Source organism: Filicampus tigris, chromosome 1, assembly GCF_054856515.1.
Source record: "Filicampus tigris isolate MCC_2025a chromosome 1, RoL_Ftig_1.0, whole genome shotgun sequence".
In the NCBI taxonomy this organism is placed as follows: Eukaryota; Metazoa; Chordata; class Actinopteri; order Syngnathiformes; family Syngnathidae; genus Filicampus; species Filicampus tigris.
The window spans coordinates 13,028,412-13,157,500 of NC_141217.1; the positions used below are offsets into that span (position 1 = coordinate 13,028,412).

At 43.0% G+C, this 129,089-nt stretch overlaps 15 protein-coding genes and 1 long non-coding RNA gene across 23 annotated transcripts in view; 10 read left to right on the forward strand and 6 right to left on the reverse strand.

The window, feature by feature from the left end:
- Positions 1-1,654: 1,654 nt before the first annotated feature.
- naa10 (N-alpha-acetyltransferase 10, NatA catalytic subuni) lies at positions 1,655-5,946 on the reverse strand. The gene is made up of 8 exons (XM_086028658.1): positions 5,741-5,946; positions 3,716-3,814; positions 3,584-3,642; positions 3,462-3,507; positions 3,017-3,132; positions 2,894-2,938; positions 2,550-2,634; positions 1,655-2,095 (listed from the first exon to the last, which is right to left on the reverse strand). The coding sequence occupies exons 1-8, from the start codon at positions 5,759-5,761 to the stop codon at positions 1,928-1,930; spliced, it is 639 nt and encodes a 212-aa protein (XP_085884784.1). The 5' UTR covers positions 5,762-5,946; the 3' UTR covers positions 1,655-1,927.
- A 321-nt stretch (positions 5,947-6,267) lies between these two features.
- On the forward strand, positions 6,268-9,621 carry ssr4 (signal sequence receptor, delta). The gene is made up of 6 exons (XM_086042822.1): positions 6,268-6,469; positions 7,024-7,142; positions 7,335-7,409; positions 8,772-8,861; positions 8,939-9,004; positions 9,281-9,621. The coding sequence occupies exons 1-6, from the start codon at positions 6,418-6,420 to the stop codon at positions 9,383-9,385; spliced, it is 507 nt and encodes a 168-aa protein (XP_085898948.1). The 5' UTR covers positions 6,268-6,417; the 3' UTR covers positions 9,386-9,621.
- Positions 9,622-10,105: 484 nt separating this feature from the next.
- Positions 10,106-13,359, forward strand: LOC147152826 (uncharacterized). Its single transcript, XR_015086639.1, has 2 exons — positions 10,106-10,156; positions 12,678-13,359. It is a non-coding gene; the product is annotated as an uncharacterized LOC147152826 (long non-coding RNA).
- setdb2 (SET domain bifurcated histone lysine methyltransferase 2) lies at positions 11,119-18,464 on the reverse strand. Its single transcript, XM_086028771.1, has 11 exons — positions 17,984-18,464; positions 17,644-17,689; positions 17,370-17,483; positions 17,186-17,281; positions 15,511-15,629; positions 15,120-15,407; positions 13,768-14,093; positions 13,187-13,356; positions 12,528-12,892; positions 11,444-11,532; positions 11,119-11,365 (listed from the first exon to the last, which is right to left on the reverse strand). The coding sequence occupies exons 2-11, from the start codon at positions 17,672-17,674 to the stop codon at positions 11,185-11,187; spliced, it is 1,779 nt and encodes a 592-aa protein (XP_085884897.1). The 5' UTR covers positions 17,675-17,689; positions 17,984-18,464; the 3' UTR covers positions 11,119-11,184.
- Positions 15,157-23,018, forward strand: LOC147152828 (uncharacterized). 3 transcript variants are annotated; one of them, XM_086029184.1, is made up of 9 exons: positions 15,157-15,637; positions 19,234-19,420; positions 19,504-19,626; positions 20,564-20,796; positions 21,382-21,516; positions 21,737-21,924; positions 22,022-22,101; positions 22,199-22,282; positions 22,686-23,018. In XM_086029184.1, the coding sequence occupies exons 2-9, from the start codon at positions 19,234-19,236 to the stop codon at positions 22,847-22,849; spliced, it is 1,194 nt and encodes a 397-aa protein (XP_085885310.1). In that variant the 5' UTR covers positions 15,157-15,637; the 3' UTR covers positions 22,850-23,018. The 3 variants fall into 3 exon arrangements, with proteins under 3 accessions (XP_085885310.1, XP_085885228.1, XP_085885144.1); XM_086029102.1 differs by lacking the exon at positions 15,157-15,637 and adding an exon at positions 18,343-18,635; XM_086029018.1 differs by lacking the exon at positions 15,157-15,637 and adding an exon at positions 18,678-18,814.
- A 139-nt stretch (positions 23,019-23,157) lies between these two features.
- f7l (coagulation factor VII, like) lies at positions 23,158-27,115 on the forward strand. The gene is made up of 8 exons (XM_086028894.1): positions 23,158-23,303; positions 24,497-24,660; positions 24,737-24,761; positions 24,824-24,937; positions 25,020-25,160; positions 26,094-26,182; positions 26,268-26,388; positions 26,473-27,115. Exons 1-8 carry the CDS (start codon positions 23,159-23,161, stop codon positions 27,018-27,020), a joined length of 1,347 nt encoding a protein of 448 aa, XP_085885020.1. The 5' UTR covers position 23,158; the 3' UTR covers positions 27,021-27,115.
- A 2,251-nt stretch (positions 27,116-29,366) lies between these two features.
- On the forward strand, positions 29,367-33,851 carry f7 (coagulation factor VII). Its single transcript, XM_086029725.1, has 8 exons — positions 29,367-29,496; positions 29,618-29,781; positions 29,870-29,894; positions 30,751-30,864; positions 30,934-31,080; positions 31,865-31,983; positions 32,095-32,215; positions 33,067-33,851. Exons 1-8 carry the CDS (start codon positions 29,424-29,426, stop codon positions 33,657-33,659), a joined length of 1,356 nt encoding a protein of 451 aa, XP_085885851.1. The 5' UTR covers positions 29,367-29,423; the 3' UTR covers positions 33,660-33,851.
- Positions 33,852-35,056: 1,205 nt separating this feature from the next.
- Positions 35,057-39,838, forward strand: LOC147152831 (coagulation factor VII-like). Its single transcript, XM_086029700.1, has 8 exons — positions 35,057-35,218; positions 35,411-35,574; positions 36,074-36,098; positions 36,182-36,295; positions 36,381-36,518; positions 37,571-37,674; positions 38,486-38,606; positions 39,129-39,838. The coding sequence occupies exons 1-8, from the start codon at positions 35,161-35,163 to the stop codon at positions 39,770-39,772; spliced, it is 1,368 nt and encodes a 455-aa protein (XP_085885826.1). The 5' UTR covers positions 35,057-35,160; the 3' UTR covers positions 39,773-39,838.
- Positions 39,839-40,405: 567 nt separating this feature from the next.
- On the forward strand, positions 40,406-47,376 carry LOC147152832 (coagulation factor VII-like). The gene is made up of 8 exons (XM_086029647.1): positions 40,406-40,573; positions 40,772-40,935; positions 41,573-41,597; positions 41,682-41,795; positions 41,881-42,018; positions 43,065-43,168; positions 43,988-44,108; positions 45,235-47,376. Exons 1-8 carry the CDS (start codon positions 40,519-40,521, stop codon positions 45,888-45,890), a joined length of 1,377 nt encoding a protein of 458 aa, XP_085885773.1. The 5' UTR covers positions 40,406-40,518; the 3' UTR covers positions 45,891-47,376.
- Positions 47,377-48,544: 1,168 nt separating this feature from the next.
- Positions 48,545-54,470, forward strand: f10 (coagulation factor X). Its single transcript, XM_086029390.1, has 9 exons — positions 48,545-48,713; positions 49,583-49,743; positions 50,985-51,009; positions 51,111-51,224; positions 51,307-51,438; positions 51,510-51,793; positions 53,093-53,210; positions 53,287-53,474; positions 53,925-54,470. Exons 1-9 carry the CDS (start codon positions 48,653-48,655, stop codon positions 54,345-54,347), a joined length of 1,506 nt encoding a protein of 501 aa, XP_085885516.1. The 5' UTR covers positions 48,545-48,652; the 3' UTR covers positions 54,348-54,470.
- A 122-nt stretch (positions 54,471-54,592) lies between these two features.
- Positions 54,593-60,375, forward strand: prozb (protein Z, vitamin K-dependent plasma glycoprotein b). The gene is made up of 8 exons (XM_086029524.1): positions 54,593-55,179; positions 56,677-56,840; positions 56,919-56,943; positions 57,888-58,070; positions 58,147-58,278; positions 58,347-58,423; positions 59,080-59,212; positions 59,299-60,375. The coding sequence occupies exons 1-8, from the start codon at positions 55,104-55,106 to the stop codon at positions 59,895-59,897; spliced, it is 1,389 nt and encodes a 462-aa protein (XP_085885650.1). The 5' UTR covers positions 54,593-55,103; the 3' UTR covers positions 59,898-60,375.
- pcid2 (PCI domain containing 2) lies at positions 59,288-67,811 on the reverse strand. Its single transcript, XM_086029852.1, has 15 exons — positions 67,716-67,811; positions 66,419-66,482; positions 66,223-66,312; positions 64,486-64,559; positions 64,344-64,411; positions 64,235-64,274; positions 63,946-64,000; positions 63,721-63,824; positions 62,850-62,925; positions 62,568-62,709; positions 62,371-62,471; positions 62,205-62,278; positions 61,335-61,460; positions 61,136-61,259; positions 59,288-61,062 (listed from the first exon to the last, which is right to left on the reverse strand). Exons 2-15 carry the CDS (start codon positions 66,452-66,454, stop codon positions 60,973-60,975), a joined length of 1,200 nt encoding a protein of 399 aa, XP_085885978.1. The 5' UTR covers positions 66,455-66,482; positions 67,716-67,811; the 3' UTR covers positions 59,288-60,972.
- A 3,411-nt stretch (positions 67,812-71,222) lies between these two features.
- LOC147152836 (T-box transcription factor TBX19-like) lies at positions 71,223-85,741 on the reverse strand. Of its 2 annotated transcripts, XM_086042872.1 has the most exons (9): positions 85,354-85,741; positions 84,302-84,510; positions 80,518-80,794; positions 78,054-78,188; positions 77,305-77,366; positions 77,147-77,205; positions 75,988-76,140; positions 74,036-74,126; positions 71,223-73,974 (listed from the first exon to the last, which is right to left on the reverse strand). In XM_086042872.1, exons 2-9 carry the CDS (start codon positions 84,508-84,510, stop codon positions 73,809-73,811), a joined length of 1,152 nt encoding a protein of 383 aa, XP_085898998.1. In that variant the 5' UTR covers positions 85,354-85,741; the 3' UTR covers positions 71,223-73,808. The 2 variants fall into 2 exon arrangements, with proteins under 2 accessions (XP_085898998.1, XP_085899007.1); XM_086042881.1 differs by having other exon boundaries at positions 75,988-76,122; positions 84,302-85,741.
- A 695-nt stretch (positions 85,742-86,436) lies between these two features.
- LOC147152837 (vesicle transport protein SFT2B-like) lies at positions 86,437-93,399 on the reverse strand. Of its 2 annotated transcripts, XM_086029976.1 has the most exons (9): positions 93,122-93,398; positions 91,207-91,417; positions 89,251-89,340; positions 88,628-88,713; positions 88,469-88,550; positions 88,279-88,314; positions 87,464-87,522; positions 87,092-87,121; positions 86,437-87,001 (listed from the first exon to the last, which is right to left on the reverse strand). In XM_086029976.1, exons 2-9 carry the CDS (start codon positions 91,276-91,278, stop codon positions 86,965-86,967), a joined length of 492 nt encoding a protein of 163 aa, XP_085886102.1. In that variant the 5' UTR covers positions 91,279-91,417; positions 93,122-93,398; the 3' UTR covers positions 86,437-86,964. The 2 variants fall into 2 exon arrangements, with proteins under 2 accessions (XP_085886102.1, XP_085886195.1); XM_086030069.1 differs by lacking the exon at positions 88,279-88,314 and having other exon boundaries at positions 93,122-93,399.
- Positions 93,400-103,623: 10,224 nt separating this feature from the next.
- Positions 103,624-105,402, forward strand: gbx2 (gastrulation brain homeobox 2). Its single transcript, XM_086043193.1, has 2 exons — positions 103,624-104,283; positions 104,739-105,402. Exons 1-2 carry the CDS (start codon positions 103,854-103,856, stop codon positions 105,263-105,265), a joined length of 957 nt encoding a protein of 318 aa, XP_085899319.1. The 5' UTR covers positions 103,624-103,853; the 3' UTR covers positions 105,266-105,402.
- A 3,360-nt stretch (positions 105,403-108,762) lies between these two features.
- agap1 (ArfGAP with GTPase domain, ankyrin repeat and PH domain 1) overlaps positions 108,763-129,089 on the reverse strand; it is a 70,741-nt gene continuing 50,414 nt past the window's right edge. For all 4 annotated transcript variants that reach the window (XM_086030420.1, XM_086030335.1, XM_086030187.1 and 1 more), the window contains 6 exons: positions 127,757-127,918; positions 125,052-125,206; positions 124,855-124,945; positions 123,687-123,909; positions 113,436-113,691; positions 108,763-112,267 (listed from right to left, as the gene is read on the reverse strand). In XM_086030420.1, coding sequence (XP_085886546.1) covers positions 112,043-112,267; positions 113,436-113,691; positions 123,687-123,909; positions 124,855-124,945; positions 125,052-125,206; positions 127,757-127,918 — 1,112 coding nt within the window. In that variant the 3' untranslated portion in view covers positions 108,763-112,042. The remainder of the gene's footprint in view (positions 112,268-113,435; positions 113,692-123,686; positions 123,910-124,854; positions 124,946-125,051; positions 125,207-127,756; positions 127,919-129,089) is intronic.

Consider the following 129,089-nt stretch of genomic DNA (forward strand, 5'->3'; position numbering starts at 1 on the left):
TATTGTACATAAAAGTAAAGAAAATGGTACCCAAATATTTGTTAAAAACAGTTCTGAAAGAATAAATGCACATAATACAGAACTATTCTTAGCCAGTGATTCTTTCACATGCCACAAGAGGGACCCCACGTGACTCGCTGCTCGAAATGTAACAAATATTACCCGCCTCTTGAGTCAATTTTAAATAATTTCGCAGCCAAAATAATAGTGCAAACCACGTTGCTAATAATTGTTATTAGATGATGTCATAAAATGATGTTAATAAATTGCAGGTAACCACTCACCAGACGAATCGAATGCCTAAAAATGGTGTAAATATGCCCATAGTGTTGCATACAAAAGTGTGAGGTCATGATGGCACTTTATGAGGATTGATGTTTATGATGGCTACAATCCCCTCCAGGTCTCTCGTGATGTGACCTCGAGAATACATGAAACGCTGCTTTGTTGGCCTCACACGCACAACTCAACTGTCTGCTCTTATTAAGCGCCATGAACAAGTTATCTTCCATTTCTGGTGGCCTGTATCAAACTCTCTGGACAGCCTGTCATGAACTTCTCACTCACACACTTCCTTCCTCTAAACTGGATTGTGTTGCATAATCGGAAAAAAACCCGACAATTTGAAAAAGGTGTGTGATTTGGGGAAGTTGTTGCATATTTTTTCCATGATTCTGTGACTTTATTTGGTGAAAACGAGCAAAGGCTGGAGTAGCTGAGACATGTTGGTGTCTTAACACGTCTGTGACATGCTTTCCTCCAAAGACCCCAATGCTTAAGAATTATAGACATTTGTCCTGCATATTGGTGAAATTGGCTGGTTTTAGGGGCAGATCTGCGTCATGCCGCGTGACTATTGCTGAGCCCAGCTTTGATGACAAATTAATTGTTGGGTGTCGTCTTGGTCTCATGTCAAAATGTGAGGAGCGTGATGAAGAGGACCATTTCAATATCAACTGTAATTCAACCAGGAAATGTATTGTTAGAGCATAGCAAAGTTGTGCAAAAAGTATTGAAACACTGAACGGTTGGATGTGTGCATTCAAGTTTGCAGAAGGTCAAATTAGGTTAATCTGTAACTGTTTTATTGCATTTTAGGGTCATCCAATATCCGCATTTTTTACGGAGTACTGTTCCATTCCCACCTTTTTTAGATAATTTCATTATGTTCACAAACTTGCAATTCACAGATTCTCTGATTATTTTTGAGGATTCTCATTAGTTGAAAAAGGCCAAAGCCTGGTCTAACGCACAAGTCTGCTTTGACACCATCTTGGTGCCTGGGATCGTGCTTTGCTGCCATCTTGTGGCATCTAAAGGCAAAACTAAGCGAAGCGAAAAGTCAAGGGGCATCAATCACTTGTGAATTTTCATTATTTACAAGAAGGCCCAGCCTCTACCCACTGCACTGAAATCTGCAAACAGGTGAGTTTGTGGGTTTGTTGGGGAACCTATCTTCCATTTTTGCTGAAAAACAAACCTATTTTCTCTTTTTGTGCTCGCATAAACCCCAGAGGCCACAAGATGCCACCAAAGCACCTTCTTGGTGCTAGTGAACTATGTTGATGCCCGGAGCTTCATGTAGTCCATCAGCATTATTATTATTATTATTTTTTTTTTTTTATAAGAATTGGCCGCAGCACAGTAAGAGGCCTTCATTTGCCAATATGTTTATTTTAATTATAGTGGCATCAAACTGTACTATTGTATCATATTTATTAGAATCAGTGTGTTACATGGCCAGACCAAAGTGTACAGCAAGAAAAACAAAAAAAACAAAAAACAGGCATGTCAATGTTCATCATCACGTCATGATTGTGTGAGCACATTGTCAACTTGGGGGGGTTAATAAAGTCTGATTAGTTGTTTTTTTTTAATCTCTTCTTTCCTTAAAAAAACTAAACCAAAAAAAAAAAGCCTACGAGTGTCATTGCGAATCCGAAGAGGAATCTTTGACGTCCGTGCTCTCGGTGGCCTCGCTGACTTCGCTCAGCTCTTTACTGTCTCCACCGCTGTCTCGTTCATTTTCTCTCTCGGGGTCGGCGGACCCGGAAGGCCCCTCCTGACCCGGCACGCGGGGGCCAGGCTTTCTCAGCTAAGGGATGCCACAGTCACAGTCAAAATCACCTTCACAATCACAGTCAAATTCTACTCATCAAAATCTACGCTCATCACTGCAAGCAAGTACAGTGAAGCACCGCTATGTTGCGGTTCATCGTTCACACTATACTGCAGATTTATAAGGCATCTTATTTTTTTCAAACAGTATATAGTAGGGCTGCACGATTGGAAAAAAATGACATTGCAATTTTTGGGGGGGTTGCGATATATATTGCGATATTAAAAATAGAAGAATTTTCACCAGATGACTTGAATAGATCGGGTAAAAAAAAAAAAAAATTTTTAAAAAAGGGGCATCCAAACAATTAAATGATTATCCCCAAAAAACTATCGATGAATTTGATAATTGATTAGTTGCAGATTAATCTTTGCACCGCTAGTCTTGTGATTTATTTATTTAATTATTTTTTAAATGATTGTGTTAGTACCTCATCTGCCATGTGGGCCAGGTCCCTCTTCATGGCATAGGCATCCTCCCCGTCGGCATAGTACTTGGGTTCTACTTCACTGATCCTGCGCGGGAACAAGAAACAGGAAACAAAGGAGTGGGTGATGCATTGCATACACCACGTACATTGAGCAATAGTTGAATGCTGGCTACTTCTTGGTTGTTGAATTGCACGCGGGCTCAAACTGAAATAGTAGAACTCCACAACTAACATTTAGAAGTGAAGAAACCTTAAAAGGTGAACATCAATAACCAAAGTGAGTCCAGCTGCCAAAATTCAACGTTTTGTGGGGAATTCCACAAAGTGGATGGAATGAGACTTACTGGAACTTGAGTGTGTTTGAGTAGAGATGCAGGGCCGCTCGGTTGCTGCGACGAGGACAACGGAACGGTAAGAAAATACAGCACGGGTAACCCGACATCTTGGATGAAGGACATGTGCGGTACCTTTTGCGTACGTGAAGCGAGACGTATTTGGCATTGAAGTTCTCGATCATGGCGCGGCTGGCCTGGTCCATCAGCTTCTGAGCCAGACCCAGACGTCGATGGGAGCGCTTCACCGCCTGGGAGACGTCCAATGGTAGTCTCATTAATTTCACAGAGGGAAAGCTGATTTGCGATGCGACTGATTTGACTTACAAGCACGGTAAAAAATAATAATAATAATAATTAAACTCATACGCAATCTGTCGCATTATACGTTTACGCTGCGCCCACAGTGGTATCAGATTTGTATCTACAACATTTGAAGGAGGCCTGATTCCAATCTGAGGATATCCGATACCATGACTTGATTAGAACAAAAATCGGATGCATGTATAGGAATTGTGTCACTTGAAGCATACAATGAAAAGCCATCTCATTTCAGCGCATAGATCTTGCTCAGACATACCAGGGATGTGATGTGTCCATGAGGCACATCATCTGGGTCTTCCTCCCTATAAAAAAAAGTGATCCATTAACATTAAAGGTTATTCAGTTTGATGGCAACGTTATGTGTAAAAACACACTTACATCTTTGCCAGCACGTAACCCACTATTTTGCCATTTTCATCCTCGGCGATGTACGATAACTGAAACATGGGCAACAAGAGTGTTAAACATACCAAGAGGAAAAGTGTAAAAAGACAACGAAATGTGGACAACCTGCGGCCAGGACAATCCATGGTAAAAGTAGTATTTCATCTGGTAGTTTTCTGGCAGACATAGAAGGTTACAGTGCTGCATATTCATAAGGTCCTCTGGCTGAAATTAAAGACACAATTTCATTGAAAATGTCATTCAAACAAGCAGTACAAAAACAAAGCATTGTTCAATGCCCCAAAATGACCAATTACGTTAGTACTTGTACATACTTAGCTTTTTTTTAATATAATATATAAACTAGTCGAATCTATCTTAATCTTCTTACAAGTACAAGAGCGAGCGTTGACTAAGTATTTCACGATACTGTGTCAAGAGCGTGAGGGTTTGCTTCACGTGGGAGTTCATTGTGAGCGAAAAATATAGCTGAATGCATTGTTTATGTTTTTATAATCCGCCACCGGCCAATAGATTTCCGGTTGTCTTTTTCTAACCATGAGGAATAGTGACTACCACCACTGCTGGTATGGAGGGATATTACATCTCACGCATGCGCAGAAGTTACTTTAATGGTTGCTGTCTAATAGTGATGGGCATAACTGTTCTTTTAAGTGAACTGAATCATTAGAATCAATTCATCAAAAAGAATCATTCAAAAGAATCATTCAAAAGAATCGTTCAAAAGAATCGTTCAAAAGAATCATTCAGCCCCGCATCCCCCCTAAAAGAAAAGTGCAAATTAATGGCAAACCAACATTATGATGATCGCACCACATTATAGTTGCAGTAGACAGAAAGAATGATAATATTTAAGTGCACATATGTGTATTGTAATAAATGTTTTCAAATAAAGTTGTCCCATGTCCACAACAACGTCATGTCTCAGCGGCTGCAGACCGGGGCGCCTGATCACGATCCGGCAAGGGACTTTAAGTTTGTCAGAGCTCTCATTTGTTTTCATGCAATTCCCCGCGGTACTTGGATGGGCTTAACATTAGCCGTTAGCTTGGAGAAACGGATGCCAAGGAAAGCTTGTCCCCGCGAGCACGAAAGGAGTGGTGTTGGTGAGCGGTTCTTTCCTTGGCGAATCGTGAATCATTCATAGCAAAACTCAGCTCACTCACTGACAGCATGGATGGAGTTCTCGTTCGCGTGAACGAGAAATGGCAGCAACACGTTCACACACTGAATTGTTGGTGAACGGGAAATGACATCACTGATCCCCACAGCGACACGTTCACTCACCGAATCGTCGGTGAACGGGAAATGACATCACTGAGTCCCGCAGCAATACGTTCACTCACCGAATCGTTGGTGAACGGGAAATGACATCACTGATTCCTGCAGCGACACGTTCACTCAATGAATCGTTGGTGAACGGGAAACGACATCTCTGATTCCCGCAGCGACCCGTTCACTCACCGAATCGTTGGTGAACAGGAAATGACATCACTGATTCCTTCGTGAAGGCAGTATGTTCAGTAAATCCCGCTTACATCTGCCGTTGGCTGCTGATTGGTCGATCGCGAAGATTGACAACATGCGCGTGGCTGAGTTCAAATGAACCGAGAAAAGAACGAATCACTTCAGGAAGTGATCCATTCACTCACGTTCACTGAAAAGATTCGTTCTTTTTGAACGAATCGTTCGCGAACGACCCAACACTACTGTCCATCCTTGCGGTGTATTTCACTTATCACCTGTAAACATTACACAAACCGGGGTGTAGGAATTCCATTGTGGATACTTTTTTCCCTGACGAATCTCCCAACAAGGGAGAGGCCCTTTGGCCTCGTCACGGAATTCCTGACAATAATCTACACATTTGCGCCGAGTAAGACTAAGTGTGAGAACTTTGGCCTCCTGCGCATAATATATACTAAATGCATACAACATATACGCATACATACAGACCTCCCACCACCTACAGAACACACCAAATGTATGCACAACGTCCAGACATAAACAACCCATACAGTACAGCAATGGCCACAATGCTAACAGAGTTAGCAGCAGCAGCACGTTTAGTCAGCTACGTGATGCGGCTAGCTGAGCTAACCTTCTGTGTCAACGGCATGACATGCTTACCCTGGCGTTTCGTATATTCATCTTGCTCGGTGTCCCGTGGTGCGTTAGCTAGATTACAGCACTCAAACAATTCATAATAATGATTACACCACGACCTTAATGAGCCGGTCTAGCTAACTAGTCAATTGGCTGGCTAGTAGCAAAGTTAAGGAAGAAAGCTTGTATGGAAATGTGCCATAATACCAACAGCCGATTCCGGTGACTGTGTGAGTGGACCCTTCACATTAAAAGTAATAAGAACCGCACAAACATCAAGCTATGGCTATGCTTTTAATTTGAAAAGCCACATATTGCATCGAATTTTATCAACTCTATACTGAAAATGATTGAGCGTTTCCGGAGTATTGTTTGATTTTTGGCACGACATAAAATGGCTTTGTTTGTTTGTATTTACTTTGTAAAACACGCTCATCTTAAAGCAGTATGTTGAAATCAATTCATTTGTTCGGTATTTATTATGGAAATCATTACTCCACGTTTTTTTCTGATGACGTGTATTTTACACACTGCGTCATTGCAGCGCATGCGCACTGGCGTGTGGCAGCCGTGCTTTGCTGATGTGGACTAGTAGACTTCCTTTTCTCTTCCCCGGCCCGTAGTCACCGAACAGCAGCGTTGCACTAGAACTTTTGCAGAGCAATACTCAACCTCACACGAGCAAAGCCCCAAAAGCTACAATGATTCGGATAGCTGCTGCTTTCCTCGCCCTACTGGTTGTTGCATGTTCGGGTAAGATAGATGCTTAGAGCCGGCGGGGGAAGACATAGCTTTCCGAATGCTATGGAGCTATTTCGCTAATGAGCTATACAACTGGAACTCCGTGTTGCAATGAAAGCCGTCTGAGCATTTATTCCATACTCTTAATATCCGGCTTAACGCCCATGTTCTATGACGCTCTTCATCTCCTCGAATAAGACAATTCAGAATACGAGTATACAACATGGTACTAAGGAGGAAAAATGTCCACTACTGTCAACTGCATGCTGCTAGTACTAGGGACATTACAAATTACTCTAGTTAACACTAGCGCCTCAAAAGCAGTATTAGGCGTGCACAGATGTCAACTAATGCAATTTTGCCATACTAGAATTGTAGTTATTGTACTAGTGAACTGATTTGTCTTACTAGCAGTGGCAAAGATTATACTAGTACAGATTTTAAGGATTTAGAATAAACACTTGGTATTATCCACGTTTCCAATTTGAAATGGCTGCTTGTTACGATGGCAACCATACTGCATGTGAGATGTTAAAATACCATGCATACATTATTTCCTGGGACAGGAGAGAGCTGCACAGAGCCAGCCATCACCTCGTCGGTCTACACCACCTCGGACGCTGTCATCTCTGCAGAGTCTGTGTTCATCGTGGAGCTCAGCCTGGTTTGTGCCAACGGGGCGCAGGTAAGTTCACAACAAGACGACATGCAAACACAGTAGAGACTTCACCAAGAAACGTGAAGCCTTGGTTAACCATTAACATTTGTTAACCATTGATAACTACTGCTTAGCGTTGCCACACATTGCTAACAGTCTCTAGCGATTGATAATCATTGGAAACATTTAATCACTATTAACAACCGTGACCCTTTGCAGAGCGTCACTCTGTACGCTGATGTGAATGGGAGACAGTTTCCTGTGACCAGAGGCCAGGATGTTGGCAAGTACCAGGTGGGCCTTTGACACATTCTTAACATTCACTTCAATTTGATTTCTATAGTGCCAATAGACTTTGTGCACCGGGTCGGTGACGAACTTCTGAACTCGCCAGTGATCATATCCATTCAAAATGAACAGTTAGAAAAACTCGCACGCTTAAGATGCCAGAAAAAATAGTAAATATAATTTGAGGGCTACCTTAATTTTGCTATTTTACTCACTCTATCTAAAGCAAAGTGACACACAGTGATGCTCATTTAAGACACCCACCGTTTAATGCTGCTGTTGACATTAGGGCTGCCTTGATTAGTCGACTAATCACGACGACGTCGACAATCAAAATTGTCGTCAATTAATTTTAATCGTCGACGCGTCGTTTATTTATACATTTATTTATTTGGCACATTATTTTTCTCTCGAGACTGCCGCTCTTCTCTCGCTGGCTGTTTTCCTATCTGCAACGCACATGCGCAGTAGTGGTTATCAGGGTGATGTAAACAGAAGCATTGTGGGTAAAGTAGTGTAAAGGCCCTGATACACCAAACCGACGTCGGAGGTCGTGAAGCGTAGTGGCGTCTTTAAGCGCCGTCTGATTGGTGTAGTGGCCACCGTCGTAGTGTCGTAACCCGTCTCTAAGCGTCTGGACGTTTACGCATGTTGAATTGGCGTCGCCAGTCGTGACATTTGGTCACTCTGATTGGCTGTTAGCTAGCAAATCAGCGCTCGGAGCACCAACGGGATGTGACAAATGCGGGAAAACAGTGAGCACGCCTTCGCTGCCTTAATTTTCTTACAAGTACAAGAGCGAGGGTTGACAATGTAAGTATTTCACAATACCGTGTCAAGAACGTGAAGGTTTACTTTGCGTGGGAGTTCATCGTGAGCGAAGAATATAGCCGAATGCATTGTTTACGTTGTTATAATCCGCCCCCGGCCAACAGCTTTCCGGTTGGATTTTTCTAACAATGAAAAATAGTGACTACCACCGCCTTTGGTATGGAAGCGTATTACGTCTTAAGGCCCTGATAGACCAAAAAGACGCTGGCCAACAGTGACAGACGCTTACCCCTTGTGGCGTCCGGCCGGCTGTCGGCACGTCACGCTGGAGGAACACACCGCAACGACAGACAGCAACGCTGACCATTACTGCGCATGCATAAGATGTCAGTGTTACAACCTCCCAGTGGGTGGCGATTTAGTAAGTTAGTTAATATGGGAATTTGTCAGTGTTGGGCAAGTTACTTCAAAAATGAAATACTGTGATTTGAATACACCAACAACAATACAATAGCTCTAGTAATAATGCTTTGTCTTGATTGACACATAGTGAGTACTGTACTCACCATCTGATAGCTGTGTCCTTCTTGATTTTAGGTGTCCTGGAGTCTTCCTCACAAGCAGGCCAGCTCAGGAATTTACCAGGTCAAGTTCTTTGATGAGGAGTCCTACAGCGCGCTGCGCAAGGTTAGCGCCAGATGCTAAGCTATTTGAATCGTTTAGCTTCAGTCTTTGTCAGGAATGAGAATTTGTGTGTTTTGTAGGCCCAGAGAAACAATGAAGACGTGAACGCCATCCAGCCTCTATTCTCAGTCAACGTGGACCACAGGGTGAGTCTGGTCTCGTTGCCTTATCTTCACTTCCGCTACATCTAGATCAGCACCCAGCAAACGTTATGCACTCCTCCCAAAAAGTTGCTATCAGGCTTTTGGGTGAAATTTATGGATGAACTTCAGAAGTCGTATCACTTAAGACACGTGAAGTTAAGTTGACTTTGTGTCCACTTTTGACGCCGATTGTCCACCTTTTGTGACGTTGTAAATGGAAGTTAGCAGGGCGCTGACTGTTGTTGTGATGTGACTGATGTTGTGCCATTGTGGTTTCAGGGTGCGTGGAGCGGCCCGTGGGTGTCCACCGAAGTGGTGGCGGCCCTGGTGGGAATCCTACTCTACTACGTGGCCTTTAGCGCCAAGAACACCATCCAAGCGTAAACATCCACGCTCGGATCTTAAGAGACTGAATACCGGCGCAAACATCTGCTTTGGATTCAGAGACGGTCAGCAGTCTGTTGGATTTTTTTTTTGGGTTGTTTTTCTATTCAGACTATGTCTGTATGTGCTCTCAGATGGACTTTGCATCAGTTATTTTTCTAACTCTCAGGCCGCCAAGCTGGACTGCTTGGTAAGCTGACATGTCAAATCAATAAAGGAGTGCTTTTGGTCTTCCAGTCTACAGTACATTTCTTATCTTAAATACTGCACTTGGTTTGGCAGATATGCTATATGTATGGATTTTATTATAGGATTTGTATCTTTACATATTCATTTTGTTACTACTATATTTGTAGCATTGCTACCAATAGGCATTTCTCCACCATTATCCTGATTTGGTGTACTCATTTTTGAACTTCCTTCATATCAAATTTACTGTCAAACCAAGACACAGGAATCGAAATGGCTTCTATCGTAGTTTATCGAGTGAAGATAAAAAGTACGGAAGAGGTTTCAGCGGAACGCATGAAATTGGTGCTCATTGAAATGCATTGGGTAGATGTTATTTATTTTTTAACCCAAACACACTGAGAAACCTTCAATGAGTTGAGGACACCATCCTCCCAATGGCGGCGGGTTTTGGAGCGCAGCCTTAAATGAGTTGGGGAGCCTTATTTTGAAAGTTTCCCTGACCAGGTCAGCTGTTTTTACGTTACAAGGAAGTAGCGAGAGCTCCGAGGAAGACTGCAGTAACAGCCGACAGTCAGCAAGGTAAGAGACTTTTCTCTTCACTGGAATTAGAAGACAATTGTCGGAAAAAAATAAACCTTAGACCTACTTTGAATATAACAAAGTGCAGTGACACAAAACCTCCACACGGTGGTAATGCAATACCACATGTAACAGACGGGACTCTGGACTCGTGGTCCCAGGAGAGGAGCTACAGTGCATAATTTAATTTTAAAGATACTCAGAACAGACTTTTAAATAAAATACCATTAATAGCTACTCAAACAGCGAGTAATAATCATTTAAGGCGATGACGTCATTGCCAAAGCACAAACCGTCAAAATAGGACGGTGTAAAACCCTTCATGTCAAAAAGCTTAACGAGGCTTAATATTAGAAAACTGCGACCAATTGCCACCAAAATTCACAAGCACATCTCCACTTATGCCTAATTCAATCCCTGAAAATATCACCACAGTATTTTTGTGGTGATCGGTCATAGTTTGCTTTGGGGTTTTTTACACGCACTTGAAACATTTTAAACTGTCCCATCAAAGAAAAATAACGTCTTTATGAGATCTAAGTAGTTTTAGAATTCGGGCGGTAAAACATTCCAACACCCCTGTCCCTGTTACGGGCTTGGGCTAGAGTTGCATCACATGAACAGCGAGCTCTGCTACAGCGTTTACCCTGCACCGGAAGCTTCGGTGCCTTACGACATTGAACGCGGAAGTTCTGCGTGCATATCATCCATCGGTCAGCCTAAACTTGTGGGTGTTATTTTATTTATTTATTTTTTTTACAAACTGACAGTGCAGGAGGATTCTGGTAATGATGCGGGGGAGTGGATTTATGGACTAGTTGAAGTTTTTGTTAAAACGTGAGCCAAACATGGAATACATTTTGTGAATAATGGCAGTGATTATTATACAACCACATTAGCATTGTGGGGAAAGGTTCATAATCTGCGTATCCACCTGTTGTTATTAATTACAAAACGACTGGTTGACTTTGACATTTTTATTAAGAAACGACATAGTAAAAAGTGGAAATGGCTTCAAGGTGGTGTGCTCACGTCCCCACGGTGTCACAAAATCCAAGATCACATGTTTCACAAAGATTCTCCTCCAAAAACTGGCCCAGGCAACCATCAGCGCAACACATGCAGGGCACTTCCTGTTGTTGGGCCAGCGATACCGTGTGCGCGTCGGAAGAATAATTCCACGTCAGTTCAGTGCCTGCCTTCACCACACTAACACACAAACCCACACACAGATCTATTCAGGCCCCTCAAAGTACAGATTACGCCTGTCACTTGTTCTCGTCTTACCTGTTGGTGAAGAAGGCAATGATGGGGAAATTAGGGTCGTGAGAGTCAGTGAAGACGTTCTGAATGAAAAGGTTCGGCTGGCAACTGTGCTGCAGAAGACCAAACAAGACAGAAATGGTCAATATGCTGTGTACTTTTGGAAAATGTGAAAAAAAGGTTCCATTCGAAATCCCTTAAAACAACTCTGCGGGGAATTTTTTTTTTGCTTTGTCCACCACAACTTTGATGCTGCTAATTTAAAATAATTTCTAAGCCCCTGTAAATTGGTCATCATGTTTCTCTCTTACAGCCTCCTCTGAATAATGTTGTAACCTTAGAGAAAGAAATCGCACAAAACCTTAGCAATAGCACTCACACGAAGCAAGCAGTGCAGTGCTTCCGTATAGGATTTTTTTTTGTATTTGAATGTTACAAAAAAGTAAAATCAATCATTGAGTCTTCTGATGATGCTACTGACCTTCCACATTTGTTAGTGTTACGGCCCGACAGATTAGTCTGCTCGGCTGGCCGATTAAATTGGCGGATTACGTGAAATGGCCGATGTCTGACGATTGTTTTTACTTTTTATTAGGCCATTAAAAATGTTTAGGTATAGCTAAATGACAACATTATCGCAGTATATTTATTTCTTGTGAGTGTGGACCAAATCAGTGGTTGGAGCCAGAGTGTGGCAAATGGGCGGGCCAGGAAAAATTCAGGGCGGGTCCGATTATTTCTCTCACTGAGCACAATCCTCCTTTCCCGACACATTGTATAATAAAATGGCAAACTGATCTTCCTTAGACAACAACAATTATGCCATTCTTAATATTCAATAAAATAAAAAAACTACAAAACGCAAATTAAAAAATAATTTAATAATGATTCACTAAAAACTAAAAATATACATTTCTTCATGAATCTCACTGGGTGGGCAAGCTGTCAATCTGTGTGGGCCTGTGCACACCCAGGCCCACCCATGGCTCCGCCCCTGGCCCAAATACATTAGGTATTCAGTACATCATAAATAATAAATTATTTTAAACTGCAATTATTTTAGGCTAGCCAGCTTTGTTTAGTTTTATTGGTATTGTGGTCCACTTACGTTGAGGAAGCGGCTCACGTTTCCTTCCTTTCTGGCGTCCAGTAAATAAACGTCCTCTGAGTTTGCGACCGTCTTCAAACTCATTTCATTGCCGTTGCCGTCAGCCTTGTTTGGTGATGCCAAAGCTTTCTTCGCCTTGTCTTTGTTCAGATTCGTGCTGACCTCGGCGGGTCTTTGGATTACTGGAACATGCAGTGGTAGCGAAGTTGGGGGGTCAGGGTTTTCCATCAAACTGCTCCCCTCCAGTACGGGGGGTGCCAGCCACTCGGTGACCACCTCCACCTCGTCATCCGATGGCAAGTCCACTCTGTTCATTTTCGGGGGTGGAGGCTCAATGGGTCGCTGGACCCTCTGCAGGATCACGCCTGGGGATGTCAAAACATATACTTTTACTTTGAAGAATGGCAATTCAGATTCAGAAACAAATTATTTTTACTCAAGCGCAGAAATGTAATGCGCCTTTGAGCCTCTGGGACTTAGTATCCCCGTCCTAACATAATGCGTCATGGATACCGTGACAGACCATGAAAACAATTAGAAAGAAAAAGGAGACAAAAACAGCAAAATCCCCCAGCGCATTATGTTTCAGACAAATGGGGTAAAGTTGTCGCCATGGCGACATCATGTGAACGTAGCCTAAGAAGTATCGTTTGTGTTACCGGCATATATGCATACAAAGGTCCCCGCATCCAAGTCATCACAGCAGCGCACACCCCAGCCACAATGCTCCGTCAGGAAAACTTGAAGACGGACTCGGATTCCTCTCTGGACAAGTCGATTCTGACAACGAGCCCGATCGCAGCTGCACCACGGCCCGCACTCAAACAACCTGTCGTTATACATTCCAAAAAAAAAAAAAAGGACAGAACAGAAAGCCTTTATTGCCTTTATTGACATTCACACACCATAAAATTGGGGTACAACTGAGAAAATCAAAAAACACTGCAAACACTATACCATACAAAAAAATCCCGTTATATTCTAATAAAATATTCAGTGTCGGGCTGCAAGTAACTATTATTTTAATAATCGATTCATCTGTGAATTATTTTGTCGATTAATCGAATTAAACAAAAATGTATTTATTTTCCATCGCTTTATTCAAAAACAGGAAATTATTTCAACTTAACTGCAGAAAAAAAATTATGATTCCAGTTGCTGGTCTGGTGCCAAACATTGGGAAGCTGAAATGACAGACGGTTTACTGATGGTGTTTACACCCTGTTTGTGGTCAACTCACCCGGACGCCACAGGGCGGGAGAGCCTCTGATAGTTGTAATGGTTGCCTGCTCCTGTCATGGCGATGCAGGCGCAGCGTTGTGCGTCCAAGCATCCATCTGTACACTCACAACAAGCGTCAAACGCGGGACCGCGGGTCAGGAAGCAGCCATGCGGCCAGCGGTCCTTCCTGTAGCGGAATTCAGATGGCCGGGAATCGCCAGGGCCCACACACAGCTCCACTGGGGTCGGCTCACATCCGCGACTCAGGTCTACCTCCGGCGGCTGACTACTGTGGACTGTGTGAGTGTCCAACTGCACCGCCATGTTGAAGGAGAAATAGTCCAGCTGGAGGAAACAGCAAGACGGATCATTTGAAAGTCCATCACACAAAAAAAAAGGTTTTGGTGGCTGTTAGAGAAGGGATTCAAACAAAACATTTCATGTCAACAAGAATCCAACAATAGCGCATATTGAATAATTAATAAAAAAAAAGATCAACGCAAAATAGTCATTGCCCTGTACACTAGCAATAATAAAATCAAATCTATGTGTACTGCTGGAAAAAAGGAGTGGGAAGAAAAAAACGTATTAATTCCCATCCCCATCTCACGATGCATTATTTAGAGTACAGTATATTTCAACGATAATTACATATAGTGATGGAAGTGGAGTATAGCTCTCCAAGTCCCAAAAACGTTGGACATTAATTGGTAGTGATTTGTTAAAGCTTTTAAATGAGTTTAACAAGGCATAATATTTCTTAAGGTCAAGTTTGATTGAATAAACGGATTATTAGTATTTACTATAAATACAGCCTTATAGATCTATACTTTAGTTTCATTTACATTGTTATGATCCATCCTTTTTTTTTAGTTCCGCAATTACTGTACTCGCAAATTCATTATGATTGTCACTACTGTAGAATATATTTGTGCTGTCTGCGAACAATGTCAGTATTAATAATTTAGATACAATGAATAGGAATTAAGTTGAACAGCTGAGGGCCCAGCATTGATCCCTGGAGGACACCGCAAGCAACATCAAGTTCATTCATTTTTACAAATTGTGTTGGTTCGGTTAAGTAACTATTTAACCAAAACCCAGCTATCCCTCTGACTACATATTTCTCCAGATTATAAAGTAAATTTGAGTGATTTTTGGTATTGTATTGTATTTACTGCAACATAATGTATCTCCATCTGATAGTTACATTTAGTGACAGGCAGAGCAATAAAATTATCTTCCACTACATGGCAGAAGCTATAATTGACCAACTGGCTCGATAGAGGTTGTGCAAAACTGTATCAACTCAACAAAAGACAGACTTTCAACTACTATTGCTCCATGTATTTTCCATTCAAAGCGGCTGACCTGTAATACATCGTAGCTTTCTGTGGCCAACAGGAAGCGCATCACATCGTCATAGTCACGGAGGCTGCGCCCACAAGGAGCTTTGTAAATGACATCCCAGTGGCTTTCATCTTCCTCCTCATCCTTGCCATCTTTCTGCTGATTGTCACTGGCCCCGCCCTCACTGGCTGAGATCAGTGGCCTGGCTACCATCCTCTTGAAACTGCACAGCAACGGGACTTTCAGCGGGTTCTGAGCCCAATACAGCAGGGTGGCCTGATGCATGCCTTGTAAAGAAGGCAGGCACATCTAGAAGGAGAAGGGAAGCCTCAGACCAGCAAGTGAATGTTGCTGACGAGGCCGAGGGCCCTCTCCCTTGGTGGCCTCGTCTAGGGATTCAGTTTGACCTTACCTTGCGGCACACATGCAGCTTGTACGGCGGTTGAATGGGCAGCAGAGCAGGCAGTAGCTGATCTTCAACGGCTGACGAAGGAGGTGTGGGCGTGGGGCAGCGGTGCTCCCGCTTATTACCTGAGCAGGTAAAGAAAATCATGAGTTCATTTGACATCCTTAACCCTTAAACATTGTACAATTTTTATGCACACATAGTAGATTTCAGGCAAATGTAATGTAATATTATAATAATCGGCTATCAAATGATCAGATCCGGGCATTTTACAAAAAAATTGAGTGTCCGTCATCCGTCTGCAGCATGGGTACCCTTCCGTCGTCTGTCATTCGTCTACTTTTCCGCGGTAATAGAAACATAGACTAATAACGGACTGCTGACGAATGGCCGACTAAATAAAAGGGTTTCAGTCTATGCTTAATCCATCTATTTTAAAATTTTTCCCGTCATTCGTCAACCGTCACCAAAACGGGCGTCCGTCACTGACGGGTAGACGGACCTAGAGCTGCTCGATTAAGCGATTTTGAACCGTAACCGAATTTTCTGGAAAAAACTATGTTAAAAACGTTCAAATCGACACGTTCGATTTTGTTATTTTTGGTGTATCCAAGCCACCGTAGTTTCCTCTGCATTTCCGCTTCCTCCCACGAGCGCGCAGTCCGAAACAACGACAACATCCATGGCTATACCGGCAATTCTGCTATTTGCTCAGGCAAGTGACCGTTTGGTTAATAAATCGGGCAAACATAGATCTGTAGTGTAGTGTGTGCCCCGCATGTACAATACAACCCGTGAGCAAGTAACTCAACGTCTGAAAGTCCTCCCTTTTTTTCCTCCTCTACAAGAGACCTCTGGTCCAGTTGGACTATGCATCCGGACTAAAGCTTGACAGTGCATTGTATTATTGACAGTGACAGTTTTGCACTAATCATTGATTTATTAGACAAAATCGAACAGCCCTAGACGGACTGGTCCGTCACAGAGACAGAACGCCCCGCTCTGCGAATTATGAACTACAGAACTTTCAAAATGTATTCTTAGGCTATCTGACATTAATAAATGATTATACCTTATTCTGTTTCAGAGGAAATGTAAAGTGTTTTTTTTGTTTTGTTTTACACTTGTTTTGGATACAAAATTCTACAATCACAGGTGTTGTCCTATCATTTTGGAAAATAAATTCAAGTACCTTTTCACTGTATGTTTGTCTGCCATAACCTGAAATGTCATCTCAGTAGTCTCCATTTGCCAATGGCCTTTGATTTTATAGCTCTTCCTCAAAGTGATACTTTGTTTAGTATTAAATGCTACACCTGTGCAAATGTGGTGGAAACACTTGAACACTTTCTGCTGTGCCAGGGACCATGTACAGTTTCAAGATTCCCACCACTGCCAAATTCCTCCTTGATTCAAAACACACCGGTTAATTTGAAATCCATTATGTTAGACATGGTCAGATTTGACCAACACAGAGTACAAACCAAAAAATTGTAGCACGCTTATGAAGTCATGACAGTTCAATTTTTTTATTTTGGCGGGGGGGATTTTGGGCGACTTCGGGAAAATACATCAAATTTCACTGTGAAAGAGTGACATTTGCTGTATTTTCATCGCTTTTAAATGTCAAAACGGTTAAAAGTTGACCCGAACAGTATACAAGTGTTGCGTCGATGAGTACCTGCAGCAACAACCAGCTGAACCACCGGAGTTTCGCATGCAGGAGACAGAACCGTCCACTCCAGACATTCGAATAGCTTCAAAGCCTCAACCCGTTCTAATGAAACAATAGCAAAAATCAGACAGGAAACTAAATGCCAGGGAAGGAAACTAAATGCCAGGAAAGATAAGCAGATAGAGAAAACCTTTGTCGGTTGCAGCGTTGGCCCTCAGGACTTCCCTCAGGTGGTCCAGCCGCTTGACCATGACACTAAACACCTGATCCACATTCTGCTTGGCCCAGAAAGCTTTGGCCCTATCTGTGAAACACAGAAAGAGGTATACAGTAAAATTAAAAGTAATTGTTTTCCTTCAATAAATCAGTCCAACCAAATTATATCACATAACATTTTTTAAAAAGGCTTAAATTTCTTCCAGAGCGTATACAACTGTTTACTTTCATCCCCCCAAAAAACTCACCAACATCTCGAGGATCGAACGAATCCTCCATTTGAATCCAGGCGAACTATTATAATTATAATAATTTTAAATATTAGTTGAAGTCAATTTGCAATAACCGCTAAGTTAGCAGGCGCGCGTCTCCGACTGGGTAGCATTAGCTGCTAAAATTACAACATCACTTATACTCAACGGCGACCGTTTATTGAAATAGCCGTGAAAAGATACTGTTGTCTTAGCTTAAATGAAACAGTTTGTCTGTGACTTAATATATGACTCAAAAGAGAAATACATGTTGTATTAGCAATCGATTCTTCCTCAAATAAACAATGCGCCTGCCGGCTTCCGTGTCCGTGCATACCCTGAACTTGGTCTGGCAGACATTGTGATATTCTACTGGATATCATACAGCAAAACAAAAAATACAGTTGGAAGTTAAACACGTCTTTACATTCAATTGGCAAAACGTGATATTCATAAACCAAGTCGCTAACCTAACCCCAAAAAAAATCATTGGTAAACGTAAAAAAAGTGTACTGTTCCTGTTGACTGATAAGGTTGTTATATATTTGATCAATTTATTTAATCTCTCTGCACCCACTGGTGGATGGTTTTACATTTCTTTTTAGAGGTAATATTTATATAAATTGCATTAAAATCGGCCGTTTTTTGTGGGGACTGCGAAGAGAAAATGGTAATACATATATTCCTTTCGACATTTGTCAGCCACCGTAGCAACTGCACTGTAACTACGTTCTCACGGTTCAAGTTAACAACAAATGTAGTGTACGGAATGTGCGAGGCTTGCTGCTGTTTAGTCCGGCGGAAAATCTGTACTACGATGTTTGGTATAGTTTAGCACAGTAGATCTGTCGAAAAGTTAACGTTGTCGTGTATGCAGTGATGCTTGCGGTATGCTTTCGTAACAGATCGACGTCGTCAAGTTACACAAGTCTGAAACGTAAAGTTACACAAGTCTGATCCGATGCAAAGGAAAAGAGTGTCTATGAGAGGTCAGTTAGACATTTAATTGTGTGATTAATTGTGATACTTTTATAAATATATATACGTTTGGGAGGGGTCTAGTTGGGATAGGGGCATCAAAGAAAAATCGATTAAATAAACCTACAGTATGACTGCAAAATCGGTAAATTTTGAATGTATTCGTAAGGGAGGACGTCATGTACTTAAGGTAATTAAAAAAAATCCCATCATTGTTTCTTAAACGGCATGGTTTAAAGTTTCAATCACTATGAATAAGATGTTTTTCTTCCATCACCCTTGGTTTTATTGGATTATTAAAAAGTCCCCGTTTTTGTGCCACCCTTTAGAAACAATTTCAGAAAAATGTAATTCTCGTCATATTTTAAAAGTTGCTAATTACTACCCAAGAGAATTACATAATACCGTATTATAATATTTACTGAATTTATCACAATCATAGCACCATACAGGAGTAGGACCGCTTGCACTCAATGAAATAAACCTGATTAGAGCAAGATGTTGGATAGGAGTTGGTGTATTTTAAAGTCTGATACATCAAAGAAGTTTAGTGGTTCTAACTCGCTGCTGTTATGATGAATAACTTCTGAAAGAATTGCATTGTGGTAGATGACTGCAGTGTGGAGCTCAGTGCGTGAGGCATTATGGGCAATGTGTGCCGCCGACGCCATGTCCATGCCCGTCCACTGGTACTACAACATCAATGACATCGGGAGAGACTTTGGAGGGTGGATATCTGGCTTCAATTCGCCCAGAGTCAAACACCCAAGCAGCATCCTCAGCCTGTCCAACACCGGTGAGGATCGGTCTTCTTCTTTTTTCAAGTGTTTATACCCACGTTTCTTCAAAAATGTGATTAACTGTCATCACTGGATGAAGCTGGTAGTGGCCGCACTTCCTGGACGTCTGCTGCCAACCAAGTGGAGGTGGTGGGTAATGTCATCCTTCATGACAAACTGAGCTTTTGGAAATCTCGCAGTGGCTCCGTCCACTATCATCAAGGTACCGTCTGTTTGTCATACGCACTTCTGGGTGGCAAAAGCCCAAGAGATCGCCTATGCAATTTTTGTCGCGGGCCACGTCGTAGTTGTGATTTCACTCGGAGGGCCGTTACGAATGTTAACCCATGTGCATGCATGATGGCCTCATACACAACTAATTGATGAATCGCTAGTTTTGAAATCAGAAGCGAGTCAATAGTTTGTTCAACTATTTTTCTGTATGTATTTTAAAGGAAGGATTGGTAACAAATGCTTGAAATATCGAATATGTTGTGTTCACAGTGAAGACAATTAAAAAAAAACATGTCAAGTCAACACATGATTTGTCTATTCGCGGGCCACATGAAATCATGTCAGGAGCTGAATATGGCCCCCGGAGCCTTGAATTTGACACATGTGGCCTATGGCATCACAATAATCAGAAATAGTTAACAAGATCGTTGAGGGGCTGGCTAATTTATTGACTTTTCGTTGAACAGATTTTGATGCTGAAATGAAAGCTGCGCTGTAGAATTTACTCTAGCTAGCAGGCTAACTATCATGTTTTGCTAATGCCTTCCACAAACCTGATAATGGAGGTTTGGTTCCCAATCTGTCCCTCTAGAAGTGGCTACTTGAGGTGGAACAACTTCAAATTTTTTGTCATCGACCCTCAGTGATGAAAGTTGAGTTGATTATGTGATGACATCATAGATATTTTTTCATAGTTATCAAGTTGCTGTGCACGCCTCCAAACACAAGCTAGCACACTCACTTCTCCGCCATCCCCAGTTGCACCGGCCCCACCCCTTGATTCGTTCATCCATTGTCAGCTTAGGTTAGCGGAAGTCAATTACCTTTCTGCCACCTGGAATTATTCCCCTTATTGTTTACAAGCATTGTGAACGGGTCTAAGGCTTCCATATTTATATAAGTATGTATTCCGTCATAAATTTCAGGTCTGAAGGCAGGTAACAACACGCTGAATGTCCTGTGCGCCCTCCGAGCCGCTCACACGCTGGCCAGCTGTGGTTTTGCTGACGTTTCGCATCCTGACGCTAGAGCTGCCGTCCTTGCAGACTACGTTCACTTCTTGACCACTCCCGGCACACACGGCGACACCTACGCCGAGTCCTATCACCGATCCTTCTTTTCAGAATGGCAGGACAGCAAGCCGACTTCGAGTCAGGAGGTACTAAATGTGCTCCGTCAGGATTTTTGGAGCTATGGCGAAAGGCGCGGACATCACACTGACTATTAGAAAATGACTTAAAAGGGAAGTCAACCCAAGCATATTTTTTTGAAGAATATGTTCTATGCAAGACCACTAGTTGAAACAGGGCATTCTGATCAATATTGCATTTGTGGAATAAGAGTTAATCCACCCGTTTTTAGCCATCTCTGGGGGTGGCAATTTGTCACTTCTGTCGACTGAAAATGACATCACAACTGCTCAGGGCTCAGGTAACGACCAATCACGGCTGACCTGTTTTCTAAAGCTAAGTCGTGATTGGTCGTTATCTGAGCCCTGAGCAGTTGTGATGTAATTTTCATTCAACAGAAGTGAAAAAATGGCCGCCCCCAGAGATGGCTAAAAACAGGTGGATTTTGCTATATTCCCCAAACGCAATTAATCAGAATGTCGAGTTTCAACTAGTGGGCCTGCTGGTAACATATTCTTGAAAAATATAAGATTGGGTTGATTTCCCTATTTAATCAGCTATGTTAATAATTACACCGGCAATTTCTCCAAACTCCCTTTCTCTAATTTATAAAGGTTCTAACATTTGCGGAAGAGCGCTCCAAGAAGAAGCTAAGGTCGCATCCGGACAGCCAGTTGGATGCAATCGGGTGCCTTACCATAAGCCTTCCCTTCATTTTGCTGTCAGCCTCAACCAATGAGGAGCAAGCTGTGAGTGGCACACTCAATGAGAAAAAGCAACATGATGTCACCCGTACGTCTGGGTGGAAAAAGCTCCGATGGCACCACCAGTTTCCAAACCTTCCATTGGTCGTCACTTGCATTTTGTCCCACTGGAAGAAGTACCCTGGCGCCTGTTGCTTACAAACATGTGAAATTATGAGAGCATAACTTGATTCTTGGATCCCTCTCATGACCTCTGATTCACCAGGTCTGTGCTGCAGTTGACGTTGTGAAACTCTCCCATCCCCACCCAAAAGTGCCCGAGTACGTATCCATCTACAGCAGGGCACTTCATGCTGTGCTGGGGGGTGCCAGTGTCCGTCAGCAGGCCGAGCTCGCCCTCAGGACGCTGGGAGCGTGGGACACCTCCGAGAAGTTTAGTCGGCAAGCTGCTAGGTGCGCACCTACAACCATACGACATGTTTCTGTGTGTTTTTGCCTCACAGCTCCACGTCCGGCTTCTAGAAAATGTTTCATAAGTAATTTTCTCTAGGTTTCCAGAAGCGTCTGAAGAACGACTGCAGGTCCATCAGAGTGCTGTCAGTAGCCTCGGCCTGGCGTGCTACACAAAAGGTGCCAGCGCACCACTCCTGATTACTTACTTCCTGTCTTCCTTCCTAAGTGTGACATTCTTTTTGTAATCTTATGAAATGTTTTTGTGACCCTCCAGGAGCTCTTTGCAGCATGTTTTACCTTGCTCACCAGTTTCATGATGACCCTACAGCAGGAATACTGGCCAACACCAATTGTGGAGGTTTGAATGCAAGATTAAGAGTCATTTTGAATTCGATCTTAAAGACGAAAGTCAGCACAAACATTTTTTTTCAAGAATATGTTCAATGCAAGCCCACTAGTTGAAACAAGGCATTCTGATAAATATTGCGTTTGTAGAATAAGATCTAATCCACCCGTTTTTAGCCATCTCTGGGGGCGGCCATTTTAAAAACGGGTGGATTTTGCTGATTAACTCCAATTCCACAAAACCAATATTAATCAGAATGCTGTGTTTCAACTAGTGGGCCTGATGGGAACTTATTCTTGAAAAAAATATGATTGTATTGATTTGCACTTTAATGACTGAATCACATTCTGACAATTATGTGATTAGATTCAGGTGGTTCCATGATTTAATAGATGTAGATACTGCTCATTTTCAGGAGAGAACTGTAACCGTGGAGCTGCACTTGGGGCCTTGTTGGGAGCAGGAGGATCGTACACCAAGTCCACCATCCCACAGGACTGGAAGGACCAGTTAAGGGATGCTCAGGAGTATATCCCGGACATACTCAAATGTCTGCAGTACGGACAATCTCCAGTATGACACCAATCCAAAGACACCACGTCAGCAATTTGTCCATTCCTATTTTCTGGTTTACTAATGCAAGGATCTGCTTGGACTCCATTATTGAAATGTATTTGATTTGGATGGAACCACTGCAAACATATATCCTCATTGTAGCCATGAGTGAATTAAAAATGTCAATAATTAATGAGAAAACATTCTGTTTGTGTCTACAATCGCATTGACTGAATACTAGACGTGACCAAAACGTGTTTGTGGAAAACTGTTGGCTCCAAAGTCCGAAGAAACAATACCAACAAAGCTGAGCCGTATTTGGGCAGTTTACACATGGCAGTGTTCACGTGTTTCAAGTCCATTTTGACCTTTGCCCAGATCAGAAGAAAAATGGCGACAACAAGCAGACACACTAAGCTGTTCTTCTTTCTAGGGCTTGTCTTTGCTTGTATCCCAGCATGCATTGGGCTTCCTGAAGGTCAGTCCTCCGCCTTCTCAACTTATTCAACTCTGGTTCATCTTCCTCCACTTTCTCCTTGATCGAAACATGGTTGAATCTTATGTTAGAGAGCTAATTGATCATGTTGCTGTTCAACGTGGTGTTGGATGTAAGATTGGTGACGTTAGCATTACCTATGCTAATAGTATTCGTTACACTGAGTGACGCATGAGTACAAGGTGTACACCGCCTGTCACCCGAGATCATTTGAGATCCAGCTTCGTTTTAACCTGAAATAAGATTAGCATACCACTACTTCAGGTACTTCAGCCAGAACACTTGACTCAAATGTTAAATCGACAATTTTAGGACTTGGGACTTGCTTGGCTAGACTTGACTTTGACGGTCTTCCTGAGACTCGACTTGTACTTAAAACATGACTTGACAGGCCTTGCCTGTTTATGTTTACAACATATTTTCAAGGTCATTTGTTTTGTTTGTGAAAGAAAAGTTATTTTTGTGTAGTACGTGCAAACTTGGTAACCCAACAGTGTGTTCTAACGGGCAGTGCAGAGGCTACCTCATGAAGCAAGTATCACGGAGGGAGTGTTTAAGATTTACATTTAGATTCAAGAATTATGTTTTTGATCACAAGGGTAAAAGGAATGGCAACATGCAAGGTTTTCAATTGAAAGAGAAGAAACAAAACAACAATGACATCTAACTGCTGTTTATCCGTCACTATCAAACACACACACACAGATTTGTAAACTACCTTAACTTCAGTCGGTCAAACATGAACTGAGGTTCATTTCAGTTGTGTGTTTAATTGACAAGTAATAGTCCATTGAAGGACTGTTTTGGGACCATTAAAAACTGTGAATTTTGAATGTGTTAATACAGCTAACTAATGCAAGTTCTGCCCAGACACTGAGGGACTGTCTGTGAAAAGATATGTCGTGACGAGGCAAGATTGTATGACTTGACTTGCTAAACCCAAGTCATGGACACAGACTTGCTTGACATTAAGTGGGGACTCTAATTGACATGCTTGCCTTTTGCCACAGCAACTTGATTAAGACTAGAGACTTACTTATGACTTGCACATATGTGACTTAACCCACCTCTGAAGGCTAGCATCGGGGGAACGAACAAGGTTCTTGAATGGATTCAGGAAAAAGGTATTTCAAGTGTTTCTGGCCTGCTTCCTCTATCCTGCCTGGTGGAAACAGGCATGTTTTTGGAGAGACCCGACGCAACTGTTTTCCTTCACCGAACCCGTCGAGCCAACTACTTTTGGGAGGAGCTGAAACAAGGCAACCTGGAGCGGGAATGTCTAGAGGAGAAATGCTCATATGAGGAAGCCAAGGAGATCTTTGCTCTGCCGCAGCAGCTGGTCAGTGTACTACCATCAGCAGGTGGTTTTGTCCAATTGGCTACGTTTCCACTAATGTGGCGCACTTGCTTTGCAGGAGGTCTTCTGGAGAATGTACACTGGTAAGTCTGTGTAAACATAGCAAGGCTGCTTTTGATTAGCTTCCTCACATGTGTGTTTCTAGCCGAGGATCACTGCCTGTCATCTCCTTGTAAGAATGGCGGCACTTGCACTCGCAAGATCAACACTTTTGTCTGCCAATGTACTCCTGGATTCCACGGTTCTACTTGTGACAAAGGCAAGCCCCGCTGGCACTGGCAGGATTGCTTATTGGCTGACATTTGTATATGTATAAGATATATGTCTCTGTTTCTTTGTAGTGCGCGTGACCTCCAATGGATGTCGCTATAGGAATGGAGGATGTGAACATTTCTGCAGAGAGCTTCCCGACCGGACACATACTTGTTTCTGCGCGACAGGGTACCTTTTGGATCAGGACAACACTACCTGTAGTCCACAAGGTCAGAGCAGCTTCTTAAAGCGGGAAGTCAACCCAAACATATTTTTTTTGAAGAATATGTTCTATGCAGGCCCACTAGTTGAAACAAGGCAATATGATTAATATGAAATATGATTTAAGCAGCAAAATGCACCAATTTTGGGCCATCTCTGAATTTTGTCACTTCTGTCCACTGAAATGACATCATGGACCCTCAGGGTTCAGATAACGACCAATCACGGCTCACCTGTTTTCAGAAGCTGAGCTATGATTGGTAGTTATCTGAGCCCTGAGGTGTGTGATGTCATTTTCAGTCGACAAAAGTGACTAAATGGTCGCCCCCAGACATGGCTAAAAACGGGTGGACTTTGTTGCTTAAAGCGGAAACCAAACATATTTTTATCAAGGATATATTCCCAGCAGGCCCACTAGTTCGAAACACGGCATTCTGATTAATTTTGCGTTTGTGGAATATAAATTAAGCCGCAAAATGCACTCATTTATAGCCATCTCTGGGGGCGGCCATTTTGTCTTCTGTCGACTGAAGATGACATCACAATAATGGCTGACCTGTTTTCTGAATCTGAGCCGTGATTGGTCGTTGTGAGCAGTTGTGATTTCATTTTCAGTCGACAGAAGACAAAATGGTCTGAGAGATGGCTAAAAACGAGTGCATTTTGCTGCTTAACTTATATTCCACGAGCGCAAAATTAATCAGAATGCTGTGTTTCAACTAGTGGGCCTGCTGGGAACAGATTCTTGAAAAAAAAAATGTTTGCGTTGACTTCCCCTTCATCTCATATTCCACAAACACAATATTAACCAGAATGCTGTGTTTGAACTAGTGGGCCTGCATAGAACATATTCTTAAAAAAATATGTTTGGGTTGACTTCCGCCTTAAGGTCATTCCAGACTGGCACTATAAGTTTGACGACGCCATGTGTTCTGTCCTAGACCCTGTTCCCTGTGGACGACCATTGGTCCACTTTGGCCCGAGAGTTGTCAACGGAGAGATTTGTCCCAAAGGACATTGTCCCTGGCAGGTGAGATTCATACTACAGGTTGTGACAAGCTTATAGGGAGGTACAGACACATAAACGATGATAAAAATGACTACCTGCTTCGAAGGCTCTCCTGACTGAGAATCACCAGCATACCTGCGGTGGCATCGTCCTATCCGATCAGTGGATACTGACTGCAGCTCACTGCGTGTGGAAGAAACCAAACAACATCTTACATGTCGTTGTGGGTAAGGCGATCTATGAAAGAGCTAAGGTTAGAGCCACTCGCTCATGAAATTTCATCTTCTTTGCCTCTTTTTGCTTCTCCGAAGGCGAACATGACCTTGAGAGGGATGAAAAGACGGAGCAGAAGCGCAGAGTGTCTAAAGTCCTAATCCACCACGGTTACAACCAGTCCAGCTACGACAGCGACCTGGCCATTCTGAAGGTCCACCGTCCCATCAAACTGGGACTCTATGTCATCCCCATTTGTCTTCCGGCTAAGAACAGCTCGTTCAGCCGCACGCTGGCGGCCATCCGACACAACATGGTTTCAGGGTGGGGTCGCCTGTCACTGCACGGGTCCACGGCCAGACTGCTCCAGCGCCTGTCACTACCACGGGTCCCGCTGCAGGAGTGTCGCCTGCATACCAAACTCAACATCACCCGAAACATGCTTTGTGCCGGCCTACAAAGAGGTGGCCAGGACGCATGCAAGGGTGACAGCGGCGGCCCTCTGGTGACGCGCTACAAGAAAACTTGGTTTTTGACTGGTGTGGTGAGCTGGGGAAACGGCTGCGCTGACAACAACATGTACGGCATTTACACCAAAGTCAGCAACTTCCTGGACTGGATCCAACATCAAATGGCCAGATGGTAAAGCAAGAAGATGCTGGAATTTGCCAACTGACAACACGATACTTGGTTCCAACTGGTGACTTTTGTTTCAATAAACTAAGAAAAGAAACAAACATCTTTTCTCGGCTGGTTCTCAACTTTTTATGCTAGTTTCAATTATTTCAAACACGCTAAAAGGTTTGTAGTGACAGGAGATCAGTGCCTTGAAAGCTTTCTTTGCATTAATAACCAATTTTGCAGCACATAGATATACGAACTGATGTATAAAGCAACGATGCACTTTTGTCTTCACACAATGATCACGAACCTTGTGATAGATAGATAGATCAACTTTCATGAGTGAAAAACGTTTTATTTAACATAAACAGAACCAGTTCTGCCACATGGCTCTTACCTTCACAGATTTCAATAAAATGGAGTCTTCCACCTTAACCTTTTGTCACATGCTCAGGTTTTTATTTAATGGTTTCTTAGCAACACGGGGTGGCTCAACTTGCACTAATGCTCATCTTACCTTAGTCTGTGTAGATGGGACTATAGTGACATATTTAGGAAATACAAATTTGAAGCAAAATTATAAGCAGTCATTAAAATAATATCTTTGCACATTCAAAATTCTAACATTTATTTTGTGCAACAACTACCAACTCATATCAATCAATCAATCAATCACATTTTATTTATGTAGCACTTTTCATACATAAAAATGCAACTCAAAGTGCTTTAAAACATTCAAAGCAAAACATAGAATTACCTTCAATCAAAAGAAAAGATAAATTATTTAAAAGTTGTTGAAAGTCAAACTAAAAAGGTGTGTCTTGAGCTTCCTCTTAAAAATATCAACAGTCTCTGCAGACCTGACGTCCTCTGGCAGGCTATTCCAAAGGTGAGGACCAATACGGCTGAATGCAGCCTCGCCATGCATTTTGGTCCTCACCCTTGGAATAAATAAAAGGCCGGCGCCAGAGGACCTCAGGATCCGCGAGGGCTGGTATGATAAAAGCAAATCAGATAAATAAGATGGCCCAAGACCATTAACACATTTATAAACTAATAAAAGTACTTTAAAATCGATCCTGAAACACACAGGGAGCCAAAGCAGCAATTTCAAAACTGGCGTAATGTGCTCCCGCCCTCTGGTTCTCGTCAGCACCCGAGCGGCTGAATTCTGCAGTAGTTGCAGTGGTGAAATGCTCTTTTTCGGGAGGCCAGAGAGCAGGGCATTACAGTAATCTAAACGACAGGAAATAAAAGCATGCATCTGCACTTCCGTGTTAGCCTGAGAGAGAAACGGGCGTACTCTGGCGATAATCTTAAGGTGATAAAAGCCAATCTTGGTTACATTTTTAATATGAGGAATAAAACTGAGCTCAGAGTCAAAAATGACGCCAAGGTTCTTCACACAATGTGAGGGATTAAAAATGTGTAGTTTTGGTAAAAGCTTCTCTCTCTGACCTTCGGTACCGATAACTAAAACCTCAGTCTTGTCCTGATTGAGCTATAGGAAATTATCTGCCATCCATGACTTGATATCTAAAATGCAATTTAAAAGGGTATCAATGGGTCCTGTGTCATCAGGAGACACAGCAATATACAGCTGCGTGTCATCAGCATAGCTGTGAAAGCTGATGCCGTGTCCCCTGATGACATCCCCGATGGGAAGCATATGAGCCGTTCCTAGTCAGGGCTCCCAAATATCGAGATACTGTAAGTGGGAAGTATGATATTATTGACAGTCACGTATAATGATATAGTGATGACAGAAAATCCACCGAACACAGTCAATGAAACAATAGATTTGCATACAGCACATTATCAGATCAAATCCTGTTAGCTGTCTTTTCTCCAGCGTGTAGAACATAAGAACGTTAGGTAGTATTAGGACCACTGTTGTCATTTTGGTTGTCTCATTTTTGGAAAAAAATGTTGTAGAGGTGTTAGAGTCCATAAATACAGCGAAAACTAAAACAGCAGCACAAAAGCCCTGCAGAGTTTACGTTTTATTTTGAGTTCATAGCGGTTCAGATAATAGATGGATGGATGTGTCAGAGAGAGCCAGTCAGAGACTGCTAGCGGGCTGGCGGTGGTCCCCAGGCCGTATTTTGCCCAGATTTGATTTAGAAAGATTGTATCGTTCAATGTTTACACAGCAACAAAAATCCCTTTGAAACACACGTTTTTGCTCTCCGAATAACTGTTGTCCTGTAAATGAGTGGTCATAATGACAGCTGGTCGAAATGTACTCTCCATTGTTAAAAGATTTACGGACTGGTCACAGAGGTATTAAATGCTCACCAGCAGAGGGCATGCAGAAAGTTCCAAACAGCTACATAAAGGAGGCGGAGTCCTCTCACCAGGCTCATCAGCATTTGACCAGTGTTGAGGTGAATGGACTTCAGCCTCATACAGAGCAACCAGCGTTCCCATGGCGTCAACAGCGCGCTTCAATGTCTTTTTAAGCTTGCTCGTCGTCTTCAGCTCGCCATCATTGGCATCAGGTCAGAGGAGGAACCATGCAGGAACCATTGGTGTAATCATGTCATGTCGTGTGATGTTGATGCAGCCCCCGAAGGGGTACCCAATCCCTCTTTTCAAACCTGTAGTTTGCTTGCTCCTCAGTCTTCCTGGATCCAGATGAGGCGCGCAGTGTTCTGGTGCGCACCAGGAGGTTCAACTCGGGCTGGCTGGAGGAGCTGCAGAAGGGTGATCTGAAGAGGGAGTGTCTGGAGGAGAAGTGCTCATATGAAGAAGCACGTGAGGTGTTTGAGCATCAAGAGGCCACGGTTGGCATGTCTCGCTTTTTCGCACCAAAATCATCTTCATCCCCCACCAAGTGTTGATCCAGTTATCAATCGTTTTGTGTTTCTTCAGGACGAGTTCTGGAAGACATACAGTGGTAAGCAGAAAAAACATTTATGAAGCACATTTCAACTTGAAACTGCTAAAACAAGGTCTTCTTTAATCATTTGTTTGGATGACAACAGTTTTGGAGGTAAAAAATGTGTGAAACTATGCCAATATCACTTCTGTCTGATTGGTCAAAACGAAGAAGTGAGACAATATGCATGCTTGTTAAGTGTCCAGTCTGGGTATGCCATAAGTCACAACCAAAGTAATGGTGAAACACAGTGCTGTTGTAGCATTCAACACCATAACCGATCCCATTACATGAGGTCATTACTCTTAAACCGTGTGTTAAAGGGGAAGTCAATGCACAACATATTTTTTTCCAGAGTATGTTATATGCAGGCCCACTAGTCTAAACATGGCATTCTGATTAATATTGCGTTTGCAAAGTATGATAAATTCACCCGTTTTTAGCTAGCTCGGGTGGCGGCTTCTGTCGACATCAAAACTACTCAGGGCTCAGATTATTGATTCATATTATTTATCCGAACTCTGAGCAACTTTGATGTCATCTTCAGTCAGCAGAAGTGACAAAATGGCCGCCCCCTGAGCTAGCTAAAAACGGGTGGATTTCTCATATTCCACAAATGCAATATTAATCAGGATGCTAATAGGGTGCTCATGGTTTAGATAAATAATCTGAGCGCTGAGCAACTTCGATGTCATCTTCAATTGACAGAAGTGACAAAATGCCCGCCCCCTGAGATGGCTAAAAGTGGGTGCATTTTGCTGCTTGATTTAGGGACTGCTTAACCAGGACTGCCTTCGAAGCGAATTGGCAAGTTGCATGGCATTTTCTAGTTTTGATTTATGGACAAGTGACTTCACAACGTGGCATCCCGCAGTTCCAGACAGCTGTGAGTCGAGTCCCTGCTTGAATGGGGGAAGCTGTTCGGTCCTGCCGGAGTCTTACAACTGCTTGTGCCCACCGCCCTTCAGTGGCCTCAACTGTGAGCTCGGTAAGTGTACCTCGCATGCTCACATACGCCTCTGATACAAGTAACTTAGAATCCCGTTGTGTTCCGCAGACGACCTTACCGGGCCAGACACGTGTCTGCTAGAAAATGGAGGCTGCGAACACTTCTGTATCGAAGATGAGAGAGGGGAAAGAGTCAACTGCTCCTGTGCGGATGGATACTTCCTGAACGTTGATGGCCGGAGCTGCGTGGCCAAAGGTGAGCGCAGAGTTATTTGCAAGAGTTAAGTTCGCTGTGATGATGTTTAAAAAAAAATGCATGCAGGTCATTTCATAATGTTTGTAAACAATAGGTAGTGGATACTTACAGGTGGCCAAACACAATAAAACCTTGACAAAAACTTGATGTTTTGAGGTTATGCCACCATAATACCCCAAAAGGTTTAAATGTTTTTGTTTCCCATTTCCCTAATAAACATCTATGGTTGGACTAAGAAGATAGAAGACTGCTAGGTGACATACATAGTAGCAACTTCTGAAGCACCTCAATCACAGGGTTTGTTGAAGGCATTTCCTCACAGTTATTTATAAAATCTTTGGTTGGGTTGACTTTGAGATAGAGCATCTAGCAGACGGTAGCTGAGTGGATTGTCAGTTAAACAGTCTCGAACTAAACACCACAAGAACCACACGGTAGGCTAGGCTCGACAAATGATGTTAGAGTTTTGGCATGCTACATCTACCGTGACCAAGGTTAAGGTATTTCATTTTTTGGCGTCTCCTGCATTAGCCAGTGGTCACGTTAACCATTTCAGAATTTCCACCACATCTATTTTTGAATCAACTCACCTGCTGAAATGTAAATTACAGCCAATGTTGGGTCTCCCTTTCAGGAAACATATTTCACGTAACATCTTTTTAACTGAGACGCTACAATCTCTCGTGGTCTTCGTCAAATGACATGGGAGGGCTTGTTTGCTACTGGTGCCAACGTTTGAGTTTTTCCATCTGTATGTGTAACATCGTCATTTTCCTTGCTTCAGACTCAATATCGTGTGGCGTGGCCCCGGTCCTTCAAGATCCGAACAAAGCCAGCCAGCTTGACCCTCGCGCTCGGATTGTGGGTGGAAATGAGTGTCCCAAAGGCGAATGCCCCTGGCAGGTATTGTATGCTGCTTTGAGGAGACACCTCAGCCTCAGAGTCTGTCGCGCAGAAGCATATGCTTCTTGCAGATCTGGTGCACTTAAACGTGTTTCTTGGTGCTTCTTGTAGGTGTTGCTGCGTTATAAAGGCAAAGGTTTCTGTGGCGGGGTAATCATTAAACCCATGTGGATCCTCACAGCATCTCACTGCCTGGAAGATACTGATGCCCAGTTTCTAAATGTGGTTGCAGGTAGTCTGAACGGTTATTAATCAAGTTAGAGAAGAATGGATTAGTTGTACTTGAACCCCTTTTTTGTGGAATACTACTTGATGAGGCCCAGAAACACTCAGAGCCAATCTACAGCGGCCTCCCCTTAAATTGAGTTTGAGACTCCTGCTCTAAGGTAAAGCCATGGAAGGAGGAAATCTTGCATCTAATGTCCTCCATGTTGCGGCTGCCACACTTTTTTTACCCCAAGATCTCAGTCAGTCAAGATCTCCGTCTCTCTCTATTAACATCATGTGTATCATCATCCGCAGAGGTTGGAAAAAGGAATGTCATGTCATCTTCCAAACCGCTTATCCTATATAGGGTCGCGGGGAGTTGCTGGAGCCTATCCCAGCTGTCAATGGGCGAAGGCAGACCACACCCCGAACTGGTCGCCAGCCAGTCGCAGGGCAGTTGGAAAAAGGAATGAGTCTAATTTGACAAAGTGAAAGCAGAAAGTACAGATACTCGTTTTCAAATGTAGAGATATAAGTAAAAACCCGTCCAAAAAAATGGGGCAAGTTGGGGCACTCATAAGTCAAGGTACTGCACCACTGTACTCAAGTAAAGTACAGACACCTGGAAAACCTACTAAAATCCTTCACTGCCATTGACGTATTTATTTGTCTTTTCGCAGTCCAGCCATTAAATCCCAGGAACTTATTTATATTTTTTTCACATTTTTTTCAAACGTTAGGGTGAAAGTGGGTCTGAAAATGTCTGGCAGTGAATGAGTTAAGTACAGTAACAAAGAATTTGTACTTACCACCGCTGATATCACAGCATCCCAAGTGATGTTTATACTGCTATCTAATCAGCTTTCTATTTGGCAGGGGAGCACAACACCAATGTGGAAGAAGGAACAGAGCAGGTCATCCAGGTGGCTCAAATCCTCATGCACGAGTACTATGAAAAGAAGACGGCTGACAACGACATCGCCCTGCTGCGATTGGCCTCACCCGTGATTTACACGCCATACGCCGTACCGGCCTGCCTGCCCACAAAGTCCTTGGCTGAGCGCGATCTCTGGGCCATCAACATGCACACGGTGAGCGGCTGGGGGCGGCGAGCCGAGGACGGCCCCACCTCTCATCTGCTGCGCCGCCTCAGGGTGCCTCGCATACGTACACAACAGTGTATCCAGGAGAGTGGCGTGCAGCTCACTGAAAACATGTTTTGCGCCGGATACCTTACGGGCCGGGAGGACTCGTGTAAAGGCGACAGCGGCGGACCCCTGGTGACGGAGTACAAGAAGACCACGTTCCTGCTGGGCATCGTGAGCTGGGGGAAGGGCTGTGCCCGGCCAGGCCACTACGGCATCTACACACGCGTCTCTAACTACCTGCAGTGGATACACGACCGCACATCGACACCAGTACACCTCACAAACGACACACAACCTCCACTGCACAACCTAACCACTTGAGTGCTCACTTAGCAATCATCATGCACTCGCTCTCAACTTTATCATCTGATACAGTTATCATGCACAAAAGCATTTTGTCTGTCTTGTGATTTTTGTTGTGTCACTCAGTCCCATAAATACTTTTGAAGCTAACATATTGTATAAGGCATTTTCAATGATTTTCCTAATAAACGTTGACATTATGTTATTGATGCCAAGGATATAAGACGTCTCTGTATTTGGAAGAGGAACTAAAGGTTGAGAGAAAGTGATTGGGAGTGTCCTGGGTGTTGTGGCGACATTGAGACGTAAAAGGAAAAGTTGGAAGCATTCTAGAAGGCAAAGACTGGGTAAGATTCTGAAATGAGTCAATGACCATGATTATCTCACACGTATTTAAAGACAGGTTATAGAGTTTTTAGTCCCAGCCTAATCTCAGACAGATCTTAAATGGGAAGTCAACGCAAACATTTTATTTTCAAGAATATGTTCTATGCAAGCCCACTAGTTGAAACAGGGTATTCTGACCAATATTGCGTTAGTGGAATAAGTGTTAATCCACTCGTTTTTAGCCATCTCTGGGGGCGGCCATTTTGTCTTCTGCCAACTGAAAATGACATCACAACTGCTCACAATGACCAATCACTGTCCAGATTCAGAAAAAAGGTCAGCCGTGATAGGTCCTTGTGAGCAGTTGTGATGTCATTTTCAGTCGACAGAAGTGACAAAATGGTCGCCCCCTGAGAAAGATAAAAACGAGAGCATTTTGCTGCTTATTAATTTATATTCCACAAACGCAAAATTAATCAGAATGCCGTGTTTCAACTAGAGGGCCTGCTGGAAACATATTCTTGAAAAAACTAATTTGGGGGTTGACTTCCGCTTTAAAAAGTGTGATTTTTCAGGCTCAATATTTACAAGACTACAACTAGATTCTTTTGATATTTTTGCCCACAATGCAGTTTTTCCCATCATGTTTACTCGCATTTTCACCAGTGTTTCCCCTTTGTCCATACCACTCTTGTGGTTGTTTTTGCAGTTTCCCATTTCTGGTTTTGTTAGAGCTCATCTATTGGTTGCTGGTTGTGTTGTATCGCCACAAAGACTCAAAGATTTGTGATAATATGAGGTGATAATATGTGAGGCGGCCATGCTAACCACCATGTTGCTAACACATTTCAAGTGAGGCATGAAAATACTTCATGCTTGCTTCTTCAAAAGTGTCAGCACACAACTTGGTCAATTTCATTTTACTGTGGAATGATAAACTAACACACCAGACCAAGATATGCTGGCTACATGTTCTTTTTTGTGGAGTGATATTTTTGATGCACAGTTTCAGATGAGCAAAAATTCAAGCAAATTGACCTCTGGTTTGTTTACAGACGTGATGGAAAATGGGGAACATGTTTGTTTTGCCGAGTCCAAGGGTCGTAAGGTCCATCGGCGGTTGAGTTTAAAGGCTCTGCCTCTTATACAAGCGGAGTGGAACTTGATTTTGGGGAGTTAAACGCCGGACATCATGGTGGCGAGAAGCTGCATTTCGTTGATTCTGCTGTTTGACATCGCTGCAGCTGCAGGTTCGTCTCTCAAGTGCAAAAAGTTGTCATCTTTCCATGGATACAACGCCGTCATTCCCTACTCGTTCCTGCCTAGCTAACATAGTAACAATGCTAGACGTGAAGCTTTTTCAAGCCTTGGCACAAGCCCAAACATGCTTAATCAAGTTTGTAATCCATCATTTGACTGAATGTGTACACGTTTGGCATCAGTGTTTGTGGAGAAGCAGGAGGCCGACACGGTCCTGAGCCGATGGCGACGCGCAAACTCCGGATTCCTGGAGGAACTCAAGCAGGGCAACCTGGAAAGGGAATGCCGCGAGGAGATCTGCGACTATGAGGAGGCCAGAGAAGTGTTTGAGGACGACGCCCTGACGGTCAGCCGGTTGCCTTTTGACCTTCAGTTGTTTGCATGAGCGTTTCCCAATCTTTATTGAAAGAAGGCACATACAGCGGTAACTGGAGTTTCCCCATCAATTACGGACCGTTGCTTTGTGTTGCGATTATACGAGTAAGTATAAGATTCACTACTGCCTGAGTAAAGTGGAAAAAAATGGAGAGTGACAATCACTGCTGTACTTTGAGCCGTTTACTGAACAGGAATATACAAAAAATACCAAATAAAACACTAACACAGGAGCTACAGTAAGACAAAACTCATATCTAGAAACTCAAGACTAACCGGACATGTTCCTGATGTCACTCACTAGGGGGCATTATTGATTTGATGGATGAGGAAAGGAAGATGCCGTTTTAAGATGCAGACATAGCTAAATAGCAAAGTGCATGTCACAGTGCGGCACTGGACGCGTCTATATTTCGACGATTTCTACTAAACTATAATTGCTGATATTTTGCTGTTCTTTGCTTCCACAGAGGCAGTTCTGGGATACGTATGAACGTAAGTCCCGCTTAATTCCAACAGCCAATTTCTGTTTCTGTTCTTCTAACTTTTGCGGTTGTTCTGAATCATTGTGCTGTCAGGTCGGGACCCCTGCCGAGTGAACCCGTGTCTTAACAATGGCGTGTGTGTCACCGTTGGGACCGGCTTCCAGTGTCAATGCACCGAAGGCTTTGAAGGACGCTTCTGTCAGATGGGTACTGCAGGAAATAGCCAAATGAGTATGTACTGTATATGTGGTGATGTCATCGCTGATTGTGCCGTTCCTTTCCGATCTTTCAGTATTTGAAGACTCGCTCAAGTGTATTTTCCACAACGGCCAGTGTGAGCACTTTTGCGACGGCTCAGGGAAACGCCGCAAATGCTCCTGCGCTGATGGCTACATCCTGGGCGAAAATGGACGACAGTGCATTGCTCAGGGTGGGAATAAGCTGCAGAGTATTTGAATTGATGACTATGTTGATGTGAATGATGTACACACGATTCTATCCCTTTATACATGCTTCTCGTAAAGCTGGAAGTCAACCCAAACATATTTTTTTCAATAATATGTTCTATGCAGGCCAACTAGTTGAATCAGGGAATTCTGATTAATATTGCGTTTATGACAAAATCCACCTGTTTTTAGCCATCTCAGAGGGCGGCCATTTTGTCACTTCTGTCAACTGAAAAGGACATCACAACTACTCAGGGCTCAGATAACGGCCAATCATATCTCAGCTTCAGAGAACAGGTGAGCTGTGATTGGTTGTTACCTGAGCTCTGAGTAACTGTAATGTCATTTTCAGTCGACAGAAGTAAAAAAATGGCCGCACCCTGAGATAGCTAAAACCTGGTGGATTTTGCTGCTTCAAATGGAAGTCAACCCAAACATATTTTTTTCAAGAAAATGATCTATGCAAGTCCACTTGTTGAAACACGGCATTCTGATGAATTTGTGGAATATCAGTCAAGCAGCAAAATCCACCCGTTTTTAGCCATCTCAGGGGGCGGCCATTTTGTCACTTCTGTCGACTGGAAAGGACATCACAACTACTCAGGGCTCAGATAACGACCAATCATGGCCCAGCTTCAGAAAACAGGTGAGCTGTGATTGGTCGTGACCTGAGCCCTGAGCAACTGCAATGTCATTTTCAGTCGACAAAAGTAACAAAATGGCCGCCCCCTGAGATGGCTAAAAACGGGTCGATTAACTCGTATTACACATTATCTTTTACAAATTGTATTCTGTTTGACAATGAAGGAGCCTGGTGGAAGGACAAGGTCATGGTGCCCATTTAGCAATTAGTAAAGAAGCAGTCAGTTATCCACGGTGGAAACCTTTGACTCATGTGCTTGCAAGTCACAAATATTTTGCAGAGGTCACTGTAGCTGACCTGCAGCCTACAACTCTACATGGTAATTGTGAGCAAGCAAGAAATGCTGCACGAATGCCACTTGAATTCTCCTAAAATTGCCTTTCTGTCTTTCAGTGGAGTTTCCATGTGGTCAACTCGCTCCAAATAATCAGAGCATGTTGTATCAGACGAGGCTCGTTGGATCCAATCATTGTACCAAAGGAGAGTGTCCCTGGCAGGTAGACGCTTTGATTACGAAGGACGACTGACAAACTTATGAAGGGTCATCATAAACTGCTTGTAAATTGTCATTTGGTACTCCAATGCCAACCAAAACAGAACATGATACACGGTGTGTTTTACTGGCTCACTCACACGAGCTTCAGTGCGATTATCAGCACTCATTTAAGGCTCTAGCACTTTTATCTCGTCATGATACAACAAAGCATTACTATAACATTCCTGACTTTGGAGCTTATTCACAGTATTTATTTTGGGTGGTTATTCATATATTGTTCACATTGTCACTGAATGGGAATTGAACCAATACTGCTTGCGCAGAAGTCAGACAAAGCAAACCGCTACATGGTCAACATCTCTGACCAAAATTCACCCAGTTAAAAAAAAATGTATTGCTGAAGTCACTGCCCGAACTGACAGCGCTTTTGATGCAAACTGGAACGTAACCATGCCCGTAGTGCTTACAACCATTCTCGCATATCCAACCCACGCAAGCACAGGGAGGACATGAAAAATCCACACAAGAAGGCCAGAGTCGAGATTTGAAACCCCAAACCTCACAATTGTGAGGCAGACCAGCTAAGCATGAGGCCACCATGCTGCCACAATTTACCGGCAACCAGAAACAAAGAAACAAAATCTGTTGGGTTAAGCACGGATTTGAGTTCAACTGCGGTCGTATCTTTAGCTAAAGATTCAACTTTCACCTAAACTGAAAGAAAAATCTAACAAAGTGCGTCTGAAATTGCCCCAGTGAGTGAAGGCAGCTTTACACCATAAATTGATAATGTTCTTTTTTTTTCCTATTAGATTCTGATTCAGTTGAACGGAGCCAGTCACTGTGGAGGCGCTCTGATCCGCCCCAACCGGGTCCTTACCGCAGCTCACTGTGTCCACGGAATCCAGCCTGACAAACTTACTGTGGTGGCAGGTAAGCAAATACATGATGTCATTCCCAACCACTAATCTGTTTGATTCAAATCATTGTTTTTTGTTGATTGAGCTTCCCTTTCTCTTGTGTTCTATCCTTTGTACCTTTTCATCTCTTGTGCGCCCACTGTCCAGCTACTCTGTGTCTCCATCTCAATCCAACCGGCGGTCAACCTACAGAGCCTGTTTTTTTTTTTTTTTTTTTTGTGAGTTTTTTTCTTTACAGAGTTTTTCCCTGCCTCAATTGCAAAGCGCTTTCTCATGTAGGGTTCAGTTGGTTTCTTTGATGTATGAGGACTGCGGTTCTTGTCATAGTGGTACTTGAGCAAAATAATGTTTTCATTTGGGGCTATCCATCCATTATCTGAACCACTTATCCTCATGAGTGTCGCGGGCATGCTGGAACCTATCCCAGCAGTCTTTGAACAGTACAGGGCACACTCTGAACTGGTTGCCAGCCAATGGCAGCATTTGGGGCTAAAGAAATAAAACTGACTTGACCTGACTTTGATTGTGTTTCCAGGGGAACACAACCTGGATGCCGACGATGGTACGGAACAAAGAATCCCCGTTTCAACGGTGATCGTTCACGAGGATTACGAGCCAGTGACGGGCAACAGCGACATTGCACTTCTGCATCTGAGTAGAGGCGTGTCCCTAAATAGCCACGCCATGCCCATCTGCCTGCCCACCAAAGACTTGGCAGAGAGCGAGCTGCTACTGCTGCGCTACCACACCGTGTCTGGTTGGGGCAAGAGGACCAGTGGGGGAAACGACCACGGCGCCGTAACTGAGGGGGTCCCCACTTCCCCCATCCTCCGCAAGATGTCTGTGCCCATCCTCCAGAATTTCCTGTGCTCTGAGAGATCCCGGTACAACTTCACTGATAAAATGCTATGTGCCGGCTACCTGGAGGGTCAACAGGAGAGTTGCCGTGGAGATGACGGGAGCCCAATGACCACGCTCTATGGTTCCACCCACTTCCTCTCAGGCGTGGTGGGTTGGGGGCGAGGCTGCTCCATCCCAGGCTACTTTGGCGTTTATACCAATGTGGCCAAATTTGTTGACTGGGTAGAGTCCAAGAACCAGCCCTCAACCACGATGTCGCCTGGCATGCTGCAACAGAAAGTAGTTGAAAACTCACCACGGATAGAATTTCCCCTTTGAATGATTTGTAATTGTATGTTGTGAATAATTAAAGTATCAGGTCTGAAATAAAAACAATAAATTTCGTCTGTGTTGTCCTTCTCATCATTGTTGAATGTTTGTGTTCTTACTTGTTTTCCCAAAATGGTTAAAAAATGACATGGGCTATTATGCTATGAGGCTAACAAAATGCATCGATATATAACTTGGCCAATTAGGAATTAGCAAAGGGAATTTCATCCCACCAGAAAAATACACACCAGATCTTCATGATGGCCACATGTTCTGCCATTGGGTAGAATGTTATAACAAAGAAATATATATATATATATATATATATATATATATATATATATTGTGGAAAACCATTTGCTGGTATAACAAATTTGCTGGTATAACAAAGAAATATATATATATATATATATATATATATATATATATATATATATATATATATATATATATATATATATATATATATATATATTTCTTTGTTATAACATTTTTTTTTTTTTTTTTAAACAGTGATACATCTGACTTCCCGGTTCCAGAAGAACAAATATCTAGGGACAGTTGACTTCTGGTTTGTTTACATACCTGATGTCAAATGACTTCTGGTTTGTTTACATACCTGATGTCAAAAAGGAGAACATATTTGTTATGCTGAGTCCGAGGGTCATAAAGGTCACCCGGGTTGTAGCTTAAAGGCTCTGCCTCACCTACAAGCAGAGCTGGAACCTGATTTGAGGAGTTGAGCATTGGACATCATGTTGGCGAGAAGCTGCATTTTAATGATTCTGGTTGGCATCGCTGCAGCTGCAGGTACTGGAGTTTAATAGAAATAACAGTTGTTACCATTATACTGTGTATAATTTCCTACTTCGCACAGCTAGTATGCTAATAATGCTAAGCAGTGAGCTTTTAGAAGCTTTTTTTCAGCTTTTCTCAGCACAAGCCCAAACATGTTTAATGAAGTTAATGATCCATCATTTGACTTTACGTGTACACGTTTGGTATCAGTATTTGTGAAGAAGCAGGAGGCCGACGCGGTGCTGAGCCGATGGCGACGAGCAAACGCCGGATTCTTGGAGGAAATGAAGCAGGGCAATCTGGAAAGGGAATGCCGTGAGGAGATCTGCGACTACGAGGAGGCCAGAGAAGTCTTTGAGGACGACACCCTGACGGTCAGACTGTTGCCTGTCTAGCTTCAATCAGCGGTTTACATCAGTGTTGCCCAACCTTTATTGAGACCAGGCACAAAGTGGTAACTTGAACGCCCCAATTGATCAGTTTTCCGAGTAACAAGCCATCGCTTGGTTGTTTTTTTTCTTTATTTCGCGAAGCAAGATCAAAATTATGAACACGTTTCAGATACAATGTTGCTCAAATGAAAAAAAAAGGGCTAGTTAACAGACAATCATTATTAATTGAATGGGACAAATCTTCAAACACGAATACAAAATAAAAACACGAAGGAGCAAGCAGCTATAGTAAGCCAAAACTTATTTTTACATTTGAAAAATCTTATGGCATACTACTAAACCAAAAAGTCAAAAAGGTTGGATACACGGGTTAACTATATATCTGTTTTCTTGTGGAAAACCATTTGCTGGCAATTGTTCTGCTTGCCACCATATAGACAAATAAAGAATGATTATTTTTAGTGAAAGGGAAATTATTTTTGGACCAATTAAGAAAATGCGGTCCTTCCCCGTGGCACATTGTGGTTGGGAATCTCTAGGCCACAATATTGCAGTGTTATATTACACTACGATATAAATGTTGCTATAAACACATTTTTGTTATTCTTTGCTTCCACAGAGACAATTCTGGGATACGTATGAACGTACGTCCCGCTTAACTCTAACGACCAATTTCTGTTACTGTTCTATCTAACTTTTGCTGTTGTTCGGAATCATCGCGCTGTCAGGTCGGGATCCCTGCCGAGTGAACCCGTGTCTTAACAACGGCGTGTGTGTCACCGTTGAGACCGGCTTCCAGTGTCAATGCACCGAAGGCTTTGAAGGACGCTTCTGTCAGATGGGTACTGCAGGAAATAGCCAAATGAGTATGTACTGTATGTGTGGTGATGTCATCGCTGATTGTGCCGCCCCTTTCCGATCTTTCAGTATTTGAAGACTCGCTCAAGTGTATTTTCCACAACGGCCAGTGTGAGCACTTTTGCGACGGCTCAGGGAAACGCCGCAAATGCTCCTGCGCTGATGGCTACATCCTGGGCGAAGATGGACGACAGTGCATTGCTCAGGGTGGGCGTCTTTTGACATGAGCCTATTTATACGCTGCAAAAGCAGTGATTTATCAACGTTGGAAACTTTTGACCCAAATTAAAAACACGCCGCAAACATTTTGGCAGAGGTCACCGTACCTCACCTGTACAACTCGAGAGAAAAAAATGATGAGGAAATGAAAAATGCTCCACGCAGACAACGTTTAGAGTCATGTGATACATCACAATCATATTGGAGCATTTAAATGTTAAAGCTAAAGTAGGGAGGTTTGATTAGTTTGGTATGCTTGTTTTGTCACATCAGTCGCCTTATGTCATCTTATTGCAAATTATTTTACGGACCACCAAGCTATGGCTTTTAGACTAAAAGTTTGAGAACTGCTGTCTTCAAGAAGTCAACCCAAAAATATTTTTCCAAGAATATGTTCTAAGAAGGCCCACTAGTTGAAACACGGCATTTTGATTAATATTACGTTTGTGGAAGATGATTTAAGCAGCAAAATCCACCCCTTTTTGGCTATCTCAGGGCGTGGCCATTTTGTCTCTTGTGTCGATTGAAAATGACATCACAGTTGCTCCGGTAACGACCAATCGTGGATCAGCTTCAGAAAACAGATGAGCTGTGATTGGTCGTGACCTGAGCCCTGAGCAACTGTGATGTAATTTTCAGTCGACAGAAATGACAAAATGGCCGCCCCTAAGAGGGCTAAGAATGGGTGGATTAACTCTTATTCCACAAACGCAATATTTATCAGAATGCCTTGTTTCAACTAGAGGGCTTGCATAGAACATATTCTTGAAAAAAATATGCTTCGGTTAACTTTTGCTTTAAGCAACATGACCATTTTTGTTTCACAAATGACAGCAGTAAGAGTAGTTTGCTACACACCACATACTGCTGCAAAAATTTCACCCACGAAAAAGTTATCATAACAATCCCCAATCGCACTAACATGAGAAAAAAACAGTGAGGACGCTGTACTATTTGGACAAGCCTGTAGGCCAGTAGTTAGCGATGGTACTTAAACTCCCATTAAAAGGCCTTCCTGCCTTTCTGTCTTTCAGTGGAGTTTCCTTGTGGTCAACTGGCTCCGATCAATCAGAGCATGACGGACCCGACGAGGCTTGTTGGAATCAGTCATTCTCAGAGTGGAAAGTGTCCCTGGCAGGTAGACGCTTTGGTTACGAAGGACGACTGACAAACTTATGAAGGGTCATCATAAACTGCTTGTAAATTGTCATTTGGTACTCCAATGCCAACCAAAACAGAACATGATACACGGTGTGTTTTACTAGCTCACTCACACGGGCTTCAGTACGATTATCAGCACTCATTTAGGCTCTAGCACTTTTATCCGTGCCATCTCGTTATGATACGACAAAGCATCACTATAACATTCCTGACTTTGGAGCTTATTCCCAGTATTTATTTTGGGTGGTTATTCATATATCGTTCACATTGTCACTGAATGGGAATTGAACCAATACTGCTTGCGCAGAAGTCAGACAAAGCAAACCGCTACATGGTCAACATCTCTGACCAAAATTCACCCAGTTAAAAAAAAATGTATTGCTGAAGTCACTGCCCGAACTGACAGTGCTTTTGATGCAAACTGGAACGTAACCATGCCCGTAGTGCTTACAACCATTCTCACATATCCAACCCACGCAAGCACAGGGAGGACATGAAAAATCCACACAAGAAGGCCAGAGTCGAGATTTGAAACCCCAAACCTCACAATTGTGAGGCAGACCAGCTAAGCATGAGGCCACCATGCTGCCACACTTTACCGGCAACCAGAAACAAAGAAACAAAATCTGTTGGGTTAAGCACGGATTTGAGTTCAACTGCGGTCGTATCTTTAGCTAAAGATTCAACTTTCACCTAAACTGAAAGAAAAATCTAACAAAGTGCGTCTGAAATTGCCCCAGTGAGTGAAGGCAGCTTTACACCACAAATTGATAATGTTCTTTTTTTTTCCTATTAGATTCTGATTCAGTCGAACGGAGCCAGTCACTGTGGAGGCGCTCTGATCCGCCCCGACCGGGTCCTTACCGCAGCTCACTGTGTCCACGGAATCCAGCCTGACAAACTTACTGTGGTGGCAGGTAGGCAAATACATGATGTCATCCCCAACCACTAATCTGTTTGATTCAAATCATTGTTTCTGTTGATTGAGCTTCCCTTTCTCTTGTGTTCTATCCTTTGTACCTTTTCATCTCTTGCGCGCCCACTGTCCAGCTACTCTGTGTCTCCATCTCAATCCAACCGGCGGTCGACCTACAGAGCCTGTTTTTTTTTTGTTTTTTTTGTGAGTTTTTTTCTGTACAGAGTTTTTCCCTGCCTCAATTGCAAAGTGCTTTTTCATGTAGGGTTCAGTTAAGTCCTTACCGCAGCTCACCGTGTCCACGCAATCCAGCCTGGCAAACTTACAAATGGCAAATGCTTCGTGTCAAATACATGATTTCATCCTCAGTCACTAACCTGTTTGATCAAATCATTTTTTAATATTTGATTAAGCTTCCCGACGTCTTGTCTCCTCTCTTCATCTCAACTGGCTTTTCTCAACATCTGGGCTTTTGCTATGGATACAGCTATTGTTCGGTGCGCTGTTGTCGTGTGTTCCTCGCTTGCTTCTGTTTTTCTTCCACTCAGCTGCGATTGCTGCTCCTTGTACCTTCACATTTATCTTCCAGTAATATATATCCATCCTATTTTCTCTCTCTAGCTGTCCCGCTGTTGTGCTTCTCCATTTCAACCCAACCAGTCGCCCCACAGAGCCTGTTTTTTTTTTTCTTCTGTTCTGTCGTAGGAAAAATACTTGGTCGCCAAGTGCTTGCTAATGGGTTCATTGTTTTTTCTTTCATGTATGAGTGTTGTTTTTGGCCATCTTGAAATGTAAAGTACCCACTGATGACGTCTGTCGTGAATTTTGAGCTATAATGTTACTTAGAGTTTTTGCTCGCCTCCTTTGCAAAATTATGTAGGGTTCAGTCGGTTTTCTTTGATGTATGAGGAGTGCGGTTCTTGTAATAGTGCTACTTGAGCAAAATAATCTTTTTGTTTGGGGCAATCCATCCATTACCTGAACCACTCATCCTCACGAAGGTCGCGGGCGTGCTGGAGCCTACCCCAGCAGTCTTTGAGCAGTACACGGTACACCCTGAACTGGTTGTTAGCATTTAGGGCAAAAGAAATAAAACTGACTTGACCTGACTTTGATTGTGTTTCCAGGGGAACACAACCTGGACGCTGACGATGGCACGGAGCAAAGAATCCTCGTTTCCACGGTGATCGTTCATGAGGATTACAAGCCAGCAACAGGCGACAATGACATTGCGCTTCTGCATTTGGCTGGAGGCGTGTCTCTAAGTAGCCACGCCATACCCATCTGCCTGCCCACCAAAGACTTGGCAGAGGGCAAGCTGCTGCTGCAGCCTGCCCACACCGTGTCTGGCTGGGGTAGAAGGACCAGCGGAGGAAACGACGACATCCACAAAACCGCCACAGAATCCGGGGATATCCTCCCCTATCCCGTCCTCCGCAGCAAGTCTGTGCCCATCATCCCGAACTCCCATTGCTCCCAAGCAGTCAAGTTCAACTTTACGGACAACATGCTTTGCGCTGGCCACCTGGCGGGTCGACATGAGAGTTGCCGTGGAGATGACGGGAGCCCAATGACCACTCTCTATGGTTCCACCCACTTCCTTTCAGGCTTGGTGGGTTGGGGGCGAGGCTGCTCCATCCCAGGCTACTTTGGCATTTACACCAATGTGGCCAAATTTGTTGACTGGGTGGGGTCCAAGAACCAGCCCTTAACCATGACGCCGCCTGACATGCTGCAACAGAAAGAAGTTGAACACTCACCAAGAATACGATTTCCCCTTTGAATGACTTAACGTTATTGTATGTTGTCAGTGATAAAAAGTTCAAGACCTGAAATTAAAAAAAAAAATCCATTGACCCATTTTCTATCATCACATCAAATCAATCACTAAAAACAGCCTTTTACTAGCTGAAAAACATATCCAGACTGAAGAGTTGCATGCTCCAAGAACAAGACCAGGAGAAACTCAGCCATGCTTTTATCACCACTGGACTTGATTATTGTAACTGTCTTCGGAGTGGACTCCCTCAAGAGAGCATCAAACAGCTGCAGCTTATTCAGAACGCTGCAGCTCGGGTTCTGACCACAACAAAGAGATCAGAATATACAACTCCAGTTCTGAAGGCTTTGCACTGGCTCCCAATAAGCCGTAGTATAGATAAAATTCTGCTACTGGTCTATAAATCACTGAATGGTTTGGGTCCTGAATACATTAAAGAAATGCTCACGAAATAAAAAAAATCCAGTAGGGCTCTGAGTTCTGCCGACTTGGGTCAATTAGTGGAGCCCAGAGTTCAAAGCAAACATAGTGAAGCTGCATTTAGCTAACATATATCTTAACCATACATCACGTTTGGATGGTTTCACGGCTTTAAAGTCCGCGAGCGCGTCGTCTATATCACTACCGTGACTTATAGCAGAGCTCCCGCGATCGACGGCATCCGCCATTACTCCTCGAAAAAATTCCGTATATGCTCCGACAACTCGCGACACCGTCACATATATATACATCCATTATCGCGTGGCGTGCTGGAGCCTATCCCAGCTGTCTTCGGGCAGTAGGCGGGGGACACCCTGAATTGGTTGCCAGCCAATCGCAGGGCACACAGAGACAAACATCCGCACTCACAATCACACCTAGGGGCAATATAGAGTATCCAATCAACTTACCATGCATGTTTTTGGAATGTGGGAGGAAACCGGAGTGCCCGGAGAAAACCCATGCAGGCACGGGGAGAACATGCAAACTCCACACAGGGAGGCCGGGGGCGGGATCGAACCCACGACCTCTGAACTGTGAGGTGGACGTGCTAACCAGTCGAACACCGTGCCGCCCCCGTCACATATATATTCTGATGCATTTCATTGGCTAAAAAAAAGAAAATGACGTATACGCTCTCCCGGCTTTAAAGGGAGAAACACGCAACAGCGCTCCCGGCTTTAGTGGTAGAAACGCGGTTATGCGCTCCCGTCCTTGATGGGTTAAGGTCCACTCAACAATTTTAATTTGATTTTTCTTTTAGTTTAGAAATCTACTTTTATTTCTTTACTTTTAAATGTTTTTAAAGTTTTCTCTTAATGTATTTAAATGGTGTCAGTCTACGTTCTGGTAATTTTTGTCTGCTACGTTTGTTTTCTCCGCTTTGCTTCCGCATGTCTTTAATAGTTGCATTTGTAAATGCTTGTAAGTGTTGTGTTTTTAATATGTGAAGCACATTGAGTTGCCTTGTGTGTGAATTGTGCTATAAAAATAAAAATGCCTCGCCATGCCTTGCCTATTGTGCTTATCCTCATCCCATTAGGGTCATGGGTGACTTTAGGCGAGAGGCATGGTACACCCTGGGCCGATTGCCAGCCAATCACAAAGCACTCATTGACAAACATTCACACCTATGGGCAATTTGCAGTCTTCAATAAACTTGTTTTTGGAATGCAAGAGGAAAACATATCGCACACACTAAGCATTATGCCCACTGTGCTACCTCAAGAAAAATCCAAGATCACTTTTGAATCTTGACAAAAAAAACTCCAAAAAGCTCATTGGAACACCAATTCAACACAAACAGGCTAGTTGGGTGCTAGCAGAAACAAGATGCTTGACTTGCCTATTCATTTCCAAATGATTTTTTTACATCTGCTAAACCTCTTAACTGCACAGGCGATACTTCATGTAACATTTGAACTGTCACTGCATAAAATTAATCCGTTCAAACAATCAAACACTGACTTTTGCTGACAAATGACAAGAATGTGGCCGCTATTAACTGTTCTAAATGTTCTGGACATACAGAACAAACATAAAGGACTCAAAACCAACTCAACAGGAGATCCTAATCAAAGTGCATTTAGTCTACAAAAACCGCAGGGGCAGCGAACCAAAGACAACAAGGAATAAATAAATGACTCCCCCTCAAAAATGGTAACAGCACAAAATTGCTTAACATCAGCCACTCATTCCTGTTGAACATTACAACATACTTGATTCGAAAAAACTCAAGATGGGAGGAAAATCGCGTCTAAGAAGACTATTATAAATCAAACAATTGCACCCTGAATTTGAGAACAATTAGTCAACTTAATTTCTTGTTTTATTATGTAAACGTAACCCTCCGCCATTAATAATCTGGTTTCAGGTGTTACCTTTTGCCTTATTTGTTTCCTTTTAATCTGTGTTTTCAACATGCTGAGTTCACTTTCTCTTCCTGTGCTTTCTACATGTTGTGATGTATGAGTTGTTAAGTAAATGATTACAAAAAAAAAAAACGGTGTATTTTTTTTTGCATTTCTAACTGCAGTCCTAACATTCATAACATTCCTTTTCCAGGGTAAGTCTCGGATTCCAACATGTGGTAGTTGTACAGTATGTGTAACATTTTGACAAACGTAGTCCCCTCCCATCCAGATGGGTCCACTGGAACACGTTGACACCCCTGCCTCCCCCACAGAGGTCATCGGCCTCCCTTCCTGCCCCTCGCTGTGTATTCAGACTTCGGATCATCCCCACGCCACTAAGAGCTTCTTTTCGTCAACTCGCCACCAGACACCATGTTTTGTTTTGGTGGACTGTCGCTTAGCGTGCTGTTTTTCCGCCTGGCCACCGCTCACGGTACGTTCCATGACAAAGGGCGAAGGATGGTGAGGGACGTGGGGAAATGGGGCACTTTGTGTGTTTAGTATGTGTGTGTTTCATTAGTATGCCTCTATGTTTAGAATGTGGCGTGTGATGTCAGCACGCCACACCTTATGAGGGTTCTATCACCTGATTGGACAAACTGAATATCTAAATTGTTTTCTTAGCACACGTAAATTTGTGTATCATTTGCTTTCTCGGTTGGCAGTTGAAAGTCAGAAAACCCCCCAAAATGACTGATTATTTTATTAGTTTTTAAAATCTAATACATACAAAAAAAGGACAGATTTTTCACATTAAAATTTTAGGCCCGGATTTTGTTCGGGTTTCGGAGGCACTGTGAGCAAGTGGTTATCCGCCTCACAGTTGTAAGTTTCCTGCCTTCCTGTGTGGAGTTAGCATGTTCTCTATGCTCAAGTGGCTTTTCTTCGGGTACTCTGGCTTCCCACACACACAGTTGTACGGAGATAACCGTACAACAAAAGCATCTCTTCCTTGTCAGACGTAATTCATAAAGCTGATTAGGGTAACTAACTATTATAAGGCTAATGGATCATTATGGATGTTGGTCGTGGCCTTTACTGAATGAGGCAGCTAACAAGCTAAAACGTAGCTTTACTAATGCTCCTGACCAAACTTAGCATGACCACTTTTCAATTTTGTATTTTTGATCTGATGCTAGAATGGCATTTTGAAAAATCAGTCACTTATTGACTCATTCTTGGATTTTCAATTGCTAATTAAAGATGGAATAAACAAATGATTGATGTACAATTCTGTTTGATTATCTTCAGTTGTGATGCTAATGCATGCCTCTAAAGAAGACATTCTCTCGCCGTCCTCAGTGTTCCTGGGCACCGAGAAGGCCAATCAGGTGTTGATGCGGCCCAGACGAGCCAACAAATACTTTGAGGAGCTCAAGCAAGGCGACATGGAGCGCGAGTGTCAGGAGGAACGCTGCAGTTGGGAGGAGGCGCGGGAGATTTTTGAAGATGCTGATCTAACTGTATACGCAATTCCCGAAACACACACGAACATGAATCCTAACACTAACAACAACAAAAATGAGAAATATAGCAGGACTGCAAGAGGTGAACCTGGCGATGGGGATTACTATAGCCATTATGTTCAATCACCTAAATTTGTTTTTTTTTACTAGTTTGATTACTTTACCCATATACAGTTAACTATTCTGAACAAGCTTAGCTACAAGTTAGTTAGTTACTTGCTAGCTCTTGTTCAACTACTTTATACCACCAGATTTTGCCAAATCAATACACTTGACCCGAGGAATCAAATATTGGTGGCAGAAAGATGGCCGACACTAACTTTAGGAAAATAACAAAACAAATTAAGGGAAGCTGGGAAAGAGGGCATTTGAACCAAAAAGGAAATCATTTAATGCTCCAGCAGCTAAAAAAAGTCAATATTTTAAAGCACATCGACTGAGCCCTGCCGCGAATAGTGGAAACCCGCCAAAAATTGACGCACGCTCAAAAGAGTTTTTTAATTGCGTATTGATGTCACAAGAAGGTGGCAAAACACAGAGAAGATCATGAAGCACCAACATCATGCAAATAGCATGTACACAATCATAAATCCATGTACCATAAATGACTGTATTCCGTAGTTAAAATATTCAACAGAAACAAAAAGCACCTGATCCTTATTGAGGCTTAGCAACACCATTAGCTAGCATAATAGCCTGAATAACACACAACTGATATGACACCAGACATGTTGCAAACAAATATGTACACTAAGACTTTACACAAAAAGTCATAAGCCATTATACTCAGCTTTGGGAATTACACACAATAATACATGTTAAGGAATACTCTACAAGGAAATTGTAACAGCAGACCACACTGGTTATTAGTAATTACACTAGCAGAGAAGCAGAAATAAAATAATGGTCTTTTTGTTTTCAAATAGGAAATGTACTGTTAAGTGTTTTGGGATCATAATTTGTGTTATATTTATTATTTAGCCTGTTAACATAGGTCATTCTAAACATTTTTGTTGAAGCATCCTGCTTAGTGTATGTCAGTAACCGCATTAATTTCTGCATAATTTAAGTTAGGGTAAGCTAGTAACGCTGCTATTCTGGCCGGGTAGCATTCGCCTCCTTTGTCCACTACTGTAAATTTGACTCGACTGGTGGACAAAAGTTGACTTGAATAGCTTCACTTTACTCTTTAACCAATTTGATGCTTCTTTTTTTAATTCTATTTTGCTAATTTTCAGGACAAATTCTGGGCCGTATACTTTGGTAAGAAGTGAGATGCTTTTCAGAATATTTGGTGGGTGTTTGTTTTTGTTTTGATTTTTTAATTTTTTTTTTTTTATCCAAATGTTATGTGGTTGACCCAGATGGCGACGCGTGTCTTTCAATGCCCTGCGCTCACAGGGGACGTTGTGAAGACGGAATTGGCAGATACACCTGCTACTGTTATGACGGCTACCAGGGGTCCAATTGTGAAATTGGTGCGGAATGACTCTGCCTCTGGATGTGATCATCATCTGTCTGAAAAACGTTTCAACCTGTTCATGTCCTGTTTCCTTCCAGCTATTCCTCAGCTCTGCGAGAACCAAAACGGAGGTTGCGAGCACTTCTGCAAGGTGGAGCAAGGAAACATTGAGTGCTCATGTGCTGATGGATATTTCCTGGCTGGCGATGACAAATCCTGCGAATCCAATGGTGAGCAGGATTCCACACGGGCCACATTATGATACCCTTAGCCTCCTCCTCACGTCACTAAACTCTTGCAGAGCCCTTCAAATGTGGCGCCACAATCACTGGCAAAACCAGGACCATTTTCAGACCCCAGCGCCCTAACATCACAGAAGGAAATGACATCAAGTTCAACCAGACCCACGTTGAAGGCAATGACACCTCCGCCGTCAGTCTGCCCGAGAGCTCACCTCCTGGCAACCTCACCAGCGAACAAATGGAGCAAGAATCTGTGGAGGAGGAAGAAATCTCCTATGACGTAGTCGGAATGACCCGCATAGTCAATGGGGAGAACTGTCCACCAGGAGCGTGTCCGTGGCAGGTGCAGAGAGTTGATCGGATCAGATACAGAGGGCCTGATTTACGTGTTTAAGTTTTGCAAGCGCAAACTTGATCTCTCACACAAACAGATGTGGAAGCTGATCTATTAACTAAGACCGACAGGATAGCAACCAGAAAAAAAAAATCACAAACAGTTCATTTTGCACTCTTTAAAAGGAACAAATACATTAACTCATTCACTGCCAGATATTTTCAGACCCTCTTTTATCCAAATGTTTGAAAAAAAATTAAAATATAAATAAATTCCTGGGACTGAATGGCTAGACTTTGAAAAGACGTGTAAATTCGTCAATGGTAATGAATGAGTTAATATAGCACACGCACTGTAATTTACCAAAGGTGAGGTGAAATTTGTGTCTTTAGATAGCACGTCTGAATCTGAGTGCTATCATGACTGCAGATATTGTGCCGAGGAGGAGGCGGGTAAAATGAGAGGCGAGAACGTGTGTAAAAATTTTTGAAAAGCATGAAACAAAAATGATCGCGCTATATGGTCTATTCAGCAATGACATTTTGCAGCCTCTGGGTGAGCTAAGGCATAGGTGTCAAATTCAAGGCCCGGGGGCCTGATCTGACCCGCTCCATCATTTTGCATTGATTTCATGTTTATTGCTAAAATACTAAAACTGTAGGTTGTCTTCAATTTTAAAAACGTTGAGATAATGCAAGCATGTTTTGTTATCAATCCAGCTTTTAAAGTAAACGTAATACAATTTGAACAGTTTTTACCGGCCTATGATTTCAAAATGAGTTATATTTCAGTTTGTTATGTATATGCTGAAATACTATAGAAAAAAAGAGGCAATCATACATTTATTTCGAATCATAGTCATAACAGCCCTCCAAAAGAAACCATAACTATAATGTGGCCCGCGACAAAAATGAGTTTGACACCCCTGAACTCAGGGTTGTGTCGTATCAAACGAAACATGGCTTTTGCTTGGTGGCTCTTTTTTTTTTTTTTTTTTTTTTTTTTTTTCTGGTTTCCGCCAAATTATGTTTGCCTCTCCCACAAACACTTCCAATTCCGTCACTTTCAACTTGCTTTTGTGCTTACGGTGCTCTCCCAAATTCCAATGGTGGAAATAATCAGAACTACCTAATGCGCTAAACACTCTTTTAAATACAGTTTTACACCTGTTGCCAAATGTGCGCAAAAATCAGTTAGAGTGAACACACAATTTTAGATCCAAGTAAATCAGGCCCCAAGTGTTTCCGCTCGACCATGTGGAAAGTGGATCCATGTTGTGTCTTTTTCCACCCCGTTTTGTCCATGCAGGCACTTCTCCTCGATGAAAATGACATAGGGTTTTGTGGCGGTACCATCCTGAACGAATACATCATCTTAACGGCGGCGCATTGCATGAACCACACGTCTTATATCTCTGTGAGGCTGGGTGGGTGCAACTGACCAATCGCTGTCTGTCCTTGTGATGTTTGAGTGATAAAATGACTCGGTTTCCGTCCACCCAGGTGAGTTTAACTTATTGGCAGATGAGGGGACTGAAGCCACTCACTACCTGGAGACTGCCCTAACCCATAGGTTGTACCGCCCGGACACTTTCCACAATGACATTGCGCTACTCAAACTGTCCTCGCCCATCAAGTTCTCCAGGTACATCCTACCAGTGTGTCTTCCTGAACCGGATTTTGCTGAGAGGGTAAGTGTGTGCCAGCCTTTTGCTTATGGACAGTATACACAACTCCCAAGATGGGGTTGTTGCTGTTGGCTTTTGGGTGAATTAGCAGAATGAACCTAAAAGGCACCATAAGCTTTACAGGTGAGCTTCTGTAAACGTTTGAATGCACATCTAACTGTTTAGTGTTTCACTACTTTTTTGCAAAATTCCAATGGCTAAGAAAAGCCACTTTTATGCCTTTCTGTGACCTCACGATAGCAAGGTGCTCATTAGCAATCAGTCATTAGCTGCCGTCTTGGTTTCATGACCTCAATATGCGAAGAGCACGTTGAAGAGGATGGTTTAAATACCAATTTTTCTTGACCCAAGACATTTTCACCCCAAAGCCAAATATGTCTAACATTTTGTAGGTAGAGTGTACAATATGTAAATGCACACTTATTGTAATTGGACTTCAACTTGTCCTTGCAGATTCTCATGAAGCAGCAGGATGGCATAGTTAGCGGTTTTGGCCGTCTTGGCCAAAATCTGCCAGCATCCAACATCCTGCAGCGCCTCGCTGTACCTTACGTGCCCCAGCAGACTTGTAAAGAATCTAGCAATTTCCGTATTTCCGCACACATGTTCTGCGCAGGCTATGACAAAAAAGCTATGGATTCGTGCCGAGGAGACAGTGGCGGACCGCACGTCACGTCATACAAAAACACCCATTTCATCACTGGTATTGTGAGCTGGGGAGAAGGCTGTGCAAAAGAAGGCAAATATGGCGTCTACACTCAAGTCTCCAAATTCATCAAATGGATCCGTTCCGGTATTAAGGTGATGTTGCGCAAAGAGAAGAACGCGGGCAGGGTGAGGAGGCAAAGTGGGCCAATCAAGAGGCTGTATTTATAAGACAGCCACAACTACCTGACAGATCATGGAGACAAGTTGTAAAATCATGCCATTGGGCTGCGAGACAAAATTCTTTTAAATTTGTGTATTTTTCACAGCCCATAAATAAACACTACAATGGCATGTGTGTGTGTGTGTGTGTGTGTGTGTGTGTGTGCTTGTATGACTAGTACACTCTAAAAACAGTTGGGTTAAAAATAACCCAATTTGGGTCCAAAATGGATTGATCCACTATTTGGGTCAATTTCACCCAACTTTGTGTTGTTTTTGCAGAAAACGACCCCAAAAATAGGTCATTTTGTACAAAACAAACCCGACAACATTGGTCTGCTGTAAGAAAAAAAAAAGAAAAACAAGATGGGTCAAATTGACCCAATTAGTGGATCGGTCCGTTTTTGACCAAAATTGGGTTATTTTTGGCCCAAGTGTTTTTAGAGTATGTTTACTTTTAGCAATATGAACTAAGGACACACTGATGAAGAAGACGAATCAAGCGCTTATTTGGTTGGCATCAGGAGCTGCCCCCTCCGCAAATAAAACGAACAAACAGAGGTGCTGCTTGTTATGGGAGGTCGGAGTCCGAGAACACCGAGTTTCCCGCAAACAGCGCTTGGTGTCAACATGTGACGAAGACAGACAAACATTCAGGAGGCGGCCACGGGACTCACGGACGTCACGGGGGGGCCACGTGTCGATCTGAGCTGTGCGAGAGCTTCACGACCGGGATGTGACGACACTCGTTGACCACTCAGTGTCATGGCGCTAGCTGGAGTGTGTCTCGTCTTGCTCACCTTGCTTGCATGCGTCCTTCAGGTCCTTGTCAAAGCAGACGGTAAGAATTCAATTTGATGGTAAACATCTTGTGAAACTTTTAGATACTTTTTGAAAGCGTCTTTGTGCTTGTAGGTCATCCAAATGAAAACATGACACAAACATTGCACTTAATTTTCAATCCTCCCAGTTAAAGTGGAAGCCTCAGCTCCAGAAATATTTGGGGATTTTCATGTTTCTTGTGTAGGAAAACAATAATTTGCCAGATTTGAGGCCTATCCTGAAGGACATGGCTATTCCCATTGGATGTGTTTTGGATTTTTTGAATATATTTTAAAGTGCATGAAAGCACAATTTAGGTTACAAATGACATGCAATAAACTACAGTTAAGTCGTTTTCTGAGTGGGGTAAAAATACGTGGTCACACAGCACAAGAAGGCAAGCTCACTTAACACCGTACTTGAATTTATGTATTTATTTTGGCGGGAAATGTTTTGCATAGAACTGTTTTTCATAAAAAGGTTAACTGTAATTCAGGCTTTACAAATGCATTAGCGTACTAGTGAGCCTAGCAAGAAATTTTTCAGTGGTGCGGCAAGGGTGACTTGACGCCTCAGTGCAAGCGTGGCCAATCGCACACGCACGTCTACATTTGCATTCTTGCAACCATCTCCGTAACCAAGAAGTCATTGTTTATCATACTGTCCACAGTTAGGGAAATAAAATGCACACATATCCAGAACCTTGTCCAACATACTCATAAGCAGGAATATGTCTAGGTAAAAAGCTACATTTTGCTGAGCTTGATGAGAACTTTGCCATTGCTTTGCTTTTATCTCATAGTCTACTTCTCTCTCATGCAGTGATTGGCTAGTTAACAGGTAATCCGAGTGATCAATTGTCACCAATGGCCACTAATGTAAACTTGGTATTTAAAGAGAAAGTCAAGACAAACATCTTTTTTTTTCTCCAGAATATGTTCTATGCAGGCCCACTAGTTGAAACACAGCATTCTGATTAATATTGCATTTGTAGAATATAAGTTAAGCAGCAAAATGCACCCACTTTTAGCTATCTCAGGGGGCGGCCATTTTTCTGTCGGCCATTTTCTGTCGACTGAAGATGACATCGAAGTTGCTCAGGCCTCAGATAACGATCAATCACGGCTCAGCTGTTTTCTGAAGCCGAGTCATGATTGGTCGTTATCTGAGCCCTGAGCAACTTCGATATCATCTTCAGTCGACAGAAGTGACAAAATGGCCGCCCCTCCTGAGCTAGCTAAAAACGTGTGGATTTCTCATATTACACAAATGCAATATTAATCACAATGCCGTGTTTAGACTTGTGGACCTGCATAGAACATGAAGCGTATGAAGGGGTCTAAGAACACTGCATCCGTGTGAAAATGGCAAAAATGTAACAGGTATCAAAATCTCTCCCCCGATGTGGGTGTGACCAGAGAGTAACAAGGGGTGGGCCTTCTGCACTCCCACTCGCAACCCTAATACTAACGTGTCCCAATGTGATACAATTACTGATTAGCGCGTGGTGTTTCAGTATTTGTGCAGGCTCCAGCAGCACAAAGCATTTTCCTGCGTTCCAAACGAGCAAACCACTTCCTGGTGGAGGAGATCCTGCAGGGCAACCTGGAGCGGGAATGTTACGAGGAGCGCTGCACTTATGAGGAGGCCAGGGAGTACTTTGAAGACGATGATAAGACGGTCAGCCCAATCAGAAGTATCAGAATCACCTGTGCTCGTCTTCCGCTTCTTGTCCTCAACATGTTTGTATCCCGACAGGTCAAGTTCTGGAGCACTTATGAAAGTAAGTTCACTACAATGAAATCTTGCTGACTGGTGGTAGTTGCAAATTGGATGTCGAGGGTTAAAACACGTTAGTGAGAGGACGTTTGACCACGGTGTCACACCTACTCCCAAGTGGCAAATGCCCAAGCTTCTACGATGGGATCACTAGTAGACCAACGTCCTTTGACCGAGGCAGAGCCATTGAGAAAAAAAAATGATGATTTTAGCCTGTTCTCTGTTCTGAAATATGAATCCCAAGGAGAATTTTGATTCCAAAAATTCCCTTCAAGGGAATCAACCCAAACATTTTTTTTTTTTGGTCATGAATTTGTTCCCAGCAGGCCCACTAGTTGAAACAACAGCATTCTGATTAATAATACGTTTGTGGAATATGAGTTAAGCAGCAAAATGCACCCCTTTTTAGCCAGCATTCTAATTAATATTACGTTTGTGGAATATGCCTTAAGCAGCAAAATGCACCCCTTTTTAGCCAGCATTCTGATTAATATTACATTTGTGGAATATGAGTTAAGCAGCAAAATGCAGCCTTTTTAGCCCTCTCTGGGGGCGGCCATTTTGTCACTTCTGTCGACTGAAAACGACATCGCAACTACTCAGGACTCACGTGACAACCAATTACGGCTCAGCTTCAGAAAACAGGTCAGCCGTGATTGGTCGTTACCTGAGTCCTGAGCAGTTGTGATGTCATTTTCAATCGACAGAAGTGACAAAATGGCCGCCCCCAGAGATGGCTAAAAAACGGTGGATTAACTCTTATTCCACAAACGTAATATTGATCAGAATGCCCTGTTTCAACTAGTGGGCTTGAAAAAAAAAATTTTGGGGTAACCCCCTCTTTAAAAAAGAAAAAAAAAGAAAACTGTTTGGATAAAGCAGCACTGTTGACTAACTAGTGGTTCCCACGTTTGCCTCACAGTTCTTCCCTTTTTTCCTTTGCGACAGATCGGAACCAGTGCCAGCCCAACCCCTGCCTTCATGGTGGGAACTGCACTAACAAGGTGGGCGGATTCCACTGCTCCTGCTCCCCCCCCCGCCACGGAATCGTATGCCAATTGGAAGCCCAGGTAGACATGAACAGCCAGGAATATGAACGATGGCTGCAAAAAGCACCACAAGTGGTACCAGGTATACCTCAGAGATGAGGTTCAAGTATCTCCTCGGATGAACCGACAATCCTGCTTGAGAGTGTGTCGTGTTTTAGGAAGGCTCCCGTGTCCCACCGAAGGCCCCAATGTTTGTCACCAGCTGTGCACGGCGAACTCACACTCCTTCGCGTGCTCCTGCGTGGCAGGATTTAAACTGCACAGCGACGGACGAAGCTGCCTGCCCGAAGGTCCCAAACAACAACAAACACTCACTTCTGACGTCTGACATCAAATCTGACATGTGGTCTTTCCTCAGTGGAGTTTCCCTGCGGAAGCATGCCTGGCTCCCCTCAGACGGTATCAATGTGTCACCACGGAAACTGTCCCTGGCAGGTGACATGAACACTACCACGCTTTTGTTACATTAGTGCACTAGACATGATATGATTTTTAATTGTAGAAATAATGTACACAAAATGCTCATTTGTGGGTTTAAGATCATTCCCATGAACAATTTGGATGTCTGGGTAAGCAAATGGAGCGCGCCTTTGATAGAAGTCGACACTTCCCAGGGGCGTTTCCGGGGGGGGCAGTGCCCACCCACAGACACGCTCTGCCCACCCAAAGAAAAGTGGATGTAGTTCTGTAGTTATGGTTGTGTTCTAAGTTCCAACCTTTGTTTGTGTTGTTACATCCTCTTTCACCTTTAAAAAAAAACAACAACAACAACAACAACAACATTGTCACCTGCATGTCCACACTGTTCAGTTATGGATGTCAAATCAAATCAAATCAACTTTTATTTGTTTCGCTCCAATCACAACAACACTTATCTCAATTGAGGAGAAAACAAAACACGTTTTAAGGTGCAGTAGACCTACGCTGGATTTCGACCTACTTGAGCAATGTAGCACTTTTTTGTAGCTTCCTCAACAGTCCAATATAAAGTCAAAACTACTTTGTTGCCACAAATTAATCATTTATGCACGTTATCTGAATCTTCCCCCCCTCCCCCCAAAAAATCCTGTGTGTGGCATGATTGTCAACAGGCATTGCTGCTGGGAAGCGGCGGGACGGAGCTTTGTGCCGGTGTTTTGTTGGGTCCGCGCTCCGTCCTAACTGCTGCCAGTTGCCTCCTACAGGAATCGGACCCTCAGCCCTCCAATTTTTTTGTTGTCGTTGGTAACAAACTTTACTCAATCAAGATTTGCCAGACGAAATGACTACAGTCTATAATGACCAAGAAAGGTCCGCTGCTTTTCTCTTAGGTACCACGGATACAATGATGTCCGTTAAGGCTTTCCATATCCACAACCGTTACCGTCTAAACCACCATGGCAACGACCTGGCCCTCCTGGAGCTGACCTGCCCATTGCCCCTAGGCCCCACCCTCCGCCACCTGTGTCTGCCCACCAAGGATTTCAGCGAAAACGTTCTCATGAATTCTGGGAGGTTTGGGGTTGCTGCAAACATGAACCAAGACTTGGACCAGAACCTCATCTACATGACTTTGGACGAATGTCGCGGCGAGGTCAACATCTCGCTCCCACTAAGCAATAAAATGTTCTGCGTGACGGGACGGGCTGGAAAAACAGCGACGCACGGTCAGAAGTCAACGCAGAAGGGTAGTAGCGACGGATTCGGTTCAACAGCTTGGCGATGTGGCGGTCTGTTGTCCGCTATGCCTCTCGCCACGGTGGAAAGAGGGACCGCGTTTCTCACGGGGCTGCTCATCGTGCCACCTAAAGGCTGTCAGGGCAACGGGCTGGTCTTTACCAAAGTGTCTCGACACCTGGTCTGGATCAGACAGCAACTGGAGGCCGTCGAGTCACGTGAGCACACAACCCAACAGTCAAAAAGAAACTAAACTGAGACAACTTATGAGGGGCCCGCTCAGCTTCTGGTGTCACACCAAGGATGGTCTCTGCTGTATATTGCTGGAAAATCAGTTAGTCATTTTTGTCACTGGCCTTATTGTAGTTCTGCCTTCCCTCAGAGGGACGTTATCGTCCTATTATTAAATGTACACAACAAATTGGTGGATAACTGGTTTCAAAATCAGAAGTCAAGGAAAACACTTTGTTCAAACGTTCAATCAATTTTTAAAAATCGCTTTCTTTGCAATATGTCAGTGCTCTTACAAGTTACGACAATGTGCAATTTTAGTATAGACTTGTACATGTACCGTGAAGCAGACGCAAGTGATTTAAATGATAATTGACAATATCAAAATGATGAAATGTGAATAGGCTTTCTTTTTTTTTCAAAAATGAAAGAAAAAATAGTGAAACATGTTCCTGCTGTGTTTGAATGCAGACAATAAAACCCGAATGTCAACTCAATAATGGTGTTAAATGCCTATTTGTCATGATGAATACAATAATGGTCAAGAATGAGGGAGTCACAGAGCATACAAAGCAGTTTCTTTCATTTCATGATTTACAGCACGTTACAAAAAAAAAAAAAAAAAAAAGATTTTTAGTTGAGTTTCAAGAAGAAATGAACCCAAACATTTTCTTTGCAATAATCTCTTCTATGCAGGCCGACTAGTCTAAACACTGCATTCTGATTACAATTGCGTTTGAGGAATATGAGTTTAAGCAGAAAACTCCACCCCTTTTTAGCCATCTCAGGCGGCGGCCATTTTGTCACTTCTGTCAACTTAAAATGACATCAAAACTACTTAAGTAACTACCTGTTTTCTGAAGCTGAGCCGTGATTGGTTGCTACCTGAGCAACTGTGACGTTGTTTTCAGTCGACAGCAAGTGACAAAATGGCCGCCCCTTGAGATGGACAAAAACGGGCGGATTTTACTACTTTAACCCATATTCCACAAACACAATATCAATCACAATGTCGTGTTTAGACTAGTGGGGCTGCATAGCAGATATTATTGTGAAGAACATTTTTGTGTTGACCTCCACTTTAAGAATAATGCAGCCTAGGAGATGGAAGACAACGGAGGGAAGGGATTCTGTTTGCTGACCACAAGCTTCTGGTGCTGATGTGAGATGTAACCTTTGATGTGACCCTGAGAGCAGAGAAACCGCGTCAGCGTTCCCTCCCGCGTCCGTCCGTGCCGGTGTGTCCGCGTGCGCACTCACCATGTAGATGAGGTTTGCCAAGATGCACTGCACCTCGTCCACATCAACGTCTTCCACCTTCATCATCGTCAGGGCCACCAGGAACGTGTCCAGAGGCAACTGGTGGGTCCTCAGCAGCAGGTACCTGGACAGCGTTGACAAGAAGAGCTCAGCCGGACCCTCGGCTCACGTTGCTATCAGGAAGCCGCGAGATGCTCACACTTTCTTGAAGAGGTTCCTGTACGTGATGATCTTGAGCTTCTCCAGGATAAGGAAGATGCCGCAGCGGATGAAGAAGGTCTCGTGTTTGGACAGAGCCTCGTTCAGCAACAGCAGGTTCCCGTCACTGATACGCGGACATGGACACACACACACACACACACACACACGTCACACTTAGCAAATGTATTAGACCCGCTTCCGTGAAAGTGACAAGAGGCGATCCAATCATGAATTGCTTTTAAGTGGATTCTTTTAATTCCTGTAAGCTTGTTTCAATCTTTTAGCATTTTGAAAAGGGATGTCCGCTTTTAAAATGATTTGCCATTTTTCAGACCCAAAATTGAGCCAGCTCACTGGGAAGTCAGAAATTAACCTCACTTTGCTGTTCAGGAGTGCAAGTAGAGTAAATAACTATACGGTAGTTTGCCAGCTTAATCAATAAATAATAATGTGCTTTAATATTGTCTCTGTTTTTTTTCTTAAATGGTAAATTCAAGTAGGAATCTAAAATCATTATTATTTTCACATCTACTGGTGTACTGACCACTACAGAAACATGACAAAAATAGTTTCATCATTTTCAATGTTGTTCATTTAGGGCAGCTGTGGCATGAATTTTACATTGGCTAGTGTTCAAATAAATGTGTTATGCACTGTGTATAACATTATATATTACTAGTTTGAAATTCATTCAGTCATTTGAAGTCATTTGGGGTGATTTAAAAAAAAAAAATTGAAGGTGCCAAAAGTGGACATGCCCGTGGAAAAGAGAACGTGGCATTATGTTTTGCTAACCCACCTTCCTAGTGAGATTGTAAAACGTATCGTATTAATTTCATTCGCACGCATGCGTGCGCACACACTCTACCTGACAGCTTTGGTGACTTGGGCAAACTGCAGGAGGTCATACTTCTCCAGGAGCTGAAGTGTCGGCATGTGGCCCTAAAACGTCAGCAAATGGTGTTAATACCAGGTCCGGTTGCAGCTCGAATATTGGCTAAGTTCAAAGTGGTTCAAGAGGTGAGCCTTCTGACCAGCAGCATCTTGACAGGCAGCAGGTAGATGAGAATCATTCTCTTGTTCTTCTGACTGGCGCGGTGGCAGTGTCGGAATGAATAGGACAGAAACTCCTCGGCTGCGGGGGGTGGGGGGGGGGGGCACATAGAGGACAATTGTACTCATATCGGACGCTGATCCTCATTTGGTCTGACGACATCGGAAATGAGGCTACCTGGTTTGAAATCACTGTCAAACATGGCCTTGCGGCCCACATAGTATTTGTATGTGACCTTCTGAGCGGGACTGTAATCATTCTTCAAGTTGGAGCTGTCAATAGCCCTGATGAGCGGCTTGCACAAATGCAGTTTATTGATCTGATTCCAAAACACACATTTGCATACGTGCAATTCATCAATATACAAATGCACTGACAAAAATTGTCCAGTTGCTTCAATAAGAAGAGATTAGGGCAGTTTCAGTATTCTATTGACCAAACATACAAAAGACTTGAGACCTTAAAGTAGATTTTGAAGAGCTGGTTGCTTAGAAACATCATGCCCCACTTCTTTGAGTCCTCGATCCCGGCTCGACTGCAAAGTAAATATTGAACACAGCAATGAGATTCAGGTTGGGCGGGAGGGCTGTACTAAAAAAAAAAAGCTTTCAGGCACACATTCACCCCCACAGTGGATGTAGAAAGAGATTCCTGGTTTTTGTTATATAAAAAAAAAAATGAGACCAGAACAAATCATTTCAAAATGTTTCCCAACATTGACATAATCTATAAACTGTACACCTCAACTTAATTTAATCCAAAAATATTTTTGAGTGGGGAAGTAAAAATAATCAACTGAGATAATACCTGCACAAGTACGCACACTCTCTCAAACCAGGATGGGGCTGTGTTTAGAGTTAACCAATCACACGCAAAACAAATGACTGTTCCACATCAAACAGAAAGCAGTGTTGTTTTAACAAACAGCATCAATGTCACTGTGTTATAAAATGGTGGAGAAACACATGGACAGACAATATAACAATATTCATATTTTTGCGCCAGCCATTCCTTTTGAAGTAACGCTATGGCCAAAGAGCTCAACCTTAGTTTCATTGGACCATAAAAAAAAAAAAAAATCCAAAACGTGCAAAAATGTGTTATGGTTAAAGAGCTATATAATGTTAACATGTGTTTATATGTCATTTTAATGACTGCTTACCATTTTGTTAATTTTTGTTTCCTCATTATGCCAACATATGCCATAGCTACACAAGTACCATCACATTACAATTTACTACGATCTATATAAAAAAAATACATTACATTAATATGGAACGCAGTGGAGAAAAGTGCTATACATTTGATTTGATTTATCATTGTTACTGACTTGTCACTGGCACAAACTCGAAAGCAGCTCATGAGTTGCTCGGCTGCTTTTTCCAGCATTTCACCCGGTTGACCTTTGCCCTTCTGTTGCAACTGCTGCTCTGCCTGGAACCACATACCGTAGATGTTCAGCTTCCATCAATGTCATATGAATCAATACATTGACCACAACTTTTTGCACTGAACCAAAACTAGGCCCAATACTTTGGCTAACGCGTTCTCTTACGTTGTTGGCAAATATCCTGAGATCCAGAGTGACAGTGAACATAACAGGCAGCGCCCTAAAAGACACAAAGACAGAATGCTACTTTCTGGATGGCGACTTTCCTTTTGCTTGTGGTGTGGCTAGTGGAGTGGGGGACCACTCTCAACACAACCCACACCACGGAATAATTGGTCAGGATCATCTTTAAGAGACATCCGACAATTGGGCCCTGACTGACATTGCTGGGGGAAGATGCTCAAACCGGGCTTGAGTCTTGGTATGTGTGGAACTCACTTTAGCTGACACTCACCAGTTCTCCTCTTTGTGTGACTGAAACGCCCTCAAAAAGGATGTGAGAAGTCAAGGAGTGCTGATGTGGAATGCGAACATAAATGATTATTGACGCCATCATAAAGGATATTGGACGACAATGGTCTGGAACTTGTAGGCCTCTACAAAGTCGTGATTGGCAACTGCATACGTGCACCTGGCAAACAAGAAATACTGCCGTGACATACATTTCATTTCTCACTAGACCATCAATACAAAATCTCAGCCCACCTGAGATGAGCAGCCACCATCTCATCGTACGGCGGCTCAAGAACCTGTTGACATTTGTCCTCTGGATTGGCCAGCTGAAACACACACACACACACACACACACACACACAAATCTAGATCCGAGAACATTGAACCCCATCTATTAAAAGGGGGAAATCAACCCAAACACATTTTTTTTTCAAGAATATCTTCCCAGAAGGCCCACTAGTTGAAACATGGCATTCTGACAAATATTGCATTTGTGGAATATGATTTAAGCGGCAAAATCCTCCCCTTTTTAGCCATCTCAGGGGGCGGCCATTTGTCATTTCTGCCAACTGAAAATGACATTACAACTTCTCAGGGTTCAGCTAACGACTAATCATGGCTCAGCTTCAGAAAACAGGTCAGCCTGTTAACTGCCAACTGCTCACAACTGCTCACAACGACCAATCACGGGTGACCTGTTTTCTGAATCTGAGCCGTGATTGGTCGTTGTGAGCAGTTGTGATGTCATTTTCAGTCGACAGAAGACAAAATGGCCGCCCCCAGAGATGGCTAAAAACGAGTGGATTAACGCTTATTGCACAAACGCAATATTTATCAGAATGCCCTGTTTCAACTAGTGGGCTTGCATAGAACATATTCTTGAAAAAAAATGTTTGCGTTGACTTCCACTTTAAGTTTTATTACTCATGATGAACTAACCTATTTTGTTATTTTCACAGCAGAAGCTGTCCTAAATCTTTTTTCTTCGATTTGCGAACAAAAATTCAAGATATGAGCACGAGATGGTGGCATCGAACTCAACTCACTTCACAACAAGCAGCAGCTTAGCATATTGTGAACGATTCTAAAAAAAAAAAAAAAAAAAACGGGATACTTTCAAGCAGTGTGGAGAAGTGAAAGCAGAGAGAGCCAAAGATATTAGTAATTACTGAAGCAATCGGCATATACATAGCAACATCTGTGCGGCCATATGCTTTAGGAGCTGGGCTTCAAACGTGGAGCCCCCGTTACACTGTTCCATCCCGGGCGCATTATAGCAAGACCGTGTTCCCTGTCATATACAATCGCACAAGAGCCGTGATGCAGCATGAGCTGTCCTCTGTTACTCTTACAATGAAGTTAAAGTTACTAGTTGGCAAGTGCTACCTGGCTTTCTGCAACCTCATTCTATCCATACAAGAAAGGGGTTTTCCTGTGTTCTCTTTTTTATTATTTATAGATCTTTTATTATTATTATTATTATTATTATTATTATTATCATTATTATTATTTATGATGATTGGACACTCTAAATTGCCCCTGGGTGTGATTGTGAGTGCAAATGTTTGTTTGTCTCTGTGTGCCCTGCGATTGGCTGGCAACCAATTCAGGGTGTCCCCCGCTTACTCCCAAAAACAGCTGGGATAGGCTCCAGCACTCCCCGCGACCCTTGTGAGGATAAGCAGTATAGATAATAGATGGATGGATGGATTATTTATGAACAACTCTAATGCACAACTTTTTATTCTATTTTGTGCTTTTATAACATGGAATGTTTTTTGCTTTATAGCAAATTGAATTGTAGCTTGCACTCTGTTATAACAAAATTAAAAAAAAAAAAAACTAGTCTTATGCATTTGAGACTTATTGCTGTACCGAACCCGTACCAAACCGTGACCCCCATACTGAAGTACGTACCGAACTGTGACTTTTGTGAACCGTTACACCCCTACTGTCTATGTATAGGTATTGAAGTGTGTGGAGTCACACCTGGAGCCGGGGGTTGGCTACGTGGGGGTGTTTAAAGGAAAGTAGCTCAGCGCAGAGCGCCCCCTTCTGGTTGTCAATGGCTTCATAGGCCTGCAGGAGGACAAGATGATTGAAGCTGATGAATACATCCGAGAATATACAGTACTGTCGTTTGTTTTCATGTTGTTGCTGTTTTGTTGTTGACGTCACACATCACCTGCTGCAAATACTGGTTGATGGTGATGTGAGCCATGAGGTCTTCGTCCAACGGCAACCTCTCCCTACGGAAAACCATGATTAAAAACACGGCCGCAATGGAATTCAGCGCGTCAGACGTTATTTCAAGTCAAAATAACAGTGAACACGTTTACATGCATACCCCACCCATCAACCATAGTCAGGTTTCCAGCTCTCTAATGGGGATAAATTGTATAGAAAATGGATGGATGAACGTATATATGCAATTTCAAGAGTTTTGGAGTTAGTTGAATTCATGGCAAACTGGTATCTTATCTGAAAATGACAGCAAAGCGATAAAGGACATTAATGTCATTATATTCTCAATTTAGAAAAATGTTCCGCATCCGACAATAAACACACCCGCTCTCCATGCAGGGGTGGCCAATGTCCTATATTGTTCTTGATTAATAAGGGATTATTTTTAATGGTCCCAATTTAGAACATTTTGTAGATGTTATGTGCTCTCAAATGTGTTGCTACTGTATTGCATGTATGTTTGTTACATAGCAACGTTCCTTTGATTCTTTATTGCTTTGTGTTAAAGTTATCACTTTTTCCACACAGACAGATTGTGTGTCTCTGTCAATATAGCTATACGTATATCGGTTTGTTGATCCGGAAAGTAGTCGGACGCGATACTTCTGCTGCGTAGAACAACTGTGCCAGCAGTAGCGCTTCTCAATAAGGTGGTACCTGAGCTGCAGCCCATTTCAGCTCGGGATACAGCCTGCACTTGCCGCCAGACACATGTAGACAACGATTGCAAACACGGCTGAGATTCGATCTCGAACCTCATAACTGTAATGCAATGTTTTAACCACTAGCGCATTATACTGGCACACGTTCGTACAACACTGTTTGGGATAGGAAAATGTCAAAATTTTTCAATATCTCTAATTCAACTGAATGACTATACATGTACCGACTTTTGAATTTAAATGGATGAAACTGTATAAATCAACCTGAGAAACCACTTAACGCGGCGAGGGTCGTGCACGGTGGTGCTATGAAAACGGCAACTTTATACGGTACGAAGGGATAGCTCAGTCAAGCGTTTCTTCAGGGGTTGGGACAGTGGAGCACTTATTTTGTATACCGTATAAGAGAATTAATCCGAATTCAAAGAGTACAAGTTCCATTCGCATGTCATGTGCCCTGAAAAAGTAGCAGCTACATGGACATCTCACAGTTTCCAGTGTAATAGCAATGAATTACACACTGTTTTGATCTAAACTCTATATACATATAGACATTGATTATGTGTAAGAACGTACCTTTATTCCAACATTGTATCCAACAAAATAAGCATTCGAATCAAGTAACACTGGAATTAACATCCGGGTTACTTACATTTTACTATGGGGGCAGATCGATACAAATATCGATATTGACGATACTGGACAAATAATTGGATCAGGTAGATACTATTGACCTGGGGTCGATACTTCGCTCCGCCACCATTTTCCTCAAAGCGCCGCTTCTCTGACCCCCCCCCCCTTTACCTAAAGCAATGTAGAGCCAAACTAGAAGCGGCGCGAGGTGTGGACTTTTTTTTACAACAACAGAAAAGGACAGTGCCAAGTGTGATTTGTGCAAGTGCTCCGCTACTGTGGTAACACAACGAATTTACACAAACATGAAAAAAGCTCACCCTACAGAGAGCAACGAGCTGCAAGCGACGTTGTTAATTGTAATTTCGTTACATTGCTGCTTTTTTGGTTTGACTCTTGACTTTTGTTCTGAAACTACTGCTTTGTAGTTATTTAATAAAAAATAAAACATTCTCTCTCTCTCTCTCTCTCTCTCTCTCTCTCTCTCTCTCGCTCTCTCTCTCTCTCTCTCTCTATATATATATATATATATATATATATATCCATCCATCCATTATCTGTACCGCTTCTCCTCACAAGGGTCGCGGGGCGTGCTGGAGCCTATCCCAGCTGTCTTCGGGCAGTAGGCGGGGGACACCCTGAATTGGTTGCCAGCCAATCGCAGGGCACACAGAGACAAACATCCGCACTCACAATCACACCTAGGGGCAACTTAGAGTGTCCAATCAACTTACCATGCATGTTTTTGGAATGTGGGAGGAAACCGGAGTACCCGGAGAAAACCCACGCAGGCACGGGGAGAACATGCAAACTCCACACAGGGAGGCCGGAGCCGGGATCGAACCCACGGCCTCTGAACTGTGAGGCGGACGTGCTAACCAGTCGACCACCGTGCCGCCTATACATATATATATATATATATATATATATATATATATATATATGTTTTTTTTTGTTGTTGTTTTTTTAATGTATTTATTTATTTATTTATTTATTTTTAAAACATTTCCCAGCAAAAAGTATCGGTAACGTATCGGTATCGGCCGATACTACCCTGTATTTACTTGGTATCAGCGCGATACCAAAATTCCTAGGATCGCACACCCCTATGATTTTACTATTCACTTCCGGTACAGATTCTTCTTCTTCTATTTTTTCGTCGTCGTTCATACTTGGCACACTGGGGCGCATTGCTGCTCCCATCAGCCTGTTTCTCACGGCACAACGTCATGTACAGTACGAGTCGAGTGTTTCCAATCTTTATTTGAGCCAAGGTACATATAGATAGATAGATAGATAGATAGATAGATAGATAGATAGATAGATAGATAGATAGATAGATAGATAGATAGATAGATAGATAGATAGATAGATAGATAGATAGATTGATTGATTAGGAGTATGGGTTTATGGGGTTCCATTTGTGCCCAAAAAATGGTATGTGTCGATGATACGTGTCTATGTTATGTGTGGAGGATAAGTGCAATATAGGTATGTTAGACGTCGATGATAAGTGTCTATGTTAGACGTCCATGTAAAGTGTCGATGTTAGATGTCGATGAGAAATGTCGTCAGTGTTTAATAAAACCATAAAATAATATGTATAAAAGTATGCATGCGATCCCGTTAGCTCATTCCCACCACCGTTGCGACACAACGCCGCTTTATTTACAGCCGGGATCAACTTTTGGGTATGTCTTATTTTCAGCATTTATTAATTTATTTTTATTTTATTTTTTTGAGCCCGAGTCTATGTGCTGTGCGCTGTTTCTCCACCTAGATGTCAGTAATGCCAAAGGCATTGAACTCAATGCGGCCGTGAAGGTCAGGAAAACAAATGATTATTATCATCATCATCATCATCTTCCAAACCGCTTATCCTATCCAGGGTCGCGGGGAGGTGCTGGACCCTATCCCAGCCGTCAACGGGCGAATGCAGACTACACCCCGAACTGGTCGCCAGCCAGTCGCAGGGTACACACAGACACCATCACTGAGCGGGAATCGATTCCACGCTGGCCGCACACAACTCAGGCGTGTGTACCACTACATTATTATTATTATTATTATTATTATTATTATTATTATTATTATTATTATTATTATTATTATTATTATGTGAAGGCGAAGACCTTCGTTTTTATTATTAAGCCAGATTTATTTTCTGTACGTTGCTAAACGGACCAAACACTCTCCCGAAAAGGCCTACGGAAGGCACAGCCCCAGCAGGTTACCAGGAAAAAAAGAAAAAGAAATTTATACAGGCTGAAAATAAGACACACGAAAAAGTTGATCCCAGCTGTTAAACAAAGCGGCGTTACGCAACGGTGGTGGGACTGAGCGAACAGGACCGCATTTATCTATTAATTTTATTAAACACTGACGACATTTCTCATCGGCGCCTAACGTCGACACTTTACATAGACGTATAGACACTATCAGCTACACATACATAGACACGTATCATTGACACATAACATTTTTGGCACAAATGGAACCCCATAAAATGGAACCCCATAGATTTTACCTTGTCTGATTCCTGAATTTCAGATATTGAAAGAAATGGACGAGCAAATTCACTCAACTTGTGTGAGATTTGATTTATATTGGATGCTACTTGAAAGATTAAACGAACACGCATTGGAAAATGGTTGTGGTTTGTGAACTAATAATTGAGCTTACATAACACACAAGTAAGTGAACAGCTGAAATTTTCCACACCAACCATTAGTTTTATTTGTGAATGAAAAATCTGAAATCGACCAAATTGGCACATAAGAGGTTTCGGCCTGACAGCAGCGAACTATGCATATACATATCGTCTCTGTCATGTGAAAAACACTCATCTCCATTTTTTTTTCATATCCCTGTTTTTACATGAATCATGCTTCCGCGTTACAGACATCGCATTAAAGTGAAAATTTAAAAAGTTTCCAAAATTGGAGATGTCGCTTTCATATGAAAAACACTTATCTCCATTTTTTTTTCATTTTCCTATTTTTACATTAATCATGTTTCCGCGTTACAGACATCACATTAAAGTGAAATTTTTTTTAAAAAGTTTCCAAAATTAGAAATATTGCACAGTGGAAGTCACATTTGAACAATGAATACTCCTAGGTCTGTCTTTGCTGGTGTTACTTCCTCTTAAGACCTTACACTCTTCATCTTCTTTCATTATTATAAACTATTTTATGTTCAAGGTCGTGTTCGGCGGTGTTGTGTTTCATAGCGACGACAAAGCAGTAGTGCGTTTAATCATCTCAAACACAAACATGACAACAACACATAGCACAAATCAAAATCCTCCCGTCAAATGTGACAATACAACCCCTGCCCACTGACATAAACAGAAAAGGGGGGGGGGGGGGGGGACATAGATTGAACACACGAACACAACATACCAGTACCTGACGTCAACAGCACTAATCAAACTCCTCCCATCAAACATGGCGATACATGCCCCTACACAAATCATAGGGCACAGAAATGCATCAAAATACTCGAACTTGTGAATGACAACAACAAAAAGTTTCTCCAGCTGTAAAGGTGCATACCTCCACATGGACACGTGAGATTTTGTGTATAGTACAATAAGTACTTCCAAGTTTGTTTTTGCTGGCCCTGTTACATGTATAAAGTAAAAGCTTATACCGACAGCTGAACACAAAACATAAGGGTAGTTGAATTTTATTTATTATATTTTATTACACAGGGACGTGGGAAATGGCTGTACAGCAGCTAAGCTAGTTTCAACAAACAAGACTAACATCACAATCAAAGTATTACACTTGATAAACTGATTTAGAGCAGGCCTGGGCAAACCTTTGCACACAAAAGCCTCATTTCATTTTTTTTTTTAATCGTACAGATGGGCGGCAGATCGGTAAAAACAATGTTGTTAAAATGTTTGTCAAACATACAGATTTATTTAAATAAATAATTCTCATTTTCATGATTAAACACTTATTTAATGAAATGCATACAAAAAAGTTATGAAATAAATAAATGAATGCAACAATTGTTACAAGACTCTTGGAAATGCAAATGCTCAGAGAGCCAAATTATTACTGACAAGAATGGACCATACTGTGCCGACCCCTGATTTCAAGCTTCCAGGTGCAACACCAACACTATATGTGTAAAAGCAGACATATTATAGCCTAAATGGACTTTATTTGTTGCATCCAAAAAATTGGGTCCCTGCAGCTCCTGCTCACCCATTGAGTGTCAAATTTAGCAACCAAGTATTCAAACTTTAGTTTTCTTCCCATTTTTGCGTATTGGTGATGAAGTGCCGCCTCCACAAGTGAAAATATTTGCCTTTAAGTTTGGTTTGGTTCAGCTTGGTTTTCTCTTTAGGCTATACTTTCATTACAGAGCCACCGAATCACACTTGTCAATTAATGTGGCAATGACATCACCAAACACAAATAACATGTCAATAACTGAGCCGAACAGAAATATGACATAATTGTCACAAGCTAATGCTGGTAACACTATTGGCTTAAGCAAATATGTTCTCTAGTCATTTTTACTAGCCACTTTTGTGTTCTCTGCTTTGTTTTTGAATGTTGTTAACTGTTGTGTTTGTAAATGCTTGTAGGTGTTGTGTCTTTGCTTGTGTGAAGCACATTGAGTGGCCTTGTGTATGAAATGTGCTATATGGATAAAACTGCCTTGTCTTGCCTAAAAATGCAGCTCTTCTTACCTTATGGCTTTGAAATGATGCTTTGTGCCTTGGCAGTTGTGTCATAAAGTTTGTTTCGCATTGGAACTGTCCAGCCTTGCCGCCTAGCTGTCTTTTGCTGCGAAACAGGGTGTGGGGGTGCTAACTGTGTTCCCACTGTTTGACAACAGGACTGAGTGCAAAAAGGCTCACGCCAGACATTTTTCAGAAAAAGGCAGATTACTCAAGATTTACTTGGTCGGGACTCTAGACACACAACTATTTGGATTGGATACAGAATTTCTTTTCCCCTTTATGTAGTTGGAATTTCAAGATGAGCATGATTTGTCTATAAAGAATGGGGCTGGTTAATGATAAATAAAGTTAAAGACGAAATCAAACATATTTTTTTTCAAGAATATGTTCCCACCAGGCCCACTAGTTGAAACACAGCATTCTGATTAATATTGCGTTTACGCAATATGAGTTAAGCAGCAAAATCCACCCCGTTTTAGCCATCTCAGGGGGCGGCCGTTTTGTCTTCTGTCGACTGAAAATGACATCACAACTGCTCAGGGCTCAGGTAACGACCAATCACGGCTCAGCCGTGGATAAAGATCCATGCTTGCCTGATTGCTTGCCCACTGCCAGTCGCCGTCTGCCTCCTGAGAGTTGACACGAGTTCAGCCTCGCTAAATGTCAGAAATATAACCAGTCGAGGTTCGTGTGCGCACTCATGCTCTTGTCCGCTTCAGCCTGTGTAAGTGGAGAAGCGATCACCACGGTATTTTTGATTTTGTGGAGGTGATCATGATGACATCACATTTTATGTTAATAAATCCAAACAATTGTGCAGAACACTTTTAACCTTTCACAGGTTGAAGTGGACAAGAGTAGTAATGTGCATTTGCATTTTGGTGGCGATCGGTCGCCGTTTTAGACAACAGAACTGACAAAGTGAGCAATATTACCACGCTTGGCTGCCTCCCGTGACGTAGACCGCTGAGACCGAAAACATAACATAAGCCACGCCCCAAACGGGGGCAGGGCAATTTGTCGTAAATCGAATCACAAAAAAGTCCTTAAATCACGACAGATTCTTTTGTGGGGGGCACTTTAATACGAATGTCATTTTTACATACAAAGCTTTTATGTAAGTGCCAATGTTAAGCTCACCCAAGTGTCCCTTTAACTCTTATTCCACAAACGCAATACTTATCAGAATGCCTTGTTTCAACTAGTGGGGCTTGCATAGAATATAGTCTTGAAAAAAATATGTTTGGGTAAACTTCCCTTTTAAGCAGCTCAATAAATAATAAATATCCAATGGTACAAGGTGAATTTTGTTCAACCAATCATGTGCCTTCTTAGAGAGATTGGGCGGGGCCAGGAGCCCACCATGGTCCACCAGCTCGAGTAGTACTGTGAGGTTGCATGAGGTACTCGCTGCTGATTGGTCCTTGGAGAACGGCACATGGCGAAGGGCAGGGACTCACCTCACTGCAGCCAGTCGTCCACAGACAAGGATGCTGGCTGAACACACAAAAGTGATATGATATGAAATTGTGATCTGAAATGGCGCGAGGGGCCTCACCTGTAGCTGTGAGAGGCCATTGTTGGAGGCATGTTGTTGGTTGGGGGATGGGAAGAGGTGGAGCTCCAATCGTCTGATAACGCCTGACCACCTTGACACACAGGTGGGAGGAAGTCACTTATGTGCAAGTCTCAAGGAAGTCTCGAGTCTTAAGGCCCTGATAGACCAAAGAGACGCTGGCCAACAGTGACAGACGCTTACCCCCTGTGGCGTCCGGCCGGCTGTCGGCACGTCACGCTGGAGGAACACACCGCAACGACAGACAGCGACGCTGACCATTAAAGTACCTTCTGCGCATGCATGAGATGTAATACCCTTCCATACCATCGGTGGCGGTAGTCACCATTTCTCATGGTTAGAAAACTCCAAAGCTGTTGGCCGGGTGCGGATTATAAAAAGGTAAACAATGCATTCAGCTCTATTCTTCGCTCACGATGAACTCCCACGCGAAGTAAACCATCACCTTCTTGACACGGTATTGTCAAATACTTACATTGTCAACCCTCGCTCTTGTACTTGTAAGAAGATTAAGGCAGCGGAGGCGCGGTCACTGATTTTCCGCCTTTGTCACTTCCCGTTGGTGCTCCGAGCGCTGATTTGCTAGCTAACAGCCAATCAGAGTGAGCAAATGTCACGACTGGCGATGCCGATTCAACAAACGTAACCGCCCCCAAGACGCTTACAGACGGGCTACGACACTACGACGGTGGCCACTACACCAAACAGACGGCGCTAAAAGACGCCACGACGCTTCACGACCTCCGACCTCGGTTTGGTCTATCAGGGCCTTTAACTGTAAAGTGCCAAGCAAGTTACTGTGGCAAAAATCAAGCAAGTCAAGTGGAGTACCTACTACATTTCAAGTCATTACTTGGGTGAAGTAAATCATAAGTCAAGTCATACAAAGTCTATTAAAGATGTACAGTGGTGCCTTGAGGTATGAGTGACCACGACGTTTTTCAAGATACAATCGGACAATTGTTTTGTTTTTTTTTGCTTGAACTTGTGTTGTGTGGTAGCCTTGAACTCAGTTCAACTCAGTTTGGCATATATTGAACAGTTCTTCCAAAAAGAGGCTTCAAACTATTTATTACCACTCCCAGTTTGTTTACTGTCATACTTAACATAAACCAAAGAGAATTACACGTGTATTTAAAACAAACAGCTTTGCCGTAAGAGAGTCCACTTAGCTTAAAGCTAACAAGCAATGTAAAACACCATTGACACACTAACGGTTAGCACTGAATGCTGCAGTTTTACAACACAAATGTACAGGAGAGCAAAATGAGTCACAGTGGCCAATATTTCAGAAATTAGGTTTTGTCATAGTAAAAAAGAGAATGATCTCAGTTTTCCATTGATATGTCAACTGTTGTGCAATGGCAATCATAACATTATTAATATTATTCATTACATGCATTATCACTACAGATACAGGTAGATACGACACACCCCTTTTTCAGCATGACACCTGGCATTGCTTTAGTGTTTTATTGTCTTTGTGTTGTTTAGGTTATTGATTCATTTGTTTTCACTGTCTTTATTTTTATGTCTGATTTTCACTTTACGTACACCACTTTGTACTTTATGCAGCCGTAGTTGTTTTTAAAGTGGTGTATGAATAAAGTTGAGTTGAGAAGAAGCAGCACAATTAATTGAATTGCAGCATTAAATCGTGATACATAAACTGTTAATTTTTTTACGTACTATATAATTGTGTTGTTACTCCATGTTTTTAAAAAGTACAACATAATGGAGTGCTTATTTAAATCCTTATTCAAATTTTTTTTGGGGGGGGGGGCGCTGGGGTGAAGCTGGAACAACAGATTAATGCCATTTCTATTTCTTTCAATGGGGGAAGATGATTAGAGACACTGTTTTGACTTGCAAACGTGGTCACGACACGAATTGAACTCGTATATCACAAGGCACCGCTGTATTGTTGTTGTTACCTGAGGGGTGCGAGTGGTGTGCCAGGTAGTGATAGGGAGAGTATCGCCCGGCATAACCATGGTGCCTGTATCCGTATTGATGATGGGATGGAAGCGAAAGGCTGCCGCCATAAGAAAAAGCCCCATCTCCACCCGCTGAAAACGGAGACCAACCTGATGCGTTATGGCACAAGACACATTTCACCTTTGGCAGAGGTGGCCGTTCCGTCAGACAGACGGACTGGTCCGTCAGTCCATCACTGACGGACGCCCATTTTGCTGACGACTGACAAAGGACACCTGTTAAAAATTGACGGACTGACGAATGGCGGAAGTGGGTTTTCATCCGTCACTGTAATTGTCGCTAACTGCATGCGTCAGTGACGATGCCCGTTTTTTGGGGGAGGGGTCGACCGACGGTGGAGGCAGTGTTGTTGACATTCTCAGGAATACATTTGTAGAGCGCACCAAAGTTTGTCCTTGGCATTTTCTTCCTGCTGATGTAATAATACAGCCGTCAACCCCACACGGGCGCCATTTGTGAAAGAAAGCAGCGGCCCCTGTTCTTTTTGAGTTGGGTTACATCACATCAACAGTGCTGCGCTGTGCTGTGACAGGCCAGTCTATCTTTCTGTGTGGCTAATATCAAGTCACAGAAATACATCAAGTGACCAGACTGGAATACAATCGAATGCAAAAGTAGCAATACAGTACTAGGGTTGAGCATCTCTCCAGGAAAGTCAATTTGATGCGGTTTTCGATACATGGGGTAAGAAACGATTCAAGGATGGTTCACTCTAAAAGTGGAACGATTCGGTTCAACTCGATTACGATTTGATTCGATATGGTACATCTCAGGTCGAGATGGTAGAATGCAATGTCTTTTTAAAATCTCATTTTACATACATTTGCATGAACTTGTCAGTGCAGTAAATGTGCCATTACCTTCAAAGATATTCCTTTCAGATGAAAGACGATTCGATACATATCTCAATATATTTCAAATTGCACCGATTTGATTCGATATACTGGCATCTTTTTAGATAAAAAAAAAAAAAATTGGGGGTTTCAAACTGTTTTTTTTTGTTACAACCCTAAGTAAAAGGCTGAGAATTTGATAGGACACAATTGAACGCAAATGGGATTTGTGCACAAATTCATACTGCAATTAGCAACTCACACGGTGGTATTCCAACGAGACCCTCCATTGGCTCTGCCAAGCCCCGCACAGCTGGGTTCCTGGATTCAGCAGATTGACAAAACAACTTTTGTAAAACATAGAACACGATAAAGATTATAAAGATGATAACACAGGACAACTTCTTTGTTCACGCTCACCTGTGTTTGGTGTCCAGAAACGCTTTGGCGAAAGGATTATGTTTGATCTTCAGAGCTGTGATCTGTATCGAACACAAATTCGGTGTCTCTGGTTACAACTTCTGATGTGTTATTAGTGACAGACTGAGCATTTTGAAGGTCACGTGTGTATTTTCCCTCATGCTGATTTACACTATTAAGTAGATGTGGAACTGGCTATGTGGTGCTTACAGCAGATGCATCATTCAACACAAATATACAACATCCCCTCCACGTCACGAATTGTCCACAGTGGATATAAAAAGTCTACAAACCGCTCAACTACCAGGTTTTTGATATAAAAAATGAGACCAAGATAAAAATTTTGTTTGTGAGATTTTGTTATGGTCCGAAGGAACCAAGATTGATCTTTTCAGCCATATCTCAAAAAGGTGTTTTGGGCGCAAACACAACACTGCTCATAACCAAAATGTCAATTTCGTTATAGTACAGGTAGACTGAAAAAAATGCTGTGTATCATTTACTCAATTTGATTTCGTCAAGTGGTTGCACAAAATAAAATCATCTGAATCGAGATGGATTTTTTAAGCAGACTGTACGTCTACTTTAAAAATCAATCTGGATACATGTGATTTTATTTTGAGCAACCACTTGACAAAATAGAATTGAGTAAATTCAACCATCATTTTTCCAGTGTATGTCCCTTTTAAGGTGACTTTGAAGAGGTTTTCAGGTTCATGATGACGTATCACGCCAGCAACATAATGTACCTCGTCATTCTGGTAGGCGGTGACTGCCATGAACTGAGTCTCTTTGAAGGACACGTCGGAAACTAGACGATGCTCCGAGCCCACGCACACAATGTACAGATGTGGCTCGTACTTATGAAGCGATTTTAACATGGTCTGGAAGACAAACAAAAACACACGGGTTTGTTCACCATGTATGCACAGACTCAAGCCATCAGTGTTGTTTTTTGGGGTTTTTTTCGTCAAAACACTTTTCCTTGAATAAGCCCCAAATGCAATGGCCAAAAAGGTCCAATTAACTATCTTGACAACACAAAAGAACAATTTTCTTTTTGAGAGGCTGGCTTCATATGTGACCTTGTTTTTGTTGCAGTGTGAGCGTGTGCCTGCGTGCGTGCATGCGTGTGTGTGTGCGTGCGTTGTGTGTGCCAGGGCCCCCATGATAGCTAGATGAGTGCTGCTCTTTGAATTTAGTTCACCTTCACTCTCATCTCTCTCAGACATGATGGGTGAATGAAATCCCCAGTAAAAACCCTAATTACCATAATGCACAAATAAGATGAGCAATTATTCAATTACGGCCCAGCTTCAACACTGCATTACTGCCCTGTGTGTGTGCGCGGCTTCCGAGTGATGACTGAGAACCTTTACACAGGAAGTGCATTAAACAGCAGCCAACCAATTAAAATGTGTTTATGGCGTTCCCGTGGTTACGAGGGGGCACGCAGGTGAAGTGTGTGAGAAGAGCCAGTGAAGTGGATTATTAAGTGCCATACTTTCTCCCACTCCAGCACAACATCAAGCTACAAAGAGCAAACAAAAATAAAATGAATATCCTGTAATTTTATCCATCCTTTGAAATGTTTGAGATGCTCATACTGTGAATAATGGTTAAAATGACTAAATGCAAGAAAGAGGAAAAACATGGCTCAGTGAATTAAAGGGACACTTGGGTGAGCTTAACATTGGCACTTATATAATAGGTTTGCATGTAAAAATGACATCAGTACTTAAGTGAACCCCCCAAAAGACTCTGTCGTGATTTAAGGACTTTTTTTATGATTCGATTTACGACAAATTGCCCCACCCCCTTTTGGGGCGTGGTTTATGTTATGTTTTCGGTCTCAGCGGTCTACGTCATGGGAGGGAGGCAAGCTTGGTAATATTGCTCGCTTTGTCAGTTCTGTTGTCTAAAACGCCGACCGATCGCCACCAAAATGCAAATGCACATTGCTACTCTTGTCCACTTCAACCTAAGAAAGTATAAAAGTGTTCTGCACAATAGTTTGGATTTATTGACATAAAATATGATCTCATCATGATCGCCTCCACAAAATCAAAAATACCGTGGCGATTGCTCCTCCAATTTCACAAGATGAAGCGGACAAGAGCTTGAATGCGCACACGAACCCCGGACATTTATATTTCGGACATTTAGCGACGCTAAACTCGTGTCAACTCTCGGGAGGCAGACGGCGACTGGGAGCGATCAGCAGGCAAGCAATCAGGCAAGAATGGATCTTTATCTCCCTCCGCGACTAACAGTGGAATAACGGTACAGCTAATAGCAACAACTAGCTTCAGGCCATTCAAACAAAAGGCGTTAGCACAACAACATTAGCTCCTTACTGTCCGCGCAGCGTGTGGAGGTGATCCTGAGCCTGTGTCTTCATGTTGCGGGGGTTGCGTCCCAAGACCTCATCGAACACCAGGAATGTCTTGAACGTGCGCATCCGACTCCACAACCGAGTGTGGCCGCATTGGAGCGCACCATTTCGGCTGTTACGTTCCAAATTGGACGGCGTGTTTTCGGTCGAAAAACTGGGGCCATTCCTCACCCACATAAATGTGCTCGTCTACTCATTCCCTCTTCAGTCTCTGTAGTTATCCCGACTGGTGTTAAATGCCTCGCCTGTCCTAACCGTGATCGGCAATGAAGCAGTGTTTTTTTTGTGATCGTCCCAACATAAAGCTATGTAGCTCTGCTCACTTCCACCTTTCCTCATTCTCATATAAATCAGCCACGGAGAGGTTAATCCTTTTGATATGTTGAAGTGGGCATTAGTAGGGATGTCCACATAAATTCTGGTGCCAATTGATGGCCGTTTTTGGACGTTAGAAGAAATGAAAGTACAATGATTTCCAATGGAGAGTTTGGAATCGATTCCTCGCGTGACTCCGGCCGAACAAGGATAGAACGGTAGGGGGCGCGGCCATTGACCTCATTATCAAGGGGCATTATTCACGGAGTCACTTATTTCCTAATTTCTCCCAAATGTATTGATAAAATAGAAGATGACAACTATTTCCATTTTCCTGATTAAAAAAATATATAAAATGAACTTGTTAGTGAAAACGTGGCCATCCCGGCCCCACCCTCCCTTTAAGAGGAATCGTCAACAACCGTAAGGTCACAGTAGCAATGGCAATGGTAATGGCAAACACATGAAGTGCATCTTTGAGCATCTCCGCTATACTTAGATACCTGTCCTCCTGCCTTGTGTTTGTTGGTTAGTTTGACCTTGGTAAAGGTCACCGCTGCCTTCATCCAATGAGCTCCAAAGTTGGGTGAGTCCGGGTGAATGTAGATGCCATCATGGCCCCGGTCCTCGCTGCGTCGCTCTGCCTGGCCCGCCGCCAGCCACTCGCCGTTGACAAACTTCCAGCGGCAGCTGTCGGCCGGGATGAAGTCAAGGAGGAAGGAATACATGGAATTCGGGTCCAGACCTGACACGCTGACCTTCAGGACAGGAAACATGCGTCTAGGACAAGCACATGACAAACATTCTGCTGAGAAAATAGGAGAACAGTTTGGTCTTTGTGAATGCTGCTCATAATGTAGACCAAACAAACTACTATGAAAAAGTTGGTTGTGTGTGTGTTTGATGAACCTAAAATGCACAAACCTAATTGTCGGATGTTTCAGTAATTTTGCATAACTTGCTGTTCTCTAGAAGGGGCCCAACGCAAAATTTGCAGCAGGTGTTTTAATCCACGTAAATTTCCAAAGATGTCCACTTCTTTGCCTTTCTGTGTCTCCGCCTCTGCATCTCTGTTACAAGCTGCTGATCGGTCTGTGATACTCTAAGCTGTTTGACCACTTCCTGTTTAAAGCCTCATTCTGTTAATCAATTGTTAGTGGTCATCGTAGTTTCATGTGCAATATACGAACAGCAAAATCAAGGCGACTGTTTGAAATAGCAATTGAAATTGAAGCAGGAAATGGATTAGTCCATAGTTGTTCATCTCATTGTTAGTTGTGCAAAACGTACTCAAATATTCAACCGTTGAACATGTGCATTCCAAAGTTCACCAGTAGTGAAGACGGCGAGCAAAGACATATTTTGACGTAAGTTGTCTCTGCATCCACCGGCAACGCAACGATTCTATTCAACCATCGTTTGGTTTACGATGATGTTATGATACACCAAAGAGAGAAAACATCGAGTTAGATTTGGCGTCGTCGGCAACGCAAATCTCAGTCGTTGAAACACTACACAGCAATCCCCACCCATCAACATCGGAGAGAAACAAAAAGACAACAGAATCTATTGCCCGGACAAGGCTTACAAATGTTTAGGGCACAGACCCCACTTCGCAATCGGCACGAGGGATTTATTTTAAATAACATATCTTATGCAAATATACACTACTTTTACTAGCACAAAAATAGAAACCATGCTAAACATTATTACTGTGACTTATGGTAAATTTCTTGTGTAGTTTATAATATGAAGTGACATTTTTTGTGTTCATTTTGTTCCAAATTGCATCAAATGCAATTTGTAAACATATTATTGGTCATTATATTGTAATACAGTTTATATATGGCCTAACTGTAACTTAGAAGTATTGTATAGATTACGTACTAGTATGTAACAGTCAACATTTAAATTAGTTTGACCCAATGAGCACAGTAAATTTATAATTTATCAGAAGCAAATTACTTTATCTTTGTTTACTATGTGCAAATATTACTTTAAAAACATTAAAAAAAAGTCTCCGGACAAAGGTCTAAATGTAGAGATGAATAGCTTGTCTGTTAATCTGTCAAAATTGGCGTTTTACTCCTAGCAGGTTACTACTTTGGCAGTTTATAAGTGCATAGCAAGTTAACTCGCTTGTTTATACAAGGAAACCATACTTTAATTTATACATTTGCACTTTAAATTAAAAAAATAATAATTAATTTAATAAATGTTGTTGGGTCCAAAACGAATTTAAATTATTATAGTGTTTCAAAGAATTTTGTCTTAATATTTTTTACATGTTTAAACCTGTTCTTGTTCTGTAGCGAAAAATAAATAATAGTTTGAATAATCGTGATTTCAATTATTACCAAAATAATCATGATTCATATTTTTTTTTTCCATAATCGAGCAGCCCTAATGTGGCCCCTGATAAAAAAATGAGTTTGACACCCCCACTCTAGGGGAAATTCAATTTAGACACCGCTGCGGGCATGTGCAGAGATACAGTAGACCCCTAGTGGTGTTCAAGGCAAGGCACGGCAGCCTTATTTACCGGTATATAGCACATATCATACACAAATCTCAATGTGTTTTATATAATTAAAATTACAAAATTTAAAAGCAGTTAAAAACAAAAGAAATAAAGACATGTACAAACAAAGTACAGAAAATAACTTACTAATTACTAAAAAAAAAAAAAAAAAAAATTCAGAAAAAAGCTTTGAAAGACCTGACTCAAGTAGGCCATTGGCTAGTTCTCAGAAAGTGCCAAGAAAACGACTTTCGTTCCAGCGTCTGGGAAATACTTTATATTATTACCCAAAGTGTGATTAGCAGGTCGTGCATTGAGGAAGAAGGCAGCTAGTAGCCGCGAAAACTAATGTGTATTGCACAACGATTTAACCATCAACACTTACATCGCAGTAATATGCTTCAGTTCGGCACAAAGACATATGAGTGGGTGCTCTTTTTCCGAACGGTTATGAGGAACCCACCGGGGCTGCTGCATTCCCCGCCTCCTGAACCCCGCACGGAGGGAGCGGAGGGAAAACTAAAATCCTCGGGAATGACGGCCAGTTGATGATTTAAAAAAAAAAAAAAAAAAAAAAAAAAAAACGGGTGTAAAAAGCTAGCGTTCAGTAATTCCCATAACATTTGGCCGCTCTGCGTTTTGCCGAATAAACACCCATTTGCAGTTTTGCATTTCTATGTGTTTGTTGAAGGCGCAAAATGTGAATTTTGACTCACAAACTGTGATGCGGGTTTTGCTCATTCAAAAGATGATTTGAGATACGCGTGGTCAAAGAACAAATTAATCTTATATGGAAACAACAACAAAAAGTTGCGTCAACTAAAAATTTCAAGGCAACAAACTTTGGTAAAATTATAGGCTGGGCAATTCAATGAAATAAATTACATTTTGGTGTTGTGAAAATTGTCTTTTACGCAGTTTATAACAAAGAAATGAGTTTACAGAACTGTTGTTGTATTTGCTTTCCCAACTCAAAATAATACAGCAAATTGTTTTGGTGCAAACATCTTGCTTGTTTTGTTGTGCTAATATGTTGCCATAAATGTCATTAAGTTATATTTTAAAGTTCTTCCAACTTAAATGACTGTTTTGGCCTCAAAGAATACAAGTTGTGTTTTTTACAGTGACAGTTTTTACAGTCATTGTCCCTTCTGCGGCGGCACGGTGGTCGACTGGTTAGCACGTCCGCCTCACAGTTCAGAGGTCGTGGGTTCGATCCCGGCTCCGGCCTCCCTGTGTGGAGTTTGCATGTTCTCCCCGTGCCTGCGTGGGTTTTCTCCGGGCACTCCGGTTTCCTCCCACATTCCAAAAACATGCATGGTAAGGTGATTGGACACTCTAAATTGCCCCTAGGTGTGATTGTGAGTGCGGATGTGTGTCTCTGTGTGCCCTGCGATTGGCTGGCAACCAGTTCAGGGTGTCCCCCGCCTACTGCCCAAAGACAGCTGGGATAGGCTCCAGCACGCCCCGCGACCCTTGTGAGGAGAAGCGGTACAGATAATGGATGGATGGATGTCCCTTCTGCCATCTAGTGGAAGAGCATGTAATGGTTCTTGCTGTCACTGTACAACATTGCTGGCATAATGAAGTGAAATTCCCGTGGCACACCTGATGATTCCTCACTGCGAACTCATGTACAGTAATTGGAAAATCACTGCTCTCGAGCTTCAATTGTACTAAAATAAACAAATGCATTTTGGGAGTTGCACATTTCTTCCACTAGCTTGTCTTATGTAAATGTGCTGCCATTTTATACGGCTACGCACCGGCCGTTCTTGGTGATGACCATCTCGTTGGTGACGTGCTGGAACTTCCTCCACAGCTCGGCGTCCTCCAGGGTGACCTTTAGCCCCCTTTCTGTGGGGTCGCCCTTCTTCTGCCCGGCCTGAAGCTCACTCTCCACCGCGGTCAGCAGCCGCGATATGCAGCACGCCGATGAGGTTTCGCCATCGTCCTGTCGCTTCTCCACTTTCATCTGCAGACAAAAACACACGAGGTCACAAGAGCGCCACTAAACTTTTATCTGCATCCCAAAGGTAGAACCGCATCTTTGGTCCTTGTATTAGCTCCCTGTTCGTTTTGGGATTTCCCAACAACATTTTACAGGGGCCTTCAATGGTCAGGCTTACCATTCATACTCGGTAGATTTTGTGTCTTTTTATTGTCCTGTCTGGCCACATTTACTACTGTACCTTACACCAGAAAGTGATAGAACCTAAATAATGGAATGCACATTCTTTCAAGCAAAAGCTATCTCTTCAGGCGGCATTAAAACACACACAGCAAGAATTCCAGACTAGATTAAGATTGGATTGATTTGTGTTTTTCTTATTAACTGTAAAATGTTGTTGCTGTATAAAGGTATGTACGGCTGTATTCTGACTATGCTATTTTGACTTTTTGCCTCACAGGAGGTGGGCTGAACCTGGCTCATTTGGAAGTTTGGGTCACCAATTCCCTCTCAAACTGACCTTCAGAATATCAGAATTGTGTGTGTGTACGCTCTATATAAACTACAAATCAAGTTTTGGCAGATTTTGCCTGAAAAAGTGTGTCAAAACCTTTGACTGGTAATGTATATACTACAGTATATATTATTTACGTAAGCTTGGTAGCCTGTGCTCCCCCAGTTCCAAAATCCCATCTGCGCCACTTGTGTGTATACAATACTGTATTTACAGTCTATAGTCAGCATAAGCAACCTAAAATAAACTGAAATGTACGTGAATGATGGCCACACTAGACAAAATTGTAGTTTAGAAAAAAAAATAATTCAAAAAATCCTGCAACATTTAAACGGCTTGAAAAAGTCACTTACCTGAGCGCTGAAAGAACTCCCAATGGAGACGGACTTAAAAAAAAAAAAAAGATGAGCACTAACAAGCGTTTGAGTGGCGATGTGAAAGAGAGCAGTGAGCGACGGAATACAATCCGACCGACAAAGCTCCTCCCTCGCCACTTTTCACTGAACAGTCAAGCTGCAAACACACAAGTGACACAACGCACCAACAATTACATTGGATTACTTAAGAAGGGCACATCCGTGTGGCTACGTGAAGAAAACTCTGTCCAGAAAAGACTACTTGGTTAAAAACGGAGAATTTGTTGCCCTACTTCCACGCCGCTGCCACTTGTCTATAAGGTCCAACAGGATGAAAAAGACGACATCCTCCTGAGAACGAGATTTGCATTTTCCTTTTCTAAAGGCAGGCATTAACGGCAGGGACACACCAACGTTTAAATGTCAGCCGAGAACATTGACGGCAATCGCACACACATTAGCGGGAGCGTGAAACTGACAAGAGGTCAAACATCTGGAAAGGTACGACACCTGATATGTGCATGTGTGTGATTTAATCAACGAGGAGATTTAGTGGCTTTAGCCTGTCGTCAGGCATAAAGACAGCGTGAACTAAGGCGGCAGGTAAACATCGACAGGTCACACACCAACGTTTGACTGAATAAATTGACCAACTTGAGCATTTTAGTAAAGATTTCAGCATTAAGGAAATGCTGCCGTTTTATTTATTTAGTTTTTCGCGGGACTTGTAACACATTGACCTCACATTTGAACCATTCTGTGATCATGACATTTTTTTGGGGTCATTTTTTAAATGTTCTAAAAGCGCGAGTCAACCCAAACATATTTTTTTTAAAGAATATGTTCCCAGCAGGCCCACTAGTTAAAACACGGCATTCTGATTCATTTTGCGCTGACATGTTTTCTGAATCTGAGCCGTGATTGGTCGTTGTGAGCAGTGATGTCATTTTCAGTCGGCAGAAGACAAAATGGCCCCAGAGATGGCTAAAAACGAGTGCATTAGCACTTATTCCACAAATGCAATATTTATCAGAATGCCCCGTTTCAACTAGTGGGATTGCATAGAACATATTCTTGAAAAAAAATGTTTGCGTTGACTTCCACTTTAAACAGACAGATAAAAATATTCACAAAAATGAAATGGAAGATTTGCTCTGAAATATCTGGACAGATGAATGAGCAGCATAAGAATGAAACCCCTCACAAAGCATCAGGTATGTTATACAAAGTCATTATGCCCCCTCACAATGTACGCAGCAACAACACTGAGATCAGAATTTTGTACCAAGATACAATGAATACAGTTTGACCATCTATAGTACGTTCTTTAATAAATCAACAATTATGTAACCGATCATCAAGAAACACACCTGATCAGAAATGTAAAAACGTGCTGTGAAATGTAAAAACATTTCTATAATAATAATAAATAAGACATTTGAAGAGCAAAAATGTGGGTAAGAATTATTAAAAAAAAAAAAAGACTGAAAAGATGCTGAAAACAGGTGGGAAAGTAACACAGGATATGCAGACAAAATTTATCCCCATGGAAACCACACCTGACACCTAGCCTGAAGACTTGCAGCATCCTGAATGATCACTGACATTTTAGAAACAGATGGAACACAATTTGATGATGCCGTCCCTGAAATACACAAAGACAACAAATTCCACTTTTTATGTTTTGGATGACTTACGGCTTGAATCTGTGTGCATGTGCGTACACGTCGATTACCTGGCAAATGGGATGTAAGACAGTCCATACCTGCAGTAAAAAGCAGAATTTTCATTCAATTGTAAGAAGCGGTCTTATTTCCATTTGTGTGTGTTATTGTGTGGACGTGTGCATCAGTGTAGGATTGGGGGTGGCCAGCATCTTGGGCTGGGGTGGGGGAACTCAAGGGCGGTAGGGGCTTGTTTACAATTTCATTTGTCCAAACTCAGATGTATTCCATCACTGTCCAAAGTGAATGAATAGCTGGCGATGATTATTACTATTGTCATTATTACTCAACTTAACTGGTGGCAACTCTTCACTTACTTTGAGAAACATGAACCCACCACTGCCCCTCCCCAATATGCCACACCCGTATGCACTGAAGCTTACCAACTGAACGCCACAAACTGCAAGACACAGAAGAGCAGTGCAAGGCCGTTGTTAGTCCACTAGAGGGAGACAGAGGTCAGTACAATTATGCACCGTCAACATCAGGGGTGTCGATGTGGGGCCCACAGGCCATAATCAGTCAGCATATTCTAAATAACCCTTTCGGCTCTCTGCTGGCTTTTTGAATTTCTTGTTATTTAATAGATTGAATCGTGCAATGCCAATGAATGACACAATTTGGATTTTAACAAAGACCTCCTCGTGCGTTTTCTCCGTATTTACAAATTTTATATGTTCGCCTATTCTTGATGTTCTGTCACATGGCCAAAAAAAGTGTAGGGTTTTTCGGTGGGGGGGGCATGTGGGGCCGCTTTGGGGGCTTGGTTTTGGGTAACTGTCAGCCGTAAATATGTTAAAAAAAAAAAAAAAACATCAAACCACTAGCTCAACCAAATTTCTGCGAAAGAAGGCAGAAGAAGGTTTTATGGAGGCGGAAGCTGGCCTCTGACTATAATTTCACATCCTAATCAAGAAAGATTTTTTTTTTAGTATTTCGTCTGTGTTTTATTTATGTAGTTTGCAAAAACAGTACATTTGGAAATTAATGGATAACAATAAAATAACAATTTTGCATAAAAAATAACATTTTGGTTAACAAGCTTCTAAATATTGATGTATTAACCATGACAGGGGAAAAAATATTTGAGTAATTGCTTAACCTTCCAGTGGGTGGTTCACTAATAAACGTGTTAAATAAAAGTAATACTAGGGCAAATATATGTCATGCCTGTCAAACAATGAGATGAATTTCTCACCCAGAAAGCTGAACACAAGGTCAGTACCAGACACACCTGCAGACAGACAGGCCGATTATCACCAAGCTAATCGCCAACCTGTCGCCTTCTGAACATGTCAGAAAGAATTTGCCCAGTTTTTAAATCCTCATTCTTTCCATCTTCAACACAGCATGTAGCCAATGACATCACACAATTATTCTCATCTCACCAGCATGATGGTTGTGGCCAGTGCTCTTTCTTTAGCACACATGTTCTTTAATTGTCTGCATGGTCCTACCAGGAACATGGTGCTGAAACCACACCACAGACACACAACGTCGTACGCTGTATCAAGAAACCAGAGGTGGTGTGACTATACAGTGTGTACCTGGACAAAGCGCAGAGGTTTCCTACACTGTACATGACAGCGAACACAGCCAGACCAAACACAGGCAACCACAGCATACATGTGCCCTGAAACAAACAGGCGGTTACCATGAAAACAGCAGCACAGTTGAACAGGGTGGGTTATTATTACCCTAGAACAGGGGTGTCCAAACTATTTTCTGTGTGCCGTCTGTTCTTTTTTTTTTTTTTTTTTTTTTGCGGCATCAACTTGAACGAATGAAGGCGTAATCGTTTTCCAACAGTCATGCATCATCTAGTAAGGCGCACCTCAGCTCTGTCAGGTGCACTGGCAAAAATGTTCATTGTACTTCATTTTTTTATTTTTGAAAGCATGAAAGTGCAGGTATTGAAATCGATGCGGCTGGCCCTGACTATCCCCTTTTTGCTTGATCCCCTATGTGTTTTTAAAAACAATTATATTAATATATTATACCGTATAAACAATTATAAAAAATAAAAATAATTGATATTTGATATTGATACATCTTTTCCTACACTGACAGACCCTCAACTTTGTTCTGTATGTGGCCCTTGGAAGAAACCGATTGGACACCCCTACCCTATAGAAGCTGTCTACAAAACATCACAGCTACATCCACTCACCAGAATGGAACAGAGAATCCCCAAAATGAAACAGAACAGGAAGCCTTTTATCCTTGTCCCCCAAGCCAGTGTCGATGCCTGATTGGCTCTCTGAACAGATGACAACATCGACATCATCATCATCATCATCATCATCATCATCATTTCAACCAAACACACACACTCAGGTCCAAAGATTTAATCGCGTAAACTCATATGCATTCCACTGCCTTTTCAGTATTTTCAAAAAATATTTACTATTGCAGAGGCTGAGTGGTTCTCACTGTTACCTCAAAGTATTTATGGCTGTCCATTTTTTTTTTCTTCTTTGAAATTGTACTGTATTTTAAACTTCTAACATCAACCTGCCACAGAGACAACAGATGCAAATTAGCCATTGGCTATAATCTGTCATATTTACGGGAAACTGTTTAATTAATATGCACTGTCCCTGTATAATTTTTTTGAAAATATAAAATACAAATACAAAGCCAGAAAAACAAGTTAGGTTAATTCAATGTTTGAAGATTCTAAATTCCCTCTCAGAGGTGCATGTGTGTGTGAATGTTTGCCTATCTCTAGTCGTGTGTTTGATGAGTGATGAGTACAGGGTTCTGGTTCTCACCCCTGTTCAGGAGGGATAGGCTCCAACTTCCCTGAAAAAGATAAGGCGTGTACACAGGGTCGTCGGTTTTTGACGATCCTGACATTTTCAGTTTACAAAAAGTGCGTGGTGTAAGAATGTGTGGCCATGCAACAAAAGATGGCACACCCATTCACCACTTTACTTGATGTTTTTCTTTTGATTGTTTTACAGTTTTGGCCTTGAACTATTATTCAAATTTAAGTCTCAAATTTCAAAGCAAATACAGCATTTGCTGTATTTTTGACATTCCGAGGCTACGACGAGCAGACAATGATGCACATTCTTGCAGCGGCGTGATAATACTTCATCATAGTGCAATAGGCCGCACGCTATTTAACATTAGATTATTTTATATTTATGGCCTATTACAGAGAAGTTTTTCATACACATATTTATTGCAATTCAGACTATACAACTACTTTAGGGTTGGTTGTAACTCCGATGTAAACCGAGGACCTCCTGTGAATATATACCTGAGCAGTCCGTGGTTACAAAAGTTACAAATTGAAAAAAAAGTTTGTATCCTAATAGACTACATAAACAACACCCATGTCATACGCCGTCATCTATTCTACGTCTGCCTAAAAATTTGCACATTTCAGCCTACAAGAACAACACTTAAACTCCCCCCCGCAAAACAACAACAAACACTGAAGTTTTAAATGTAATCCATGATTAGTGAATTTATCGTGCTGTTACATTATGACAAGTGACTTTTACATACAACAGTTAATTTTAGACAATTTCTTGCAACTGAATTAAATTGCCTCAATTTGCCACTGTATTTGGTTTAGTTAAAGTGATATTGTTGCCCAATATCTTAAATCGCACCTTTCTGTTTTACCTTTTGGGCTATTTGAAGTCCATGCTCTGATTTAAAAACTATAAATCATACGTTAACGAGTTTCTCACTTGAGTAGGGTTTTTGTGGGGGTGTTTTTTTTTTTTTTTAACGGAGTACTTGGTTATTATTTTTCTAGTACCGTAATAATATTACTTATGTCATATTATTCTAAAGCAACGGTACTCCTGAGTACAAGTTTTGGGGCAACTCTACCCACCTCTAGATTTTATTATTGTTAAACATGTCTCGGTTCACACTGTAATAGACAATGGGTGAGATGTTAAGACGAGTTGAACATTAAACTAATGTAAAACGCATGTTTGCAATGCAAACCTCCAACGACCAAACTACGTAATGATACCAAATCAACATCTGTTACGTAAGTAAAAGGTGTAACGTCTGGTCATTGTACTGAGAGTTGGACTGTGGTTAGCGTTTGGAAGCTAACAACAAGCTAAAAAAAAAGAGCAGCGCTGCTTGACATCACCTCCAGGATTCCGCTCCCGTTCGTGTTATTCTCCTCATCTTCACCGCTCAGGACCTTCTTTAGTTTATCCATGTAGTTGCACTCTTGCTAGTGACAGAAGTAACGCTGTGTCCGGAAGTTTCCAGAAGTTGGTGGAGTTAGGTGGTCAAGTTGATAAGAAGAGGTGAGACAACGTATGCCTCGATGTCCCCAACAGGTGGCCAGCTTCCGCCTGCATTATCGCCAATGACCACTAGCGTCACTGTTTCCTGCTCTACAATATGTTCCCACTGTTGTTTATTAGACCCTTCTCCTTACTGGCAGAGGTGGCCAAAGTACAGTACTCACATTCTGTACTTCAGTAAAAGTACGTCTGCTTGTGTAAAAATAAATCCATCCATTATCCTAACCACTTATCCTCACAAGGGTCGCGGGCATGCTGGAGCCTATCCCAGCTAGATAACAGCTTAAGGAATAAGGCAAATAGTAAAGTATTTTAAATATTTTGGGATGGTCTGGGCACTGCATCCCACTAGACAAGATCTACCCCTGCACTGAACGGCGACTGAATTCCATCCCCACATTCAGGACCAAAACAAGAGCAAAGTGTAGTAAGATAACCACTTAAAACACTTAAGGATTATTCATGATGATGAATCTGAATTTTTGCATCTAAAATTCTCTTTATTCAGCACGGTGTTTTGAAGCGAAATTGTGTTATTATTTTAGTCACAAGATGTTTATTTTTATCTTTACATATCCAGAAAAGTTCTACAGTATATGAACGACTTTATTATTAGGAGCAGTCATTTCATATGTCATTTTTAGTATATGAAGTGTGCCACTGAAAAATAGATGGCGGGCCGCCAATGGCCCCTGGGCTTGTACACCACTGCAAATTGTTTTGGTTAAAGTTGACTTATCATCAAGTTGTTAAGCCTTGTACGTTTTTTTAATCACAATCAACTATTTAGTTCTGATAGCCTAAAACAGATTAAAATACATGTAACATTTAAAAAAAAAAAAGTTATTATGTATTTAGACAGCAGATGGCGTCATATGACAATGAATGAGATTTCCCCAAACGCTTCTGTATTATTTCACAGTACGAATGGTTCTCAAACTTCATACTTTTATTAAGTACCTCATCAACCAAAGATCAACCAAACGAATCCCTTTTTCATTGTACTATTTACATTTGAAAATCTGAATTTCCAATACGGTGCGCAATTTGTTTTGTTTTTGCAACAAAGTATTTTTGGTGTGTTGTGCGCACACCCCACAATCCACCTGTACGCTATGATGAGGAACATAAAGGCTACTGTACTGTCATGAAGCAACTATGATGAAGAAATTAATTAATCATTAACGATATGGTAGTTTGTTTGCCCAGTGTACTTTTGTCTGAACTAAGTGAACCGGTCCGTTCTGTTCCATTGTGATTGTTCATTAAGTTAAGGTCAGTCATGGTCCATCAATGCCAGTGATTCCCAATTTCCCACAAGCAAAATTTATCTCTTTACTCCCAATGATGTACGATATGCTTGTTCATCTATCTATAGTATGTCAGCAACATACAAGTGCAGTATAGTGACAGGCAGAATAATTAAATGTTCTTCCACTAGATGGCAGAAGGTACATAATTGACCCGTTTATCCACGTTTTGAGGCATTTTTGTTTTCTGAAAATGTTCTGTAAAATATTTGCCGTGGCTCAATTAAGGTTGTGAAACACTGCATCAATGAATACACGCACATGCACAAAGACAGCCAATGTGTCCCCCGTCCAAGTAGCTAATTAGCTTATGTTTAAATAAGACGTTGACCCACTTCTCTAACATCTCCAAGGCGACCCCATCTACCCCAAATAACAAGACATGAGTAGTAGTGGGGTGTCTGGGGGTTCCTCCAGGTCACTTGATCAAAACTGTTCTGACCTGATTTTGAAGTTGTCAGGTTTGACTTGACGTTCTTTGACACTGCTTCTGGAAGGTGAAACGACAGTCCGCCTTGCGTCTTGGACCAGGTGGGCTCAGCCAGCCGACACAAACTCACCTTTTTCTGCTCTAAATCGAATTATTCAGTGATTGTCCACGTCACTGCCCTCCTCGCCTTAAAAAGACCCTTGAGCAAAAAGACGCCGCAGCGTTCGCTCCAGTTGTGCTCCCTGGGGACGTGTAATTAGTGCTGCTATGTGTGTGCGTGGGTGAGTGCGTGGGTGGGTGTGCGTGTGTGTGTGTGCATGCACGTGTACATCATATTCGTATTTATGGATCCCTGAGGCCAAACATCTCCACAGTGATACGTCTGCCATTGTGTTGTTAGGTTGAGTTTGTTTTCGGACCAGAGAGTGTAAACAAATGTGTGACAAATTTGAATTACCAGTGAATCTTTGAGCGATCAAAATGACCTCGGCTACTCGCATCGCCAACACTCCACCATGCTGCCATTGTTTCCTCCTTAAAGTAGAAGTTGCCAAAAATTATTGACAAGAATATCTTATCTGTGCCTCCACTAGTCTAAACACGTCATTCTGATTAATATTGCATTTGTGGAATATGAGTTAAATGGTCGAATCCACCTGTTTTAGCCATCTCAGGGGCCAACCGTTTTGTCACTTATTGTCAACTGAAAATGACATTGCAGTTGCTCAGGGCTGAAACCTCTGCATTGACCTGAGCAGCAGTTCTTCCACGCCATCTCCCTCTTTTAGCAGCGGCAGCGGTGTTGCACTTCCTCACAATGTGTTCAAACTCGCCCTATGAATGCATTAGTATTTAAAGTTCTAGTGGGTTGAAAAACAAAGCCCTTCCTTTCCCATTGCCCCGGTGACTCATCGAATCGAGGCTCCATTGATGCCGTCTTTTCATAACTGTGGTGCACTCGCTTAACTCCAGGTGAAGAAACTCAGAGTTTAGTAAACTGATTCAAATTAGCTGTTCTGGAACCAAAGCGCAGAGTTTCCTAACTCGGAGAAGATCAACTCAAGAATTGAGGATTAGACTCAGTTTGTTGAACCTGCTTTGTGAAACGGACCCCAGATCATGTTTTGAGAAACTTGCCTTGCACTGCATAGGATTGTACAAAGCGTTGAAGCAGATTGACAGCCATCAAGCTTCTCAAACTAGCACTGAACTGAAATCGGGAATAGAAAGACTTTGACGGTATTTCCTTGAAGACTTGAGACTTATGTGAATTGCTCCTCCCTCTGAATATTGCAAACATTAGATGTTAACCAACTCAGCCAACTATAGCAACATCTGTGAGGTCATCTCCAATAACAACCTGAAGGCGAGACTTTCCCCAAGACATTCACACCATGCTGAACTCTGTGAGCCCGTGTTTGTTGACGTTTAGCTGTGTGTGATACTCGTTCAAGGCAAAAAAAAATACAAATAAAACCACTCAAAAGTGTTCCTCATTGCTCTCTACAAAAGTGGGAAGGGGCCAGTGGTGAATCTGGTTCCAGAGGAGCCCTGAAGACGTGGGAGCCTCCTGGCCGTCATTCTCTGTGATTAGCCACCAGCTGACCCAACAGCTGTCATTTAATGGCCCTTAACCGCTTTTCTACCAGAAGACATAGCTTTCCTCCAGACTGAGCTCAGCCTCTCATGTTGCAAAAATTATGTGAACTACCAGTAAGCAGTGGTGGACACCTTTTGCACTGTGCTATCATCAGAGCGGGAGCTCACTTGAATGGTTTGGTTCAAAGAGACGGCACACAGAGCAACAATCAATTAGCCGCAGTCACGGGAAATGGGAGCTTTCTTTACTGATTGTTGTGTTGCTGTGTGTTACTGTGCGAATCAATCACAGCAGTTATCAGCGGCGACCTCGACCCAGCCTGCCCCCTCCCTACTCTGATCATGCGACCAATCACCTCGCTGACCTTGCCAGCCGTGGCCATTACATGACTCCACCTCCTGTCACCAATCACACACAGGTGACACTCATGAACAAATCAGACAGACCCAAATTGCTATTCCCATTTCATCTCCCAGCATTCCTCCGCAATGGGAAGGATTCCTACCAGGCCAAGTACTTAGGATGTGTGATTTCACCTGTGACAGAGTGCAAAGATGCTGTATTCAAATGATGTCTCATACGAGGAGGATGAATTTACACTGCACACTTCAAGTGACAAAATTCCGTTTTTTTTGCTTTGCTCTCAGCAGGCACAATTTGAATACATGTCACGGTGGCTTGAAGTAGAGGTCAACCCAAATGTATTTTTTTCAAGAATATGTTCTATGCAAGCACAGAAGTTGAAACAATGCATTCTGATAAATATTGCATTTGTGAAATAGGAGTTAATCCACCCGATATTAGCCATCTCTGGGGACGGACATTTTGTCACTTCTGTCGACTGAAAATGATATCACACCTGCATGGCTCAGGTAACGACCAATCACGGCTCAGCTGTGAGCAGTTGTGATGTCATTTTCAGTCGACAGAAGTGACAAAATGCTCGCCCCCTGAGATGGCTAAAAGCGGGTGCATTTTGCTGCTTAACTCATATTCCACAAATGCGATATTAATCAGAATGCCATGTTTCAACTCCTCGGCCTGCTGGGAACATATTCTGGAAAAAAATATGTTTGGGTTGATTTCCCCTTTAGAAGGTATTAAGTTCTACAATCCCCCAGTAGTCTAAAAATGGTATTCTGATTAATTTTGCGTGTATGGAATATGAATTAAGCAGAAAAATCCACCCGTTTTTATCCATCTCAGGGGGTGGCCATTTTGCCTTGCACTGTCACTTGCTGTCGACTGAAAATGACATCACAGTGCCCAAGGCAGTGGTGTCCAAACTATGTCCCGGGCGTCACTTGCAGCCCACCATCCAATTTTTAGCGGCCCTTGGCATATGCTAAGATTCCCAATTGACACGGCCCATGTCGTTATCCTGCATTGTACTACTTATGTTCTACATGGGGCGATAAACGGGGAAAGAGAAGAGCAAATTCCTTCTCATCTCTCATTTTCTTGTTTTCTGCCAAGAACACATTTCTAACTTAGAAACGTTTCTTTTCATAGCGCCCCGATGAAAACTGATAATTCAGTTACAGTAGAGAATAGTGTGAACCGCGATAATTTGCTCCACTTTCTGCTCCATGTAAAGGTCAGCTTAGTCTAGAATGCTCTTGTTTTGGTTCTGAATGTAAAACTGATGTGATCCTGCTGCAGCTCTGTGCAGGAGCTGACATGTTAGAGTGGTCCAAAAAAATAAAATAAAAATGGAAAATCCTTCACTTTTTGCTTTATCACCTCGCTATTTTGCTTTATAAATAAACAATTTACATAAACATACTGTCAAAATGGCTGTTGCATTCTTTGATTTTTCTGTATGCGGCACTTGCAAGAAAGTTTGCACTCCCTTGGCCTAAGGGCTCGGCTTGCGAATGTCACATGGCCAAACCCTGAAAACAGGTCATTAAAATTTTTTTGACTTGACTTCTATTTGACTGTCACATCGCTTAAAAAAAAAACAAATAAACAACAACAAAAAAACCTACCTCACCCTTTTGATGTCTACGCATTCGTGGCTGAGAAGGTACTTACTGTAAGTTAACCATGCGAGCCCGAAGCTCTGGGCCACACGTTGGTTGTCAAGTTTGACATTTTTTCCCCCCATCATCGCCCTTTGACTTTCCTCTGCAAAGGTGTGGACACTCGCGCTAGACAATGAGGCTATCTAAAGTGGCTGTGCCAGTGGACTATCTGAAGGGAAGATGTATTTTTGCGGTATAGGCATAGCTAGCTGACTATTGCGCACCACAATTATACTGGATACTCACTAATGTGACCGTAGGTGCTGAAGTTCTTACATAGTAGGCGAGAGGCAACTCATGCCGCGGCCAAAGTGCGTCACTGAGCCCCCATTTTAACCAAATATTCTTTACAGTATTTTAAAAATGGATATGGACCATAGTTTGTGGTGTACTATTTACACAAGCAATAATGAGCAATTTTTAGGGGAATGTCAATTACTCTTGCTTTTTAGATATTCGCTGCAGGGTTTGGTCCTTATCCCACACAAATAGGGATGAATGCAAATAGATGGAAAATGGCCACTTGGACCTGCAGTGTAAATCCAGCTATAAGCAAACAGGAAGACAAAATGGCGAGTAACCCAAGCAGCGCTAAATGACGATGCCGTTCAGATTTCACACGGTGATCTGGAAACCTGCACACCCCGTCTTAACGGCTCCTTCAACACCTTGATCACTCCATTAAGCCGTGAGCAGCAGGCCGAGGGCCGAGCTCGTCGCTAATTATGCCACCAGGGCTCATTAGCGGCGGCGCTATCGCCACTTTCCCGGCTAATGATGTCGGATGCAGCAAGGGGATGCCTGTGCTCGCTTAGTTCTTGACAGTGCTCGCCGTTCCATCAAAGGCCCGAGCGAGGGTCCGGGGGTCAACGTGCCCGTCGGATGCCCGAGTGCAAGCCAACCTTGTTAACATGAACGGTCACACGGTCGGAAATCACCTGCAGCTCAACATGCTTTCAGACGGTTCATCTGAGAAACGATGGTGAAACAAGGCGACTATTCATCTGGCGCTCACACCAGCGGAAGCCAGCGGGACGAGGCGGCGCTAAGCCAATTTTAGTAACCGGCTCCTCACGTCCTATTGGTGAGACGGAGGCTGTGTGTGATAATTGGATAATGAGCATTTGAGACAAGTTGAGATCTAATTAAATTGTCTCAAAGTCGCTGCTTGAGCGTCTGGACACTTCAGCTGGTGTCTGTCTTTGACATGGACGTCTCTAATTCTTTGGGTTTAACACAGGCCCTACTGTATACTTACCTGCCAGTGGTCAAAGGTGGAGCAGAGCGCCTTGACATGCTTTGGCCTAAAAAGGGGGGATGGCTGTGTTTTGACTGTAATTACAGTTATTCAGGCCAATGCACACCTGCTTGCTGCGTTTTGGAAAGTTGACGCACGGTGATGGATGCCGTAAACCGTCACCACCTCGACCAGGTATCCCACTGCCATGCTAACCATTGCCACTGCTACTAAATTATCTATAACAAATAGCACATCTTTGTTCATCTCTCTGTGACTGGCAGAACAATTCAATTATCTTCTGCTGGATAGCAGAAGCTACAATTAGGTTTTATATCCACCTGTTCCCAATCATACAACATAATAGCTTTGTGTTCAACTAAACTGTCCCTCATTTCACACATCCGTCCATCCATTACCTATACCGCTTGTCCTCACAAGGGTCGCGGGCGTGTTGGAGCGTATCCCAGCTGTCATCGGGCAATAGGCGGGGGACACCCTGAACTGGTTGCCAGCCAATCGCAGGGCACATAGAGACAAACAAACATCTGCACTCACAATCACACCTAGGGGCAATTTCAAGTGTTCAATCAACCTACCATGCATGTTTTTGGAATGTGGGAGGAAACCGGAGTGCCCGGAGAAAACCCACGCAGAGAGAGAGAGAGAACATGCAAACTGGATCCCGGGGCCGGGATCGAACCCACAACCTCTGAACTGTGAGGCGGACTTGCTAACCAGTCAAGCACCGTGCCACCTCATTTCACACAGAATAAGTACATTTGTTTCTAAACTGACCCCATATCATATACTTCGTGACATTTTTGTTTGGTGGTGTGTGTGATATTTTCCTAACGTAAAACATGTGCCTTGGCTCAGTAAAAAAAAACTCTTCATTGGGGAAACAACGATTTAAAGACAGCGTTCCCGCAGCAATTAGCATGTGGACCATCCTTGACCAGCAGGGGGCACTGACACCTGATTTGCACATGATCCTGCAGCAACACATCTACCTCCCATTCGTATGACTGCGCGACCACGAACATACAGTATTGTTAGTTATTGATTTAAAGCCTGCCTGATGATGATAACATGGTTTTCATATATTTAAGAATCTTTCAAATGTGAGAGATCGCTCACTTGATGGTAAAAAAATAAATAAAAAATCTGCATGGTTTTTGTTATTATTATACCATATCTCCAACCACATTTGCGTTTCTAGACCCTCTGGTGGCCGCAGGCAAGAATGGAGTCTCACCTCCAAAAAACAAAATACATTTGGTCGTTGATATGGTCCAATATCAGTTGACTCTCGGGGGCCCCTACTGACCACCAACCAGCAAAAGCTAGTAAGGGGACTTCAGTGATTTACACTGCTACGGTGTCTAAAGTCGTTCCGTTGTTGTAGAACTAGATTTAAAATCTACAACAAAATTGTGATTTATCATTAATACCCAGACTTGATGACAACAATGAAGAAGGTAAAGTAGTAGTAGAAGAAAAACAACAGCCTGTTAGCTCATCTGGTAACCACATTGTAGTTGCGAACTCTCTAACACTGCCTGTCATTTTCATCCTTGTCAATAAAATGGGAGACACGTCATACAAACAATCAACACAACTAGGTTTTCCCTATATAAACCATTTTGTAATGTTTATACAAAATAAGATGGGATAATTACATACAACCAGGTGGAAGTGATTGGCCACCACTGACCTGAATTGAAACCAGAAAGGTTTCAGGGTTTTTTTTCCAATTCCCCTCAAAAATTCTAAATTCACATCAACTGTGAGTGAGGAGGTTAAATCGAGTTGATGTCGTAAATGGTTGTACAGAGAAGCTAGCAAGACGTAGAGTAGCCTCTTCTAAAGGGACAGACTGGTAACTAAACTTCCATCTTTGGGTTTATGGAAGGTGTTTTCTCACGGGTATGTATAAAATATTTTCTTGGGTTGTCTAATTTTGAAAAACATAATGGCTAGCCTGCGAAGAGGAATAATCACTCTTAACGCACCTCACATCACAGAATAATCATTGGGGATCATTTTAGAGACATCTGACAACTGGGCCTTTACTAACTTTGATCAAAGGGAGATCATTAAGCTCAAAATCAGCCCGATTGTCGGTATATGTGTATGGAAAAGGATAACACACACTCCAGGGGGTTCTTTGTAAGCAGGCTAGCGTGTTTGTGTTCAGACTCCCCATCAAGGGTAAATGTACACTTTTGACTCACTACATTTTAACGCCTGAAGCGTCTTGCTGTGTGGCGGCATTCAGGAGGCGCGTGTATGAGTAAACGCACCCTGGCATTTGGAAGCTGATGAAAACGTTTGATACCGCCACGCTGCTACGCTTTCACTGAGTGACGGCGAGTGGCACTAGCGCTCAGGGCGAAGACGCCTCCACTTCCCCCCCCCACCCGACCCTTCGCACATCTGTTCCCATCAGCCGGCCCAGCTACCTAATGGCTTTCCCACCGCGTCCTCGCCACTTTACATGCAGTAATATGAGCAAAGATGCCATTTAGCTGTAGATTTAAACGCCAGGAGAGGTGGGAGGTGGAAGGGTGCCGGGGAAAGTCAGCCATTCCAGAGGTGCCTTGACTTACAAGTGACCACATTTATGAGGTTTTGAAACACAAGCTTTTACTCTTTTACTTACGCTTTGACTTAGGACCAAAAACTTGAGAGACGACATCTGCATGGTGACAGCGAACTTCACAACAAGCAGCAGTTTGGCAGATTGTGAAGCTCCAAAAACTTCAAGCTGTTTCATGCCACTCCGTTGAAGTCGCTCTCAAACTTAACATGAAACAAAAAGAATTACACATGTATACCCAACCATCAACTTTGCCTTACGAAAGTCTGCTATCTTAATGCCAACAATAGTGATCGAGTTTAATACGTTACATGACCATTCACTCAAAACACTTGTATCTCAAATCATCTTTCCCCATTAAAATGAATGAAAATAACATTATTTTTTTACGGAATCAAATGTAACTTGAGGTATAACTAGTTAATGGTGATTAGAACATCACATTAAAGCATTGTACATGTATTCATTGGCCTTTTCTTCTTCAGAAATCCATTTCAAATTTCCAAATTTCCAAATCCAAATCTTATTTCAGGGCCCGTTTTTTTTGGGGGGGGGGGGCTCACCCTGTATAACAGTACTCACGAGCATACATTCTTTATCCTCTGCAAAAAAAGGACTAATATTACTGTCTTCTTCATGTACATTTGTATGTATTATATCATGCCCCCTGGCGGCCAAGGCGTGCATACCAGTAGGAGCAGCACAATGTCCATTGAATTAAAACACATGAATTTGTATGGGTTGTTTTCTGGAAGCTGTAATGAATTAATAGCATTTCTATTCATTTCAATGCTGTAGAATGATTTGCAGTACGAATGTTTTTGCGTTCTGGGAATTCAATTTAAGGTGAAGGATAGGCAGTGATGCCACCAGGTTAGCATGAAGCCGCTCCTTTCAGGGCTGCTCCTACGTTTGGCCCACCCGCCCCACAGCACCCCCTGCCATCCCCCCTCCAGCCGCCTTCCCCCTTTTTTGTCGTAATGGATGAAGGCAGCACTCTCCTTGCATGCAGGAAAGGTTTAATTAAATCATCGTCCAATCATAATCCCTGTTGTTAATTAAACTGGATAATTTATAAGTACAAAAGCGACTATTTATTAGCTGCCGTGTAGAGTGTGGCTGAGCATTGGCGTGCGCGCTGGCCATGCGCGCACGCCTACACTCGCAGGCCCGCTGGCCCTCCCCTCCCTTTCCAACCTTTTACTATTGATGCTCTGCATGATTGATAATGAGAGCGAGGCCGCGCTCTGCTCGTCTAATGGCCGCGCAATTAAAATTGCCTGTAAATGAGCCGCGGCTCGTTCCTGCTAATCTATGCGACTTTGATTGAATTTGTCAGCGCTAATTGAAAAATACTGCTATTTAATGTCACCACACATCAGGACTCCTTTAATGACATGGTGTCCCAGTGACCCTTGGGGGGTGGGAGCATTCAAGCGTGCCCTTGACTCAGCCCATCAGAGGAGGGGGGGAGCTTCCACTAGGAGATCCACTTGGGGTCGAAGGTCATGCGGCTACATATGATAATGTGGCATGGGCCATCATTTGAAGTTGACTGACACAATCTATTCGTTGAACCTGAGAAGCATGTTTTTGTAAAGTGAGCGGAACATGCCAACTCCACACTGAAAGGCTAGAGCCTGGATTCGAACCCTCAACATCAGAGTTGTGAGGCAGATGTGCTAACCATGGGCTCACGGTGTCAGAATTCAACACAAAGAATGAAAAATGATTATGTTGTTAAAAACAAAGTACGCACTACAGCAAGGGCAGGGTCTGGTGCTCAAGAAGTGAAAATGGCCTAATAAATATGGGAAATGAATGAGGAAAAGCAGTATAGATTATGAAGAAAGGATGGATGGAGTGAAAGTTCCTAAATCAATAATCAGTCAGGAAGAAACATCCACTGTGAAAGTTTTTCACTTGAACCTACGCTCACACGCATGCGTGACCTAAAATGTCACTATTTCTTTTTTAATTGATGACAATTAAAGATAAACATCAAGGATGGGCAAATGGCCCCATGACTAATTTATTATTTCTTTGTTTGAACAAAAATAAGTCCTTAATATTGGTGATAAATTTTCAATTTACGTTTTCAACAAGAAACAGGTGAAATGGGGGTGGGGGGGGTCCTGGAAATAAACAGAAAACACAAAATATGAAAAGATATAGAAGAAAAAATAACCAGAGAATATGTGAATCTGTGGGTGCTGAACTGCGAGTATCCAGGACTCTGCTGTAGTTTAACCCTAACCCTAACCCTAGCTGGCAGACATTAGGCTTAATTGCATTTATACTGCCCTATAACGTGAGTAGGCCTAATCATTTAATGCAGATTTAAAATGATATTCAGGGCAAACAGTACCTCAAAAATAGTGAGTTGATTTTTGTGAAAACATTTACAAAATTAGTTCTTCCACTTAATTTTGGGTTGCTGTTCAGCAGTTTTGTGCCATCCTTGAATGTAGGGTTTTTTTTCTTCAAGCGAGCCCTTTGCAGTGGAAAAAAAAATACAAAATGTGGGTATTGTGTTGTTTGTCCTTTGTTGTTGGGTTAGAACAGTGGATACATGCATTAAAAATATATAATCAATAATGAAATAGATTAAGAGCATATATTTTGCAATTATACACGTATTTTGTACCTATTTAAAATGGCATTTTTGAAACATATCTGGTTAGGAAGTACTTAGTCTCATAACCCCCCAGGAGCACATAATGAAAAATTGCGGCCGCGTCCTTAATGCCGATCCCTGGATTTATCAGTCAATCCAGTTACACATTCTTTGTAACGCAGTTCTAGATATTACAGTAAAAATTATCAAATGACAGAAAGAAAAGAAACACAGAACAGCATGAGAATAACATAGTTCGCATCGTATAAGAAATCCGTGTCAAAAGTCACTTATCCAGCACGCCGTCAGCGAGGTGTGACGTCACCGCGCCAGACCAATCGTTGCCGGGGTTGTAAGGGGAGGGGCAGGGCATCAACCAGCGCAATGAAACAGCGGGGAGCGCAAATTGAAATCGCAAAACGTCCGCGGACGCGCTATAGTGTGTGTGGAGGTGAGCGGAGCCGCTTGGTGGTGTGCGGGATCGCGGTGAAAGTTGACGGCTGCTCGGATGGAATGCGTATGCGTCAGGCTCACCTGAAGCCTTCCAGGCTCCTACCGAAGCGTCCCGGGCTCCCCTGAAGCCTGCGGGGCTCCGTGGGCCCCTTCGCCACCGGCTGCGCACAGTGCTCGTCGTCCGGCCACCGGCGTCGTCGTCGTTCCTATGAGTGCGACGTCCAGTCCGCCGTTCGTGGTGATGCAGCGGCCACTCGGAAGCAGCTCCGCCTTCAGCATCGACTCTCTCATCGGGGGGGCTCCGCAACCCAGCCCGGGACACTTCGTATACACGGGCTACCCTATGTTTATGCCGTACCGCTCGGTGATGCTGCAACCGCCGCCGCCGCCTCCGCCTCCGCCCGCTTCCCTGCAGCCGGCCGGACACCATCCGCATCCGCACCCGCACCTCCCGGCGCTGCAGGGCGGCTTCTGCTCCAGCCTGGCTCTCACCTCCACGCTCATGGCCTCGCTGCCCGGAGGATTCTCGCCCGGCCAGCAGCACCAGGACGCGGGCCGGAAGCACGCCGAGGACGCCAAGAGTTTGGCGCCGGTGCCGGCGAAAGAAGACGCGGATACGTCGGTGCAAACGGCCGCAGGTACGGATTCGGATCGCATGGGGATTTTTTCTCTGATTGGAAATGGGACGGGAAGTCATTAAATAGTAGCGTCAACTTTAGTTGAACAGTCTGAGGCCATTTGCTTTTCAGGAAATATGCATTATTATTATTATTATTATTATTATTATTATTATTATTATTATTATTATTATTATTATTATCTCGCGTGTCCAGTCAGCCAGTTTGGGAATACTTCCAGCAAACGTACACACCCTTAAAATTGCACTGTATAAAAACAACCCATACAGTTGTGGCAAAATGACCCACTTTTGGGTTGTTTTGCATAAAAAAAAAAAAGTAAAACAAAAAAGTTGAGTCAAATTGACCCAAGTTGTATTAGTATATTAACCCAGCATTTTTCAGAGTGTATTTAAAAAATGGGTGGCTGGATATTAAAGTCATTCTCCAAATGTGCACTTTGTTGTTGGTGTCAGCGCGAGGACATGCGAGTCCGGATGAGTCTAAAGAGGACGATTGCGCGCGCAGAGACGAGAGCTTCTCCATGGACAGCGACGCGGACTACAGCTCGGACGACAACATGATGAGCTCCGCGGCGGCCGGGCTGGACGACGGCCTGCATCTCCACGCTTCTGCCGGCTCCGGCTCCGGCCCACCGGGAGGCGGTGGAGGAGGCGGCGGCGGCGGGGGTAAGAACCGCAGGCGGCGGACGGCATTCACCAGCGAGCAGCTCCTGGAGCTGGAGAAGGAGTTCCACTGCAAAAAGTACCTGTCGCTCACCGAGCGTTCCCAGATCGCGCATGCGCTCAAGCTGAGCGAGGTGCAGGTCAAGATCTGGTTCCAGAACCGGCGCGCAAAATGGAAACGGGTCAAAGCCGGCAACGTCAACAACAAGTCCGGAGAACCGTCGCGGAACCCCAAGATCGTGGTTCCCATCCCGGTGCATGTGAGCCGCTTCGCAATAAGAAGTCAGCACCAGCAGCTGGAGCAAAGCCGACCCTAGAACCGTCGAGAACAACTGTCGAGAATTGGACTCTCTTCAGCGCCCCTAGCACTCGTTTAATTCGCATCTTAAACAAACAAACAAACAAACAAACAAACAAAAAATCAGGCCATACCTTAAAAGTCAAGAAATGTAAATGCGTTTTTTTTTTAAACGGGTGCAATGAGATCTAAATTAATTCATAAAAGACAAAGGACAATAATGTTCTCATCTAAAGGGACAATGTTTGAACACGGGGGAAAAACTCCCAACGTGAAACAAAGATGAGGATGATGGTGATGATGATGATGATGATGATGACGATGAGACAGTACCGAAAACGGAAGTGATTTTCTTTTTTTTACGAGTTTTCTCTTCTCCCCCCAAAAGACGCTGCTAGTTTATTTAAATCCAAGTGTGGTCAGTGAATTCCAGTGACAAATATTAAATACGTGTCAACAAACGAAAAAAAAGTCTCTTCTTTTTTCTTCATTCCCATCAATGTTATTTTTTTTTTAAGAATCAGCCATTACTTCAATGTCGATCCATTTAGAACGTGAACATTTAATGGTGGAGACCAGGGCGTATAAGGCCTCAAACGTCGAGAGAGAGGGAAAAAACATTTTTTTCCGCCAGTCTACCACTCCGACTATAATTAACTTACATTAACTAATTAATTAAAATCATTCAACTAATAAAGGCTGTTTATCGGGTCTTACCCTTCAGCAGCAGGAATGTCAAATCATATTCAGCCGTTTTCCACAGAAATGCAGATTACAAAATAAAAATAAGGCGCGTTACTCCTTAACGACAAATAATTAGATTGACGTGTTTATCGTTTTTATTTAGCTCAGTAATTATCATTACGACTATCTAGAAAACGAAATACGTAAAATTAACACACGGATACCAATATTATAACGCAAACAACGTGCTGACACATCCGGACAACGAACGACTTACTAAAATAATAACAATAAATAATTGCTTGAAGCTTGAAGGAAGCGACAGCTACTGTCGGGGTCACGTGATACGTTACCCCACAGTAATAATCAAATGTCAAATAATAAAAGGCGCTCGAACGCACGCACCGAAATAAAATGAAAGCGGAAACTTGGAATACATTCAAGTCACGTGAAAAATGACAATCGAAAAAAATAGGAAATCTGAAGTCTTTCTCACCGACGTCAACTGCACGCACGACATTGGAGTTGAAGGCCTTTTTTTTACGCTGAAAAGACTCATTAAGTATTGAAATAATTTTGTATGTTGGTTACTGGTAGTGTCAGTACTGGTCAATGATTAATTATAGTTCTCATTAAAAGAAAATAAGTTGTTACGTTTGCCACTATTTTAATATTTATGGGATTTGTAATTGCACAAAATCTCAAGCATAACTAAAAACGCTTCTTAAAAATTTCAATTGAAGAATTCCTTCACCAATGTTATTTTATAATAATAATAATGTTGGAGAGATCACAACACGAACACGTCTAAGTGACGTCATAATTATTTTTGCTAAGGTAATCACGTCACAATCGGCTGGAAAATGCCACAAGGGGATGCAGCTAAATGTTCCCGGCTAAGTGTTTACGCAGAGGGCACCAACATGGTGACCATGGGCCTGTTCTAAAAACAGATCCCTAAGTAATGGGACATTGTGAATTCCTTGGAATCTTCTAGGCTACACTGTGGGAAAAAAAAGTTGTGTGAACTAAAAATTTCAAGGCTACAAACTTCGATAAAAATTTAAGTTGGGTAATTCAACAAAACAGTTTAAGTTTTGCTAATGTGAAAATTGGCTTTCGGGCATTTTCAACAACAACAAAAAAAGGTCTACAGAACAAATTGTCCCTTGTATTGTCACTCCAACTTAAAGATAGAAGCAAAACTAACTCAGCAAATCGTTTTGGAGCAAACAACGTGCTTGCTTATTGTTGTGATAACATTGCCATAAATGTTAATATTTTCAAGTTGTTCCAACCTAAATGACTGTTTTTAGCCACCCAAAATACAAGTTGTGTGGTTTTTTTACAGTGTAGCAGTGAACAGTTAAATATGTAAACACTTTCAGAGAGTTATAGAAATAAAGTGTTGCAGATCAGTTTTGTTATCAGTGATACTTATTGAGAGAAATCATTCACATAATCTGTGACTTCATATAGGTGCATATTAATTAATTATTAACACTGAAAGGTCATTTGAGCAAACGTGTTGTTTGTTTCAGAAGTGCAACCAATATACGAAGTGAAGTGAAATAACTATCTCGCACTAAATGTGCTCACACCGCCTTCAACTGAGGATCCTGAACGCACTCACACAATCACATTTCCCACTTGTACTATATTTACTACTATATTTTGTTGTCATCAGTGAGTACCAGTCTACGTGTAGTAAAAAACGCGTTTTATATTTGAAACAACCCCACAGCCTGGCCTTTGCTTAAATTCACTTATCTTAATGCTAACAAACAATGCCGGGTTGGCAGTGTTTAGTGGCACCAAGATAATATGCTATTTACCATTGCGAGCTAACTAATAGCATCAGTAATACGGCTACAAAGAATTGAACACAACGCTAGACAATTTAACAATGCTCACAGGCATATTTTCGTTACCCTCTCCTAAATAAAAAGACCAATTAATACTGCAGGACTGAGATCTTCAGGTATAACTGTATGTCTGCATTATTATACTGCCCCCAGGTGGCCAATTCACCCATATAGGAGCAGCAGCACAATCAATGACTCACATGATACACAAACTGTTTCTTTACATTTGGTTTAATTTTATGACAACATCTTTTATAAAGTATCTTATAGAGTGCTATTTTTCTTATTAATAACTATGTTCGATATAACTTTTTTTCAGAGCGATACCAATGCGATTATCCACTCTGATTACTCAACGATATGGGGGTACCGGCGATATCGCGATACTTTTAACACATATAATTTCATTCAACACAATGACAGAACACTGTGAACAAAATTTTTCTTCCTGACGAAGATGAGGATTCACCGGTGCGGCAAACTGTCGTAGTATAGCGCCAACGACTGCCGGGGAGGACTTAATGTCAGATTTTCATTGCCTTAAGTATCGGTGGCTGGTATCGGCAGTCTCCATAAGAACCAGATATCTATAAATGAAGCTGGTATCGGTCCGATATTTATACCAGGCTGAAACAATTTGTAATTTTGGCACAGATGTTAGCAAGAAACATGAAGTAAACGCAAATTATTTGTTGTAGTGGGCCACAAAAAATGTGGTGGGCAAGATTTAGACTTTAAGAGTTTAATACTCAAAGTGTGGTACACAAATGAATCACTGCCATTGTACAGCTCAGTTGTCAACTGTTGTGAACTGTTTGTTATGAAGCACTCATTTAGGTAAACATTTACTTAACCTTTATTTGCAATACCTCTCACATGATTTTTTTTTTTTGTAGGATACTTGTTTTTGGAATGTGGACAAATCCAGCTCGCTTCTTGGGAAATAAAGTACATTTTGAAACCAAAGTGAGTGAACATCATTCTGTTTTTTATTGAAAAGAGACACATTACAGAAGAAGATTCTGTTATCTTACTGTACATCCAACTCAATAATTATTAGAACCACGAGAACATCAATAATGTGTCTGAATGAGAAATCAGAATACTAAAAACATGGATGGACTTGGAAAGAGTTGGGAGGTGGGGCAAACTATACAAAATGCACATGTGAGACAGGAGCTAACGGAGAGGTCGCGGTTAGTGTTGACGCCTTTTCTCTGAGACCTAGCTGCACTTCTCATGTTGGCCCACGTGAAAACTAAGCCACACAAGCTTTTTTTTTTTTTTCTCCAATTTATTATTTTTTACCTGTGCTGGCATAGTATGAAGCATGCTCAGCATTTTTAAAGGCGCAAAGACAAAATGGAGGGAAATTCAAGCCAACCAGTAGCGGCTTGTCTAAAATTAAAGTAAAAGCATCCAATCGCAAATAGCCTAAAGGCTACGAGCTAATGCTAAGTGAATTTAGTGCATTTTCTGTCATAAATAAAATAGCAAGAGTCAGATATATATATGTAAAAAAAAAAAAAAATTTAAATCACAAAATAAAAGTTATTTTTAGAGGACATCATGTTGAGGGGTGGGGTTGACACGATCACAGGTTGAATGAAGGCAGGTGCATTAAAACAAAGGCAAAGATCAACGGAGTGTCTCGGACTTTAAAGCGGGGTACACACACACACACACACACACATCGATAATCGGGTCATTGTTGCATCTGATTTCCCAATGTCTCTGAATGATTAACTGTAGTGTTAGTCACAAGACTAGCCGCTTCTATTTTTCTTCTTTTGATTTTCCCGCAGTCTGGATGCCCTGTGGCACCTCCCACAGGTGAGTGTTGGTACTACAACAGTCAACTTGAGGGAGATGACTGGCGATGGTTTGAGGAAACATATGTGGTATGCTGTACTCTCAACCTAAGCACTGTAATAATCATAATTTAGATTTACGTAGGAACTTTTAAGGTATTCGAGGACGCTTAGCATTATCCTATTGAGGTCATTTAAGCAGTAATTTAGAGCTCATGGTTAGCCAAACTACTCATATATTGGCTTTCAGGTGAAGTTTTTGGATGAGCTAAAATGTACTTCAACCTTTTCAGGCGGATTTAATTTTACATTCCGCAAACTTTTGAATGCACATGTCCAATTCTTCAGCGTTTCAGTACTTTTTGCACAACTTGTGGTTCTCGAACAAGGAGCTTAACTGCAAAATTGACACCAGCTTTTCAAAGAATTTCCTCAGATATGCCTTCCTGTGACTCCTCTTTTGCTACCTGTTGACGAAACTAACCTCCGTGGCTACTTCCTGTTTGACGTCGAGGTACAGTTGCTCAATTGTTTGGTGTCATCTTGCTGTCGACATGTGAACAGAATGATGCAGAGGACTGTTTGAATACCAATTCCAACTGAAGCAGGAACTCAATTGGCCCATTCATGGATCAGAGGTGCTCAAAATCGGTATGTGTGTACTCGGCTCAAGATCTGTACAAACGTTGGGGGGAGGTTGGCAAACTGACAGAAGGTTCCCGCCATTACTCAGCAGTCACATGGTGAGGAAACACAGCGAACTCACAGCACATTCAGTCAAATCAATGAGATATGCAAGAATATTTCGCTCATTAAGCATACTTTGTAGCCCTCAATCATCCACTAATGCAGCCTTGCTTTCTAGTGTCGGCTTTTCTAACGTCAAATTCGACACTGTGAAGCCAAAGTAGAAGAGGAAATAAATAAATAGTCTCCAGGTTGGAGGTTAAACTTGAAGTCGTGGATAAATGAGCACCACCTTCAGTCTAGCGGTTGTCAGCACATCTCAAGGAGGACTAGAACATTAATTTAAATTATTAGCACACAAGAAAAAAAAGCCCTTCTCAGCTTGAAGATAGCAGGAGCTTACGACAAGATTTCCTGGTGTAAAAACACCCGAAGAAGTTAAGATTCCCTTTTTGCCCGACCAGGAAGTAACTAAACAATTGGACACGCGCCAAAGCACGCAAACTCACTGTGAGTGTTAAAGGGACGGTGTGTAGAAAAACTCGGCTGAACGTCAGTCTTTTTGAGTGTTGTTTTCATGGGGGTTCGCTGCAGAATGATGCTAAAGTAGTTAGCATTTCCTTCCCTTTGACGCAAAGTCTGAAGCTATTTGGACATAAACACTGTACCTTCAGGCAGAGGTGGGAGGACGTCACGGGGAAGTCCAGACAAGTCCTTATTAATTGGTTGAGGTAAGTCACAAGTCAAGTCATACAATCTTGCTCAGTCAACATAAATCCACACATTTGCCACTTTGCACTCAGCATCTGTACTAATTAGATGCACTACCACATTTCCACGTTCCATCCGTCCATTACCCGACCCGCTTATGCTCACGAGGGTCGCGGGCATGCTGGAGCCCGTCCCAACTGTCTTTGGGCAGTTTAGGGGGTACACCCTAAACTGGTTGCCAGCCAATTGCAGGCAGGGCACACAAAGACAAACAACCCAAAAATCCTCAATCCAAATGTAAGAATCTTGGGCGCCCCCTCCTGAATACCTTTCTTTAAAAGAAAACAAAACATCAAACTGACAACACCGATTTTGAAATGAAACAAGTCCAAGTGAAAGTCAAGTGGAGACCTTCTGTTCAGCCTAAACTTGCCAACTGAAGTCTGGCTGGAGTCAAGTCACGTTGACACCCCCCCCCCCCCCCCCCACTTCTGCCTTCAAGATGGCGACGCGGTCATGTTGGGAGGAAGGGCTTGCGGTAATCTTCACCTTGTAAAGTGTGAGCGCCACTAACACACTGGTTCTGACCCACCGCGCCCCTGAGCCTGATCCAACATTACCTGTCGAGCAGTCCGGATGGAAAAAAAGTCCAAACATGCCAAATTTCACCCCCCTTAGCTGGTTCACATATTTGTCACATTTAACACGGGTAAATTAGTTCACAGAAGTTAGAAAAAAAACAACATTGGGGCGGGGCCACAACACCATGTGGCGTACATGGGACTCGGTGCGCCGATATGCTTGGGCGGGGAAAGTGACGCTGCCTGAGAGCAAACTGGCCTGGTAATGTGTGAAGATAAAGATGACCAAAGCCATCAGAAGTCTGAGGTGAAAGTTACCCGGTACAGTACCCAGCATGCTTTGGGTACTCCCCAAACTCGTCACCCAGTTCAACCAGTCTGACGGGTGAGGTGGGCGGAGTCACAGCAGGTAGTGAGCGGTTCCCAAAAGGAGGCGGACGCTTCTCCCAAGGAGGCCTCAAATGAAGGCGCTGCTGCTGCTGGCGGCGCTGCCCGCGCTGCTGCAGCTGTTGTTGCGGTTGGCGTTGCGGCGCGACAGGTTGGGCGTGGCCATGAGCGGGTAGCGTTCGTCCGGGCAGCCGTACTGGGACAGCGTGTCCACGCACTCCTGGCTGTTGGCCTGCCGGGCGTAGGCCAGGGCGCTGTTGCCGTGGGCGTCCCTCGCCATCAGGTCCACGCCGTACTGTCGGCGGGCACACAAAAAAAGTCAAAAGAAAAAGGAAAAAAAAAAAAAAAAAAAAAAGAGATCAATGTTAAAAGATATCACACTTTATTTGTAATTACACTGGTCAGCAGAGATTGAATCAGAGATTCCACAGTGGCTCCATCTACATGGACACAATTTCTAATCCGAACTCTGATCGGATTATGATCAGATGCACTATTTTCATAAACGTTAAAAATATTTATCTGATTAGGACTTGCGTGTTCATGCGTCAAACCTTGGATGGGAACAAATTCTTTTGACATGCGCCGATTGACCAAACATACGTGAAATGGTAGTAGAAGAAGTAGCGACTCCCGTGTCAAGACATCGCTCCGTCCATTTCTACTTTAAACTTCAGCGTTATTTTGCGAATTTTTCCCGTTTGCGCTGTTATGTCGAGTTCACACTTCGCGCGCTCTGCTTCTACTAGCTTCCGGGAAAAACTGAAACACGCATACTGACGTCACAGACATGCACGGTAAAGACGGTTTATGGAATACGTTTTTTTCACGCAAGCCAATCGGATTATCAATCGACCTAAACCACCCCTCTCGTTTGGAATAAAATCTTGATCAGAATGGGTTTGATCAGATCGGAATATTCCGAATGCGGTATGTACCTGGAGCCTTTTTATGCCGATCAAACTATTAATCTGAATAAATGTGTCCATGTAAACGTAGCCAGTCATTTGATGTGTTTATTCCGCTTCTGCCCTCGTAATTTTGTCTAGCGCGGGGGTCTCCAATCCTTTTCTTTGAGGTAGCGTCCCCGGTCTACTGCGACACACCTGATTCAAATGATCAGGATCATTGTCCGGCTTCTGCAGACCTCGCTGATTATCTGATCATTTGAATCAGGTGTGTCGCAGCAGGGAGGGATGGAAAACAGGCAGGACAGTGGACCTTGAGGACCAGGACTGGAGACCCCTGATCTGGCACATCAGGTTTTCACAGTAATAATAATGATAATGATAGTAATCTAATATAGTAATATATCTGCGAATCAATTAATTAATTAAGGTGAATTTTTTTTAGATTTGATAGGGTTGACCTCGCCTCTCGCCCCAAAGTCAGCGACGCTGGGCTCCAGCTCACCCTACTCAGGATAAGCGCTTTGGAAAAGCGATGTACGCATGACACGTTACCCAAATGAGAAGCTGTGTGATGACCACGTTGCCTTTGCGGCTGCCCAGGTGCAGCGCGTTGCGTCCGTCTCCCTCGCCGCACGTCTCGTTGACCTGCTGCCTGGAGCCGTGCGCCAGCAGCAGCACCACGGCGCGCACGTCCTCCTCCACCGTCGCACGCAGCAGCTGCTGGCCAAGCGACAGCTCGCCGCACGGCAGCGACGGCAAAAACACACGCTGCTCGTACTTGGCCCGGATCCAGCGTTCGCGTTCCTCCCTGCCGAGACACAACGGGACACGACGCAACATGACGCCCGGGTTCACACGACGCATGTCGCGGCACCCTTTATTACTTGACGCCATGGCCCAAAATAAGACGCGGGGAACGTGGACAGCATTGTTGTCAATCCGGTGTCAGCAGCTGCGGCCGCGTTTAATGCGGTTGCGATTATCCGGCCAAATCCCACCATGTAAACAGCCACTCATTCAGGCCCTTGGGATTAGTGCGAGGGCGGGGAGGAGACATTGAGCTTTAAGAAAACGTGTCCCGCCGGGAGATGGAGGGGGATACAAAAGTGTTGAACTCTGAAGTCCATTACGATCACGTGAAGGAAATGTGTACATCAATCTCACAAAGATTGGCTATTGGCAGATGGCCGTCTCGGGAACGGACTATTATTACGTGTTTGAATCAGAAGCTCTGAATCTGCCATAGCACATCCGGTTTGCGCAACAATAATAATAATAATAATATAAAGTAATAGTCGTAGTATTTATGTTTTTAGAGTTAGGCCCAGCAACAGGTGGATTTCTGAAACGTCTGAGCTATAAATGACAACGCATGGGAAAATCTGTATATGATGGGTCAAGCTTAAAAACCAAAAATACAACTTTCAGAAACCTGATGTGCTAGAAAAAAAGGGTTTTTTTGTTAAATCTGGGGCTAAAACTTATTTATGGACACAAAGCCATATTTCACTCAAATCTGCTGTTGATCAGTGTTGCCCATTGTTCTCTTTTTGCCAAAAGTCCTCGATTGTGTTTTCTCTCTTTATCTACTCGTGCTGCAACAACTATTCTTTGAATAAATCAATTAATGTGAAGATTATTTTTTGATCCATCAATGAATCACAAAAAAAAATCCTTTATTAAAAAAAATAAAATAAAAAAATCAAATTGACAAAAATTATAATTCAGTTACTGGTGTCGTCAGGGATGTTCTGTTCTGCCATCATTAATTATAATTCAAGGTTTCTCAGCATAGACTTTTTTTTACATATTTTTTTTTTTTTAAACCAAAAATATTTGTAAATATTTCTTTAAACTGAAAACATTTTGAAATATTTCTAATCGACCAGCTCAATGTGTAAATCGTCTCGAGATAACGTCTGCTCTGAACTGGCTCTGCATAAAACCCAACTGAACCTGACAAATCAACTTGTAGTATGTGCTGAGCTGACATTCCGGGACATGAACGAGGCGAGCAAGCCAAGACATTGTGTGGGAACTGGACACAATCTCATTAGCTTCCTGGAGACGAGCAATAGCGGCTAGCATCGCGGAATGTCCCGGAGGCTTTTTCTCTTCCGGACCGGGAAGGCCGGCCACGAGAGCACGGCCCGTGACCCGTGGACAAAGCCCGGGGGTGTCGCTCAGTGTGTGTGTGTGCGCGCGCGCGCGCGCACGCACAGCGGGATGCCGACCTTCTGTCCCCGAGAAGGGAAATCAAGGCCACCGGACCCAGGAAACGCATGCCTTCCTTCCCCCACCACCTCCGTTGCTAAGACTCAGGGTCCGCGTGTGTCTGTGCGTGTGTGCGTGTACACAGTGACTCCATCATTACTAACTAACGAGTCTTGAAAACACACAGCTCTCGACAGTGGAGAGGCTAATTGCACTAATTAACCACAGTGCGTGTGTGTGAGCGTGTTTATGTCTGTGTGTATCTTGTGAATGCGGAGCCTCATATTTCTGTGTGCTAATGTGTGTCTCTTTTCACATCCCATTAGGCAGAGCGCTGTTTTCCTGCACTCAGGCATGCTGGGTAGATAATTAAACATGAGTATGGGTGAGAAGGCATACACGCGCACAAACACACACACACAGGCCCAGAGGGGTAAAGTGTGTGTGTAATTTAAATTAATGATAAAAAAAAAAAAAAAAAACAGCACCCAGAGGATATAAACTCCCCCATTTGATGCGTTTACTGTATCTCTAGCGAGTCTGGACTGTCTAATGAATCTCAATTGAGTGTCTTACTTGTGTGTCACAGATTGACTTTTTTTCCCCATTTCTCTCTTTATTATTATGTTTTTGATAAATTTGTCCGCTCGCAGTGTCCACCTGTTGACTGACAGCTTCGTCGCCACAGTGCAACTGGACACGTCTCGTCCGCTTAAACACTTTGATTCCATCCCAGTGTTTTGAGGAGCCATACTGGGCCCACGGAGATTTTCGGATTTCCTGTTCCTCACACTGTGTAGGTGTGTGCGTGTGTGTTTGTGGGTAAATGTTCCTTCTGAGCACCTCCTTTGTCTGAGTGTCTTTACATGCATGCACGCACGCGCGCGCACCCACACACACACACGACGCGCACACACAGGGGCCAGAGGCCATTTGGCTGCTCCCTCAGTCCGATTCAAGGGGTCATCTATCCATGACCCGCAAACACACACTGATAATCACACCCAGCTAATTAGCATAATTACACACTAAATTAATTTAACAGCACTTTAACTGACGTTTGCAACATGGGAAGTCCAGATGTGAATATTTACAATTTCAGCATTCTTTTGACCAACAATTACTGTTAGTTAGTAATTGGATTATAATGATTATTTTATAATCAAATATCGATTGGTAATTTGTAATATTCATTTTTATTCTTGAATGGCGGAACAAATAACAGACGATGTATTTCCCCCCTCATTATTCAAAGAAGAAACTCCATTCGGAGAGATCAATTAGTTGACTAAATCAAAAAGCAAAAAGGCAGCTGAGCGCGGAAACACGCTTTGGATTCATAGTCTAACTTTATTTTCAGCAAATAACGTAAACTGGAATAACTGGGGTGGATGGGCGCCGCGAGCTCTTGTACAGTGGAGACAAGCAAAGTCAATCAAAAGCCAATCTTCGTAAACATTAGCAACCAAATAACAACGCAATCTACTGTGACATCATCCCCAACAGAATACACACTACTGTAGCAAGTTAAAAATAAAATAAGCAAGGCAAGCAAAAGCCCTGATCAACTTTGCTGTGTCATACTTTGGACCTTAAAAAACATTAACAGCCTCATTAAGATAGTGAGTGAATTTTTTTGTACTCAACTGAGTCCTGACATCGCACTGATGGTCCAGAGAAAAGTTATCACTGGTGTAAAAATTTCAAGAAAAGCCAATTTAGTCTAAGGGAGTGGGCAAACTAAATACTTAATACTTAAAAATTCTTCAATACCCGCTCTCAATGTCGCTCAATAGTTCTTTAAATAAGAGCAACGCGTGCTTGCTTCACACTGTTCATTTGTCACTGCCAGGTGGCGTTCACCATAAAAGTGACACACGAAACGTCAGAGAATTATTAGATATAATAATAATAATAACAATTTTTCAACACCAAACTGTTCCATCAAACCATATACTTTTTTGAATGAAAGTCCACTAGCGTAACGCAATAGAGGGGCTAAGGGAAATGAGCATAGATGTTTTGAATTTCAGAAGACTTGAACTAACACACAAGGTGCAGCAACACATACAAACCGAGCATACAACCATCTGTATTCTCTCTTCTGTGTGTGAACACTGACCCGTAGTAGGCCGCCACTGCCACTTCTTATTGCTCTTAATGTCGCTGCTCTCACTGAGAGCTGAGTGCCACCCGGCATAGTGGGGCACAACATTGGTCTACGTTCAAGTCAAGGCGCGCAAAGCAAAATTTGAACTTGACTCCATACTGTAAAATCCCAAAACCAACTCCGGGTGTGGCCCGTGCAGCGCATAAGGCTAGCGTCTGGACTTTAACTTGCCGGATGATTCGTTCTTCCAAAGTAAAAAAGCATCACACACATTGATACAACATCGAAGGGACAACCCGAAAAAAAGCGCCTACTTGAGCTAATAGGCTTCTGTTCAAGGCGATCATTAATTACAGTCTGCGAGGGTGTGTGTGCGAGCGCGTCAGAGGTAATGAGCGGTAGGAAACAGGGTTAAGAGTGACACAGTGTCAGTGGCTCCTCTTCTGGCCTAATTAGCCCTCTAATTAATAGATTAATAGATGGGTAAGAGCATCAGCTAACTGCCGAGCTAATGTGCAGTCAAGATAAATCACCACATCACACTTTTTGTCACAAGGTGAGCTGCGGAATGTTCCACTGAAACCTACTGCACATCAATTCCCCCCCACGCTGGAAAAAAAAAAAAGTCAGGACAAAGAACAAGGAGAAGAGGCTGAAATCAATTAGCCTTTGCCGGACGGTCGTTAGCTGCCCTCCGATGGGCACAGATAATTAAAGGAGATGAGAGGGGGGAGGGGGCGAGTCATCCGTGCAACACGACTAGACAGCGGCGAATGGGTTAACCGATGCAAATGAGGAGGGAGACAATTGAAGAAAAAGTAGAAAGGGGCCGAAGCCGTGGAACATGTCAGCTAAATCGCTCGTTGGGTAATTACACATGGAGATGGAGAGAGCAACCGCTTTTCGATCATGCCCGAAAGTAGCAGGTCACAAAAGCAATGATACGGTATCATAAATGCCATGATAAACATACGTTACTTTTGATCATTTTTTTTTTTTTTTTTTTTAGCCAATGCTTGCAAACAAACCAGGGAGGGCATGTTGCCTTGGTAACAAGAAAAGGTCTGCATAAATGAGTAAAATGGCTAAATAAAAGCATCTCAAGTGTTTATCAGTGGCGCGTGAACCCATTCAATCCAAACATATTACCCACAAAGCCGAGGCGGGCCCCATCCACCCTCCCCCCACCGCTACTCGCTGACTGGGCCAATCAGCCACGGGGTGGGAGGACGCTTACCGGCGGCGTACATATTCTATTCCATGTAGCAGATATAAATTCCGAGCTGCTGGAGGAGCACGGCAGAGTCATGCGTGTAGCGACTGTTATTTACTCACTCATTATGATTCTGTGATGACTCGGGCATAAAAAATGCGCTTTTAGCCCACATTAGCAGAACCTCTCGCTGACGACCAACCATGAAGGGAATCTGATTGGCTCGTGTCAGCCGGTTTAATGTCAATAGTAAATTGGAGGGCTCATTAGGCGAGTCGGCGGACGCGGCTGCGGGCGCCAGCGAGGCAGTCATGTAAAAAATAATGTCTATTAGGACTCATTTAATCAAGGATGAATTAGAATGTAGGCCCAATTATTTGCACTGGCCCGCCTGTCAGGAGGCTTCTTTCTGCCAGCGTGCGCTGCTTAAAATGCAGGCCGAGAGGACGCCGCACATCAGCAGGGGCTGCGCATAATGGCGGAGGGATTAGGCCAGCCGGGGTGGGCTCGGTCATCGGTGGCCAAAAGGGAGCTCGGCGGCGCACAAGTTGAGAATGCTCCAGCAGAGAGAGAAACCCGACTGACTTTGTTTGTGACTGACTTCTGAAACGTCCTCCGGTAAATCGAGCTCCAAATCCGTCGAGTCTCGTCTGCGGTGCTCAATCTTTGTCACCATTCTCTTCCAATGTGTGCGACTAAATTCTCACAAGTCCAATGTGTGTTATGATCACAGAACCGGGGCAGCGGCAGCAGCAGCATCCCCCAACCCCGAAACTGCCCTGACCCTGGGGGGCAATTATCTTGTGATGTGGGCCCCCCTGCCTTCCCTCTTTTCCTGGCCGCCCCATCAAGTCCCCTGAGCCCAATCCCACCACCCTGCCATGGCGGCCGCCGCACCTGACACCCCACCTCAGATTAAAAGCAGCAGGTTTCATTTGAAATCTGTTGGTGCCGGGATGGCCTTTTCAGGATTGGGGAGGGCAGGGCGGGGCGGGGGCACATTATTGCTCTGAGCTGGTATTCATCGACGTCCACGCTGAATTAATACCGCCTCAGCATCCGTCATTTATGGGCCCCCGCCATGTTGTTGCTGCTTATTCTTTCAACGCCGTCTTTCCTGTCCGCAGAGACCAACTTCACCTTACAACGCTCCCCCGCACACCACCGAGTGGACTAAGCCGCACACGGCGTTTCTTCGGTTCCCACCGAGCGGTGTGGCTCAAGTCAGTCAATTGCTTTGAATGCACAGAACATCCACAACTAACATGAGCAGAAGCAGGCCAAGGCCAGCCTCTGGGAGAAAGCGCCAAAGGTCATTACTTGGAAGGAGGGGACATGGCCGCGCATCACCTCTGTCGTCTGGAAGCCGGCTTAGCGGCGCTGTCACTTGCTGTCCGCCGCCGCCGATTTAACACGCCGCGTCAAGTGGAGCCTATAGGCCCAGGGTGCTGGGCGCGCTGGTGTTGGCGTGTCACTCCGCAGATAATTAAAACAATGAGCTGCGACGCCGGCAACGCAAGCAATGGTGGCGCGCTTAGTGCAGACGAAAGCGTCCGACCCCTGTGGCACTTCCACCACGGGCAGGCAGCCCAAACTTAGCAGCCCCCTCAGCTCTGGCATCAGCTGTGGCGCCGATGCCGGCGAGCGTGCCAGCTGAGGTGAGGACGCTTGACCGCGGGCAGCCAGGGGTTAATGGGAACGTTTAGAGGATGGCTCAGTCTTTTTGTGCTTTGCACCGCCGAGAAAAATTCTTGCCAAGGAATCCCGCGGCTCCGCAGCTTTTATCACGGCCGCGTCCACGCGTCTCCCTTCTCATCTTCGAGCGCTGCGGTGCCGAAGCGGGACCTTACGAGGGGAGCCCTCGTCTCCCTGATGCTAATGTGACCTGGGCTAGACAATGTTGTGGGTGGGCTTACGGGCGAGCCGTGAACGGTGGGTACAAAGCAGAAGTTGATAAAGAGATGATGACAACAGCTGGAGACTGGCCTGTCACATATCTCATTGGACAGGGGCGTGATCTCCATGAACATAATTTCTCCCTCTGGCCAGACCAGGCAGTCAGCGAGGGGAGGAGGAGGAGGAGGAGGAGGTGTTGAATACAGGCAGCCATGTTAATGCACCTCCTTCGCCAACCCTCCTCCATTTCCCCCTGGGCTCCTACCATCACACTCCCTTCGCCATCCTTTCTTGCAACCTTCTTCCCTTCTTCTGTCGTTAGAAGCTCATCGCAGCTCCCAACTATCCTTCCCTTGTACATTTCCCCCCTTCAACCTTTTTTCCTCGTCTCCCTTTGCTTCTTTTGACCATCCTCTTCTCTTGACTCCCTCCATCTTCTTTGCTCTGTTTCCAACCAGTCAGTGGCTACTCTTCCTTTGGCACCACCACCTTGCTCTTTCTTTATTTTGCTGAGTCTTCCGGTTTCCTTTCCATCCAGTCCCAAACCTCCAAACAGGATGTGGTTGGGAGGTGTGAGTGCGGGGGAGGAGGTGGAGGGGGCAGACCTTGACAGACAGGAGGTCAGTGTAATTGCTGCTGGCCATATTTAACATTAAGATAATCAGGCCATTAATTACCCTTTGGATCATTAACTCAGCCACTTGCAAAATGAAATTTCGGCCTCTATTACTCACTTGAGAGACCATGTGTGGGGGTGGGGTGAGTGTTCCATCTATCTGTCTCACCCATCTCTCCCCCCTCTGCCTTCCCTGTGATCCTTTCAACTGTCTGCAAAAAGGCTGGCTTCCTCAACCATGATTTCAACCAAATGTGGAGCTCCGGTGAAGACTGTGACAATCATGTTTGAACGTCATACCTTTCTTCCAGAGGAGATGATGTTAAAGCATGCGTGTAACGTCAGCAAAACGACTAAGTCACTTCGGAGGCTGCCACTAAGACTCCATAAAGTTGTCCGACCAGATGGATGAGCCTCGTGAAGGTTGAGCAGGGGGGGAAGGAAACAATCAGGCTTTTTTTTTTTCAGATACGAGAACAGTCAGGGGACAAGCAGCATTTTTTTTCTCCCCTACTCACTCCACCAAAACAACAAATTCAAAATGCGTGAGTATTTGAAACAACCACAACAACAAAAGACATCAGGTTTAATACTGATTATGTTTAGCGATAATTACCGCTAGCGTCCGTTACCGAAAATTATCAACGTAACGGATGCACTGGGGTAACATGTTTCAATACTTTCACATGAAAAAAGTGATTAAAGTGGAAGTCTAGCCAAACATATTTTTTTCAAATACATATTCTATACGGGCCCACTAGTTCTATGCAGCCCTACTAGTTGAAACAAGGCATTCTGATAAATATTGCATTTGTGGAATAAGAGTTAATCCACCTGTTTTTAGCCATCTCTGGAGGCAGCCATTTTGTCACCTCTGTCGACTGAAAATGACATTACAGTTGCTCAGGTAACAACCAATCACAGCCCAGCTGTTTTCTGAAGCTGAGCTGTGATTGGTCGTTATCTGAGCCCTCAGCAGTTGTGGTGTCATTTTTAGTCGACAGAGGTGACAAAATGGCCGCCTCCAGAGATGGCTAAAAACAGGTGGATTAACTCTTATTCCACAAACGCAATATTTATCAGAATGCACTGTTTCAACTAGTGGGCCTGCATAGAACATATTCTTGAAAAAATATATGTTTGGGTTGACTTCCGCTTTAAACAAAAGGTGCCATCCAAGTTACGTCTGTAAATTTCATGGAAATCATAGCTAAACTGTTGAGCTAGCCTCATATTCGTCTTTTGTTGTCAAATTCAAATGCCTTAAGTCACAATTCTGACGCAAAAATCAAGCAATTGGCCTCACTGCCCCGCAACGGGAGCAGTAAATGTTTCTAGCGTGGACTTCTTGCTCCGTGCAAGGCTTTAAGTGGCACGCAGCCGTGAAATGAGCATGACGTTCAGGAGAGTAGAGACAGAAGTCATGAACAGGGCGGGAGTGAAAATCAAGGCACTTAAGGAATGGTCTGATAAATACTATTGACGGGCTGGAGAGTGATGCGGCTGCAGTGGAGCGTCGCAGCTAAATTGAGATAATATTGACTTGCTCTAATCTCTTCAGGGGGAAACATACATCAGATTAATAAATAAATCGGAACATGAGCAACAATAAAAGCATTAGCGCTCTGATGGACTAGGCTTAATGGCACGTCAATACGCTCAGTGTGTGTGCGCGCGTGCATGCGCGCAGTCAATGGCTGACTGATTTATGGTCATTTGCATTTTTACCGCAGCCGTGTGCGTTGCACTCTTGTGCTCATTTGTACTCTTGCTGCTTGGAACATGCCAACAACTCAATGTGGGCTGGACGTGAACTTCCAAGACTTGAGGCTTACAGTTGGGGATGACTGAGGCATGTTCTGGCTCGTCTCTTAACTCATTCACTGCCAGACATTTTCAGACCCTCTTTTGGAACGTTTGGAAAAATGTGAAGAAAAATATAAAGAAATTCCTGGGATTGAATGGCTGGACTGTGAAAAGACAAATAAATACGTCAATGGCAGTGACTGAGTTAAGTTATGCTGCCATAGGCCTCGACTGCAGGGGGAGGGTTCCCTTCATCATCTTTTCGCTATAATTTTTTATCTCAACTTGCATTACATGATTGCAGCTGTTCTTACGTGCAATGTTGTCTCATCACCATCCTAACCTGCTTCTCTTTGCCGTTCTCTCACTCTGCGCCATGTCACCTTCACGTGTATCTACTTGCTATTGGCAGAGGTGTTGGGAGCAGACCAGTAGCTGTCATCATGGGGCTATTACTCTTGTTGATACAGCTGTTGCTGTGCCCATTGTTCTCACGTCTCTCAACCCCTGCATCCTGTTTTCTGACTATTGATCTGCCCTCTGTCCCTCTACTGCGTCTCTCCATCTCAACATAGGTCCGTCCCACCGAGCCTGGCTTCTGTGGCGCTTTTCTTGCCTCTGTTGCCAAGCGCTTGGTTTTCTTTCATGGAAGAGTGTGCTTCTTGACCTGTTCAATGTGTAAAGTGCCTTGAGATAACTTCTGTTATGAATTGGTGCAAACAAACTAAATTGACTTGGCTTCAAGAACTGTGAAAGAGTTCATTATGAAGCGATAGTTTTCGCACGGAGACCGTGTGTGGGCAGATAAGTCGACCATGAAGTGGTTGGTAGTGGGCTGTGAAAAGTTCTGATGGCAGCTGCCTTGGCGGGCATCACCCGGGATACACCACGCTCACCCAAATAACGCCCCCTACCAGCATCCAGTGAAAGTGCAGCAAAGTTGCCTACCTGCTGGCATCTGGTCCTGGCTTCAGGTGACCCTGTGAGTTGGCCTCCCACACGCTGTTGGCAAACTCATTGCCGATGGCTGACATGACCTTGATGAGTTCCAGCGGCCACTCATCAAGGTCCAGCGAGCGCACCCGGGACAGGTGGGTGCCCAAGTTCCTGTGGATGCCCGAGCACTCGATGCATATCAGGGCGCCGAGGTTGAGGCTGGCCCAGTCCGGGTCTGCATGTGTCAAAGTGACAGCATTAGTGGCGCTCATGCAAACAGCTTGAAAGATACAGTACAGTGAAGCCGCGTTCATTTTTTTTTCCTATTGCTGCCATCCGCTTTCAAACACATGTAAACCTATTCAAAACCATATTCGATTAACAGATTGTTAACATAAAATGTACAGAAAATATTCTACGGATTGTGGTGTCTGCGTTACGGTAGACTTACGAACACATGCAGAGCAGCATCAATACAACAACAGAATTAATCATATGTATGGATATTTAAAGACCAATGCATTCAACCCCCCAAAAAACAGAATAATTACTCACAGGCATACATTATATTGTCCCTGCTTAGTAGAGGTCCTACTAGGCTTCTAATAATTACGCTGCATCCGCATCCAGTTGAGCTCAGTGCTACCCGGCATGTTGTGGCACAATGAGGTACTACATTAAAGGCAGACTACTCTAAATTCAGATTTTTTTTTTTTTTTAAAGCAACAACGTGACATATACCAGTTTTTGTTGATTATGGCGGCGCCATGTGTACAAAAGCCGTAGTGTTTTGACAATATCAACCACATTACCCATGCGTGCCAGCGCGTAGTGTCGTGAAATCCTGAGCCGTCCTTATAGCGAAAGGAGCAAGTGAGTATGCCGTAAAGCAATTCAGGACATTTGTCTTTTTTTGTGTGCCAGGGATGATCCCATCCTCCTCAAAGTTGCTTTGTGCCAGTAAAAACGATACAGACCCCCTCAGGGCATGAAGTCCCATTCAACTACTGTGCTTGTAAGTAAATGTTTCATCAAAAGAGTTGTGAAGAAAATGTATTAAGGTCGATTTCTTGCCCAGTGCTGCTTTAAATTCCATAATATAGCGGGGGCGTGAAGGGTGACCCGTGATCTAGCGGGGGTTCACTGTACATTCAAGGAAATAATGATGCTCTCTACTCACTTTGAGAGTCACAGTCAGCGCAGCGGCTATTCCCACGAATATTTCTGATCGACTGTAGCGCCATGGCCTCCGTCTGGCTGGTCAGACGAGACTGGAAGAAGGACACAAATGTCAACGCAAATTGCTCAGGTGGTCACAAAATCCCTCGTGTAAGTCAGAAAACACCTAGCGTGCAAGTAACACTGTGGGACACCCACCTTGTTTTTGCTGCTCTCACACGACTGAAGACTGGCCAGGATCTGACCCTCGATGACCTGCACCCAGGCGTCTCGCTCCTCATACGAAGTGGCTTCAAAATGCCACGTTTGACCCGTAAGTGATACAATGGTGAACTCAAAGTTCTCTTCTTGCTCTGTTGGGGGTGAGAGAAATGAGTAGGGTGAAACAAGTCCTCGAGCAAGACAAGTACCTCGATTAAAAAAAAAATGCTGTAGGATTTTTTTTCTGCCTTCTGCGTTTATTTGCTGTGCACAATTTAGAAGACAGTCAAGCCTGCCGTAGCAATGCTATGCATGACGGTAACACGCCACCAAGGTGGTGCTAAGGCCAATTTCAAAATAAAAACTTCATAAATACAAAAATACACGGACAACAGTGCCTTGGTACACTTTTATTTTGGAGTTGCTCGTGTTTTGGGTGTTGAATTTGAATCAGGTGTTTTGGAGGATGGGAAACATCTACCATTAAAGCCGAAAGACCGTATACGTCATTTTCTTTTTTTTATACAATTCTCGGTCTCTTAGCCAATGAAATGCATCAGAATATACAGTGACGGTGTCGTGAGCAAATGGAGGATGTCCGGAATTTTTTCGAGCCGTAATGGCGGACGCAGATGATCGCGGGAGCTCTGAAATAAGTGACAGCAGTAAAAAAAAAGACTTTGAACCAGTTGAACGTGACATATGGTTAAGATATATGTTTGAAGACGATGACGACATTGACGGCTTTGTAACACAATAGAGGATGGATTTAAATGAAAAATAGTGCTTCTCTTGCATTGACACTACTTTTACATTTTTGATCGAAACGGTAAATTCTAATAAACTCAGGTCTGTGTGAAAGCAATATCTAAGATCTCAAATTCTATCGGAATGATGCTTCTATCTGCTACTGGGGCTGAGATTGATTATTTTGTAGGTGTTGAATTTCCGGAAAAACGTCAGGTTTTAGAGGGCGATTCCAACGCGACCTTAGGCTTTAGAGAGATGTTTAGCCAGGCGCCTTAGGCCTTAATGGGTTAAAGTGGGACTTTGGCTTGTGCCGCAAGTAAATCCTCCTCCTTGTGACGGCGCGGCGTACGCGAGCGTATCCGAGCGCTGCCAGACGGCCGGTCGCTCACGCAGTATTGGTAATTACCGCCAGCGCTCTCGGCTACTGTGAGCGACATTCACGCAGAGAGGCGGCGTCGAGGCAATTTGTGAACTCTGACACCGGCAACCTTTAGCGGCACAAACAGAACAAACCAAATATAGGGGGGAGGGGCAAACATGCATAGTGTGCGCGCGTGTGTATGTGACAGCAGGCCGCCAGGTGCAATGAGAGGGGAGGTGTGAGGGACACAAACGGGGCCTCGGGAAACACAAATTAAAAGCTTAAATGTCAGCGCGCACAGTATTGCTTTGCGACACAGGTCATTACTCTCCATATCAGCAGCCTTTTACTACTTTAATAACCTGGAAAATAGTGCACGCTGCTGTTCACGACACTCGCTCGCATGGACACAAAACACACCTCGGATAATGTCAGCTGACATCCTTGGCAAGCCTTCGTATCTTTCCCGGTGTGGGGCAGTCAGAGAAGCTAAGGTGGGATCAACAGGTCATGTGACTCAAACGAGGGGACGGCAAGCTTCTCCACAGCACAACGGGGACCAAACGCAGACAGGGTGCATCATGCAACATACTCATTTGACAGCCAAACTCGAAAAGTTCATCGGAAGCACGGCATGAGCAAAAGTCAGTTGTATAATTGTCAAGCTCACACACAACGTTGCCCTTAAGGATGCTAAAAAATTTTTTTTTTAAATTTGAATGCTAAAAACTTGCTCTTAACACTTGCTTACAGAAAGGGAGAGACCGTTCTCAATGTGACTCGAAGGTTGCAATGACTGCTGAAACAATGTCACTGCGATGGATTCCACACTTTTTTTTTTTTTTTTAGCCACAACTGTCACACCTGGTTTTATTATGGTAACCAAATCAATTGTTAACTGCAATTGTGCCTCACCAAGTGCAGCGGGTCTAATCAGGGGGAGCTGGGAGACAAGAGGGCGTTTCTCCCTCATGAATTACGCCGGGCTTCACTCTGACATGACGATACTTCAGCCACCTGTCCGCCCGCCCGGCGTGACAAGCGGCGGTGAGCCGGCGGCCGCCTGACTGCGCTCGCTGCTTAATGGCTAAATTGGGAAGACTGTAACTAATCGCTTATTGAATAATGGAAGTGACACCGCTGATAAAAGATTTCAATACCACAGATTATTTATAATATTTCACTTAAGCCTCTCTGGCTGACTCACGGGGGGGTGTGGGGGGGCTGGTGAATGAAGAGTGTGCTGATGAAATGAGAACAAAGAGGAGAAACTGGAGGAGGAGGAAACATGATGAAATTAGGAAATGATGATGAAGGAAGGAGGTGAAAATAAAGAAAACTAGTAAATTTGTCTCTCTGACCAGAATTTCCCTCGTCAGCTGCTTGATGGAGAAGCCAACATTACATCTGCTACGGCTGCTCGCACATCTGTTCCGCATGTGCGTGTGTGTGAAACGAGTCAAAGTGCTTGAGTGAATGTGCGTGCGCGCTCGGGCTGCATGTGTGTTGCAGGACTTGTGCCAAACATTTTGCGCTTCATGACAAAAAGTGGTCAACCGCAAGTGAGGACCATGGTTGAAGCTGTCGTTACCTTCGGCAGTACCAGAGAGGCCGTCTGCCTTGAAGTTGCTGGTGCTTTTCTTCCGCCGGTGCTTCTTGCGGTTGGCGTGGGGCGATGGGGGCGGCTCCATCTTGGGACTGGTTGTACTGGAGATGCTGGGACTGGAAGACATGGAGTCGCCCAGGCCCGCGTCTGGAGAAAAAAATTGAAGCGCCTAATTAGGGCTGCGAAAAGCTGGAACATTTACAATACATTTTCATGAGGAGTTAAGATGGGGAAACATTCCAAACTAAAAGCTTTCTGTGGAAATTATGGGAATGAATTGGAAATTCGGGGTAGAAGGCATCATGTTCAAGCATAAATATTCAGGCCGAAACTAACAAATATTTTAATAATCGATTAATCTGGTCAATTATTTGACGATTTATCGGACTTAAAAAGCAACAGTTTTTAATTAATGTCCATCCCTTGATTCAAAAACACGAAGACTAGATAACATTACTGGTTTGGTCCATGTCAGAAAATAGGAAAAAATGCTGATCATTGTCGCAGATGTTTGCAAATGTCTTATTTTGATTCAACACAAAGGTAATAAGTCTTCTTTCCTGACGAATTACGCAAGTCTGAGAAAATTTACTAGTGAGGGGCAAAAATCCGAGGATATGGACAATTTTAAATCAAGCAACGTCTCAAAACGAGTAATCGACTATGAAAATATTTATTGATTAAATTGGTAATTGATTTATCGTTGCACCTCTAATAAATATAGGCATTTTGTGTTGTCATCAGGATACATCCATGCTGAACAGATTGCTTTTAGCGAACATGCAAGGGCATTACAGTACCTTAATCGCTCCATTCCCCCCCGTCATAAAAAGCGACATCGTATCCAGAGCTTGCTCATACCTCAAACTTTGACTACCAGTAAAAGGAACAACTGACCAGGCTCATAAAAGGGGGCACTCATTAAGTCAAAGAACAACAAGAAACCTGCATATTGTCGCTATTATGTGAAAAACACTTACATCCATTTTTTTCAATTTTCTTATTATTACGTGAATGGTGTTTCCACGTTACATACATCGCATTAACGTGAAAGTTAAAAAATGCTCCAAAATTGGACATAAGTGTTTTTCACAGGACAGCGACAATATCTTTTCTGCAAAAATATATTTTCCCCAACTATACTTAACTTCTCCATAAAAGGGCCAACCTGCAATTTAGTCCCAGGTTTATTCCTATAAATTCTTATTAACTCCCATACAAAGTTTCCACCTTTGAAAATTCCCGGAATTCCTTGAAGACGCTTTGGGTCCAAACAATACGGATGTTACTGGCTACAGAAATCATCATAAAGCCATGA

Coding starts and splice junctions, on each gene's coding strand:
- prozb (XM_086029524.1), top strand. CDS start 55,104: ATGGCGCTAGCTGGAGTGTGTCTCGTCTTGCTCACCTTGCTTGCATGC. Junction 55,180..56,676: donor GGTCCTTGTCAAAGCAGACG/GTAAGAATTCAA, acceptor GTGGTGTTTCAG/TATTTGTGCAGGCTCCAGCA. Junction 59,213..59,298: donor CAATTTTTTTGTTGTCGTTG/GTAACAAACTTT, acceptor CTTTTCTCTTAG/GTACCACGGATACAATGATG.
- f7l (XM_086028894.1), top strand. CDS start 23,159: ATGGCAGTGTTCACGTGTTTCAAGTCCATTTTGACCTTTGCCCAGATC. Junction 24,661..24,736: donor TTGCTCTGCCGCAGCAGCTG/GTCAGTGTACTA, acceptor CTTGCTTTGCAG/GAGGTCTTCTGGAGAATGTA. Junction 26,389..26,472: donor CATCTTACATGTCGTTGTGG/GTAAGGCGATCT, acceptor GCTTCTCCGAAG/GCGAACATGACCTTGAGAGG.
- LOC147152837 (XM_086029976.1), bottom strand. CDS start 91,278: ATGGATAAACTAAAGAAGGTCCTGAGCGGTGAAGATGAGGAGAATAAC. Junction 88,551..88,627: donor AACCTCTGCGCTTTGTCCAG/GTACACACTGTA, acceptor GTGTGGTTTCAG/CACCATGTTCCTGGTAGGAC. Junction 88,315..88,468: donor TGGCCACAACCATCATGCTG/GTGAGATGAGAA, acceptor GTCTGTCTGCAG/GTGTGTCTGGTACTGACCTT.
- ssr4 (XM_086042822.1), top strand. CDS start 6,418: ATGATTCGGATAGCTGCTGCTTTCCTCGCCCTACTGGTTGTTGCATGT. Junction 7,143..7,334: donor TTTGTGCCAACGGGGCGCAG/GTAAGTTCACAA, acceptor GACCCTTTGCAG/AGCGTCACTCTGTACGCTGA. Junction 8,862..8,938: donor CCTACAGCGCGCTGCGCAAG/GTTAGCGCCAGA, acceptor TGTGTTTTGTAG/GCCCAGAGAAACAATGAAGA.
- naa10 (XM_086028658.1), bottom strand. CDS start 5,761: ATGAATATACGAAACGCCAGG. Junction 2,939..3,016: donor TCGCTTCACGTACGCAAAAG/GTACCGCACATG, acceptor TCCTCGTCGCAG/CAACCGAGCGGCCCTGCATC. Junction 2,635..2,893: donor TCAAACACACTCAAGTTCCA/GTAAGTCTCATT, acceptor GTTCCCGCGCAG/GATCAGTGAAGTAGAACCCA.
- LOC147152836 (XM_086042872.1), bottom strand. CDS start 84,510: ATGAAAGTGGAGAAGCGACAGGACGATGGCGAAACCTCATCGGCGTGC. Junction 80,795..84,301: donor GTCATCACCAAGAACGGCCG/GTGCGTAGCCGT, acceptor TGCTTGTCCTAG/ACGCATGTTTCCTGTCCTGA. Junction 78,189..80,517: donor AACACAAGGCAGGAGGACAG/GTATCTAAGTAT, acceptor TTTGTCTTCCAG/ACCATGTTAAAATCGCTTCA.
- setdb2 (XM_086028771.1), bottom strand. CDS start 17,674: ATGGAGGATTCGTTCGATCCTCGAGATGTTG. Junction 17,484..17,643: donor GTTCGATCCTCGAGATGTTG/GTGAGTTTTTTG, acceptor TGTGTTTCACAG/ATAGGGCCAAAGCTTTCTGG. Junction 17,282..17,369: donor CAACGCTGCAACCGACAAAG/GTTTTCTCTATC, acceptor TTGTTTCATTAG/AACGGGTTGAGGCTTTGAAG.
- f7 (XM_086029725.1), top strand. CDS start 29,424: ATGGCGTCAACAGCGCGCTTCAATGTCTTTTTAAGCTTGCTCGTCGTC. Junction 31,081..31,864: donor CCGGAGCTGCGTGGCCAAAG/GTGAGCGCAGAG, acceptor TCCTTGCTTCAG/ACTCAATATCGTGTGGCGTG. Junction 31,984..32,094: donor AAGGCGAATGCCCCTGGCAG/GTATTGTATGCT, acceptor TGCTTCTTGTAG/GTGTTGCTGCGTTATAAAGG.
- gbx2 (XM_086043193.1), top strand. CDS start 103,854: ATGAGTGCGACGTCCAGTCCGCCGTTCGTGGTGATGCAGCGGCCACTC. Junction 104,284..104,738: donor GTCGGTGCAAACGGCCGCAG/GTACGGATTCGG, acceptor TGTTGGTGTCAG/CGCGAGGACATGCGAGTCCG.
- LOC147152828 (XM_086029018.1), top strand. CDS start 18,755: ATGACTGCAAAATCGGTAAATTTTGAATGTATTCGTAAGGGAGGACGT. Junction 19,421..19,503: donor CCTCAGCCTGTCCAACACCG/GTGAGGATCGGT, acceptor CACTGGATGAAG/CTGGTAGTGGCCGCACTTCC. Junction 19,627..20,563: donor CTCCGTCCACTATCATCAAG/GTACCGTCTGTT, acceptor CATAAATTTCAG/GTCTGAAGGCAGGTAACAAC.
- f10 (XM_086029390.1), top strand. CDS start 48,653: ATGTTTTGTTTTGGTGGACTGTCGCTTAGCGTGCTGTTTTTCCGCCTG. Junction 51,225..51,306: donor GGGGTCCAATTGTGAAATTG/GTGCGGAATGAC, acceptor GTTTCCTTCCAG/CTATTCCTCAGCTCTGCGAG. Junction 53,211..53,286: donor TTATATCTCTGTGAGGCTGG/GTGGGTGCAACT, acceptor CCGTCCACCCAG/GTGAGTTTAACTTATTGGCA.
- LOC147152831 (XM_086029700.1), top strand. CDS start 35,161: ATGGTGGCGAGAAGCTGCATTTCGTTGATTCTGCTGTTTGACATCGCT. Junction 36,296..36,380: donor AGGACGCTTCTGTCAGATGG/GTACTGCAGGAA, acceptor CCGATCTTTCAG/TATTTGAAGACTCGCTCAAG. Junction 38,607..39,128: donor CAAACTTACTGTGGTGGCAG/GTAAGCAAATAC, acceptor TTGTGTTTCCAG/GGGAACACAACCTGGATGCC.
- pcid2 (XM_086029852.1), bottom strand. CDS start 66,454: ATGGCTCACATCACCATCAACCAGTATTTGCAGCAG. Junction 66,313..66,418: donor TCAACCAGTATTTGCAGCAG/GTGATGTGTGAC, acceptor GTCCTCCTGCAG/GCCTATGAAGCCATTGACAA. Junction 64,412..64,485: donor ATGGTGGCTGCTCATCTCAG/GTGGGCTGAGAT, acceptor CTTGTTTGCCAG/GTGCACGTATGCAGTTGCCA.
- LOC147152832 (XM_086029647.1), top strand. CDS start 40,519: ATGTTGGCGAGAAGCTGCATTTTAATGATTCTGGTTGGCATCGCTGCA. Junction 42,019..43,064: donor ACGACAGTGCATTGCTCAGG/GTGGGCGTCTTT, acceptor TCTGTCTTTCAG/TGGAGTTTCCTTGTGGTCAA. Junction 44,109..45,234: donor CAAACTTACTGTGGTGGCAG/GTAGGCAAATAC, acceptor TTGTGTTTCCAG/GGGAACACAACCTGGACGCT.